Raw genomic sequence first — 144,179 nt, 5'->3', positions numbered from 1 at the left:
ATTTGGCAGATTCTGCTTCCAATCTCTCCCTTGACTCTTTGCAATCAGACATACAAACTGGATATGAGATGAAGATAGCTTGGAGAATGTTAGCTGTGCCCCATGGAAAGTGGCTGGTGGGCTTCCACAGGGTATGATGCTGCCATCAATGTTATTTAACATCTGAATGAAGCTTTTGCATGAGATTGTTTTTAAATAAAAAACTACATGGAAAATTGTTTTTAAATACATGTTTTAAGAGAAAATAGGCATTTTAAAATATAGTTTGATACAATTTGGGGAACTGAGAATTGCACTGGAATCTTCATGGTTGCTAAGCAACACCTCCACCCATCTGCTGTTTGACTAGTTGCCTTTAGGTTAAGGTAAAGGGACCCCTGACCATTAGGTCGCAGACGACTCTGGGGTTGTGGCGCTCATCTCACTTTATTGGCCGAGAGAGCCGGTGTACAGTTTCCGGGTCATGTGGCCAGCATGACTAAGCCGCTTCTGGAGAACCAGAGCAGTGCACGGAAACACCGTTTACCTTCCTGCCAGAGCGGTACCTATTTATCTACTTGCACTTTGACGTGCTTTCAAACTGCTAGGTTGGCAGGAGCAGGGACCGAGCAATGGGAGCTCACCCCGTCGCGGGGATTCGAACCGCCGACCTTCTGATCGGCAAGTCCTAGGCTCTGTGGTTTAACCCACAGCGCCACCCGCGTCCCTTTAGCATTAACAAAATTAACTCTTAAGTTATAAAGTGAATGATTCTTGCTGTTGTGCTTCCAAGTTTGAAGCCAAGCAGTCCAAACCAAATGAATATGAATATACTGCCATTGCAAAAATAGTCAGCTACTAAATATAGACAGTCTAAAATGACCATAGAATCCATGTTGGCCAAATAATGAATAGAATTCATAATAAATTTCAGAATACTTTGATAATCACTACCAATAATAAATCTGAGATATTTATTATAATGAATATTATGTCCATCTCAAACCTAGATTGATTTTGTGCTGTTACTTTGCCTAGAATTTCTATCACGAGGGAAGATATGCGTGAATTTGTACTGCAGGCACATCAGATACATATTGCCATTCACAGAATTGCACAATGGCTGTCTTCCATTTAGCTCTCCCAGCTGTTGTGCGCTATTATGTTCCAAGACAGGCAAGTTTTGAAAGGCTCACTTGCAACTGCCTCCCAAGGGCACCAGGAAATTACCTGCCTCTGACAGGTAACTTGATCAATTAATTATGCACAACATTTTGGACTAGTGTTCAGTTATCTATGTTAATTACTCAACAAAGGCTGCTCATGCCAAGTTTGTCAGCAAGATGAACACTTTAATGCAAATGGAGTGATCATAAAAGAGGCCAGCCAGAAAGTGTTTCTCACTGAATGGATCTAATTATCCACATCATCAGGATGGCCTGGGCTGGCGAGAGAATATGCTTCTCCTCCAAGCACCTTTCCTACTTTGTCTCAGATTGTTACAGAGATGAACTCTTGGGATGGGGGAGGAAAGCAATGAGGAACTGCAGCTCCCTCCCTCACTGAGATCTAAAGCAGAAGGACCAATGTGATATATCATGGTTCCTAGACAGTTTTATCCTGTAAGTGAATGACAATGTCCCCACATATAAAATACCTGCCTCTTCTCACACAAATAAGCATGTCCGAAGAAAGCTAACCTGTAGCTTTCTCTACCCCATACTCACTGGGGTGTGAGGGGGCTTTGCACATTCAGAACATGCTCTCCAAGTGTTCCGTTGTAACCAGGACATCACAGAAACAATGTTAGCCACCACAGCTCTTCCAATCATTGAGCATGATTCAACCCCAACCTCTGAACTGTTGTCGCATTGGTTGAAACCAGTGAATGACCTTACTTCCCTGATTGGTCCAAGGACCACTTCTCACCCACCCCTGCCATTCTCCAATAGGTAATAAACCATGGAGGGCCCTCCTCCCCCCACTGCCACCTCAGAAGCCCCCGACACTCAAGCCGCAGAGCCCGCCTTTCAATACCTTCTAACAGGCCAGATGTTTAGGTTGCCTGTTTCCTTTTGTACCCACTGGCCCATTTGCCCTGCCAATCAGCTGAAGTCCCTAAACAATTCAGTGCAGCCCCCGCCTACAAACTGAAACGGTGTAGTCGAGCAACATTGTTGTATCCAATAAAGTTGTCCCACTAATGCAAGGACTTACTCCTGTGCAATGGAACTTCATCTCACTTTCCTCTCCCCATGTGACCCTCCCAAATTTTCTCTGGAGGTGAAGATTTTTGGGGTGCAGGGGGCACACAGGAAGAAGAGAGGAAGTGCCATCATGCAGACAGAAGTGCTTGGGCTAACAGTATAATTTAGTTGCATACAACACGCTATATGAGGCTTCTGCTGACCTGCTGCTAGCTCCAACGCAGGGATGAGGAACCCACGGCACTCCAGATGTTGTAGACTATAAATCCCATCACACCAAAATGTTGGCCATGCTGGCTGAGACTTTTGGGAGGGCCATAGGTTAGTCAGCCCTGCTCTAACGCATTCTGCTCTCCCTGTTCATCATTGTTGCAGGTAAGTTTAGAACTTTATTTATTTCTAAAGAATCTTATTTACCATACTTTTGAAACTGGATTCCAGCACAGTAAGAGCAGAATGAACACAATCTACTCTCTGCTTCCAGCTTTCCATTTCAGATGCTGAAGCATAATTTTCATGCAACTCTGCTGACAAACACCAACAGTACATGCATGCAAGCCAAAATGCCTGGTTTAAAGAATGGTGGTGTTTAAACTACTTGCTTTAATGTGTGTATTTGTTTTCATGGTGTTGAAAAGCTCCTTTTATGTTAGGGATTTCTAATGCTTGTAAATGTGTGCAGTTAGATCTTATCAGTGCTTTTCTCCTAGAAAAAATGGCGCCGGTACTCACCATGAAGTTGGTACAGTAAGTGCCACACTTTTAACCAGTGCTTTTCTTGGGGACGCAGGTGGCGCTGTGGGTTAAAGCCTCAGTGCCTAGGACTTGCCGATCGAAAGGTCGGCGGTTCGAATCCCTGCGGTGGGGTGCGCTCCCGCTGCTCGGCCCCAGCGCCTGCCAACCTAGCAGTTCGAAAGCACCTCCGGGTGCAAGTAGATAAATAGGGACCGCTTACCAGCGGGAAAGTAAACGGCGTTTCCATGTGCAGCTCTGGCTCGCCAGAGCAGCGATGTCACGCTGGCCACGTGACCCGGAGGTGTCTCCGGACAGCGCTGGCCCCTGGCCTCTTAAGTGAGATGGGCGCACAACCCCAGAGTCTGCCAAGACTGGCCCGTACGGGCAGGGGTACCTTTACCTTTACCTTTCTTCTTTTCTTCTGGGAGGACAGGAGCAGAGGAGAGCAGGAAAGCCCAATTACAGTGGTATCTTGGGTTACAAACGTAATTCATTCCAGAGGTCCGTTATTAACCCAAAACCATTCTTAAGACACACTTTCGTTAATGTAGCCTTCTGCCGCCACCACGCCGCCGGTGTGTGATTTCCGTTCTCATCCTGGGGCAAAGTTCACAACTCAAGGTACTGCTTCCAGGTTAGCGGAGTTTGTAACCTGAAGTGTTTGTAACCCAAAGCATTTGTTCCTTTGCTGGCTTTTCCACTGTTGGCACACATTCCCAGTGCCACCCAATGTGGGGTGCCTAAGCAGAACAACGGGGAACGCAAGCGGCAGCGGAGAAAAGATCGCGGGACGGGATCCGCACACTCCTATTTGTTGGGTTTTGTTGCTGCCATCGGCACGCGGCAGATCCCATCTGGAGATGTTTCCTCTGCTGCCACTTGCATTCTCCATCGTTCTGCACTAGCACCTCACATTGGGCAGTGCTGGGAGTGTGTGCTGACAAGGGGAAAGCCAGCAAAGGAACCCGCAGCTCAGCGCATGCAACAGGATGTGTGATGCAGTGCCCACAATGTTACTCAGCGCTCCAGGTGCGTTACTGAAACAGCTGCCATGCAGCTGGGGCAAGAGCCAACAGCTGAGTGGAGCAGAGCCCATTGGAGCGCCACAGGTTCTTCTGCTGCGGGCAGCTTGGCACGAGTTCTGGGGCGAGCGTTGGAGTCCGGGGAAGAGCCACCAACAGCAGAAGAGCCCATGGCTCTCCGACAGGCTCTGCTCTGCTCGGCAGCGGCTCTTCCCCGGACTCCAACGCTCGGTCCTGGACTCTCGGCCTGGTGCCCCTGAGAGCCTGGCGCCCAGGTGCCGTGCACCCCTAGTGCCAACGGTTAAGACGGCCCTGCCTGAAACACCCAAATGGCTCAGGCTATTGACACAATTGCCTCTGAGTGCCCTCTCCCACTTCGTGGAACCCGAATGGCCACCTGGTACACTCCAGAGTTTAGGGCAAGGAAACAAGTTGGGAGACGGCTTGAAGGCAAGTGGAGGAAAGATCCGAATGAATGCAACCGAACATTGGCAAAGGCTCATCATCGAGCCTACCTAGTGGTACACTTTGCTGCCTCCATTGCATCCTCATCATGTCATCTGGCAGAGCTTTCCCGGGTTGTAGGGGGCCTTTTGGGACGCAGGTGGCGCTGTGGGTTAAAGCCTCAGCGCCTAGGGCTTGGCGATCGAAAGGTCGGCGGTTCGAATCCCTGCGGCGGGGTGCGCTCCCGCTGCTCGGTCCCAGCGCCTGCCAACCTAGCAGTTCGAAAGCACCTCCGGGTGCAAGTAGATAAATAGGGACCGCTTACCAGCGGGAAGGTAAATGGCGTTTCCGTGTGCGGCTCTGGCTCGCCAGATGCAGCTTTGTCACGCTGGCCACGTGACCCGGAAGTGTCTCCGGACAGCGCTGACCCCTGGCCTCTTAAGTGAGATGGGCGCACAACCCCAGAGTCTGTCAAGACTGGCCCGTACGGGCCGGGGTACCTTTACCTTTACCTTTAGGGGGCCTTTTACAGGCTGGCCCAAAGGAGGTGATAGTAAAAATGGTAGCTTGCTGTGACTTGTTTGCAAAGCATTTTGAAAATAAAATCGTTTGCATCCACTGAGATCTTGACTCTGCTGCTATAACAGATGAATCTCAAGGGGTGTCCGGAGCAGTCTAGTCCTGTTGTGTTGGACGAGTTTCAGTTGGTAAGGCTCAAGGATGTGGACAAGGTGCTGGGATCAGTCAGGGCGACCAGTTGCACTCTAGACCCTTGCCCTTCTTGATAAAAACCAGCAATGAGGGAACAGCTGGCTGGGCCAGGGAGGCAATCAATGCCTCTTTACAAGAGGGGGTGGTCCCTGCCTGTTTGAAGGAGGCAGTGGTAAAACCACCCCTTAAGAAACCTTCCCTTGATTCAGAAAACCTAACAAACTACTGGCCAGTTCCTAATCTTCCATTCCTGAGCAAGGTTCTTGTGCTGGTCCCAAGAGTTAACCGTGAGATGAGGTCCGAGTTCAATCTGAGGTCGAGGGTGCAGTAGGGAGGCAGTCCGTCAAAGCTGAAGCTGGGTCCAAGGCAGGGAGTCGGGTGAGGTCAGGAGCTCTGGCAGAGAGGCAGGGCAGAGTGCAGGCAGGAATAGGCTACCAACAACGTTGCTCCCGCAACTTGGGACTGGGGCTGGCTGGCTTTTATCTGCTCCAAGGCATAGGGTGGCCCCGGTCCACAGGTGGCTCGCCTCTCCTGGCCTGGAGGCGAGCACTCCTCCTTTGGGAACTTAGTTCCCTCCGCCTCTCTGCCCTGAGCCTCTGCAGCTCAGGAGAAGCTGGAGGTTCACCAGACCCAGAGGCAACCTCAGCCTCCCCTGATGGGGCTGAGAGTGGAGCACCTGCAGGCAATGGGTCCTCCATCACCTCAGGAGCCAGAGCAGACTCAGCTGGTGCCTGCACCTGAGGATCCAGCACAGGTGAGGACCCTTCAGGCTCAAGCCCCAGCCTCAGCTCAGCTGGTTCTGGAGGCAGGGAATCCTGTGCAGGCTGGGATTCCTCCGGTTCAGCCTCTGAATCGGATTCCCAGGCCATCACACCCAGGCCATCACAGCTCTAGAGCAAGTGGTCGCAGATCAGATCCAGGCACTTTTGGAAGCAACTGATTTTCTGGATCCATTTCAATTGGGGTTTTGGCCTGGTTTTGGCACAGAAACTGCTTTGGTCCCCCTGTATGATGACCTCTGTCGAGCGAGAGACAAGGGAAGCACGTCCCTGTTAATTCTTCTTGACCTTTCAGCAGCTTTTGATACCATCGACTGTGGTATCCTTCTGGTGCGACTCTCCGAACTAGGGGTGGGTGGCACCGCTTTGCAGTGGTTCCAGTCCTACTTGGATGGTCATTCCCAGAGGGTGTTACTTGGGGAATGCTTTTCAGCCCTGTGGAACCTTCTATCCTGGAGGGTTCAATCCTATCCCCCATGTTGTTTAACATCTACATGAAACCACTGAGTGTGGTTATCCGGAGATTCAGAGTACATTTTCAGCAGTATGCTGATGACACTCTGCTCTACATCTCCTTTACATCTGCATCTGAGGCAGTGGAAGTGCTGGACCAGTGTCTTGCCTTGGTAATGGACTGGATTACCAGCCAAAAACTGAAGCTCAATCCAGATAAGACTGTGGCACTGTTAGTGGGTGGTACCCTAGGCCAGATGGGTGGGAGGTCGTCTGCTATTGATGGGGCTACACTTCCTCTAAAGGAGCAGATTCGTAGCTTGGGGGTCCTCCTGGATCCTTTGCTGTCTCTCGAGGCTCAGATGGCCTCAGTGGCCCTGAGTGCCTTCCATCAGCTTTGGCTGGTGGCCCAGCTACGCCCCTATCTGGACATGGATAGGCTAACTACTGTTGTCTATGCTCTGGCAACCTCAAGGTTAGAATACTGCAATGTATTATAAGTAGGGCTGCCTCTGTAGACGGTTTGGAAACTTCAGCTGGTGCAGAATTCAGCGGCCAGGTCGCTCACTGGAGTAAGATGGTCTGAGCATATTACACCAATCCTGGTCCGACAGCAATGGCTACCAATTAGCTTCTGGCCCCAATTCAAACTGCTGGTTTTGACCTATAAAGGTTTAAATGACCCAGGACCGCAATACCTCAAAGACCGCCTCTTTCCATATGAACCTACCCAGACCCTGAGATCATCTTCTGAGGCCTTCCTTCATGTGCAACCTCATCTAAGAAGGCTAATGGAGCTGGTAAATGATCAACACAATCCAAACAATGCAATATTTGGCAACTGTCAGGAAGACACAGGAGCTGCTGCTCCAGCTGTCTTAGATGTTATTCCTCTAACTTTACTCAAATGAAAATATAGGTGAGCCGGCTGAGGCACAGCAGGATGGCAGCAACTGCGGAGCATTACAGGATTCTGGAGTGCCTGGTGGAAGTCTCTCAGGAAAGTTTCAAGGAAAGGAAACAAAGGCTGAAATAGATAAAAGTACAAGATGGGGAATTGCAGGAGGAAGGAAGAGAGACAGTGAAGGTAGGAGGAAAGGGAGTTATTCTGCAAGTAGAGCCAGAGGGAAGAGGAATTATGGGTTGCCCAGTAATGGGCTAAGAAGACAACCATGGAATATTATGAATGTGGGGTGTGAAACACAGAGCAGTCAAATACAACATTCCTGGAGTGGACATAAAAAGGAGATGTCTGGACCAGCCAGCCAGAACTTCCTGTTTCCTCCTGGGCTGGGACAAACTTCCTCTACATGTGACCAAAGTGGGCTTGACCTCACCTATGCAGGTAACAAAATAGCACAGGGGAGGCAGCCATCTCTCTCTCTGACTCCATTCCTTGAAGAAGCAACATCTCCTTAGCCTGAGATGCTCTCTTGGCTTCCAGCCAAGAGAGGACAAAGGAACTATCTCCTTATGGGATAGATTACACAAGTATATATTTTTTTTAGTTAAGTCTGCCTTCTGGGATCCAACTGTGAACAGGATGTGTGAGTAAACTATTTTATACTTTTATACAAGACTGTGTCGTGTCTATTCTTTTTAAGAGGAAATAAAGGGAAATTACCAGGAAACTTATTTTAGAGGCTTATGCAAGCCTGGCAAACGTATCCGCTGTGAAAGTGTAAAATGGGAATGTTACTCTGCTAAATTGTAGAACTTGTTACAAGTTGGGATATAATTAAACAATATAAGGAATTATATTGTTTTAACAATTAAACAAGGATATAATTAAACAATATATCCTCTCCTGCCTCCCTGAACATTCCCACAATCAACAGCAGAACAGGTGAAAGGAACCGCTACACTACAGAAAAATAGATATGGATGTAAGTTAAGAAAGGCCTACATTATGGAAATAAAAGTAGAAAAGGGGACCTCTGATTTAGAGGGACTTAAAGCCCTAGTGGTACATGTTCTACCAAGCAGTCTCTGAAGCTAAGAGTCAACCTGAGACTCCAAGGATCCCCAGGACTTGAAAAGGGGGTCTCTAAATGAAAGATTAATATTTTTCAAGTGGTTTCTTCACCTGTAACAAATGTATTAATTTCAAGGCAAATAGCAAAAGCAGAGAATCTGGTGTAAATCTAGTGTATGTTAAAATACCTCTCTGTTATTTTAAATCTAGTTTAATTAAAATGCTTCTTTGGTCACAAATGGGCAGGGATTAGAGGAGAAAAGAAGTAAGCAATATATTCAAGGTTTACATTGTGATCAGATACTAAATTTTGAAGTCCCTGGCCAGCAGCAAAATCTAGATACAAAGTCTGCTATACAAGGTTGGCAACTTAACAGAGTCAACATCATCCTAGGATGGTCATGCCCTCCTTCTGTCACTTCTTTGGGGGTACCTAAAATGGGCCTCTTTGTTAAAGTGAATAATTTCCTATTCACAAAAGCATAGGAATTGGAAGTCACACTTATTTCAGCAGGACAAACAAACAAAAGGGTGGATACTACCTACAAAGCTGCTCCCGTGGGTTCTTGTGGTTCGGGTGCTTCTAGAACAGCATGGGATATGGCACAGAGAGATCAGCAAAAATGAGATGACCCATGTTGCCTGAGCGTAAGTGTTTTCTGCTAGTGCAAAGCCACCATTGCATACAACCCTTTGTTTGGTAGGTCAAAAAGATTCCTACTTTCGATTGAAAAGGCTCAATTCTCTTTGGCAGAAAACTCATGGCACATCTATTTGGTTTTAGTATAAGTGTCCTTCTTTCTTCCAGTTAATTGAAAACAATTCTCAATCACCCTCCTGTGTTTAAAGACACCAGGATTAAGATACTTTTTCCGCCACTCTATCAGGGGTTTAAAGACATATAAACAACATCATTGTTTGAAGAGTTGACAAATAAATTCAAGCTCCCCAGGATACTCTTGTTTAGGATTTTCCCAATTAGGCATTTTATTTGATCTTAGGGTCTGGGTGAGCCACAATTCTTTAGAATTGAAGATGAGATTAATGGACCAGATAGAATGGCTAATTCATCTCCAGGGTTTTGTTCATTGCATGCCTTTGCTAATTTAATAGTGATATAACTAAAGTCAAATAAATCAAAACGAGAATGAGGCTAAGAGGAGCGCATCTTCAGAAAAAGTTGCTTTAAAAAATACAATGTAAATGCTAGACTTTATGGGAAAGATTTTTACAGAGTATATACAAAAGTCTGTTTGTTAGAGAGAGAGAAATTAATAGAAGTCTGTTGCTTGAAGTCTGTTACTCGTTGTTAAATAAAGACATGGACAGAGCTTAAAAAAACTTTGTCAGTAGGGTTTCGGGCGTGGATACATCCCAGGCAAATATCAGAGGGAAGCTGATGCAAAGTAGGGCACAGATAAAGGAGCAAGCAGGTTTTTCTTAATGGCTGTACTAGAATCTGAAATTAAGCACAGCAGGTAGGAAGACACTGCAGGGAGTTTAAAAGGTATCACACATCTGTATGCTAACAAAGTTTGTTAGAGACCTCACACTGTTTGTATTGACAAGGGGGAATTGTGTATATTGTGCTGTTTTTTATGTTGACCCACTCTACAGAAAATGCAAAGTGTACTATCAACCCCATATTGCTCCCCAAAAGATAACTTTTCTTTACTTTCAACGGAGCTGTGCGTTTTGCACACCTAGAGGTGCATCAATTTCTATCTTACCTCCTGGATAAAGTCTATATTGTATAAGTTATATCAGAATGTACTCTGCAGGCCTTTCACCAGAAATTATGGCTGGTGGAGGGAAGTAAGGCTAGAGTTATGTTAAGAGAACCAGGGCAAGTTAACATGAAACAGTAAAGAACAAATATACAAGTAGAATAAATATTGTTATTTATTTAACAACTTAATTAAATATTAAGGATAACATTTTAACATTAATGATAACATTTTCATAATGTGTCAGGACACAGCATTTACATTGAAATATGGGATGATCCTATATTATACAGAATGGGTGGCAACCCTAGTTGATAGTCTAGAAAGTCCTATGGATATTCTTATGTGACTCTGAGTATTTGAACATTTGGAGAGTATTTGTTTCTTTAATTTTTTTTAAGCCTGGTGTAAACCTAGGGTGGATCTACACTCATGGTTTTTAATGTTAAGGAAGGGTTGAGGAATGGTTTTGATAACGTATATGGACACATCCTTCTTCTAACATTCATAATGAGCTATTAAAATGACACCAGAGCAACCCTCAACCAGCAGTAGGGGGACAGTGTTTTGATGAAAAAACAAAGGTAAGAAATGCAAGTATGCCCTATGTTGTTTAGCTCTAGTTTAGGAAGCACATGGTGTCCAAGTACCAACAAAGACTTGAGACTAGCTGTGTCTGCATATACCATTGTCACAAAAACTATTTATCACACTGATGAAATCTTACTAGGTGGGTGTTGAGAAGAGGAGAATTCTGATTATGGTGGTGCTAAAGCTTAGCTTAGCTAACTATAATTTATGAAATGACTGAATTCAAACTCTCTATAAACATCATTTCCTTCACCAAAAACTTCTTAGCAACCTCAAGAGCTTTAAATTGACTGATAATTTTAGAGGAAACTGAGAAGAGGATGGTAGCGTCAGATAGGTTCCAGTAGGCAACCCCAATGCTTTCCATCTCTTCCTTAACTTTTGAAGTCCCCTTTGAAGCTAGTCATTTGGGTCTCATTATGTGCTTTGAAGCTGTCATGTGCTTTGATTTGTTTGAGGAATGAAGAGCTTAGGGCCAGATCAACAGAACAGCTTTGCCCAGTGCAGCCAACATGTAAGGGGTATAATTTATTCTCTAGGGTGGGTACGGTAGAATTCTCAGAATCATAGGTGCCCAGAACAATCACTCAACATTACTCAGTTACCAGGTGGATCTTTATTCACCTGTGGCCCCTGGCTAGATTTCTCATTATCATCTCGATCACTTGAATCAAAAGGTAATAATCTGAAAAGACAATTACGTTCCTTACAAACAAAACTAGAAGATGCACAGGCTACATATTCATTACAGTAGTACTTCGGGTTACATACGCTTCAGGTTACAGACTCCACTAGCCCAGAAATAGTACCTCAGGTTAAGAACTTTGCTTCAGGATGAGAACAGAAATCATGCAGCGACGGCGCAGCAGCAGCAGGAGGCCCCATTAGCTAAAGTGGTGCTTCAGGTTAAGAACTTTGCTTCAGGATGAGAACAGAAATCATGCGGTGGCAGTGCAGTGGCAGCAGAAGGCCCCATTAGCTAAAGTGGTGCTTCAGGTTAAGAACAGTTTCAGGTTAAGAACGGACCTCCAGAACGAATTAAGTTCTTAACCCGAGGTACCACTGTACTTGTGGCCAATCCTTAATAAAACAATAATAATCATTAAGGATGTTGACAATTTTGCAGCAATATATATCAGTGGCAGGCGGTTTTTAAGCTTGCAGGATCCACTAAAATCAACTGGAGTCAAGTGCAAAACAGGAAGGTGGGCACAGAATTATGGAATAATGTGTGTCCAAGCATAAGCCCAGTTTGAGAACTGGTTTTCAGTGCCAGAACTGGAGTCCAGATAAAAATTGTTCTGCATACATTTCCAGAATAATAACCGTAATAGCCTGCTGTGGCAGCAGAAAGAAAGAAAAAAGTCCTGTCACACTTTAGGAGCCAGCTAGTGTCTCATGGCTCATAATGCTATTTTGACTAAAGGGCTGAGTATAGAATTTCTATACTCGGCTCTTCACACCGCTACCCTTGATTCCTTCAGAAATGCTGCTCTTAAAAGGGATCCTCTTGCCTGGTTTCCAAAGTCTGGAGCTGCAGTAACAACAGGGAACCCAGCAAGCTCCACAGGAGCATTTGTGGTGTGTACAGACAGGCCTCTTTGGATCCAGGCCTCATTTGTTATTTTACAAAAGTTTTCAAGAAAGACCCATCACTAGGGATGTCCCTGATTTAGAGAAGCCATCCAGGTTTCTGATTTGATCCCAGAATGTCCCACTTTTCCTTAGGACGTCCCTATTTTCATTGGAGAAATGTTGGAGGTTATGGAGTTATCTGACTCCTGAGCCGTCTGAAGGCAGCCCTGTACAGGAAAGGGTTTTTTAAATGTTTAATATTTTATTATGTTTTTATATATGTCAGAAGCCCTTCAGAGTGGCTGGGGCAACCCAGTAAGATGTAAAGTAAGTAAAATTATGATTATGGAATGAGCTGTCCCTGTTTTCATTGGAGGAACGTTGGAGGGGATGCCCTGTGACAGACAGACCCTTAGGCAGTCATCCTGGAGACCCTTAGCCAGTCATGGCAAGACGGATAAATGGCTGACAGGAGAGCATGAGGATGGCAAAGAGAGAATTTAACAATTTAATGGGCAGATAGGGCCTGGGGGATAGTTAGGCAGGATAAAGGCTGACAATGGGACATCTTACACCATACCTGAGGTTAACTTGAGAGGTGCAGAGAGGCTAGTCTAGGGGTCAGCAAACTTTTTCAGCAGGGGGGCCAGTCCACTGCCCCTCAGACCTTGGGGGGGGCGGACTATTTTTTTTTGGGGGGGGATGAACAAATTCCTATGCCCCACAAATAACCCTGAGATGCATTCTAAATAAAAGGACACATTCTACTCATGTAAAAACACACTGATTCCCGGACCGTCCGCAGGCCAGATTGAGAAAGCGATTGGGCCGCATCTGGCCCCTGGGCCTTAGGTTGCCTACCCCTGGGCTAGTCTAAGAGACTCACAGGGAATGGTGGGCTTTGGGAGTGCTGCTGCCCCCTGGCATATGCCACCTGAGTTAGCTGTCTCATTTTGCCCAAGAAGAGGGCCTGAAATGCAGAACAGAAATGACACAGGAATGAAAGGGTTTTTTAAAACAGTGGCTAGAAATGCTTACGGGATTATTTTTAATTGAACTATTTGTTGAATCTCATAGCCAGGCCGGCTCCTCTAAGCTCACCTCTCAAGATGGAGAAGGGCTTGACTCAAATCAAGTGCAAGCAAAGAACTTGCATGCCACATCCTTGTATAGGCAACTGTTTATTTCTTTAAATGCATAAAGTGGTTGCAGATTGGACCAAAACATATAGAAGAGAAAGGTCCATAGCTTTGCGGGAGAGCACATGCTTTGCAGGACAGAAGGTCTAAAGTTCAGTCCTTGGTATCTCCAGGTAGGTCTGCAAGGGGGGAAAACCTTTGTCTGAAAACCTGGAAAGCCACCACCAGGCATTTTAGACAATGCTAAGGTAAATGGAGGCATGGTTAGCCATGGTATAAGGCAGCTGCTTCCTATAATTTTCCTTACTTACCTTTGGATTTAGTGACCTTCAGCCAATCTCTTCCCTCTCTCCCCGCCATCTCCTCCCAGTTTTCATACCTGCTAAAAATAAAGGTGGTCTCCCTCATAAGACTATGGTGCAGACACACACAATGCAAGACTCTTTCCCTAAACTCTTTCCCTAAACAGCACTTTCATACTCGTGGTGAGTGTAAAGAAAGCTATCACAGAAACCTCATATATTTTTTCTAGCAAAAATGAAGGACAGAACTGTTTAGTTAGAATTAAAATATATAACCTGCTCTGCACTTTTTGCCTTGGATGTTGGATGTTTGCCAATGATGTTTAAAAGACTCAAGCCACAACTGTGACCTCTTCTCCGTTTTTCCTGAGCTGCTGTTTCACATACAATGTCCCAGTGGTCCTACAGTAGCCACACTTCTGAAATAGCAGCTCATCCTTGACCTTTTTTATCATGAAAGAAAGAATGAGGAAGCCATCTAGAAGTGGCCAGCTCTGAAATTTTAATGATTGGAAGCATTGTGCCTATTTTAGGGAAACAAAGAATAAAAATCCCAATCGTAGCTAATGCTGTCAGGTTCAGGGACGCACCTGATGTGAATAGTTCTATTTATCATAAGTGCGGGTTTTAAATAATCCACTTCTTATCTTGTTTGTCAACACAGTGTTTGATGCTCGGAAAGATTTATTCGAAGTGCAAACATTATCAGATACCTACTGTTCTTCTGTAGTACCACAGGGGAATTCGAAATCGGCCAGCTTAGATCTCTGCACTTCAAAGGATTCCCCCTGAAACCTTGTTTACAGCAGAAGCAGAAAAAACAAGGTCCCAGTCCCCTTTTGTACAACTATTAAAACCACATTAAAGCACAGCACTCTGCTAAAAAATTCCTCCCTAACTTACATAGCTATACCACCGACAGCTAAAATGGGTCAACCGCTTTTATTTTAGCATGTTAATTTCGTGTTACCAAATAGAAACCCAGAAAAGAGAGAAACAGAGGTATTTTGACAGTACTCTCTGCCCTGACCCCCTGCTACTCATTGCTGTACTTTCACACTTTGCCGCAGAATTGGTGACAGGATTTACCCTCTTAAATTACCATGCAGAAGGAGGCTTTTGTTGTAACCCTGAAGGCATTTCCAAGAAAGATGAATTTGTGCCAACTGGGCTTACATCTTAAAAAGAGTGTTTGGGTTGTGACTTTGTGCACTCCCAGTTCTGCAATCAATGCACCCTGCGAGTTGGCAATTGAGATCAGATGCAGAGGGTTGTGAGCAACCATGGTTGGGCACTAGACTTAGGGGCATGTAAGCTTCTGGGTGCTACAGTGGATGAGGCCAGAGAATTCTCATAGTTCAAGGACAATTTTTAGCCTGGCCAAAACTCTCAAAGATGTTGCAAAATGGGATAGTGAGGGGTGGGGCCTGGTGAAAGTGGTTCAGGGGTGGGTGTAGCTTGGAGGGAGCCCCAAAGGCCATATGGAGAGGCTGGTGAGGGCTGCATTTACCACCCAAACTCTGCAGTAGTAGGAAGCACCCCTACTTGGGTAAGGTGGCCATGACCTCCTGCAGCCTTCCACACCACATCCTACACTTCTCCATGGGATCCTCCAACCCTCAAGAGTAGCCTTTTTGTAGGTGAGGGAGATGGAGGCCTGCAATACTTAGGGGGTATGTGCAAAAATTGGGGGTTGTGCCATGTGTAGATGAAAGTTCTTTTCATTAGTGCAAAGCCATCATTGGAGACAGCCTGTTGGTTTGTAGTTTTACTAAGCCTGGATGATGTAGCCCATTGTTTTGTTCATACAATAGTTAAGCCATCTGGTCTTCAAGACACTGCCATACTGTCATTCTTCCTGTGAGACACAGATTCATTTCTATTCTGCAATTGGTTGTCCAATACAAGTGCATTACAAACTTGGACAATGGGATGGAGCAAAAGGCAGGTAAGGACACCTGAAAACAAGATTTTGAAATCATTATCTAAGCATTAAGGTTGTATTTATTGCATAATTTGGAGTGTGCAGTATTGATTGATATCTTTCCCTTTTTCCTGAAGGAGCCCAGGGTGACACACACATAAATGTTAGAACAAAAAATAATCCAAAACCACTTTTAAACATTCTAAAAACAGTTTTAAAACATTGTCTCCAGCACTGTTTTCACGGTTGCTTGAAAAATAATATTTAAGTAATCAAATGCCTGGGTACACAGAAATGTTTTTATATTTGTCCTGAAGGGCAGTATTGAGGGAGACAGATGCACTTCTCTATAGAGGGCATTCCATATATGAGGAACTGTCCCTGAAAATGCCCTATGGCAACCTGGCAACCTCCAGTGGTGGCCTCACCTGTTGATTGTAGGGTCTGAGGTGGTTGATATTAAGGGAGTGTTTTTAAGTACTTGGGTCTCAAGCCATTCCAGGCATTCTATGCTAGTAGTAACACCTTTAATTTGACCCGATAGCTCACTAAGCTGCACCACTTACCAGCCTAACAGTCACATTGTGCCCTAGCTGCCACCTCCAGAATGTATTCATGGGCAACTCCCCCCCCCCCCAACAGTCCATTACAGTAGTCAATCTATCCTAGATACTCCTAAAGTTTAATCCTATTTGTTAAATTGTGGGTGAACATATCAGACGACACAGCGATTCTTCAAACAGCTCTTGTTTATTCACAGGCCAGAACTGAACTGGAGGCTTCAGCAAGCCTGCTTATAAAGAGGTCCACTAGAACGCAACAGTAACCATTTTCTGTAACTATCCAATCACTGAATGTCACTTTTGATCCCTTATTTGCATATGTGGACCTGAGTGAAAACTATCTACAGTATCCCCCTGCTGGTCCAGGGTGAGAACTTCAGTACATAACACCATTGATTTTAATTTATCTATATCAGAAATGTCTTCAGGGTTAGAACCAATATATTGTTGTAAATCAGAGACATCGGGGAAATTTCCTCCCCATTTGTAGGTCTGGGGCATGTTTCCCTGCCTGCCTCAGTTCTTACTAAGGCATTTAAGAAATTCACTCCCAAAGGGATGGGCTTGGAGTGGGGAGCTGCATTGGCTGCCAAGGGGTTGGAATCAAGCTATGTTAGTTGAATTTGCTGCAGACACAGCCTTCTTCTCCTGCATCACCCTCCCTGCCCCCTCTAAAACAGTGTGGGCTCACCATTTGCGTCTTCTAGGGGCTGAGAAGCAATGGGGGGGGGGTTCCTTGACTGGCTTTTAGGACTCCCTTTTAAACCTACTCCACAGTTCTGGGAATTTTAATTGACTTTCTGGGAGTGGCACTAATTTGATGGTTGTGGTTTGGCAGTTAGTGCAGGCAAGTGAGGAAGTTAAGAACACAAAGGATGTGACACTGAGGCACTGCAGGGTTAAGGGAGCCCTTAGGCACCTGTCATTGCCTTTGGCATGGTGGCTTCTCTATGCCTGACATGTGCATTTTGGATCAGCACTTCCCATGTGCATGTTGGGTTTGTACAGTATGTCCAAAGCTCGTTTAGCAAGTAGGGAGTAATTTGCTCCTAATCCTTGGCTGGAGAAAGGCAGACTGTGGCTATGAATATGCCCAGGGGCTTAGAGAGATACACCCCGACCAGACTTATACACAACCCCACCTGTCCATACTTTCTGAATTTGGCTAATTAGGTTCTAGTTGTTATCTTAATAAATATAACCTTTTAAACCAATGCATGGCCTATCAAGGTGTGAGGGTTAAAGCCTGCACAATGGGGTGTGATAATACAGCTTCCTAAATGTTGGAAGAATATTTTCTCAAGAAAATTAATCTCAATGAAAGTTTCAAATTCCTCCGTTCACTAAGTTAATAAGGGTAACTGCCTGCCATTCCATGTTCTGACACTTTTATTAGAATTTACATCTAGCTTTTTCATGATAGTCTTTGATAGCATTCTGCTTTATGACTCATTGTAGACTGCCTAAATATATTAGGCACTTTATTTATAATGCAACCTGCAGAACTACAATTTTCCTTTTTAAAAAATTCAGATGCACTTTATTATTCTAATTCTGTAAACTAAGAACCTTCAGTTGCTTACAACCAGACAAGTATGGACAAGTGATGACACCTCTTTTAAAAATAATAAATAATAATTCTATATTGTTTGATATATAGAAGCAGTTGTTGTTAGGAGTTGGGAACTGAAAAGGAACAACCACAACCTCACCAAGAAGGCTCCCTCTCTCCACTTAATTGTATTTGTACATCTATCAGTTTACTTACTTTTATCCATACTTGGGGAGGCTCAACCATTTCTATCTTGACTCCCAGCAACAAAACATTTAGAATTTGGACCCCTTCCTATACCAACTGCACAGAGAAATGATGGTGAAAACAGGATCCCAGTTTGATTTTTTTTTCCAACTAAGAAACATAAAAAGCTGCATTACAGCGTCAGACTGTTGATCTGCCTACTTACCAGGAGCACCCTCAATATGTGTTAGAAGGGGACCTGGCATGTGGTACACATTCATGACATCACGTGCATTGAACATCGCGTACTGTAGCTTCAGCAGCTGGCTACTTCAGAGCGCTTGGCATCCTCCAGGCAACACAACATTGTGGCGCATGATGCACGCATGACATCACACAGACACACGCCGGGCCCCCTCAGTCTTGGGGGCAACCTCTACCAGTGGCTGATCTTCAGGGCTTTGGAATGAGTCTTTCCAAGCCCTACTTGCAGAAGTCTGGAATTGACCCACAGATTTTCTGAGTGCAGATCATGCCCTCTACACTCAGCTGCAGCCCTTTCCCTCAAGCTCCCCCAGATGACCAGCTATATGAGTAAGGGTTAACACCCTGACCTCATCACTGTAATTTACGTTCTCGGATGAGAAAGGTCCCCTTTGCCAGTTCTGTGGCTCTCAGATGCAGCTAATCTATGACAAAATGAAGTGACATTTCACCAATCTCAATTACACCTAATAAGTGCCTCCTGTTGACAGTAGTACTGTGTTTTAATGAACAAATAAATGGCTTATCTACCATTCTTGGCAAGCACCCCCAGCTAGTGAGGCAAAGCACTAGCTCTCCCAGTGTTACTTGGGCTAATTGACTCCTTGGATAAAGTTAAATCACACTATCCCCAGTGGGATGTATGTTTGCCAGGAATCAATAGCTCAACAAGATCCACATGGCAGGTAATTAAGTGGAAAGTAATTAATACCCATCAAATGTTTTATTAACTGTTTGCCATTCCTTCACTCAAAAGTCCCTCTGTACTGTAAATAAAGTTGTGATGGATGGAAGCAAGAAAGGCAGGTTGTGCGCTATAACAAGCAGAAAGACGCAGCTGGTAAATTCTTCAAAGGCTTGTCCCATTTCCAGGCATGGCATTGCTCTGAGACTGTATGGGATGGCATAATAAGATCACTAGTGAGGACATCTCTAGACTTGCATGAAAGAGGGGGTCAGTATTCACTGCTAAAAGCCCACTTAGTAGGTACATGGTACACAAGACCAGGTTAAATAATATTTAACCACTGAGAAAGCAGTACTGACCGTTCCTCGGGCATCTGCTCCCATAGATAAACTTCATGGGCAAAGCAAAGAATCAAGGAACATGGCAGCAAGCTGTGACATTCCTGGGACCGGGGCAGCATTTCTGTCAGCCCCTGCCATAACAGGAAATGCAACAAAGATTTCACCTCAGAAAAAAGACAATTCTCAGTAGACACCTCTCTGGAACTTCAAGGGGACAGCAAAATGTTGTAGGATGATTGGCACATCCCTAGATTGAACTTCTCTTTAAACAAAACTGGTTGACAAAGGGAATTTAGTGTCACAGGTGAAGCATGTTTCAAGAGAAACCAAGAGGGAAATGGCATTAAGGTACAGAGTGGCTGGAGCAACCCAGTCAGGCGGCTGGGGGTACAAATAATAAAATTATTGTTCCAGTTACAGATAGGTAGCCGTGTTGGTCTGCCATAGTCAAAACAAAAAAAATTCCTTCCAGTAGCACCTTAAAGACCAACTAAGTCAGTTCTTGGTATGAGCTTTCGTGTGCATGCACACTTCTTCAGATACACTTGTTGTTATTATTTTGCACATCTCAGTAGCTGGGTGCCAGATGTATGAGTGCAACTGGTGGAGAACCTCAGGCCCAGGACCAAACGTGGCCCTTAAGGGCAGTCTACCTGGCTCTCAGGTCTCTTCACCCTCCAAGGCAGAGAGAAGTCAGATGAGTGTCCTTCCTTACTTATTTTTTAAAATAAAAACACATACCAAATATTTACATTGCTAATTTGTCTGACAAGAAACAATGTATCTCAGGTCTATTGTGTCTCACAAGTAGCTCTAATCAGTGGAAAAATCACACACACATTTGATTGTAAAAAAAAACATAAAAAACCTCAAGGCAAAAATGTAAAACAATAAAATTAAAAAATGCAACTATACTTAATATGTATATACAAAAGGTAAATACTAAAGCAAGTCAAAATTACACACGTTAAGATCAAGTGCTTCCTAATATGAGACACAAGGACCATTTCAGCATTAAAGTGAAAATACTTAACCATTGGACAGGAGTATTTTTATTTTGGATTTTTTGATATATTTCAGAATGTCAACAGTTTCATTGCCAAGTTTGGCCCAAGATGGAGCCCCAGTGGTGCCCTGCTACAGCCAAGCATTTAAAAATGTCTTGCTAGACAATTCAGCACCAATTCCTGCATTCAGCAATCCAGCCACACAGGGTCTCTCAACCAGCTGCAGGGCAAGGCCAGCAATGTGCCTTGGCAATGAGGGCTATGTAAAGTATAAAAGAGGGTGAATAATTTGTGGCTCTCCAGGTATGGCTGATTCCAGCTCCAACCAGTCCCAAACAACATGGCCAGTTGTCAAGGATGATGGAAGTTGTAGTCAAGCAACTTCAGGAGAGCCATAGGTTCACCTGGGAAAGAGAAACCCTACTTGAAATCCCATCACCACCGAATTTCAGTGTAGGCATTCCGCATATAACTTCTGAAAGGCTCTCTAACTAGATGGTTAATGGAATCCACATTTTTATGCCATGTAGAGGCCTTGGCAGACTTTTGTAGAGAGCTCTGGACAATAATGTGCTCCCCAGATGTCACTGGCACACAAGTATCTGAAGCCCACTGCTAAAGGTTTGGTCCTTGGTCTTACAGGTTGGCAAGGCATCCTTCTTCCGGAATAATTTTCACCTTTGTGCCATGATTAATTCTGGCACAAAGGCAGAGTTGCCACAACTTTGTATGACCTCCTTCCGAAATGTTCTGAGGGAAAGGGTGAGGCACGACACAGGCATGTTTATATAGCTTGATATTGCAGTGCCTCCAAATTAAGCAATTAACATCTACAACTGGGGCTCCTTAATTAGCTGCAACTGCCGCTAAAAAGTAACAGATATCTCCATTAGAATCCATTCTTTTCAATGGTTCAAAAGCAATTTTGCTTGAGCTTCCTTAATTAAGCCATGCAATTATTTCTCCTAAATTTAAAGGGTTACCAAAGAATGGCTTAGAGATAACAACTTTATATCCACATATTTTGACCCTGGAGAGAGAGAGAGAAAGGGAGAGATGTTTAGACTAGAGCACAAATAAACAATATTACAATCAATATTCCTCTTCTCAAATCAAATCCTCAAAGCTCCCCAATCAAGAGGATAAAATGCTGAAATGAATAACAGCTCAAAGGAGGCAGCGACCTTTTAACCCAACCAAGGAAATAACAATTTCTTGTGACGCTGATTGCCCCATCTGCCAGGGGGGTGCTTTATGGAGGCTGTCTGAAGCAAGTAGTTTCCCCAGTTCCATTTGCAGCGAGATTTGCACAAAAAGCAATAGGACCCTTTTATTCTAAAGACCACGGAAATAGTTCTTCATAACAAACTTGCACTTTCAAAGCAAAAAATGTTTTCATATTGGCTGCCTGGGTCTCTGCCTCTGTGCTTCCTAATGACAATGCTGGAGCCACTGTGAGACGCAGGAGGCAAAAGCAGACAGGGAGCAGACTCATAGAGCAGCCCACTCACCGGCAGGCTATTCACCATTTAAATTATTCCATTTTGCCTGGTGCAGCTCAGTTGGACTGAGGAGGAGGAGGGGACCGTTTCAGTTGTTGCCTTGCCAAGGATATCTGAAGTTGACTTTTATCAGCATGAAACTCAAGCAACGTAATAACTGAATAGGAAACTCTATCTTCTGATTGGGAGCAGTTAAGCTGAATGGGACAGAGTTTCAAGTGCAGTTTCACATATACAAGGCTGGACAACAGGAAGCCTCCCAGACCTCTGGAAGATTAAATTATCATTAGCATGTCACTTTTTCTGGTCCTTGTTTAGGGGGTAAACTAGCAGTGGGTTTGGCACTACAGGGCGGAACAAAGTATACGCAGACCAGGTCTTTGGCACCTCAGTGCCATTATACAGGGCCAAATGGTTCTTGCTCATATGCAACTGTTCCAGGGCTATTTTAGACCTTGGGAGCACATCCTTACATGTCCATAGCAGCATACGAGCCACTTGGACGGTGCCCTTCCACTAGATGAGACCTGAAAATTCTGTAACTCACCATCACGGCCCACCAACCACCAAGTTTTGGCTAAATGTTTTGTTTTGTGCCTGATTAGAACTCCAGCAGCAGGGGAAGCTGCCAAGCCCCTGTCTGGTCTCACCATCTGGCCGATGGTCTGTGTTTGGCTTGGTGGCCCTGGTGGAGGAAGAGGAGTGTGGGGGGAGCGCACTGTCCCCAGCAGCGCGATCCCAGCAGGGTGCCATCGCGGCTGTCCCCCCACCCGCACTGGGCGCCAAGCCCCCACAGGTGGCGCGTCCCACCCCTAGGATGCGCGCCAGCCCCGTCCCCACCTGCTCTCCGCCCCCTGGTGCCGAAGCTCTGCCACTGCTTGGTGGGTCACAAATTGTGCAGGCCTAGTCTACATGGATATACCACAAAAGCAGGGCAAATACGATTCTTCCTTTCCACACGATTCCACATATCCACAAAGTATCTTAAATCAAAGGAAGCTGGAGTGTTTTGTTTTGTTTTGTTTTTAATCAACATGGGTGCAGGAAACATCTTATGTTACCATGACATTGTAAGTTACCATTTATATTCATTCATTACATTAGGCAACCAAACAGCTTGTTACTGTTAAGGAAAGATCTACAAGGCTTCTCCAGCAAGCTTTGCATTCTGAATGCTTTTGCCTAACTGGAATATATCCTTGACCTGTAATAATGACTTTTGTTTGTCTTGATAAAGCATAAAGAGGGGCATTTGAGCATGTGTAGAAAGACACTAGCCTGCTGTACAAAGCTAACATGTACACAGTGGCGTAGTGTGGGGGATGCAGGGGGGTAGGGTTAGGGGGTGCAAATCCACGGGTTAGGGGGCGCAAATCCACGGGTTAGGGGGCGCAAATTACTTGCCTTGCCCCGGGTGCTGACAACCCACGCTACGCCACTGCATGTACACTCACTGCCCCAACCCAACGCAGGCAAGTGGCCCTCAAAAAATGACCCAGAAGGGAAGGCAACCCTTGGACTGAAAAAAAAATCCCTCGTTCATGCATTACAAGATGAGCTAGGAAAAGTTTGCCCAAAATTAATTACGTTATCCAGAAGAAGAAGAATCTTTATTTGCATTAGCCAAATATTAATTATGTTCAAATTATTCCCACCACACAGCCAACAATAGAGTGATACTGTTAGTGTTTATGTGTTATTTTTGATGCACACTGTCAGAAGTATGGTGTTTTCACTATGATCACTTAAATGTGCAGCATTGCCACAGGTTAGATCTTTTTCAGTGGCCTGCACAAGCAACATTTAAATTCTAGGGAAATGACCCCTATCACTTATTATGTGTTTATTTTTAGCTGAACACATCCACACATTTTGTGATGTGCTCATAACTATTGACAATTATGCTTTCAATTATCAACAGCATATGTTGTCAGTAGTTAGAAGCATAGCTATTACTATCTTTCCCAATTTGTCAAATGGAAGATGTTCCATCTTAACAATTCAAACCAATATTTACGGCATGAATATGCAAGTGTTTAGACATGTATTGTGTATCAGCAAAAGTTTTTTTAAAAAAACAACAACAAAAAACAGCTGGGATTGTAAGCCATAGAAAATGTTTAGGGTCATTGTGCTAAAGAGCTGTTACTCAAAATGAGGTGTCACAAAGGCTGGCATCCAGTAAACAGCTTACTATGCTGTCTGCCTGGAGGTTATATAATGTTCTATATTATGGATCTCTGAATTCAGCCTTTGAATTTCACCACTTCAGGAAAAATGAAGTAGTTATCTATTGATCTGTTTATTCTCTGAATGTTATGGAAGTCAGGGTCATTCCATGTAAAAGATGTGTGAATGGGTGCATGTTGTTGTTGTTGTTGTTGGGTTAAGGGTACCAGATTTTGGATAGACATACATATAGGAATGAGATGCACAGGTGCATTCTCTTTCCTCCCCCTGCTCCCTTTGGCTTCTGTGTTACTTGTCATGTTGTAATACTTGTAATGCCTACTAGGTGTCACTATAGTGCTATTTGCACAACACAATATCAACACCTAGTGACAAAAAGAAGCATTTAATCTTTATGGTAGAGAGGAATGAAACTTTCTAGTTCTATGGAAGAAGATATTTATACCAATAAAGAAGCATGGAAGAAAGCAAGAGAGGTCTCATAACTAGATATTCAATACAAGGTAAGAAAGACCCACATGAAATACAGAGAAGGGAAACCAGCCCACATGTTTTGTTGCCTGCAAGCTTGTGTTTGCAAGTTATGGTCACAATAAGAAAAAAAAGTAATTTACATGGAAGGAAATTGTGCTCTTTACACTATTATTATTATTATTATTATTATTATTATTATTATTTATACAGTCTTCACCCATAGAGCTCAGGTTGGTTCACAGCATTAAAATACAAATAAATACAAAATGCAGAATAAAAACAAGGGCAAAAACAAAACAATAACCCCCTTCCCATCTCCCCTCTCCCATAAATACTGGTGCCAAAGAGGCAAACTGCTTTTAAAAGATATTTTCACAGTTCCCTTAATGCATATGCAAACATTTCTGAACATGACCAAAAGGCTTGATGCAGTCTCTCTTTGATAACTGCTTTCTAGAACAAGGAACAGGGACTGGATTCCCTCTAATAAAGAGCTAATAATTAAAAGGAGAGGTCAAAGTGGGAAGGAAAAATGAGTAGTCACCTACCCTGGTAACATACCAGATGGTGTTATTATGTATTATGGACCATGCATGTGAAGAGGTGATGCTCAAGGCATCACAAATGGTGCTGAACCTGTAATTCCGAGTATTTGGGTGGGGAAGGGGAACTCTTTGAGACTTCAATGGTTGTTACTTTAGCTGTGATAAACTACTAATTAGACAAATTAGAAGTACCAGATTTAATGCTATGGAAGCAAATGAGTGTGTGCTGTGTTGACCCAGACACAACAGAAATATATCATGAAGAGCTCACACCAGCATAAGCAAGTTTAAACCGCCAATATATAATTATCCATGTTGCACAGGACTGGACATTCTGAAATCAGTCAGCTGAAATACACTAGTTTGCTAGATTCACTCTGCATGTAAGGAAGGCCCCCCAAACACTAGCCCAGGACTTTTTCAAGGGTAAGCAAAGAGAGGAGAAATCAGAAGCAGAGAGCTCTTCTTGCTCCCCTGCAGGAAGGGAAGGGACAGAGCATCTGCTTCACATGCAGAAAAGCCCAAGAGTCACTTGCCGGCATCTCCAGGGCTGGGAATAGTCCCTGTCCAAAACCCTGGAGAGCTGCTGTCAGTCAGAGTAGACAGTATCAAGCTAAATAGACCAACTGCTAGAGGAACCTAAGGCAGCATCCTATGTCCGTTTGATTCTAGTGCATAGACAGTTAGTGGGCATTCCAGCAGAGTCTTTCATGCAACCCCATTCACCCCCCTGGCTTTCAGTCACAATGTGACTTATATACATCCTATATTTTATATACATTTTATATAGCAGGTTAAATCCTTGCTCCCCTAATAATGGTCTTGGCAATCTCCTTATTCCCCAAAACTAATCTGGACTCACCCCTGTTAGAAGAGCTCTCTGTGCCATTTTCTTTCCTCTACTTGTTTATCTGTTCTTCTCCATTGCCCACACACCCCTTCTCACTCTCTCTGCTCCTCTGCTAGCTTTGTCCTCCTTGAATATAAACCACTCATTCCATTGTCAAACTGAGTCCCTTCTGCTCCTCAGTTCCAAGCATCCATTGGGCTCTTGGTGGCATCCACACTCATGACACTTTCTCTTCTCTTGCAAAGGTGTGCAGGTTGCTGTACTGTTTCCAAACCTTGCAAAACTGTTTAGGCCAGAAATGATGGTCTATGGCACACGGGATGCAATCCTTCCTTCAAGTTTGAGAGAGAGAGAGAGAGAGAGAGAGAGAGAGAGAGAGAGAGAGAGAGATTTTCTTCAGGCATATTGCGTGGTTCTTTTAGTAACATCTCAGATCTTGGGTGCAGACATGGGATCAAAAGTCTTTTCCTTCCGTTCTTACCCTCAGCCCATCTAAGATCTAGATATATTTTTCTACCGCAAAAAGGAGACAGACAAATCTTCTTTGAGAGACTTTAAAAAGAAAGACAGGAAAGGAAGTAAAAACTTTTTTATGAGGAAATAGCACATTTAATTATCTTTTGAGGGTGAGGGGGGGGAGTGTGTCTGGAGGACCAGTAGCTTCTTCAATCAGTCTTCAGATATTCATGCATCAGTCTCTCACTTCAATCCCCTCGTGACTTCGAAGAACCAGATGCACAAATGAGGGACACCTAGACGAGGGACACCTAGATTGCCAGTAGTACATGTGAAAAGGATCTAGGGGACTTAGTAGCCTACAAGTTTAACATGAATCAACATTGTGATGCAGCTGCAAAAAAAGCTAATGGTCTACTAGGCTGCATCAACAGAAGCCTAGTGTCCAGATTATGGGAAGTAATAGTACCACTCTACTCTGACTTGGTTGGGCCACAACTGGAATACTGTGTCTTATTCTGGGTGCTACAATTTAAGAAGGATACTGACAAGCTGGAACGTGTGCAGATGAGGACAACCAAGGGTCTGAAAACCAAGCCTTATGAGGAACGGTTGAGGGAAGCGGATATGTTAAGCTTGGTAAAGTGGAGACTGAGAGGAGATATGATAGGTAAAGGGACCCCTGACCATTAGGTCCAGTCGTGACCAACTCTGGGGTTGCGGCGCTCAACTCACTTTATTGGCCGAGGGAGCCGGCGCACAGCTTCTGGGCCATGTGGCCTGCATGACTAAGCCACTTCTGATGAACCAGAGCAGTGCACGGAAACGCTGTTTACCTTCCCGCCGGAGCGGTACCTATTGATCTACTTGCACTTTGACGTGCTTTTGAACTGCTAGGCTGGCAGGAGCAGGGACCGAGCAACGGGAGCTCACCCTGTCGTGGGGATTCGAACCACCGACCTTCTGATTGGCAAGTCCTAGGCTCTGTGGTTTAACCCACAGCGCCACCCACATCCCAGAGATATGATTCCCATCATCGAATATCTCAAGGGCTGTCACATGATGGATGGAGCAAGCTTGCTTTCTGCTTCTCTGGAGCTTAGGACCCAAACCAATGAATTCAAGTTACAAGAAAGGAGATTCTGAATCATCATCATCTATTATTTATACTCCGCCCATCTGACTGGGTTACCACAGCTACTCTGCGTGGCTCACAGCATAAATCAGAACATACTAAAACATCAAACATTTAAAACTTCCTGATACAGGGCTGCCTTCGGATGTATTCTAAAAGTCAGATAGTTGTTTATTTCCTTGACATCTGAAAGGAGGGTGTTCCACAGGAAGGGTGCCACTACTGAGAAGGCTCTCTGCCTGGTTCCCTGTAACCTTGCTTCTCGCAGTAAAGGAATCAGCAGAAGAACCTCAGAGGAGGACCTCGGGGTCTGGGCTGCACAATGGGGGTGGAGACACTACTTCAGGCCAAAGCCGTTTAGGGCTTTAAAGGTCAGTAGCAACACTTTGACTTGTGCTTGGAAACATTAGGAAGAGCTGACTCCCACAAGATGTGGAAGACCCCCATTCCTTGGAGAGTTTTTTTAGCAGAAGTTGGATGGCCACCTGTCATGTATGATGTGGTTGAGATTCCTGCATTGCGGGACTAGATGATCCTCAGGATCCCTTTCCACCCTACAATTCTGTGATTCTATGGTAACCCAGGGAGCTTCCAGCTGGGGGCTTAATTTGCAAACAAGTTGTGGAGTTACTGCAAATGGGCCAGAGGCAACAGGGTTTGTTTTTTACTTATTGAATTTTGCCTGGAAAAGATGAAGCCTTTTAATGCCAATGATATCATGTGGATGTGGCAAAAAGAAGCAGCAGCAAAAAGCATGCAGGTAGCCTGCCAGGAGATGCCAGGGGTTGAACATGGGACCTTTTGCATGCAAGGCAGATGTGCTTCCACTGAGCTACAGCCCTTCCCTGTATCACCAACCTTTTTGGACTAGTGGATACATTCTGAATTTTGAGAAAGTGCTGGGGCATTTGGCATAACATAAAATGGCCGCCATGGGAGCACAGCATAACACAAAAGAGACAGCTCTCTTCTCCTCCCCACCCCCCAACCTTATGCTTATCATGGGAAGTCAGCTGTGTCCTGCTGGTCCTGACTGGAGAAATCACATGATATCAATTTTACTAAAACACTGATGCTGTTGGTGTTTGAAAGTAACAGGGAGCATTCCTCAGTACCAGGGAAAAGACACAGCCTACACATTTTGTCCCATAACTTTCTTTTTGGAGGTCTACAGACTTGCTTCAAAAAAGAAGGGAAGGGAAGGGAAGGAAAAGGAAAAGGAAAAGGAAAGCTCAGTGTCTGGCGGCTCCTGCTGTAGATTATCAAACCCCCCCCCCCCCCAGTTACATATAAGCTATTTTATCTAAATTCTTTATGCTAGTGGTAGATCTGAAAACAAAGGATGACAGCCAAAGATATACCCTCAGCAGCAGATTAAAAATTAAAGGAACTCACCTGGAAACCCTTTTCCTCATACAGCCTGATCAAGGACAGTTGCTAAGAGAAGGACAATTTCTTCTTATATCATATATTTGAACATGAGACCCTAGCACGGAACACAAATTGGGGGGTGGGGGCAATACTTCTGTCACCACCACCCTGATACTCTCCCATTTCAGGATGCCACAGGGTTCTGTCTTGGGCCCGGTCTTATTCAACATCTTTATCAACGACTTGGATGATGGACTCAAAGGCATCCTGATCAAATTTGCAGATGACACCAAACTGGAGGGGTGGCTAACACCCCAGAGGACAGGATCACACTTCAAAACGACCTTGACAGATTATAGAACTGGGCCAAAACAAACAAGATGAATTTTAACAGGGAGAAATGTAAAGTATTGCACTTGGGCAAAAAAAATTGAGAGGCACAAATACAAGGTGGGGGACACCTGGCTTGAGAGCAATACATGTGAAAAGGATCTAGGAGTCTTGATTGACCACAAACTTGACATGAGCCAACAGTGTGATGCGGCAGCTAAAAAAGCCAATGCAATTCTGGGCTGCATCAATAGGAGTATAGCATCTAGATCAAGGTAAGTAATAGTGCCACTGTATTCTGCTCTGTTCAGACCTCACCTGGAGTACTGTGTCCAGTTCTGGGCACCACAGTTCAAGAAGGACACTGACAAACTGGAACGTGTCCAGAGGAGGGCAACCAAAATGGTCAAAGGCCTGGAAACGATGCCTTATGAGGAACGGCTAAGGGAGCTGGGCATGTTTAGCCTGGAGAAGAGGAGGTTAAGGGGTGATATGATAGCCATGTTCAAATATATAAAAGGATGTCACATATAGGAGGGAGAAAGGTTGTTTTCTGCTGCTCCAGAGAAGCGGACACGGAGCAATGGATCCAAACTACAAGAAAGAAGATTCCACCTAAACATTAGGAAGAACTTCCTGACAGTAATTTGCTGCCAAGGAGTGTGGTGGGGTCTCCTTCTTTGGAGGTCTTTAAGCAGAGGCTTGACAACCATATGTCAGGAGTGCTCTGATGGTGTTTCCTGCTTGGCAGGGGGTTGGACTCGATGGCCCTTGTGGTCTCTTCAAACTCTATGATTTCCCTTTGCAGAAACCTTTGACGGGATGGCCTGTCCTTAGCGCTGATGCAGCCAGTCTTGCCTCAGTTACCTGGGCTCTGCTAACCTCCTGCTTTGACTACTGCAATTCATCATACACGTGACTGTCCTATAAAACGGCTCAGAAACTTTGAGTGGCCCAAAATAGTGTGGTAAAACTGTTAATGGCGTCTCCAAAATTTGATCATATTCTGCCAGTGATTTATCCTCTGCACCAGTGTCCAGGCCATTTCCAGGTCCAATTGAAAGCCTAAAATGTTTGGGACCAGATGATCTGAATGATTTTTGGAGACCCTGAGATGACCTCCAGAGGCTCTCCTTGATGGAGTTCTCCACCAGGCAGGGTGCGACAGATGACAACTACAGAAGACATGTCCATTTCCCCAGATTTTCAATAATGTGAACTTTTGAATCCCTTGCATTTTGCATGTGTTGTATACTTTTACCGATCCCACAATTTTTTGTACTGCTTTACTACTTGCTGCTGAGCTTTAGTCCTGGGATTTGCTCACTTTTAGTATATTTTAATGTTTTACAGTATTGTTTGTATACAGTGTAGAACACTGTGACCGGGTGACATATATATGTTGTTACTAATTATAAAAACTCCAATGAGCTTCCGCTGATGCTGATGCTTCCTGTGTCACTGCTGCATATTCTCCCATATTATTAAGGAAAGAAAGGTCTTGGATTGCCTCAGATATGACTCTAGGCCAGAGTGGGTACCTTCCTTCCTTCCTTCCTTCCTTCCTTCCTTCCTTCCTTCCTTCCTTCCTTCTTTTTGCTAGAACCACAAGATCTACAGTACCAACCAGAAAGCCTTGTGTTAAAAGACAGACTTAAAGCACAGGGTGCCTCTGAGTCTAACAAATCATTTTCTCTACCAAAATTAAACTTGAGTTCACAAGCAAGCGTTAACTTCTGGTTAGATTTATTCATTTCCACAGTTGTTGCTATTGTTAAAACAATCAGGATCCAGAAACCCATGTCACTCTACAAAAATCTATCTGCAGTTTCCTTCCCCTGCCCTCAGCTCCATTAAGGATGGTAGAGATATTCAATTCAGTTCATATTTAAATGTGAATCAATCCAGTTTGCATTTTCCCAAACAGCATGTGACCTCAAATACCGCCATCCTTTGAAAGCCATACTTCTCCAAACTTTACAATGTAGTTCTCCAGACAAGGGACATCTACAAAAATGCATATACTCCAGGTAAAGTGTATATAAAATACTGTGACAGTAACATGCAAAAAAAAAGGGGGGAACACTGCTTTGCAAAAATGTGATTGTGAGGCAAAATTTCATACAAAGGTGTTTATTAAAAGAAATTCACAGCTAAATGCTGATGAATTTCCATGAGCACTAAAAAAAAATCCAAAGCAAGGGTGCCAGCGCCAAGGCACTGTGGGTCCCCCAATCTTTCTTTGAGGGGGCCGAGCCTCCTCAATGTTCAGAGAGCCCCACGCCCAACATCCTGATGTTGTGTTGGACCCCCTCAATCCTCCAGAGAGGCTGGCACCTCCGATGTGAAAATGTAGAGAACCAGACTTAAGACTAGAAAATGAGAGGAAGCAAAATAATTAGATTTACCCGGCCCTAGACTCCATCTGTGCTAAGGACTGTATTTTAATTCTGTTTCAGAATTAAGCAGAATTGTTGCTCTAGAGTCATGTTTGTTCTCCCCAGAAGCCACACAGAACTCGCGAGACACAATTGGCTCACCCATCCAGAGCAATTCAAGAAGCTGTAGTGTTCTCTGTGAAGTAAACCCAGACAAAGAACAGGATTGATACGACAGTACAGAACACATTGAATCAAAGTGGGGTGGTGGGTGTGAACACAAAATAATCATTCCAATGTTGGGGCATGGGGATCCCCCAATTATGGATGGCCTGAGCTGTGGCTCCTAATCAGTGTTTCTGATAAACCTTTGAGACCTCAGACAATACAGATGTGGGCAGTTCTCCCAATACAAAATCTCTCAAACAATCATTACAATCAACCATCTTTCAATCAAGAGCATGAGGGAAAGATCCTTACAGCGAACTCATCATTCACTGAAGTAATCCACATACTTTCCTCCCATTACTGATTTGACCACTTCCTATTGCTGCCAGAACTATAATTTGATTTTCAAAGGGGCGGGAGGAATGTGCTGGAGTGGGGAGTAGATGACATCTGTGATTTTCATCATGGAAAGAACAACGCTGAAAAGCACAAGCAGTTCACCCGTCAAATACATGAGATTTCCATAGTGAGATTGGTAAACACTTTCTCTCTTCATAAAGAATTATAGGATTTGGAAACAAGTTAAAAGTCACTTTAATACTAGTGGCAACAGCGGCTCCATGGCTTCTCTTTTGTTGTAACTACTGCCATTCAATTCTCTGCTTGCCCTGCAGCACCAATAGCCACATTCTGGGCAAGGCCAGTGAAGGCAGCTGCCTGGACTTCCATAGCAGGACTCCCTGGGCCGCAGGGTTTAGAGTGCCCGGCCAGGACCTGGGAGGCCAGGGTTGAACACGCTGCTCAGCCATGTGGGCCACCTTAGGATCCTTGGAGGAAAGGTGGGGGATAAATGCAGTAAGTAAATAAAGACTACTTGTCAAGATATCTCCAGCTCCCCTTATTATTTAAGTTTGTTGAACTGATTTTATTGTTTTTAGAACTTGTGTTTCAATGTGTTTTATCTTGTACACCACATCAATGGCTTTAAGTTGTGAAGCAGTCTATAAAGGTAAAAGGTAAAGGTACCCCTGCCCATACGGGCCAGTCTTGACAGACTCTAGGGTTGTGCGCTCATCTCACTCTAGAGGCCAGGAGCCAGCGCTGTCCGCAGACACTTCCGGGTCATGTGGCCAGTGTGACGAAGCTGCTCCGGCAAACCGGCACCAGAGCAGCACACAGAACGCCGTTTACCTTCCCGCTAGAAAGCGGTACCTATTTATCTACTTGCACTTAGGGGTGCTTTCGAACTGCTAGGTGGGCAGGAGCTGAGACTGAACGGCGGGAGCTCACCCCACCGTGGGGATTCGAACCGCCGACCATGCGATCGGCAAGTCCTAGGCACTGAGGTTTTACCCACAGCGCCACCCGCGTCCCTTGAAGCAGTCTATACATTTTTAAAAATCATTTCCCCTCCAAATTCATTCCCATCACTAAAAGCAGTTTAATAGCCCATATTGTCCATGGCCCAGCCATGCACTGGAGTGCCAAAATAGCGTAAACCCATATAATTCCCAAGGTGGGACTGAGCAGGATAGATCATAATACCAGGAAAATGGGTTAGTGAACAATTAAGATACAAGACCACAACTTAAAAGCCTTTCTGTTTTTTGCTTTAGAGAAAAGCCAGAAAGAAATATGGTAATATACAACAACAACAACTTATTTTTATACCCCGCCCATCTGGCTGGGTTTCCCCAGCCACTCTGGGCTGCTTCCAACAAAGATTAAAAATACATTAAAACATCAGTCATTAAAAACTTCCCTAAACAGGGCTGCCTTCAGATGTCTTCTAAACGTCAAATAGTTGTATAATCTAATACACACACACAGTGTACACACATACATACACATTCCGTGGCACTGAAGACAGGAGAAGTTGCACATCTCCTTGAATGCAAATACAACATTATGTATGTATCCAAATCCTGTTCACTGAGTATTTTCCTGATTTGTCGCCAAGTACTCATTGAATTCAGTAATCCAGACAGATTACCATGGGGCTTCTATTTTTAGGGATCCGTCTGGTATTGTGGCAATTGCCGTTGATCGGATTACTGCTATATCCTCCACATGTAAAATGCATTGATGCTGCAACAGAAACCTGCACTCTCCCAGCCGCACTGTAGTTACAGTGTCAGTCTGAGAGCTGGAAATCTATAACCTAATTTATTTTGAAACACCCTTGTACCAGGGCTGATTACTAATTTATGAGAACCCCTATTACCTATTCAAACTTGGCACTCTCCTTCTCTGCACACTGGGGACTACAAGGATTTTCTGTAGTTTATTTTGGATGCGGTTGGTAAGCGGAGTTTGGGTGGCTGACACAAGCACATTTGAAGGCCCCTGACATATCACCCAGGAGCTTTTCTGAAGGGGGAAATGTGCCACTGTGCAAAAGAAGAGCCTTGCTCAAATATCTACAGCTCCATCTAGTGGTATTATGTCATGCAGTTTCTTAAGAGCAAGAATACACCTTTTATTTTATGCATATGAATTAATAGATTAAGCATTTTGATGCGTCAGTAAAATATTTTCAACTGAGGAAGTGATTGTACATCTTACAGAAACTTTTCCCCAACTGACGGTCATGACTGCAAAGCATGCTTAGTTGTCATAGGCCTTTTTCCAGCCCTTAGTTTTTGTTTAAAAATTTTATTTATACTTCTGCAAAACATAGAATATTCCCAAGCATGCTGATCTCTCTCTCTCTTATTCCTCAATGGTTGTTTTGACTCCAATCCTATTAACACTCAGCACTTGAGATACCTATTAAAGAGAGTGATGCATTCCTATAAACAGTGCTATTTTCTAAAAAAAATAAAAAGTGTTTAGGGGTACTCCCATTTTCCTACTCATATTGAAATACTGCCCCTCAATGAGGCCCAACTTAGATTCACAAAATGTTTAGGGGTATACGTACCCCTGTGTACCCCCCCCAAAAAAAGGACTGCCTATAACATTTTCTAAATAAATTAAAAAATTGTCCAGTACCACCTTAGAGACCAACTAAGTTTGTTCTGGGTATAAGCTTTCATGTGCATGCACACTTCTTCATACACACTGAAACAGAAGTCACCAGACCCATAAACTTAGTTGGTCTCTAAGGTGCTACTGGACATTTTTTTATTTTTTTTATTTATTTCGACTGCGTCAGACCAACACAGCTACCTACCTGAATCTATAACATTTTCTATTCCACATACACAATAGTAGGGTGTTTTTTTTCAAACTCTGGCCCACAATCCAATATAGACAAATACACAAACAAACAATACAGGCAAATACACAAACTCACTTATTTAAGATTGCTTAAGATTCTCTGTTTTGTTGTTGTTGTTTAGTCGTTTAGTCATGTCCAACTCTTCGTGACCCCATGGACCAGAGCACGCCAGGCCCTCCTGTCTTCCACTGCCTCCCACAGCTTGGAAAAACTCTTGTTTGTAGCTTCGAGAACACTGTCCGACCATCTCATCCTCTGTCGTCCCCTTCTCCTTGTGCCCTCCAGCATCAGGGTCTTTTCCAGGGAGTCTTCTCTTCTCTTGAGGTGGCCAAAACAGTTATCCTTTTAATTGTACTTATTACTATTGGTGTCTGACGCTATAAATAATTATGTCACTGCGCAATATAAAACCTGATCCCTCCTAAATATTGCTTTGGCCATTCCTAAACTGCTGGAAGGCTAGTACACAGGAGAAAAGCCCTGCTGGGTTAGGGCAAAGGTCCACTTAAGCCAGGGGTCAGCAAAATTTTTCAGCAGGGGGCCAGTCCACTATCCCTCAGACCTTGTGGGGGGCTGGACTATGTTTTGAAAAAAATAATAATGAAATAATAACCCAGATATGCATTTTAAATAAATGCACACATTCTGCTCATGTAAAAACACCAGGCAGGTGTTATTTTTTTAAAAAGCACACATTCTACTCATGTAAAAATACGCTGATTCCCGGACCGTCCGCGGGCCAGATTTAGAAGGCGATTGGGCCGGATCCGGCCCCCGGGCCTTAGTCTGCCTACCCATGACTTAAGCCAACATTCTCTCCTCATAGTGGCCAATGTCCATGTAAAGTTCACAAACAGATTGAACATTAATACTAGCAGAAGCAACGAAAGAAGAAACATTTCTGTGGCTTGGTGGTGCCAGTGGCAGCGGGTGCAAATCTTGGGGTCAGTTGGTGCCTGAACTATTCAAGCAATAATTTGTTTGCAGGCAGCTAAGTTGATTGACAGCTGGGTCTTGCACACATGGGCCTTCTCTAGGTTTGATTATTTTGTTCTTGATGATTGGCAGCTGAATGTGGGTATCAATTCTGCTGGCAAACATTATGTTTGTGGTGATGGGAGAAAAGCGAAAAGCACTCTCTTTAGTGTTTTATTGGTGATGGCCAAAGTTGTATCTGGGGTTTTTGTTTTTTAAAAAATAAATGCACTTCTGATTTCAACACAAAAAAAACCCACCCGAAGGTAATAGAAAATAGGATAAGGAAAATTACATACAGTGGTACCTCGGGTTATGCACAGCCTAGCCAACTAACTTTTTGGATTAGGAACACTTCAAAATGAGTGGATTGCGAACATAATCCATTCAAGGGTACACTTCTGTTTTGTCGGAACGGCCTTCCCTTGCTCAGCGCCGCCCAGAAGCGGAGCAGGGGGTCCTTGATGCCGCACTTCTGTGTGGACAAAGGAAACTGGCATTGCTGGAGCGGGAATAAGCCCTGGGCTGGAAGTGTCTTCTGGGGACTCTGCGAGGCACCTGGGGCTTGGAGGGCAGGAGAGCCCCCAGCCCCCGCGGCATCAGGGACCCCGGCCCCTTCTCCGCGCCTTGCCCCCAGGGCCGCCCCCTTCCTCCCGACCCCCGCGAGGCTGGGAGAGGATGGGGAAGCCTCGCGGCTCTCCTGGCACGGGGAGGGCGCACCGGGAGTCGGGCGGAGTCGCAGAGAACTGAAGGCGAAGGGGAGCGAGGCGAGGCGCCTTCCCGGCTGTTACGAACTGAGCTGAATATAACACCGGCCCAGCAATATGAATGGCGCCGCCAGCCACCCATTGGCGAGGTGCTGGGCAAGTAGCCCCGCTGCCCTTTGCCCGCTTGCCGCAGGTACCCGAGCGCCAAGACGGTTCTCTCCCGCTCTGCCGGGGAAGCGCAACAAGAAGAGTCTCTCTCGGTCTTCCCCAGAAACCAGGCGCGCTTTCACACTTCCAGCCCAGCGCTTATTCCCGCTCCAGCAACGCGGGTTTCCTTTGTCCCACACAGAAGTGCAGCATCGAGGACCCCCTGCTCCGCTTCTGGGTCCCTCTGCGCTGCCCAGCTTGGCCCCAGAAGTGACTGCTGCGCAATTCCCTCTCAGGGCGCGGGCAGCGTAGGGGTTCTTAGACTGGGTAGTGGATTGCAGCCTGGTCTATTGCTTTCATTTTATGGATCAATGGTTCTCGTTAGATAGTAAAATTCATGTTAAATTGCTGCTTTAGGGGTTGTTTTTCATTGCCTGGAATGGATCAATCCGTTTTCCCTTACTTTCTATGGGAAAGCAGGCCTTGGTTTTGAAACGCTTTGGTTTAAGAACGGACATCAGAACTGATTTAAGTTAGTAAACCAAGGTACCACTGTATTACATATTCTATTACATTAAAAAACAACAACCATACAGTCATTGACAGACTTCCCTTCCTTTCCTTCTCTGATTCCTTTTATCTTCCACTTCCCTTCACATTTTCTTAGTTTCCCCAATCTTTCTCTGCTCCTCCCATATTTCAACCTTGCTAGGCTAATCTGCTGCTTATAATAATTTTTCACATAATAAATAATACCCAGTCCTTATATCTTGAGAGGTCCAGAGGGTGCCAACACAAGAACAGAGCTTTTCTGCAATGGCTCCCCCTCTGTGGAATCCTCTCCCTGGGGAAGCTCACCTTGGGCCTTCAGTGTGCACATTTAGGTGCCAGGCAAAAACGTTCCTTTTTAACCAGGCCTTTGGTTGATCCAATTTACATCCTATGCCCTTTTAAAATGTGTTGTTGTTTAGGAGGGAAGGCTATTGGGTTGTTGATTTTATTTTTATTAGGTATTTTGTGGTTTTATATCTTGATTTTATTCTGTGAACCTCCCTGAGACCCCCAGGTATAGGGTGGTATATAAATTCAATAATAATAATAATAATTTTTATCATTTTGGTTTCTTATTCTAGTGGTCATGCCTGCTAACTCCACATATTCAAAACAAAAAAAAATTCCTTCCAGTAACACCTTAAAGACCAACTAAGTCAGTTCTTGGTATGAGCTTTCGTGTGCATGCACACTTCTTCAGATATCCACATATTCAGTTTGAGATGCCACTCTTCTTTTGTTGGTACGTTATCCATTTTTGTGCTTTTTCTCCTTTTTTTGTAACTTCTGTTGTGATTATCCCCAACAAAAAGGATTCTGGGTTTTTGGTAAAGGTTTTTTGAGTGTTTTTTAAAGTTCCATTATAAGGCCAAAGTTGTATCCAATTGCTTATTCACACACATGTCATCATCTGATGTTTCAGAAGTGGATTTGTCTTTGTGAGCCACATCTACATACCCTCCAACACTCCTCAGATGAAAATAGGGACATTCCTCACTCCCCCCAACTGACCCTCCTTGTCCCCCACACCTGCAGAGTCCCCCACTTCCTATCAGAAGAGGGGCAAGTGCCACCACCACCACAATGGGACACAGCACACGCACACTCTCCACCACCCTAATCCCAATTTTATTTTATTCTTTGGCAGATTTACAGAAAGAAAATCACACACCAATAAATAAATTTTAGAAAGGGCCAAGATTAGGCACAGACAGTTTGTTCCCTCTGCCCTCTGCCTGCCCCTCAGAGCCAGGGCATCCCACAGGGCTGGGCCTTGGCGGTGGCAGCCTCTCCCGCTCCTCCTCTCTCCAGCAGCCGCTACAAGCTGCCAGAGGGAGGAGGCCAGCAGATGCTCCCTTGCAGTCTCAGCCCCCCCCCCCCAGGACAAGCGCTGCCTCCTCCTCCTCCTCCCTGAGCTCGGCGGCGGCAGCACTGGTGGGGGAAATAGGACATTCCTGGATCAAATCAGAAGCCAGGATGGCTTTCATAATTCCCTGGAAAATCAGGACACTTGGAGGGTGTGTGTCTAAGGCTGTAATCCTATGCACACTTACCTGGGAGTAAGCCCACTGATTACAGCAGTACTTGCTTCTGAGTAAAAATTGCACTGTAAGTCAGTTACCTGCTGATGGGTAACAAACCCCTTGGGTCAAAAAGCTGAGCTCTAGACTTCATATATTTTGTTAAACTTCAAATAAATCTCAGCCAAAGTAAGCAGTCCAAATGCAAAAACAGCATGTATTTAGGACAGGAATGATCTGTGCTCTCCCTCCCTGTTTAGGCAAAAAATTAAAAAAGGACAGAGCTCCTGAACCTTTAATAGTAGTGTAGAAACTAGGCTGAGCGGCGCTCATCTCGCTCTGTAGGCCGAGGGAGCCGGCGTACAGCTTCCGGGTCATGTGGCCAGCATGACTAAGCCGCTTCTGGCGAAAACAGAGCAGTGCACGAAAACGCTGTTTACCTTCCCACCGGAGCAGTACCTATTTATCTACTTGCACTTCAATGTGCTTTTGAACTGCTAGGATGGCCGGGTGGCCGGGTAGGCATTGCCAAAAAAAGAGAGGACACCAAGTTGAGTACAGTAATTTATGTGTATAAGCACAGTTTTAGAATTAATCACTATAATTTAAGCAGGACTATAATGCATATTACCCTTCTAAATGTTGCTAGAGATCATCTGCTTTTTTCTTTTTATCTTTGAACCAGACTTGGCCTCACTAGCACTCAAACAGAGGACTGTCCTCAGTCATTACACACACACACACACACACACACACACACACACACACACGCATACACACACACACACACACACACACACACACACACACATACATACTGTTTTCTTTTCTGTTCAGAAATGTGCTGTCACTATAATCTCCAATGTTACTTAGATCAAAACCACAGAGCACATTCTTCCATCGTCATAGGAGTTCAAGACACACTAAACTACATTTCTTGTTTTCAAAAATGTTTATTGAAGAGGTTGTTTGGGGTTTCTCTCCTCCCCACCACTGGTTTGGACCTTTTGGCAGCAGTGAAAATTGAACTTTTTTTTTTAGTTCCAATTTTTCTAAATGGAAATGTACCCACAAGGTGGCAGTGCAGCCTAGAAAATGGGGGCTGGTTTCAGCAAGTTGTATTTACTGTACTTTTGCCAAATGCTGCTGGTAATACTGATAGTCAAGAGATAAAGGTCTTTATTTCAATGTGTTAGAATTTTAGAGTCACTTTTAGTAGAAATGACTGTGCAAAGAGAGAATAGTTTACCAAATAATTATCTTCAATGAAGAGTCACATGACAGCAACATTTTCTTCGGGTAGGGCATATGATCCCCTCTCAACTGATTGGAAAGCATTCTGTGTTGATATTGTCTATATTTCCTTGTTATGAGAATTTCTCAGTCATGATTTAGGGCAAAGCCCCCTCAAAACAACTTGCATAAAACTAAAGCATCTCCTCCCCTACAAACCCTCTGGGCTAGCAGAGGAGGCCCTCTTGGGAGTTGTGAGCTTACAGTGAAGCAGAACCATGTATGCTGCCTTGAGCTTGTTTGAGGAAAGGCAGGATATAAATGTACTAAATGAATGAAGGGAGACAATGGAAGAGTGCACCTTCAGGGATGAAGACAAACTTCTGGAGAGTTACAGCACTTACTGTGGCTGTAGAGACCGATACAGGAGAGACATGTTTTGTTGCAGCTGGGGCAGATGAAGGCGTCAAGTTCTGCGGATGAGGGTCCTGCCATCTTCAGGTCTGTGGACATGACCAAGTCAGCACAGATGTCGCTGAGACAGGAGTATGAACGCGCTGGGAATGTGGGCTTGGGGGAGCACGTCTTTGTTTGAGACTCTGTCCTCCCATCTTTCTGACCCAGCACATGCAGAAGGCATTGAGGCACCACTCCAGGTGGTTGTTAGTTGCCCACGTCTTACTGCCATAAAGGAGCATGCTCAGCATGCAAGACCTTCATCTTGGTATTGGTTGCTAGTATCACATTCTTTTATCTAGGATTGCCATATTTCAAAAAGTGAAAATCTGGACAGAAAAATATGGGTTGCCATATGTCCATGTTTTCCCAGACATTTTGCTGACTTGTGGAAAATCCCCCTGGATGCCATTTTTGACGTCCAAAACCCAAATAGGTCTGGGAAACCCTGGATGTATGGCAGCCCTTTTGCAGAAGCAATCCGTTGCTCTAGCTGCCTTGCCAATATGCTTGTCCAGCTTATTGTGGATGGAGAGGTTGCTGGTTATGATGCAGCCCAGGTAGACAAAATCTTCTACCACCTCAAGTGTGTGGTCACTAATGCTGATGTGTGCAGTGCTGGTGGCATTCTGACCCAGGATGTTGATTTTCCTCAGGCTGATGGCAAGGCTGAACTACATGTAGGCTCTGTCCTCTGTTGGAGCCAGAGCTGGGTGTGTCCTGCATCTTACTCTGTGCCCATATTGCCTTCTGTTCTGAGGTCCCATCACCAATTTTAAAGTAAGTTTCAACTGCCAGACCAGTTGACTTATGTATGTGCAGTGGGGGGAGGCTCTCTTCTTCTTTGCCCAGGGCAGGCAGAAAAATCTCTGGGTCCAGAGCTGCGGTTCTCTGAGCTTCCCAGGTATTCTTTTCAGGAGATTAAATAGGAACACCTCAGACAGTTCTAATCTTGTATTTTTGATTCCCCATTTACAATTGAGAACACCCTAAATCTTAGTATCTGCGCAAATTATTTACTCATAATGCCAGCATTCCTTTTCCATTCGCTTTTGCAGTCTGCTGAGAGTTACGTTTATGTAAAATGGCGTTTATTCTCACTTTCATAAGAAAGAGCTGAAGAGTTCTTTCCATCCTGCTAGCCAAGACCAAGCTAAACAAAACCAGATGCTTTCGCTGGTCTGAAACATTCTGAACATGTAGACTTTAACCCCAATGTGACAGGCATTTGCATCCATAGGAAGAATATGAAATATCTGCAGTTTCTTTGGCTGATCTCAAGATATCATTTAATAATCTCCTCTTCCCCTCTTAAAATCTCCTAATTCTCATTCTGTGAGATCCAGCTGTAGTCATGTTTATAATGGATATTTATTTACATGGGACTTGTTGCACTGCAAGGAGGATAGCAATATACGCTGAAAAATCCATCCCACTGAAAGCGATGCCTAGCATTGGTCTTTGAGTCTTTTTTTCAGGCACATACCTATTCATATATGCAGACAATCTACTCCACCCTATGACACACACTGTGCTGGGTGGAACTCAGCCAACAAAGTGATCTTCCTCTCAATTCCCATATCAAGTAGGAATGGCTGGTTTGATCTGTAAGTGGCTTGGGTTTAGCAAAGCTTTCCAGGAGTGAAAGGAGCTGTCCTGCAAAGCAGTTTTCTTTCATCCACCGATGTCATAAATAGCATGGTTCAGGAAGCCTCAGTAAGATTAAATTGATGGTGGGAATCTGGAGACACACCTCACTTTATGTCATGATGAGCAGCTGCATTCTGCTCATTGGGAACTCTGAAGATCCCCTGCACAAACTGTTCTTCCCTGCAAGGAAGTTAAGATGAGTAAGAGTGAATTGTTGACCTCTCTCTCCCAGCACTTTCAGAAAGGAGCCACAATTAAATCCCTCCTCAGCAAAACATCTTTCGTAGCTGTATTTTTAAAAATTAGACTGAATCTGACAATGCCTTCTGCCATTCTTCCAGAGACTGCAGGGTGATGGGGAGGCTGAGAAAGTGCTCCTCTGAGTCTGCCCAGAAAATCCTAGAGCTATAAGGCAGCTTCTGGAAGAAGTCCTTAGCATTCAGAACGCAAAACAAGGCCTTACTTGGCAAGCAGCTGCCAATATGTAGCTCAGCTCTTAAGCACAGTGGGCAGATTAGGGTTCCAAGCAGAAAGTGGCCTTTCCAACTCCGAATGGGAGAGCTGTTATCTAAGCAGGATACATGTTGGCCTTGATGTGTCCAAAGCACACTCTTTGCTTGCTTCCACTAGAGTTAACGACGCTCCCAGTTCCAAAGCCTCCTTGAAACCCATCACTATCCTCAGGCCCAATACATTTTGTCGCCTGAGGCAAACCACAAAATGGCACCAGGGATGAGTGAAGATCTACACCAGGAGCAAGGAAATAAAGATCTACATTGGGATCTGCTATCTCTGTGGATCCTGCCATCTAAGGCCACCACCTCACCTTGCCTCATGACTATTGCCAAACAAGTTGCACTTAGCACCTGGTTGTCCGTAAATAGAATAAAAAGCAAATAGTGGCTTGGCCCAGATCCTCCAGGGTACACTCTCTAGCGTAGATCACAGCCGCTTGGCCCATCCACCCATCATTTTGCTGCCATGCTTTGTCAAGCTAAGCAATACCTTGGCTTAGCATGTCATCCTGGACTTGTGGTTTAGCTGCCTCCAGACCAACCATGAGCTGTAACCATAGTTTAGCCTATGTTTTATGGCTCATGGTTTGTCCAGGTACTGAACTCTCCTGTACCTGCTGCTTATTGGTTTTTTGTTTAACAAACCAAGTTGAGTGAAAGTGCCTTGCTTAAGACCTTGCAGTGACTCTGTGGCAAGGTAAGATTTGAACCAGCCACCACCCACATCACAGCTCATTCTCTTGACTGCTGTGGCTGTCCCATAATTCCCTTAAGCTTTTAATTACAGCGCACAGAAACTCTCCGTTTACCTTCCTCCTCTACAAAGGACAGTCAGTTGAGACATTTGTATTTGCTCTATTACTCATAGGTTTCCAATGCATTAGAGGGAAGCACCCATTCTACATCACTAATATGTGCCAGAAACCTCACAATGGCAGCAAAGTTTATATTCCCACACCTGACTGCACAAAGAAAACTTGGCAATGAACATTCATCGTGATGACAAATCAAAAGTCTGAGATCTTAGTTTGTTCCCACTGGCAAGCACAGACCTGAAGCTGAAAATATATCTTATGGGTTTATTAATCATTCATAACTAGGAAACAGATTACATTAAACTAGGTGTGTGCATTGAGAATGAGGATATACTGTAGAACTCAAATGTTCCAGGAAATCAGGTACCCTAGAAATGAGAAGTCCTGGAACACAGGTATGACATGGTTTTCCTGTCCTGTGACCCTGCAAGCATTTAGGAGGGCCGGGTATATTCTACATTTCTATAGGACCACAAGGGAGTCCAAAAGGGTATGGGAGAATGTGACACTAACAACCATTACCAAGATGAAGGTTTACCAGGCTTGCATGTTGAGCCTGCTGCTTTATGGAAATGAGATGTGGGCAACTAACAACCACCAGGAGTCTTGCACATGTGCAGTGTTGGGAAGATTTTAGGTAGCACATGGCAGGACAGAAGCTCTAACAAAGATGTGCTCCCCCAAGCCCAAATTTCCAGCATGTTCACACTCCTGTCTCAGTGACATCTATGGCTTGGCCATATCCACAGAATGGAAGATGGCAGGATTCCCAAGGATGTGCTCTATGTGGAGCTGTCTTCAGGCACCAGGCCTGTTGGCAGACCAGCTCTGCATTGCAAAGATGTCTGCAAATGTGACATGAAGGCTGGCAGCATCACCCCCACTGTGTGGGAATCCCTTGCAGATCATCACAGAGCCTGGAGACAGAGAGATCAGGTTGTTCATCCATAGCAGTGAGCAGAGGAGGAAAGATTGCTGGGAGGAGCACAGAGAAAAGCAATGTCCCAGCTGCAACAAAACACATCACTCCCACACTGGTCTCTACAGGCACAGTAACCTTCCAACAGTTTGACTTCACACTCAAAGGCACACTCCTCTATGGTTTCCCGAGACAGACAGATCCCAATGGGGGGCAGAATTTTGCATCAGGCACAGAAAACTGCCTAAGAATTGCAGGTGGTTTTCTTTGAAAGCAAGTTTCTAGCTCCTGTTGCTGTGTAGATATGCTTGACAGTCTGTAGCAGGGGCGCAGTACTGCTTGTCAGCACCCAGGGCGGGTGCGAGGGCACGTGGCCCGGGCGGGTGCAAAGCACACACATCCAGCCCTCACTGCAGATGCTGCCAGGCAGGCACTTGCTGGCTCGCCGGGTGGGGGCAGGGCACGCAAGGTGATCTTCACCCTCTGTGCTCTCCAGGCCTCGCTGCCAGCAGGGAACAACAGGATCTCAGGGGTGGGGGCACCAGGTTCGCACCTCACAATTGTGCACCCGGGGCAGTGGTCCCCCTGGCCCTCCATGCTACACCACTGGTCTGTAGGCAATGCTGACTGAAATCTCAGAAGCTGTAAATTGATAATGTTGTTGGATCCAAAGGTTGTTTTCTTTCAACAGGAGTTTTTTTCTATTGGAAGGATTCCTTCCATCTGTAGAAAGACTATATGTTAAAGGAAGGGAGCTTTTGGATTCAACCCAGGAGAATTATGATTATAATTGAATGTGTGTTCCACCTTTCTCTAATGCACTCAAGGCCTCTTCTAGGAACAGCAGCTGCTCCCTTGAAGTTGAGGGGCAGGGCAGCTGTGCCTTTTACTGCTCCTCAACCCTCCCAATGACTAGCAAAGCCATAATCAACTTAGGCAGAATAAGAGACACGATGCACAGGAGTCATCTGTTCTTGGTGAAGAACCGGGATGGCCTTTGCACATAATTTAAACTTTTTTAGGGTACAGAGCTCTGATTTTTAGTCCTAACTGACTAATGATTATTTATTTTCAGATGGGAATGAATCTCTGGACATGCTCAGAGGTACTCTTGTTTTCCAAACATCCCAGGGCTAAACTCTTGCACTGAAAACACATTCTAAGACAATGCGCCCTAAGCAGCAGAAAGCAGCAGGATTCTCCTTCCTGCATGAGGGGGGCCAGTCGCAAGCTTCCAAGAAGGGAAGGGGTGCAGTCTGCTACCATTGGCAGACATGGCCATATGAGAAAGGGAAAGGCTGACGGGATTCACAGCATTAATTGCTTTACGTCTTCCAAAATGCCAGAGATCCCAACCACACCTTAGACAATGAAGCTGAAGTATCTTTCTGCATCAACAGTGTAGACAAATCTTTCTAGCAATGGAATTCCAATAGTTTGAGTAATAAACAGGTAGCAATACGTAGTTGTGGTGATATCGCCCCTTTAAGACTGGTTTATGGGAACAGGTTAGCCTGAACCTCAGAAACAATTAGCTTACATGCAGCTGTCTCCCATTAAGGCTTCAGGGCTGGTGTCACAGGTAATGGGTGGAAGAGGTGAACGCCCATGGTCTAAGTCCCCCATAAAAGCTGGGTTGGTGGGAGCTCTCAGCATCTAGCCAAGCTGAGGTCAGCATCTATTTGGGCTTTTGACAGCATCTTGTTCCATTGCTCAGCTTACTGAGATTTAAGTGTAAGCCTTTATGTTAATTAGCTGGATAAGTTACTATTTGTTGTTTTCTTGCCTTCTGAGCTATTTTAATCTGTGTAATTATTTGGAGTTTTTCTCTCTTGTAGAGTTTTGTTTTAGTAAAGTCTGTGTATGATTTTATGGAATTTGGTCTGAACCCTTTACTTTTGACCATATTTTTTGGAGCAAATACTCTAAGAGAGACTTTATTTTATCTAAGAGAGATTATTTACTCCATAAAGATGGTATGGCAGAATTTAAGCAAAGTTAAAACATTTGTTGCTTATGCATGACTTCAGGAATTATCTAGCTGTTGGAATGTTTTTCTAGGTGAAAATTTCATTTTCTTAATTTCCTCTGTAAGGAAAGAGGAGAGTAAATCGGTATTGTTGCTTCCTAGGTGAGTTGGCATGGGTTACTGGGCTACCCTTAACAGCCATTGCTCAAGCCAAAATACTGCTTTCTGTATTTGTTGATGAAATATAGCAATTTAGCTTGGAAGAGGATGTAACTCAAGTGGAACAGCTAAGTTGGGATAAGGGATGCATTTGTGGATGTATGTGTGCATGTGTGAAATGAGAATTGTAAAAGCTTCATCCTAGCATTAATATTTTAAATTGTAAGTCCCCCACCCTTGTGTGTTCACTGTATGAATGGGCTCTACTCAGTGACTGTTGCAATGGGGCAACGCTGAGGGCTCCATTCCTGCCTTGGGAGTCTTTGCTTAGTAAAAGCCCAAGGCATAAGCAACTCCGCATGCTTGAGCACCTTGCCAGCACCTGCACCAAGGGGTGGGTGTCCCAGGGGCAGGGCCAGCATCACAGCTCCACTCAACAGCCCTTATGTGGAGCCCTCTTCCCTTGGACTAAATGCTAGAAGGATGCTTAAAGAAAGCACAACAGACCAAAGCCCGACAATGTATGTCACAGGTTAATTTTATTTAGAATGTTACTTAGGCCTGTTCAGGCACTTTCTTTACCTTTTACATTGACTAGGTATGTAAGAGCAAACATAGCTGTTCTTTGGCTTAGGATAAATATTAAAAATGATAATGCCTCAGAAATTAAGAGCAACAAAGAGTATTTTTCCAGGCTACAGTTTTTCAAGGTATCAAGACTGAACAATAGTCTAACTTGGCTATTACTCTAAGCACCTTCATTACGTACACATATATTTAACAGTTGGAGTTTAAAAGGAATGATATCCTCAAGGCAGAGGCTGGAGAGTATCCAAAAGATACGGAGCTCAGTTGTCACCACCACACAAAGCCACCAGAATACTTTCATAATCGCCTTTTGTTTCATCCTACATGTGGAAGAACAAAGAAGAAGAATGTTATGTGACCAAGAAAACAGTCTACTAATGCTAGACATAATATAATGTACAGTAATAAGAAGACCTTTCCTGCTATGCTCACACAAGACCTCCCCCCTCTGACCTCTTCATGTGATGTTTTGGATCCAGAACATCACAAGGAGGCTACATGAGTAGAGGAAGAGCCCTGCTACAAGTGGCCCCTCTTCAACTCATGGAGGACAGCAGGGATGCTGATGGAGGGCTGACCTCAATAATGTGAACAAACAAATGGCTGAAGAGGGCTTGTTTCCATGGGGCTGATGGCAGCTTCACAAAGAGGAAAGTGTCCTGGCTCATCCCGGAGTTCATGGCACTGAACATACATCATTGCTAATGCTGCTCCACTGAAAGCAATGGAGTATTCTCCCAAGTTTGGAGGGGGTGTGGAGATTCTGGAGCTATGTTGAGAGACTGTACTCAAGCTGTGAAAATCCTATTGTAGCCCAGCCAGTAACAGCTAAGAAGGAAGGACTGCTAGGTTTCTTAAACAGGGCTACTCAGAATGCAGTGCATACCTACAAGATGCAGTTGTGTGACATTGAAGGGAGTCTTGCAGCAAAACCCTGTGTGCGTCTATCCAGAAGCAAGTCCCATTGAGTTCAATGGGACTTCTAGATAAATGTGCCTAGATTGCAGCCTTGATGCTACATAATTGTTTGGAAGCCCCGAAAGTAGTTTGTCAACAGGAATAGATAAATATATATACATAAACAAGTCAGGATCTACATTTGCAAGCCAACCTGTCAGAGCTCCAGACCTAACTCTTTAGCCACTCAATCAAGTTTAGTGCTATTTAAGTTTACTGCACTTTTTAAAAATTACATACCAAGATGGCCTGGCAGAGGGATTTGCCATACATTGACTTGTAAAATCCTTTGATCTCATTCATGTCAATCTCAGAACGTGACACCATGATCCTATTCAGAGTTCTGTGGCGTGTTCCAGAACCCTGTTAAAAATAAATGGAAGTAAAGTCACTATATACTGTAGTCTGTTGGCAGAGGAGGCTAAACAAGTAGCTGGTCAGTGCCTGGATGGGTTGCTGCCTGGGAGTCACATATATGCCTCCCAGTGTTCCATGACAGGGTGAAAAGAGGAATATAAATGTAATTAAATAAATAAAACTTTAATATAGGCATTTTGATTGTAGTTGGCTTAGCACTGCTCGCCAGACTTTCCTGGTTCTATCGCTGCAGCTCTTAAAAGGATAAAGGATATTTCATGGGCATTCACTGCAGACAAACAAATGTTCCTGCATATTTATTTTTCAAAATTGTGTTATGAACACATTGTAACATCAGTTTTTAAAGTGAAGGTGCGATAACATTTGCTTCTCTGCAGTGAATAATGTCCTTTGGCCATATCCTTTGAATAAACTACTGGCACCCCACCCGCATCCCCCAAAGCCCCATTTCAGAGCTCCCCACATGCTAGCGCTAAAATTGGGGTGGGAGGGATTCCCCAAATGTTCTCTGGAAGTAGTAGAATTCCACAACAGGCCCAGGATCACCAATAATTTCTCGTTCTCTTTGATAAATTTCAGCTCAACTAGGACTAGAGCCACAGCTGTTCCAGACATTGTCAACTTGATTCACATGTCAGAAGCTGGGAGGGGGACTATTTTGATCAATATTCTCAGGGTGCGGGGATACATCACAAATGTATTTTGTGTACACACACACACACACACACACACACACAAACACACATTACTTGCCTAAGTAATATATTATATTATATTGGGCCGGTCCTATTGGGAATGCTCCACTGATTAAATTACCCCCTTCATCATAAAGAGGGCCAGACCTTGGGTTTCCTTGCCTAGGGACTCTGATTTTAGCCTACCCCTTTAGAACAAGAGTTCTGCCACTAAAGTATATTTTACCTTCATTGCCAAGTGGAGCTTTTCCGCAAAGAAAGCTGGCTTGCTTGTGGCACATTTCACTGGAAATCAAACAGAACTGTGATTATTTATGACAGCAAAATAACAGAAACAAGATATGAGGGAAAGAACAGACACAGATTGTGAAGACTTCAAACTCATTGGGCTTTAGTCACCATTGGGAGTTAATTAAACACAAATTGCAAGCCTTGGGTGCCTTGACAGAAAGGTGATACGTAAATGCAAATAAATAATAATAGTCTCCGCACACCTACACCCACTGCATCCTCCATGAAATTTTTTAGGCAAGTAATGTGAATTTCACAAATTACTATATACAGTCAGGCTGAGCTCAGTTGGACTTACTTCTGAGTAGACAGGATCACACTATTGTTCACCTAATAATACTTTTTATATAAGGGGGGACAGAACTAAGAAACAGCATTTTAACTATGGAATAGGGTCACATACCAATTGCTGTCAGGCAATTCTCAATGTCTCCCTTCAGCTCCAGGTCCAAAGCCTTGTTCATGTCATGCTTGCTGTACTTGGTGTATTTCTGGAAAACTGAAAACAAAGGTGTGAGGGGAAATGTAAGGCTGTGCTTGCCATGAGATATGCAATTTTCATGCATGTTCTGTGAATGCTGACAGCGCAATGTCCTATGTTACTCTTTCAAAACAGCTTTTGTTACTTTAGAAGCAGCCAACTGGAGTGTAGAAATGCAGACTTATTAACAAAGCTGTGGGGGCTCCTCTGTTTATCCTTAAGCGGTCACTATTTTGCACTTTGCTGTTATGTTTTGTTCTCGCAGAACACCAAAGTGGCTGAAGCAATTCTTGACTGAATACAGGATTAAATGGCTTTCTACCTACCTCTTCGGAGGTGTGGCATGCTTCTTGTAGTGAGGATCTTAATGAAAGCATCAATATCAGTCCCCTTTCTTCTTTCTCCAGCCTCATACAAGGCCTGTGGGAATAAATTAGACTATGTAGTGTGGGAGTCCAAAATATTGTGTATAATCCGATTCAGTCAAAAGCAAACAACTGCACAGCAGAATTCAACCTGCAGGTCAAATGATTTTCTGTCCATTCTGTAAATTGACAGTACCTTAGAATTCCTGCAGTTAAGTGAACCACAGAATCACATATACACTATGGCTGAGAGCTGGTGGAATGGAAGGAGTTGCTTATTTCCTTGCTGACCATTTCCCCACTCATATAACACTCTCTCTCTCTCTCTCTCTCTCTCTCTCTCACACACACACACACACACACACACACACACACCCTTACGCTTGTTTGCACCTAATGCTAAGCCAAACCATGCTGTGCCCAAGTAGAAACTTATGGCATGTGGCCTAGAACAATCTTCTCCCCCCCCCCCAATGAATGAACTCCTGGGGCACAAAGGCTACACAGAAGGGAAGAGACCCAGGCCTGCCTCACATCAGATCACCGCAGGCCCATGCCTCAGTCAGGCCCAGCCCTGCCTTTCCTCCAAGACTTGGGGGAGGACTGTTTAATGGGGGGGGTGTCATGTGGAACCTAGTTCTTTCCGTTACATTCTAGGGTTGCCATAATTCCAGAATTTCCTGGACATTGCCAGGATTCGGCTGTCAGAAACAGTGTCCGGGTGGAAATTGCTTTAATGTCCAGGAAAATCCAGACATAGCGCAACCCATGTTGGAAGTGTAGATTTTTGTGAACTCCCTTAAGAATAGCTCAAAAACATTTTTATTTTTGAGATCTTGCAAAACTAAAAAAATCAACAACTTTTGTGTCCAGATTTTCACCTTTTGAAATATGTCTACGTTAGAACCATCTCTTTGTGAGTCCTGAGATTTTATTAATGAAAAATTAATAAATTATTTGGTGCTTTGAGGGGAGTGGCTGGATAGATGACAGAGCTCTGGCACTATGAAATAGATCTGGTGCTCTTATTAGTCCTTGGCAAGAGGGAAAAGCTTGTGCTTCTGTGGGCATGGAGGGGAGGACATTCAGAATAGACACAAGCCTGCTCTTACCCGGGCATCATTATCGGCCAGCTCTTCATTCACATGAGGGTTTTCATCACGGTCACCCTGCAAAAGATCAAGTTCACCTGTTACCACTTTGCAGACTATAATCCTGGCTTACTACCAGCAAACAAACATTAACTTCTAGTTCTCAAAAAATCAAATTGTGCATACCTTTGCTAGGGCAACCAAAGCCTTCTGGAAGGCTCCAGATGTATCTGAGACAATGTCTTTGGTAAGATCCCTCTTATAAGCTGCAAAAAGTACAAAGCAATTAAAATAAACCTTTGAAATCCATTTTTAACAACAAAATATTCATTGTGGTGAGATAACTCTCTCATTCCATAGTTAACTGACTGATGTTTTACACCCAATGACAGATTTCCATTGGAAATCATATAGCACAATCCTATGCATGCTTGCTTAGACACATGTCTCACTTTGTCCAGTGGTGGAGCAGAGCCTAGGAGCCCCCACCCCTGGCACTGCTAAACTTACCATGGCAGTGAGGTCATTTTTGAATGAGCCAATTCAAAACTCCCACGAGCACAACACCTGCATAGCCAGTAAGTCAGGAGGGCAGCCCTACAGCTCCCTCCACCACATGAGCATAGAATCGCAGCCTCAATGTGTTTTTATTTCTGTCTTGTTGCAAAGAGGACCTGCAAATGATGTGTGAAGAGTCCCAGTGCTTCCTTCATTTGAGAGACTGGAGGGGGGGGGGCAAGAAGAAGAAAGGGACGGGGGGGGGGGAATAGGTGTGATTTGCCTACATGATTCTTCTAACAAGGCATTTGAAAGGTAATATCACCAATTACAGAAGCAGATGCATACCCAGACATTATTTTCTTGTTGAGGTGGCATAATTTTCACACACATTTTTATAGAGTTAGTGGAACATTATCCATGTAGACAAACATTTGCAGCTTCAATGTTCAATGGCTGTTCAATGGCTTTGCCTCACAGTTTAAAACTGAAGGGTTGAGTGGGGAGAGAGAGTTCCGCATATAGTCTAGTTCCCTACAAGCCATGATCACAGTGGATGGAACACTGGATTGTTAGATTGCTGTCTGTGTTCCAAGAATGGCACAAGGCCAGATACATGCATTGCTCTTAGTTCTATACCCTGAACAAAATGCAAGAAGTTGATTTTTCTATCTTAAGATACATTGACAAAGAAAGCAGCTCCGAGCATTTTATTCTCCCCCTTGCATAGCATTTTATATTAAACAGACAAACCCAAACACTAAGTTACCTTCATTATATGCTCTGGTGTCTTCCTTGATTTCTCTGTTGTTCCTTGATGCCATAATCTCGATTAAAATGTCTTCATCAGTTCCAAGACCCTGTATGGAAGTAAGTCAATAATATGTATTCCTCTAAAATGACTTTAATCTAAAAAGTGCATAAAGGACCCAGAACAACAAAGGAACAGGTGGTATATCCAGTCAAAATCACAGCCATGTCATGCATTCACAAAATGAGAGTTTATCTTCAACCTTGGATGCCCATATGTTGCTGGGCTACATCTCTCGTGATCCCCAGCCAGCTTAGCCAATGGTCAGGGATGGTGGAAATTTGAGTTCAATGTCATCTGGCGACCCAAAGTCCATGGGAGCTAATATATAATATCTGGAAGACTGCTGCCTTTCCTATAATCCCTCTCAGGCAGTAGGATTGGCAGAGAGGGGGCCTCTTCAAAGTTTGTGGGGCTGGCCCAAAATAGAACATTCTTTGTGGTAGACCCTAAGCTATTTAATCCACCACCCCAGACATCAGTCTGGCGCCTTCATTCTGTAGTTTCCATACCCTGAACTTGGGTACTGGCGATGCATACACATGGGCATGTATATGTACATGTATACAGTTGGACCTTTCTCAAACAGAATGCATTCCAGGAGTCCATTCGACTCCCGGAACCATTCAAAAACCAAGGCACAGCTTCCGATTGGCTGCAGGAGTGTCCTGCAGCCAATTGGAAGCCGCGCCGGATGTTCAGCTTCCAAAAATCGTTCAAAAACCAGAACAGTCACTTCTGGTTTTTGATGTTTGGGAGCTGAAACATACGAGTTCCAATGTGTTCAGCAACCAAGCTATGACATATAGCAGTGCTTTTTTTTCTTGAAAAAAATGTTTAGGGGTACTCTCATTTTCCTACTCATATTGAAATTCTGCTCCTCAATGAGGCCAAACTTAGATTCACAGAGTGTTTAGGGATATGCGTACCCCTGCGCACTGGCGGAGGAACGGGAGTGCGGAGGGAGCGGACCACCCTTGGTACCACTATTCCACTAGGGTGCCATCGCGACAGCCCCCCAGACATGCACTGTGCACCCCCACACACCCCAGGCATCACACCCTCACAAGCGGTGCATCATGCCCCCAGAATGCGCGTCACACCCTCACGGGCGGTGTACCACGCCCTGGGATGGGCAGTGTGACATGCCCCCAGGATGCGCACCATGCCCCCTCCTGCTCTCCGCCCCCAGTAGCGGAGCATTCAGCTTTGCCACTGCTCCTGCGTCCCCCAGAAAAAGCACTGTATGTAAGGTAAAGGTAAAAGGTATACATTTAGGACCCACCCTGTTCTCTTGACTGTAATTTGTTCTAACTGATTTTACTATTGTATTTATAAACTATTGTAAATCACCCTGGAATCTCATGGTGAAGGGTTGGGCAACAACCAAAGAGACCAGAAAGACGAAATGGTCAGCCACAATCTACCTATGCAGTTTACACAACAATATTTCTGCCTGTTACTGACCTGTACGTGAGTGGAGCCAATGAACTTCTTGGCCCTGCTCCACTCTCACACTTGAGGTTATACACATTTATTAGATTTGTTTTTGACTCAAGAATGCTGAAGACCAGCTCTTGCTTGGGTACAAGACCCAGCTTATCCCAGTCAGCAGAGAGACCTACCTTCATGGCGTACCTGAGCTCATCAGCATCAAACTGGGCTGGAGTCTTCAGCAAACCCAGGACAACATCTTCTAGTTGGCTTTTAAGTGCTTTTTTCAAAGCATCTTCCAGGGGCTGTAACCGAAAGCAACATCAGTGTAAACTACCCATTTAAAGAGTTATTGGGATTATAAAATAAATATCTAATCTACTTCCCCCCTTTGAGAACAATTCCCTCTCTGCCAAGAAGAATATTGTTCAAGCGTCAAACACTCCATATACTTGTGTCTATTAAACTTGTAATGCCATCTTAAACAGGCTCATTGCCATGTACAGAAACCTCACACATTCAGGAAAAGCCTTTTTTTCCACTTGAAATTGGCCATAGCTTCCTCTCTATACCCCATTCTCACGGGTGCTGATGGAATCTGCCTTCAGTTGTTCCTGATTCATTTATCATTCATTTATGGTAACAAATGGCATGGCGTTATCCCTTTCAGATATTTTTTTATTTTTAAAAAACACAAATTAAAGAAGCCAAGGAAAGGCTCTCCATTCAAATCAGAACCATGGTGCGGGGGGGGGGGGGAGATATCCCTCCCCCATGCCAAATCTGGGACACATTGACATCCACCTCTTCAAACCTATATTCTAACAACCAAAAATCATGAGGATTTTAAAATGTCGCTTCCTTTTTCTAAAATGATGCATCATGATCTTCAAAATGCAAACATGTATATACAAGATAGTTCTTCAAGGTGATCCTTTATTAGCAGCTGTACCTTTCCCTTTAACTGCTGGTAGGCAGCTTTGATCTGCTGGCGTTGGGCATTGTTTCGCTTGGTCAAAATATCAATGATGGTTGCTTCATCAACTCCTGAAATGCAAAGAAGAAGTATTTGTAAGCCATACAACTGTGTGCAGATCATTTTTCCTAATTATAATACTGAGAGACAAATAAAGTTTCAGCCATAACTGGCCCATGTCATTTTTTTCATGAACATTTTCACTACTCATTCTTAATCCATTCACTTATGTTTTGTCCTTACTTGCCCTGCATTTTATAATCATGCTGCTATATCTTATGTCCTATGCAGAGCTGTGAAATCAATCCCTTCACAACACTTCATCGGGTGGCGTCAAGCAAAAGAGGAAGAAGCAGCAGCCAGGAGAAAATAATGACAGATTTTTAAAAGAATGTTTACAGACTATTTAAAGGGGAGAATTCTTCATTAAGGTTAGTAAAAAATGATATTTGAGTGTAGGGAAGCCATTTGTGGAAGGGGGTTCCACTGAAAATTATTGAAATAGGGAGGAGGCAGAATGGATATATATTGGGATTTTTATAACTTTGTATTTGTAAAACCAAATAAAAATGATTTTAAAAAAGTTTTTTCACAGAAACCTCTCCTGAGAAATGTTGGCTTGATCAGCTGTTACTTTCTTCATCCTAACAACAATCAGCAGAGAAAGGAGGAGACTGGAAAAAATAGGAAGTCAAACCCATTGATTTATTCAGCAATTTTGGTGTAAGATGAAACAATATTTAAACTTAATGCACACTTTTGCCAAAATTGGGTAGGCCATTTTGCTGAATATTCTCCAGGTGAAGACTGAAATTATCCAACAACTCAGATTGGGATTAGGAAAATTTGGGGGGTTTTAACTGCAAGAAAGAAATCAACTCAGCCCTAATTTTCTACCCAACTAAGATTTCTAATTTTGACTAAACTTTGGAACTGGAGACTATCCAGCCTGAGGCTGAAGTTTGTAGGAAAAACCTCACACATACCAGCCAGATAAAGGAGGATCATTGAATCCCATGAACCATGATGGACATACCAGAACAATTTAGAAGACTGGGGTAACAAATTGGATGAAAAATCAGTTTCCATTGACAAACTTGGAAAAAGGACTGGTGATCTAATCTGGTCTTCAAAATAGTAGTCCTCACTATATTAGGGACATGTCAATGGAGGACAGTTTCAAACTGCTTCCACATGATTGATGAACAGGCCCATCTTACCTTTAGCTGTTATGGCCTTATCCAGGGCAGCAGCATCAGCAGATGGATTGAAGCTAGGATAAGCATGAACTGCAGAGCCACTTTTAGTGTTTTTCTAAATGAAGCAAAAGGACTGAATGAGAAACTTACATTTGCTTTAATTTTCTATCCTCTGAGGTTCAGGATGAATTGCATTTAGAACCAGGTAATTGGAGTATAAATTACCAAAAGATGCAAAATAATATATATATATATTATTTTGCATATATATATATTATTTTGCGCATATATATATATATATATATATATATATAAAATTTTCCATTAATATGTCAATGGAATAACTGTAGCATGCTATATATATATATATATATATATATATATATATATATATATGGCATGCTACAGTTATTCCATTGACATATTGCCCCTACATTTTCAATGACAATTAAGGCTTGGATCTAAGGGACAATTATGAGTACCAAGGATAGCATTAATTCCATATTAACTAGAGTTGCCACATGTCTGGACATATACTGAATACTGCTGTCTCTAGCAGTGTCTGGGCGGAAATCGGTGAAATGTCCCGGAAAATCCAGGTGTATGGCAGCCCATGTTGCCTGTTGCTTTTTAATTTTCCATTAAAAAGAAGTTCAAAAATGGCCTGGGGAAAGGGACCTGAAACTTAGACCCTGCTCTACAACGGAAGGCTCCCTGTGTAATGTAGAAGCATGATCATGTACAAAGAACCTACATGCACAGAACAACCTTTTCCCTTCAGATGTCTTCTCTCTTCCCATGCTTAGAAGGTGGCAAATAGGGAGATGACAAAGGGGGTGTGGCCAACAAGCAATGGACAGCGCATGAAAGGGCTCTTCTTAAGCAGCAATAGTGCTTGTTAATAACACTGGGGCTCTTATAGGAAGACACTTTGACATGCCACACCCATCTTCTGAAATCTATTTGTGTTGACACCCTAATACGAAGTCATTCTCTGACTATGAAAGAAAATCCTCCCACAGGCCAAAAGGTATCACCCACACAAAGAGGGATGTATTTGCAAACTTAGGGAAACCCCAAGGTCTGCAAAAGTATAAAATATATTTAAGGAAAAACACCCCAATGAAGACTGAGCATTGTTTAGTGGGTATAGACCAATGGCTGCCTGATGCTGGCAGTGGGAGTGGGGATAATGCATTCTGGAAAATGGTACAGGTGGCTGGCTGGCAGGAATCCTGAACAGCAGCATATTCCACATTGGAACATTTTGTTGCAGACCCTGTGTGATTAACTCTGTCTTCTACTTTTCTTTTTTTATGCACATATTGTTTGAAAAATCTTACCACGTATTGTGGTTCATCATTTTCAATAAACCAGGCCTGTTTCAGAAACTCTTGCACAAAAGCCATGTTGTTTCAAGGTTCTGCAGGGAGAAAGCAAGGATTATAATGAAATGTTACAGCAGTCTCTTTTCATGTTTTCTAAGGTCAATAATCATCTATATTGTCAGGGCTTTCTGAAAGCCACAAAAAGAGATTAATGTTTCCCACCAGCCCTCTGAAGCAAATGAGACTATGACATTCTCAGTCTATACTGGGAGGAGGGTGACTAGGTCAAAAAGATCACATATGCGTCTCACATGCTGATTTTAGCATTGGCACAAAGAGATAGGTGGAGGGGTCAAATTCTGTTTCTCTCAATTTCTCATTTTTCCAATCTTAAATTCAGTTCTCAGTTTAGAAAATTCATTAGCATTTGGGTGAGAATTTCTCCTAATGTTACATTTTTTGGCGTGATATTTTGCCCAATATACACATTTTTGCAAAACAATTTTTTGTAGTATGGTGCATGTTATGTATTTTATTTTTACTAATGTATACATTTATATGCACAGTTTACTCCAGTACATGCAATTTTGTACACATCACGCAGCTAAGAACTACATTGCAAAATTCAGAGTGATGCGGGTTTGGAAGGATGGCTGTGTTTTAGTTCACTGAATTTTGTATGATTGCCTTTAAATACAAACTGAATTGAATTTCTCCCCCATCCCTTCTTGGCAGTGCTACTTCCATAGAGGAAGTGGCCAGCCCAAACACAGCATATGAGTCACACAGCACTTCTAAGATGAAGTGAGAGAGGCAGAAGGAAACCAGGGGTTCACTAAAAGAGACCCATGGGCCGCCAGAAGGCCATCCCCAAGCTGGACCTTCATTAGGGACACAAACAAGGCATATTCAGAGAAGGCCCATTGAAATCAATGGGCAAAAGTTAGTTATAACCACCGTTAGTCCATTGCTTTAATTAGGTATAGTCCTGGCATGATTTAATCAGATACAACCCATAGTATATTCTTATTTCTTACACATATACACCATATCACTAGAGTTTGGGGAGGCAATAATAGGGTAGTAAAACAATCCTCAGCTTCATGCAACAGAGGAGGAACTCAGGCTCAGAAGCACCTACTCAAAACCACCAAGTTGGGCTGAGATAAGATTTGAGAGGTTAAGAATTCAAGATTCAATACTTTTAATCTTCTTGGTTCAATCACAATTCCATTCAGATATTATTTCAGCCAAGTCCTTCTTTTAGTGTTACTTATTTATTTTGGTACTTTGTGAAAGACTAATTTCCCATTGAATTCCAAAAATAGGACAGCTAGAAAGTTTGTCACCAGTGGCCTACTTGAAGGGCATTCCAGTGATGCAAAGTTTGCCGGAAGTAAGTAGGATGTATCCAGGGACTGGCCACAAAGGTACCACCAAATAACCTTTTATATCTCATCTCTGTGGTGGTTTTCACACGACAGTTTATTCCATTTCCCCAGTCCCCTAAGTGTTAATCTCCATGTTATGTTCCACAAGACCACAGGAGTCAACTCCTTGGGGCCGAGGAGGCCTCCCCCCCCCCACAAGGTTAATGGGCATTGCCCTGTACCAAACAAAGAAGAGGGACTAACTAAATTGATGGACTATGCCAAAATGGCAAAATCGGTGGGTGTAATAAGAAACCAAGAGGAAAACAAAATATTAAAAAGTGGGGAACATCTGAAAAATTCTGACACACAAGCAAGTTCATTAGTAGGGTTAACTTAAATCAAGTAGTTAAAATTATCATTAAGAGAAAAGGAATAATAACTTAAAATGGAGTAAAGTGGAAAATGCAGTGTTAAAATTTTAAATTAGAAAAGAAACCACAAAAGTGGGAGAGGGAAGTCATATATATAATTGTACTGGATGTATGTGTTTGCAAGGTGTGTACTTGTAAACTTTTGAAAACTGAAAATAAAAACATATGTTAAAAGTTAATGAGCATTGCCATTCAAATGGTGTGCATGTGTCACATCTTGCTAGGCACTCCCAATATTTTATTCAAGTTGCCACCCCTGCAGAACACATACAGTAAAGGCCACTTCTGGAAATCTAGTGGAATATGGTGGAAGCTCAGCACTTATTTCCATGTTAATCCATTTCCATGTTAATCCATTTGCAAGCCCATTAACCCAGAAAACTGTGAGAATAAAGTGGAGCTAGACAATGTACCACCAGTATATAGGTCTTTCCTGCTATTTTCATGAGTGAATCAGAGAGGAATCACTGGTGAAATTTAGCTCAACCTGCTGGTATATCAGTCAAAAAGCCATGTCTCCATAGTACTGCCATGTGAAAGGAGTGTTAGAAAATGGAACTGAAGTGCTAGCAATCAGGAAAACTAATGCAGTGCTCTGCATGTCTGGCTGCCCCTGTGCCACCAGCCAGGCCGGACGTTGCTCTGGATGCTTTGCAGTTTATACAAGACAGCTGCCCTCAATGCAGGGCTGGCGAACACACAAATCCAGCTAGTTAGATGTATAAAACCAAGAGTTCCAAAGCCATGTTTTGGGGATCATTGCAAAAAACCAGAGTTCACATGTAATACTTGCATAACAAGAGGAATAATCCTGTGTCTACAAAAATGTAACCTGATACAAAGGCTTAAGTATATTTCAAAGAGCTTCTTTTGCAACATTCCAACATGTTTACTAAGAAATAAATCATATGATGTTTAATGCCACTTTATCAAAAGTAGGCATACACCAGATCAAGTATATCAAAGTACTCTCACAAGGACACAGCTATTTTTGGCATTTCATGTCCCATAGGCAATCGCCCCTCGTGTCCAGAATGCATCAAAATCTTGAAAAACTTGTCCCTTGACTCAAAAGAACTACCAAGCAGAAAGAAACAGCCCCACCCGCTTTTGAAAGGAGTTGTGGAAAGTATGAATAGACTAGGGGTGAGATTCTGCAGCTCTTACTCATACATACACCCTCAGGAGGAGCCGTCTGCAATTTTAAAAAAGGAAGGAGACTAATTACTGGCTCCCCTGCCTTCTTTCTTGAAGGAGAGCTCACATTTTAATTTCATACCTAGTTAATGTTTGCAAGAAGTGACAACTTGGCTGTTATTAAAACAGTTAAGCAACGTCATAACCACAGGGTGCATGTTTTTCAAAAAAAGTTTCCATACAAGGAAGTCACATTTCCCCCCTCTTAACTCACTCTTTGGTGGTTAAAAATAATTCAGTTTTCCATGGTCACACACATCCACACAAAAGCCAGTCCTAAAAGAGCTAGTTTTAGACAAACTAAAAAAATAAACCTGCACTGGCAGCTTTAGAAGTATTGCTGCTTTTTCACAATCCCCCCCCCCCCCGAAAAAAATACAGCAAGCAAACAACTTTTTAAAATGGACTACAGCCTTGTTCCTAAGCACATTTGGTTGAAAATAAGTACGTAATACCTGGAAGTAAATTTGCACAGGATGTCAGCCCATAAGTTACACATTTCTACAACTAACAAGCAGTAAAGAGCAAGGAATGAAGAAGCCATACCTTTCGATTCCCAGACTCAGAAAGACTCTTTTTTGCTCTGGAAAACTACAGACTGGAAGAATCAGGCTGCCGACTTGTGGTTTTTATAAAGCTACCAGGAAGCCACACCTAGCAACCAATGCTTACTTCTACAACTCAAATGATTGGTTGCTTGGTGGGGGAAGGCTAAGAATCTAGGCAAAACTCACACCCAAACATTTTGGAAACAAACTGTCCACTGCAGTGAAGAAACAGATCAGTGAGCTAATGCTGAAACTGCTAGAACCAGATGAATAACTGAGATGGCTGAATCCTGAGACATTGAAGTCAATGGTATTAACAATTAAGCTGCAAATTAGACACTCTTAACTGTTCAAAAATTAACAGATTACTCAAACTGGTAACCCGTTTAGGATTGCCATGTCAAAGTCAGTTTCTTTTTTGTACTGTTAAAAGCAGTTTCTTTGTAGACTGCCATTACTCTCATGGTTCATATACCCAAATAAGCACAGAAATATGCCATATGGAGGCACACTCTGCCATAGGCTGGTTCACACCATCCTGTTCCAGGATGGACCTGCACTGTACATAAGTGGCTGCTACATGCATGGCTGGCTCAAGGCATCCACCCATTATGATTTTCATACATGAAGAAGGATATTGATGATTGGTAAGCCACCACCAAGTGCTTCATTCAGCCCTTCCTCTGGAAAAGATCCAGCCAGTGTGGGTTGTGAGCACAGGCATAGAGTCAAATGCAAACAAGTGAGATGCTAGACACCTGAATGAATAGACTGGACAGATTAATGGGTATGGGAGAAACATTTTTACTAGAATGACTTTTCTTTAAATAATCCCCTCTCTAGATCATCAGCAAGAATGATCCATATGTTTGATGTTACTGAGGAAATCAGCTGATGGACAGGAGGGCAGGGAACAAGGTGGCACAGCAGGAATTTAATCCTTATTTATCAGCTGAGCAGGATTAAAGCCCTGTGCTAAAGCACCCTTTGAAGCAGTTTGCTCACTTGCTTGAACTGGTCAACAATGGCCACTCATCGGTGGGCAAGGTTCGCGACCTAGCACCAGCCCGGCCATCCTCTTGAAGGCACACCACTCCACTGGCTGTTGCTCTGCTCCCTTGGTCACAGCGATGCTTGCTGGGGTTCCTGCCAAACCCAAAATTCAAATTTGACCTATCCACGGCGGTTTCAGGGGCGGGGCAAGAGGAGTGGACTGTGTTGGAGCAGGCTTCACTCCGGTCCGCTCCTAAAGTGGGAAAGAGGGCCAGAGCTGATGCCAGAAGAGCAGTCGGCCCCCAGAGCCCACCCAGCCCTCCCTCTAATTTTATCCTTCTTTACAGGCTAACCTTTCTCCTTTCCAGGTCCATGGGCGTTACTACAGTCGGACGATGGTTGCTGTTTTTCTCAGAGCCAGGAAGGAATTTCCCCTGCTCTGCAGGTTTTGCCTTTCCTGTAGCATTTGTCACAACTTTGGCAATTTAAGGCCTTGGGTGGAATCCATTAGTCTAACAATCAAAGAAGGGGTGGTGTGGTGACTCACCCCTTTTGTGGTGGCGATATTGGGATTCCCCATTAGAGGGGTTCTGAAGGGAGTCTCTGACCACAAGCACACAGCAGTGGGCTATAGAACTCCCCTCAGCAATGTGGAAGGGGGCCAGCTGTGTAAATGCATGTTTTGCAATGTCCCCATATTCCCAGTTGACCCTGTCTTGCCTCAGAGCCCCAGTAAGGGGTGAGAGGAATACACGCTCAATGCCTAAGCCAGGCATGGACAAACCTGGCCCTCCAGCTGTTTTGGGACAATTCCCACCATCCCTGACCACTTGTCCTAATAGCTAGGGATGATAGGACTCAAAACAGCTGGAGGGCCAAGTTTGGCCATGCCTGGCCGAAGTCAAGGTTTCCTACATCTGAAATGTAATAAAGTTGTGGTCATTTTAATCCCAAATATGTTGTCATGTCTACTCCTTGATCCTGAGGTATGGCTCCGGGGGGGGGGGGGGGGCTATGCCTGGTCACGCAATTACATCATTGGCAATGGAATAGCTTTTGCTGTGTATATTACCTGAATTATTTGAAGTCTTTCTTCAGCTTTCTGTACTGGATATATAAAAGTACTTTCAGGTGTTTACACATTTCAGGCTGTGGTGAATCCATGTACAGTGGTACCTCAGGTAACATATGCTTCAGGTTACATACGCTTCAGGTTACAGACTCCACTAACCCAGAAATAGTGCTTCAGGTTAAGAACTTTGCTTCAGGATGAGAACAGAAATCATGCTCCGGCGGTGCAGCAGCAGCGGGAGGCCCCATTAGCTAAAGTGGTGCTTCAGGTTAAGAACAGTTTCAGGTTAAGAACGGACCTCCAGAACGAATTAAGTACTTAACCCGAGGTACCACTGTACTCAATAATTGTTGCATCAGCCCCAGCCAGCACAGCTTGTTCAAAACATCTGGAGGGCACCAGATGGGCCAAGACTGCTCTAGTGATATCCCTCTGCTACTATTTCACCTCCTGTGAATAGGGCAACACAATTCGGGGAGGACATTTGGGCTCAACAGTTTACCTAGTCCCCTACCTCTCCACTTGATGTGATGTGCTAGGGTAGCCCATTTCAGTAGAAGGGCTGGGTCCCAAAATACAGGAGTATGTACAGAGTATCGTTTCCACACACTGAACAGCTGCAGTCTCCCCATCCGCTGTTTTCTGCCCACACCCAGGGAGAATCCAGGATCAGTTTGCTATGCACTCTAGCCCAAGTTGAGCCAACACCCACTTCTAGTTTCTCCACCCTATTCACAGGTGTTGAAATTGCTGGGCTTAATGTAGCAATTTTAAGGGGTATGCAAGCAATAATGCTCTCTTGACAGCATCTCTCCTCTTGGGGGCTGTTATTTCTCCTCAGGTGTTGCCTCAGATCAACACCTGCTAGTGAAATGTTATATTCAGTCCTGCAGTCACTCTCTGCCATACCAATCTGCCATACCAATCAACATATCCACCTTGACTCGGTTTAAGCTATTGAGGGTGACCAAGCTATTGAGGGTGTGCATCAAAGTCTCCCTTTAATTCAGGGCTGGGGAACCTTTTAGGCTCCATGGGCCAGATCCTTATCAGGAGCTGCTTCTCAGGCCTAATTTGACAGCTGGGTGGGGCTGCCCAACTGTCAAAATCCCTTGTGCTCCAATGTCAAAGGCTTAAGGGGAAGTGGGAAGAGACCTGCAATGCCCTTTTCAAGTCTCCTTCCACTTCCCTTTTATGTCTTGGACACTAGAGACTTCAAGAGGGAGGGGGAAAACTTGCAAAAGGCTTTAAGACAACCACCATGCTCCCAGTTGCCCCATGCTCCTGTTTGCAGGGCCGCAGCCTGGAAGGGGGCAGTTGATGCACACACACACACACGAGAACTAACTCACCTCACTCAAAATGGAGGGGGACAAGACTTTTAGTTTGTGACATATCAGCTTCTAGTTAAGAAGAGCTTGGTGGCGGTTGATTTTTTAAAAACTGATCACAGCTGCACCCCTCAAAAGAGTTAAGTCTCCAGATGCTGTCTCCTTTATCTGCCCAACCCTGCTCCTGGGAGGGTTTTTAAAAATCCATATCTTATCTGCTAAAGACCACAATCCTATACACACTTAACTGGGGAAGTAAGTGCTATTGAGCACAGTGGAGCTTACAATTAAATTAGCATAGATTTGTGCTGCAGGTGATCCTGAAGAAAACCTACCTGGAAGATCAGTTCCACCCATACTAACCAAACTGGTAGCTGCATTCATTGGGGAGGCTCTGTTAGAAATTCTGTCCCCACTTGTAGATTTGAGATGTGGCGGCATAGGGTTGGCTGAATATGAATTTTCACTGGTTCTGTACTATTTTACTTGGATTGTTGTTTAATGCTTTCAGAATGTAGATGTGATTGTATTATGTTGTTGTTGTTGTTGTTGTTGTTGCATTGTTTCTGTGAAGGGCGGGCAACAAATATAGAATAAGACTAAGAATAAGAATAAGAAATCAGAGCAAGTTTCCACTCTGCTTAGAACAATCTGCATATCTTTAGCCTGGGCCTGACAAGGAGCAGCATCTGTGACTCAGAGGCACTCCCCCGCGGCCTCTCCTTCCTTCTGGGGGAATAAGAAACTGCTTTCTTTGGTCTGCTACACATTCCAGCATTCCTTTTGCCAGCTCATCTTTGCAGCCCATCAGACTCTTGCTATTGCCAGGCTTAGTGTCTACGTAGCTCATTTCTTATGCTGAGATCTAGGAGTCCAGTCTATTGTGAGTGTGTGGATGACATGCATTGTGTCCTGTGAAACTAGAGAGGGAAAAGCAACAAACTAGATGGATCATTCCCTGTGCTACTTCTGCAAATGAATACCTTCCCATTATCTAGCAACCAGAAGAGATACTGCAGTGCAATCCTGTAGCCATTTTCAGTGTCAAGGCTGCTGTGTTCATCTGCCACTGCAGTCAAACCCCTGTCTGAGGAAAGACCCCTGGTAGGGGAAGTGCTGCGGAATCAGGTCTGCTTAAAGATTTTGCCTGGGAGAATACGTGGATATCATGATGGCATTGATGTCATCACCACATGCTGATTGATGCCTTATATAAATGGGTGCTGGGGTGGAAGGCATCAGCATGCAGCACCGTGATTGGTTGCTGTTGGAGAGTTGATTGAGGGAGCTGCAAGGATGTCTTTCAATGCTGTTACGCTCTGTCTTGTTTCTACTTGCGTTGTTTTGCTTTCTACTTTGCAGCCGGGAGTTCATAAGTTCACACCCATGTTATGCCTGTGCAACTCTGGTGTAGCTGCAGCATAGCCAGGGTGCCAACCTGAATAAAATATTGGGGGAGCAGGTAAGCCCCGCCCCACATAATTGATCACATGATGTGGTGCATACCTACCATTTGAATGGCAATGCCCATCAGCTTTGTGGGCCCCCAGCCTCCTCAAATGTTTTATTGGGGGGTGAAGACCCCTCGGCTCCATGGAGTTGGCTCCTCTGAGCGTAGGAACTACTGTACTAGCAAGAGCATAAGAAGAAGGTAAATTATTAAAATTGCTTAATTTGAAGTTACTGGCAGACATCACATGTCTGCCTAAATCATCTACCATTTCATTCAAGGTGACAGAAAAAGTGTTTCAGATATTGGGCAAGCAGCTAATAATTAACAGGTTTATATGAATTACCACTTCAGCTAAATTGTTCATGACATCTGGCCATTTTTATGGTCAAAACCAGCAACATTGCCCTCCAGGTTAAAAAAAAAAGTGGTGAATAATAATCACAGGTTGCTATAGACTAGAGGTTTAGGCATGACATGATAGCATGTCAGAGTGCCTACAGAAACCTTACAAGTTTTTCTGGCTGGTTGCAAAATAGCTCTTTGTGTGGGATGTGCTCTTCCCTAGCTGCAGTTATGAAAGAATTTCCAGTGAAAGCTGACTTGGATGGCGTCATAGGCCCCAAAGGAAGGAAAACATGAAGCTCCTTGTGGTCAAATGATCTGCCCTGCTGCACTGCCAGAAGAAAGCAATTGCTGGCTTTATAGGGAGATAGTCCATAAATGGATGCCTGAAAAGCCTCCCAAACAGGGGCAACCAACAGTGCCAGGAAACTTGCAACTTTGACTGTTATGTCAAAGGTAGTATATTTGAAAGTACATTTTTTCTTACCTTTTTCTTACTTAGCATGTGACAAGCTGAACTTTCTGAATATTTATTCCTGGAAAGTTTTGCATATGTAAATGCACTGTTAGACAAATGGCCCATATACTGTATCAACATATGCTTCTAGGTACAAGACAATGACAAGAATCCACCAACAGCATATGAATCAACATGGCTAACCTGACTCAAAAACACCCACCCACCCCACTCACACACGAAAACAAAGTTCAACACAGCCAATCACAAACAAGCAACCGCACCCTAGGCCAACCACAATTTCTCTCACCACAAGCGAATAGCAAAGAGAACCTGCACAAACGACGCTGACACAAAAACCCACACATGCATTAAGCAAAATAGAAATATCGCCTCCCGACCCCACCCCCACCCACCATGGCCCCCTCCACCTCTTCTCCCCTTTTTTCTTCATAATGTAACCCTAATGTCTCAACAAATGAAACTGACCTATGGAAAATGTAACTTGAAAAAAGAGACATTGAGCATACCTTTGTAAACCAAGAAAACTTTAATAAAATATTATTTTTAAAAATATATGCTTCTATGTGCTTCTGGGGGCACACTGAGACCAGCATAACCTTGTGCTGTTCATCTGATAACATTCTTCATTGCAGGCATGGTCAACTGCAGTCAGACACGACATGTCACACTCCTGCTCCTGACATATATGCCAGGGCAAGAGCACAGGAGTCACCTACTGGCAGGCATTAGTCCAGACACTGCTCCATCTGGCTCTGTTGTCCTTCTGGAGCATCACTCAAGCAGGGATTGGCCATGTTTATTTCAGCATTGGGGATAGTCTTCTGAGACACCCTAAGTCCCACATGCGATTTTTGTGAACTTTGAATTGAAAGAGTCCCTAGGGTGTACAGAAGAAACACGGGGCTGCAGTGATGCCCATTTAATTAATGGCCTGACTCCTGGCCAAAGAAGAAACCTGATTCCTATCAGAAGCATGGCTTCATTTCCACAGGAAACCATATCCTAGTCCATGTCAAAAGGCTCCTGCATTTTTAAACATTCTCTGTGTCAGATTCTTCCACATGAAGCAGCTTGTTCTTAAAGAAACAAAACAAAAAAGCTCTTGAGTGAATTCATTATCCTGAATCTACTGTTTGTTCACCATGGAAGAAGGTAAATTTGCTCAAGTTTTTATTTTATTTTAAGTAAATCTTTTGTTCAGCTGGCTTGAGGCTTCCTGGGAGTGGCAAATGTGACTTGCATGATCAATATTTGTTCAGTGGCTTAAATGTGATTGCTTGTTTATAAAATGCTTCAAACTGGCCCATAAAACAAAGTAGATTTTGCTCTCATACTCAGAGAAGCAAAAAGAGAGATACAATTACCTATATTTTAAATTAACATTAATCTGCTACGGGGGGGGGGGGGGGGAGAGACTGAGCCACACTTCCCAACTGCATAGATGTGAGAAAAAGAGAGAAAAATACAGGAACTTTGCCCTTTCTAGCACCAAAACTGGGAAGTTAGAATGTTTAAACAAAAGTACAAGTTTTGTTTAAACTTTTGTTTAAACTTTGCAAGGACTTTATAATTTTAGTATTCGGAAAGGCGTTAATTTCAGATTGATTTAGTGGGAGAACATCCAGCCCTTATCATCTACTGGATTGTTTCCAAGACAAAGCTGCTCCTTAATCTGAAATATGCTTAAACTATTTCAAAAGGTCACTGTTTGCACTGTGCTTTCCCCCTCCCATCTCCTCCCCCCAACAAGCAATGCTGCAATCCATTCCTCCATGTCTCTTCGGTCAGAGACAAGCATGTTGCATTTGCACTATGGCTTAACAATAATGATGAAATATGAACATCTACAGAAATAGTGGTTTGCCCACTTGGCAAGAAACCAAGCAAAATTTTCTGTTTGCAGAAAATGCTGGTAAAAGTTCAGTGAGGTATTTCATCTATAAGTAAGCAACAACAAAAGTATTTTAGTAAAATAATGCGAGAGCAGTGCAGACTGGAGACCTTTCAGCTTTAAATGTTTATTGAAATACTGGCACAACAAAATCAAACTAGCTTTAAATTAACTGCACAGTTGCCCAAAGTGTTAACAAAAGGCACTTGGTAGAACTAAACCTCAGTGAAGTAAGCATTCAAAGGTCAAAACTAATGCCTAGAATGGTAGCCTTAATTTCAAAGACACTGTCTCAGACAGCCAGATGTTGAGAGCCAGTGTCGTGTTGAGAGCCAGTGTGGTGTAGTGGTTAAGAGCGGTAGTCTCGTAATCTGGGGAACCGCGTTCGTGTCTCCGCTCCTCCACCTGCAGCTGCTGGGTGACCTTGGGCCAGTCACACTTCTCTGAAGTCTCTCAGCCTCACTCACCTCACAGAGGGAGGAAGGGAAAGGAGAATGTTAGCCGCTTTGAGACTCCTTAGGGTAGTGATAAAGCGGGATATCAAATCCAAACTCTTCTTCTTCTTTAGCAGAGAGGTGGGTGCCATCCGTATCATCTGCTCCTTGCTTCAAATGACCTTGACGCATCTTCCTGGCCTTAGATGGTAAACAGATGGTAAAGTGGTGTGATGCAGTAGTAAGGACTAGAGCAGAAGATTTGATGATGGTTAAACCCCAGTTCCTTGATTAGATATATAGTTCACTAGGTGGTTTGGTTTGAACACCACACACAAACACACCCTTTCCTCACATGGTGTCTATAAAGCTAAAGCATTTCTCTTGGCCTTTAAAGGAAAGGTGAGACACAACATGGGCAGAGGTGTACTGAGGGGATGGTGAAACTAGCCTCCGCTGGGGGTTCAAGCCCAGGGAGGTGTTTGTGTGGTGATGTCCTGCTGCCGACACGGCAAGATCAAAGATGGGAGAAGCTTCCCATCCTTCTCACACTGCAGCACAAAGGTGTGCAATTTTTTCACCCTTCCTTCTATTTACAAAGCTGGCAGCAACTAAAGCCCTCTCCCCACATTCCAGTGGTATTCCACACATTCAAAAATGTACTCAGTGTAGAAATATTTGTTCTCATAGATTTGTATGTGTATAGGCACCTTTTCCACATAATTGGGACATTTATTTGTTTATTGCCTTTATATACCACCTTCTTCTTCCCAAAGGTGCTCAAGGTGACATGCATAGTTCTCATCAGCTCCAATTTACCCTCACAACAACCCTATGAGGTAGGTTAGGCTGAAAGGCAGTGACTGGCCCAAGATCACCCAGTGAGCTTCATGGGCAAGGGGTGGTTTGAACCCTTGTATCCCAAGGTCCTCAACCAACACTAACCACTACACCACACAGGTAGAACATTGCCAGAATGTCTGAAGAGGACTAGTATCTTTTTAATTACCTGTCTTGGAGTGGTATTCAGTGCTAGCCATCTCAGAGTAGACCAATTAAAGTTAATGGACATGTCTAACTTAGGTTCATTTGTTTTCCTGGGTCTACTTTAAGTAGAACTCAGCTGACTACAACATTTGATTTGGACAAATTGTTTCCATGCTAACAATTTTATCTGAAATTGCAATTCCAGGTATTTGGACAGTGCTAGCAATCCAGTTTTTGGTCGTTTGTTTTTAGTATTCAACTTTGTGTGGATGGAGCAGTTATTGTATGGTACTGGGTGATTTTTGTGGATGAGCATTTTTAGTATATTATTTTTGTTTTAATTTTTAGAAGGATAAAATAACAATACACAATAAAAATTAAAACAAAAGTAATATACTAAAAATGCTCATCCACAAAAATCACCCAGTACCATACAATAACTGCTCCATAATTGCTCCAGGACTTCTTTTGTGTGAACCAAATCATAGACTGAATAAATGTAATCTGATTCTCCACTCAGTCATTTTTTCAAGCAAGGCCAGATCATATTATTGCCAATCCATTGCATTTTGGTATTTTCTGCATCTTCTTTTCCTCTTTGGAGGACATTTAAAACATACACAGAATTGCAGAGCCAGCATCAGAACTTGAGGTACTGCTCTTCCATGAGCAGTTTGAAGAGGCATCAATAGTGATAACTTGAATACTGTTGTTGTTACAGGTTTGACTAGTGAAGTGCTTGATGCACTTCTCCATGCAGTTCCCTCCTGTATGGTCACCAACACCAGATTTTGTGGGATGAGGTGCTAAAAACAGTGGTGGCAGATCAGCTGCAGACACCCTTGGATAAAACAATTTATCTGAACCCAGTTCAGTATGGATTCAGGCCTGAATAAGGGACTCCATTAGACTTCCCTGATGGATTGGGAGAGAGACAGAATCTTCATATCTTACTGGACCATTTTAGTGAGTGGGAGTTGTAGGCACTGTTTTGCAGTGTTTATGCTCCTCCCAACAATAAGCTGTTGGGAGCAGTCATTAGGAGATCTGGAGCACAGTGAAATCACCCAGCACTTTATGTTTGTCGCATCTGAGGTGTGGACACACAAGTCCTGATCAGGTGCCTGGATGCACCGGTGGGTTGGATGAGGGCCAAAAAGATTAAGATGGAGGCCTTGTAGGTAGGTGGCTCCTAAGCCCAGGAAGTAGGCAATTTATCTATTCTTGATGGGGAGCAGATAGGTAGTCTAAGGTTGCTTTTACTCTTTACAGTTTCTGCCCCTGAAATTCATTCTTGTTCAGTAGTAGTAGTAGTAATATAGTGATTCCACATGACGCTTAATATAGCACTGTCTTATCAAGGAATTCCCATCCCAATGGTCACCGTATTTCTATAATGTTTACTCAACAGGAAGTCCTGCTCAGCAAAAGAATCTGCAGCATTAATTAGTAGTTTTCTTTTTCCTTTCTGCCCCTATAATTTCTTCTTGTTCAGTGGAGCAGTAGCGTTACTAATAGCCTCAACTGCATCTTAATTGGCCATTTCTTGATTCCTAGATTTAATATATTTCATTTAAAACACAGTGGCAGGAAACATGAGCCATCTCATTCAGGGACATTCAGGGCAGATTCTGGAAGGAGAAAGCTTCTAATAAAAAACGCAGGAGATTTTTGCTCTTTCTTCTGAATAAACATTATAGACTGGCATTGCAGGATGATGATATAGCACTATTTCAAGAGCTGTGTGGAGCCACTGTTTTATTGCCATTTCCAGATGACAGAAGAAAACTAATGTATCAAAAGAACTAAAGGACCATCGTGTGGAAGCAGTCAAAGTAACTGCAAATAACTTATCATACCTGTATGATATTTAGTGAATATAACAAATATTTCTAGTAAATATCAATGAAATATAATTTGTTCCAAAAATTATATTAGCTGTATTATCATTATCAAATTAAAAGCTGCACATAGATCAGTGGTAGTCCCTGTGTACAGAACTGGAGATCAAAGAGAATATCCCTTAATGGCCTCAGCACTGGGCACACATTAACAGAGAACAAAACTCAAATTACATTCCAATTAGAAAGCAACATTTGTCATCCTGATTGGTCACTGGTGTGTATCAGACTGATATTTCCATTAATGTGCTCAGTCTTGTTCAACAGTACTCAATGAACAGAAGTCATCAATTTAAGTTCTGTGGGTGAGAAATAATACACTTTAATAGGGCTGTACAATTTAAAGTAGTGCTGAAAACTCTTTTTAAACCCATATAAGTAGGATTTTTTCTTAATTTGTGTGGGTCTCTAAGCAGGTATTTGCAAATATGGTGCAAACCTGAAAGAAAGGAATCAAAACAGTAATCAAAGAAAAAAGAATGAAAAGAATATTGGGGTATTTTGAATTAAACGGGCCATGACTTTACTTACTAGGCAATCAATACTTTGTATGGGAGGGCAAAATCAGGTCAGTTTGGAGCCCAGATCACAAAGATCCTATTCCTCAGGCATCTGTAGGATTTGCTGAAGAAATAAAGAGCAAATCTGCTATATATAAGCCTGGACACAGAAAGGGCTGAACTCCTCAATGCCTTATTTGCCTCAGTCTTCTCCGATAAAGAAAACAATGCCCGACCTGAAGAATTTGGAGCAAATGATTCAGCAGAGGAAACACAGCCCAGGATAACTAAGGAGATAGTACAAGAATACTTGGCTAGTTTAGATGTATTCAAGTCTCCAGGGCCAGATGAACTGCATCCAAGAGTATTAAAAGAACTGGCAGATGTGATCTCAGAACCACTGGCAGTCATCTTTGAGAATTCCTGGAGAACAGGCGAAGTCCCGGCAGACTGGAGGAAGGCAAATGTCGTCCCTATTTTCAAAAAGGGGAAAAGAGAGGACCCAAATAATTACCGCCCAGTCAGTCTGACATCAATACCAGGGAAGATTCTGGAGCAGATCATTAAGCAAACAGTCTGTGAGCACCTAGAAAGGAATGCTGTGATCACCAATAGTCAGCATGGATTTCTGAAAAATAAGTCATGTCAGACTAACCTGATCTCGTTTTTTGACAAAATTACAAGCCTGATAGATGAAGGGAATGCAGTGGATGTAGCCTACCTTGATTTCAGCAAGGCGTTTGACAAGGTGCCCCATGATATTCTTGTAAAGTGCGGTCTTGACTATGCTACCACTCAGTGGATTTGTAACTGGCTGACTGACCGAACCCAAAGGGTGCTCATCAATGGTTCCTCTTCATGCTGGAGAAGAGTGACTAGTGGGGTGCCACAGGGTTCTGTCTTGGGCCCGGTCTTATTCAACATCTTTATCAATGACTTGGATGATGGACTCAAGGGCATCCTGATCAAATTTGCAGATGACACCAAACTGGGAGGGGTGGCTAACACCCCAGAGGACAGGATCACACTTCAAAACGACCTTGACAGATTAGAGAACTGGGCCAAAACAAACAAGATGAATTTTAACAGGGAGAAATGTAAAGTATTGCACTTGGGCAAAAAAAATGAGAGGCACAAATACAAGATGGGTGACACCTGGCTTGAGAGCAGTACATGTGAAAAGGATCTAGGAGTCTTGGTTGACCACAAACTTGACATGAGCCAACAGTGTGACGCGGCAGCTAAAAAAAGCCAATGCAATTCTGGGCTGCATCAATAGGAGTATAGCATCTAGATCAAGGGAAGTAATAGTGCCACTGTATTCTGCTCTGGTCAGACTTCACCTGGAGTACTGTGTCCAGTTCTGGGCACCACAGTTCAAGAAGGACACTGACAAACTGGAACGTGTCCAGAGGAGGGCAACCAAAATGGTCAAAGGCCTGGAAACGATGCCTTATGAGGAACGGCTAAGGGAGCTGGGCATGTTTAGCCTGGAGAAGAGGAGGTTAAGGGGTGATATGATAGCCATGTTCAAATATATAAAAGGATGTCACATAGAGGAGGGAGAAAGGTTGTTTTCTGCTGCTCCAGAGAAGCGGACACAGAGCAATGGTTCCAAACTACAAGAAAGAAGATTCCACCTAAACATTAGGAAGAACTTCCTGACAGTAAGAGCTGTTTGACAGTGGAATTTGCTGCCAAGGAGTGTGGTGGAATCTCCTTCTTTGGAGGTCTTTAAGCAGAGGCTTGACAACCATATGTCAGGAGTGCTCTGGTGGTGTTTCCTGCTTGGCAGGGGGTTGGACTCGATGGCCTTTGTGGTCTCTTCCAACTCTATGATTCTATGATCATTTATGACTGAGAAATCAAGAGTAAACCCAACAAGAAATCATTGTAATCCTATGCATGTTTATTTAGAGGGAAATCCCTCTGTGTTCAGTGGACCAGGTAAGTGTGCATAGGCTTGTTTCTTCCTTAGTGTGCTAGGCAGAGGAATCCCTTTTCCCCCTCACAGAGCTACATTTCCCAGAGTTCCCTGGAAAGAGGGAATGTAAGGGGAACAATCCACAACACCCTTAACGAACTGCAATTCCCAAAATTCTCTGGCGGGAAGCCATGACAGTTCCAAGAGGTTCCATGGTGCTTTAAAGTATAGTGTGACTATGGCTCAGGACTCCAGCAAAGGAGAGGCTTTGGATCCAATGGACTCAGTGCCAGGGGTGGAGGAAGGGGGTGCAGTGGGGGCGGTCCACCCTTGGTGTCACCACTGAGGGGGGTGACAAAATGCTGGGCGGCACTCACAGCAGGGCCTGCAGCACACCCAAGCCATGTGTCTCTCCTGGGAGTGATGTGGTGGCTTGGGCTCTTGCAGGCTCCTCACTGCCCAAACGGTCTGCCCCCTGCCTCTCCCCCCAGCTGTAGGGCGGCTGAGTAGGAGGAGGCAGGCAGGCCGACTCCAGGGGCCCCATGGTGCATCCTGCCCCTATGGGATTCCTCTGCTGCTGCTCAGTGCCTCTCCTGACCCTCCCCTGATGCCTCTTGAACTCTTTCCACTCTTACTGCTTTTGGAGCATTGACAGCACAGGAGTAAGGGCAGCTGCAGAGAACTCCATGTGCTAAAGGACGAGACCTACAGGGACAGACCTCCTTTTCTGCCTGTAGACTTCCTTCTCCAACCATAGACTGGGAGGTGCATATTATCCTTTGAGCCCTGGGACCATAACACTGCAGTCTCATTGTCACTCAGATTTGTGGGAGGTCAATTATCTGTGCATCATTTTAAACACATGACACCTGTATTGAAATGTTAAGAATCCTTAACATAATTTAAGCAATATTCTAATTAGCAAAACAAGTACCTCCCCCCCCCCCACTCAATATACCATGGATAATTGTTAGGGTAAATTGGACAGCTAGAACGGTTCTGAAATTTATTCCCTCAACATGTTTAATTTTAATGTGATCAGCTGGAACACAGCGCAGTGCTGCCAAAGGGCTCAGAAATAACATAAGCATAATAAATTACAGAAAGTAATAATGGGGGGTATTAATTGCTATGCTCTTGTTCTGCTTTATCTGTTAATTGTATTCATATATCACTCCTTGTATATAAATTTGACTTCAATTGTTTTTACTATCATAAAAGTAAGAATAAGAAGGCAGTCAGCCCTAAAGGCATATGGTGTCTTCTCTGTGGGTTGTTTTTTTTTTTTTTTTTTTTACAAAACCCAGAAGCTAGCTATGAGTTTGGAAACAGTTCAGAGGGATATAATGAAGAGCACAATTGGATGATGCTTTTAGGCAACCTTATTGCCCAAGAACCTGAACAGTCAAGAAGCTATGTGGTTAAAAAAGAGTGGAAAACAAATTATATGTAAAATAATGTGGCGGCAATAGAATATTGCTTCAGCTGAGCTGGGGAGGAAGACAGAAAGTCTTAATGTATATTTGTGTGGTAGTGTTGCAAACTTATATGGTTTGAAGATAAGGGACTTATCTTTAAGGAATTTTTATTTCAGGATAACGTGACTCAAAAATGAGCATTTTCTCCTACAGCTCCTGTATTATTCCCTTCCCTTTGCCATGCATGACACACCATCCATTGCTTCCGATGGCTTGTCAAGACATCTCTTTTTGTCCAGGCTTTTACTGGACCCTGTTTTGTGTGTTTGAATCTCTCCTGAAAGCCTGTTTAATTGGTTTCCACCCTTTATCAAAAGGTCCCAGTCCAGGTTGCAGCAAACCAGTGGTACAATTTAATTAAAATTAGGTAAAACCAATGTTTAATATAAAATTTTAAAAATGCATTTTAAATGGAGAATAAAAGCAGGTCTGAAAGAAATACCTCTGCTGTTAAAGGCCAAGGTAAAGAGGTTTGTCTTATGCATAGGATGCTGGTTAGACAATGAGGATACAAAACAGGGGAGAAATTCAACAATTTGATCAGCAGACTGAGCAGGCACACACACCCTTCCATCAGATGTCAAGGCAATAAGCAACTGTCTTACTTTTAATAAACATCTAAAGGCAGCCCTGTTTAGGGAAGTTTTTAATGTTTAATGCTGCATTGTGTTTTTAATATTCGGTTAAGTGTCTTCCCCACTATTAATAATATTTTATTTATTTTTTAAAAGGGATCATATGTACAGATCAAGGTCTGGCAGAGGTGAGCCTGTGTTACAGGTTTGTACAGTCAGTGGGACAGGGAAATGATGCTCAGTGCCAAGGAGTGGCTGAAAACTGGGGAAGGAAGGAGGACTAATGATTTACAAGATTCTAGAGGAGAAGTCTAGGGCAGGCAGTACAGAAATAACATTGCACCTGCATATAGAGCTGTACAAACTAAGTAGTTATGTTATATCATCATTGTCTGTCCTGGCAGGTTGCTAGAGGCACATTGGGCACACTTTGTGCATTTTGCAAACTGAGGTCCCCTCTCCTCCCTCACACTCACCTGCTCTAGTGAGCACACCTGAAAGCTCATTTGGTTTCCCCCTGACTTCACTGGTCACAGGAACATAGGAAGCCAACTTCATACCAAGTCAGGACACTGGTTCATCTAGCTCAGTCTGCACTGACTGGCAGCTGCTCTCCAGGGTTTTAGACAGGGGACAATTCCCCGCCCTGCCTGGAGACACCAGGGATTGAACCTGGGACCTTCAGCATCCAAGCAGGTCCCTCTGCCAGGGACCATGCAGTTGGAAACAAGCAGAGGCCATGCTCAGCCTGTCACAAGTCCTATCCTCAAACCAGCCTCAAACATTTGCCTCTCGGTGGCTTGCTCCCTCTGTGGGAATGTCCCTGAACTTTCTGCCGCTCCCCAGCCATGTTGTTGGCATGCCTCATCTTGGTTGGTTGTTCTGCTCTGCCTGGAACATACCCTGTTTGGCCTCCACCTGAATTCAATCCTACTCTAAACCTCTAGATTTAGTTTATATAAATTTTTGAAAAAACCAAACCATACTTTCATATTTTCATAATCCACTTTGAGATGTTATTACAATCAAGCTGTATATAATTGCCATGAAATAAATAAAAATACATACATTCATACATACATGCCGCATGGAGGGATAGCTTCTTCCTGCCTCCACAAGCCATCTGTGTTGATGGCATTTGCTCCATCTCCTCCTCTGCAAAACTGAGACCGGAAAGCAACAGCAAGAAACAGGCCACCTTAGCAAGAGCAAAGACCAAGGCTGGCATTTCACACAGCAGGAACCTGGCAGGGAGTCTGTCTCCTTTCAGCTCTCCTGAAAGGAGGCTTGAATGGAGTGGTCAGCATGGTGGGGGCAGGACTATGGAGCCCCCCCTTTGTGTCTGTGGCATCCATTGAGTTTTCTTGGCTGTCTCTTCCACCAGAGGAACCCAAGAAGTCCAACATGCACCGTTACATATTTTGTACTATTTGTTTGTGTCAGTATTTTTAACATTGTAAACTGCCTTGGCTCTCTTGGCAGAAAGGTGTTGCTTTATGTCAGAACGTAGAAACTGCTCAGGGTCTAACAGACTCTGGATATTTAACATCTGGGTTAACCTTTCAGACATCAAGCTGATGTGCAGCTCATTAATCTGTTTATTCTGTATTAACTGCAAAACAGATTATAAGTAAGATGTATGTATCAGTCAAGCTAACTAGCTAGGTCTGGATTATTGTTTCTCATTCAAATGGCCATTATGATAAACAGAGATTCAAATGAATGAATGGTTGTAAAAATGATACGGGTATTTTATTTCTGTTCAGGGATGTACCTTACATCTGAAGAACATATCCCCATGTCTTCACGGTCTTGGCTGTCGAAGAAAAAAAGAAATTCTGTCTTCCCTGCTGCAGAAAGCCAAAACAAAACAGGTACAAATTAACCCAGTGTCTTTCCAAACCTCATAGTTGCAAAGTTACAAAATGACTGTTAGGAAATTGTGAAACCCGAAGACAGCAAGAAACTGTTATATCATGGTCATAAACATACCTTCTTGGAAAACAACATTGAGTCAACAGAATTACCACTAAACAAACATGCATTGGATCACAACCGATTGCCTCAATGCAAATAAGCGTTACCGTTTACAATGCTTGTGATTGTGTGGAAAGAATAAGCAAATAAATTATGTTATATGGCTCTTTGATGAATTTAGGGATCCCTCCTTACTGTACATAACACACACACACACACAGAGAGAGAGAGAGAGAGAGAGAGAGAGAGAGAGTTCAAAAACTGAGGGCATGAAGCAATACAGGGGGAGCTCACTACATTCATTCATCTATAGCATTTACATGCTGCCCAATTAACCATGCCACCTGTGCGATTCGCACATTGAAATTTCTCTCTCCAGCTAGGCCCTCTGATTTAGCTTGTTAAGGATGCTGAGAACTGAAGTTCTGTGTGGGGTGAACTACAGTTCCCAGAATTCTTTGGGCAAAGTAATGTGCTTTCAGCACACTTTCTATGTATGGTTTGGTCCTGGAATGAGGGTTGTTTTCAGGAGTTAGTGATGGGAGCCTCTATTCCTGGGAGGCAGCAGAATGAAAAGATTGTGAGGAGGGCAATCTGTGGAGGCTGCAGCCCCCAGACTGCCGGAGATGAGCAGCAACAAGGAGAGGGGAGAGGAGCAGGCCAGGAAATTTAATGGTTCCTGGTTACACAACATTTGTGAATGAACTTCACAATTTGAAGCTAGAAACTAGTACTGAGCCTGGTATGAGGATTAGATTTATGGGGAAGGGAAGCTATAGATCTCTTGCATTCCTGTAGTAACAAGGCAAGCCATTATTTCCATGGTATATTTGGTGACTGAAAGGTTAGACAGTTTTATGCTGTGACAGTATTAAGAGCTATTTTGGCTTCTATCAACAATAAATCATGGCAGCAAATTCTCTCTGTCTAAAGTCCTCCCATGTGAATCTAGTAAGTGTTTTGAGAGATTCATGAGAAAGATAACAAGGGAGTATAGTTGCTGCATGCCTGAATCTATTTGGGGGCAGTGGTGCAATCCTGTGATATCTCCCTCATTGCCAAAACTTCACTATGGATTTAACTGAAGAATAATCTGCAGGCAGTGTTTTGGCTGATAAACTCCTAAATAATCTTTCATACCATCTGAGCCATGGGAGTTTCTCTTTGTCTCTCATCTGTACTCAGAGTACAGTTCTCTCTCATATGCACTGATGCACACCTTCTTCTCTTCACCCCACCTTCTGTTTCTTTCTCTCAACATGTATTCCCTTCTTATCCTCTCTGGCCCATCTCTCCCCCCCACCCCATCCTCACTCATCTCTTCCTCCCCCCACTTTTTACCCACCTTTTCTTCTTGGCTAATTTCTCTCTCATTTGCCTCTTCCTTTCTTATCTCCCTTCCTTTCTTGCCCTTCTCTCTTCATCTCTCAGGCCCCTTCTGTCCTGGGTGTGTCTCTCACTCTCCCATTTCTTTCCTGTTTGCAGTGAGACTTTACCACTGCAAGTACCATTTGAAGGGCAATGTTACGCTGAGTTTTACTCAGATCCATTGAAGTTAATGAACACAATCATGTTAGTTCCATTGATTTCAATTATTATTATATCATTTACATTTTGTAAGTTTAGTATTTGAAAATGTACCGGTACAGCTTTCAAAATTTAGTTAATAGTTTCTTGTAAGGGATATTCGGTAGGCTTCTGCTTTTAATGGGGATATTGGAATAGGAATATTGGAATAGTGTGTGTGTGTGTGTGTGTGTGTGTAGTATGAAAGTCAGAAATCACACATCTTTAATTTCCAAGCTGAGAACATCAATTTCTACAAATTGTTCAGTCTCACTTGTAAAGCAGAAAGGGATGTGGTTACTTTATGAGCTACATCAAATTCCAAATTTCTTCTTCCAAACCTATACATTTTTTTCTACTGTCATCTAACTCTGATTATAATAGATGCTTTGTGTGTGGAATGCCTGTTTTTCTATTAGATAACCCAAGTGGGTTTCTCCCAAAGGGATTCGAGCCAAAATAGGGGAAGTATGATTTGGATTATGAACTAATTTGGGTTTATGCGTGCATTCCACATATGAAAATCCATGCAGAGGGGTAAAACCCTTAATATTTCCTTCAAGAAGCAAGATAATCATAATGTTACCAAGTCATATAGTTAAGAATCCTGCCGTGACATGAATGCAAGAGACATGGCTGGCCTCATGACTTGATCATTTGATTAGAACAACAGAGCCTTTTGTTAGTGTTGTAAAGCCATACAATTCTTAACCATAAATATATCTTTATCTGATAAAATAGCTGTTCTGAATTTACAATTGTTCTGAAGTTACAAAGGGGAAACAAAGCAAAAAGCCAGGGAAAAATGAGGAGAAAATGAACAGGAAGAAAGAAACTGTGAGGAGATGGAAGAATGGGGGAACATTAGGATGGATTGGGGCCACATACATGAGGTTGAGTGCACACATCAGGCCCCAGGCTCCAGGATGCCCACCCGTGCTCTAAGCAGAAATAATATGATAAATGTAATATACTAAATAATATAATAATAGGAGAAGCTGCCTTGAGAATTCTTTTTGTGGGGAAGGGGAGGAAGGGTACAAATCCTGAAATAATAAAATTGTTCTGGCAGGTTTGGAACTTGCAGTTCATATAGCTGTTGTATATTATAGAATGAGCAAATGGTACTTGCTTCAGGAGCATATATGTGTTCCCTCTGCACAAATCCAGGAGGCCGGATAAAGAATGCACAAGGGATTTGCATGTTCTTTATTATAATATGATGGCAAACTGCAAAACTGAGCTCAGAGGGAAGACAAAGGATCTCTGCACATACTGGTTCACAAAGCACTTAGCCACTGTTGTTGTTGTTTAGTCGTTTAGTCGTGTCCGACTCTTCGTGACCCCATGGACCAGAGAACGCCAGGCACCTCTGTCCTCCACTGCCTCCCGCAGTTTGCTCAAACTCATGCTGGTAATCTCGAAAACACTATCCAACCATCTCGTCCTCTGCCGTCCCCTTCTCCTTGTGCCCTCCATCTTTCCCAACATCAGGGTCTTCTCCAGGGAGTCTTCTCTTCTCATGAGGTGGCCAAAGTACTGGAGCCTCAGCTTCACAATCTGTCCTTCCAGTGAGCACTCAGGGTTGATTTCCTTCAGTATGGAGAGGTTTGATCTTCTTGCAGTCCATGGGACTCTCAAGAGTCTCCTCCAGCACCATAATTCAAAAGCATCAATTCTTCGGCGATCAGCCTTCTTTATGGTCCAGCTCTCACTTCCATACATCACTACTGGGAAAACCATAGCTTTAACTATACGAACCTTTGTTGGCAAGGTGATGTCTCTACTTCTCAAGATGCTGTCTAGGCCTGTCATTGCCCTTCTCCCAAGAAGCAGGCGTCTTTTAATTTCGTGGCTGCTGTCACCATCTGCAGTGATCATTGAGCCCAAGAAAGTAAAATCTCTCACTACCTCCATTTCTTCCCCTTCTATTTGCCAGGAGGTGATGGGACCAGTGGCCATGATCTTCGTTTTTTTGATGTTGAGCTTCAGGCCATATTTTGCGCTCTCCTCTTTCACCCTCATTAAAAGGTTCTTTAATTCCTCCTCACTTTCTGCCATCAAGGTTGTGTCATCTGCATATCTGAGGTTGTTGATATTTCTTCCGGCAATCTTAATTCCGGCTAGGGAGGTAAAGGAGGTAAAGGACTCCTGGACAGTTAAGTCCAGTCCAAGGCGACTCTGGGGTTGCAACACTCATCTCGCTTTCAGGCCCAGGGAGCCAGTGTTTGTCCACAGACAGCTTCTGGGTCTTGTGGCCAGCAGGACTAAACTGCTTCTGGCACAACAGGACACCTTGATAGAAGCCAGAGTACACAGAAACCCCATTTATCTTCTCACAACAGAGACCTATTTATCTGCTCACACTGGTGTGCTTTCGAATTGTTAGGTTGGCAGGAGCTGGGACAGAGCAACGGGAGCTTACTCCAACCACCTACCTTCAGATGGGCAATCCCAAGAGGCTCAGTGGTTTAGACCACAGCGCCACCTGCGTCCGATCAGAAGGTTGGCAGTTCAATTCCCCGTGGCGGGGTGAGCTCCCATTGTTTGGTCCCTGCTCCTGCCAACCTAGCAGTTCGAAAGCCCGTCAAAGTGCAAGTAGATAAATAGGTACCACTCCAGTGGGAAGGTAAACGGCATTTCCGTGCGCTGCTCTGGTTCTCCAGAAGTGACTTAGTCATGCTGGCCACATGACTCAGAAGCTCCCTTGGCCAGTAAAGCGAGATGCGCGCCACAACCCCAGAGTTGTCCGCAACTAGACCTAACGGTCAGGGGTCCCTTTACATTTACCTAACATAACAAAATACAGGTTCCAGCCTTGAACAATTGGAAATACAAATTTCAACACAGGAAGGGAGGGGAAAAAGAGGGAAGGCTAGCAGAGCCTGATTTTGTGTGATGCACTTATATAGATTTTGTTTCTGATGTGGGTAATAAAGGAATAAAGGGAGGCAACAAGTGAATGCCCAGGGAGATGTTTCAGGCAGAAGCAAGGGATTTGAGGAAAAGGAAACTTCTGGGGGTCTGGAAGGTGGTGGAACAAGAGGTGAGGAAGTTACAGGCAAGAGCATGTCAGTTTATAAACTGAAAGATAATGTGGGGGAGGGAGCTTCAATATATAAAAAAAAAATTGTGCAAGATTTTTTCTGTTTTAAGCTCTGTGAATCAAATAATTTCAACCTCGTGGCTTTCAAAGATGATCAGACAAATTCCTGGAGGGTGAGGCTGTCAGTGCCCCGTCCAAGGCTGGGCATTGCAGTGGGGCAGAGCTTTGCTTGCAGGCTTCCCACGGGCATCTGGTCAGCCACTGTGAAAAGAGGGTGCAAGATGGGCCATGGCCTGATCCAGCAGGCTCTCTTTGTGTTCACCACAGTGAAAACTGAAAAGCCCTGCCTTAAGCCAGTGGAGCCAATCTTTGAAAATAATAATATTAATATTAATAATAATAATAATAATAATAATAATAATAGTAATATTTTATTTATACCCCGCCCTCCCCATCCAAGGCTGGGCTCAGGGTGGCTCACAAGCAATAATAAAAATAAGTTGAATGAATACAACTTAAAAACAAGATTAAAATACAACATTAAAATATTGAAACATTCAACTATTAAAACGCAGCCTCATCACAGGAGGAGAAAGGAAAAAGAAAAAAGAAAGAGAGGAAGGGAATCAAATTGGCTCCAAGCCAAAGGCCAGGCGGAACAACAGGCCCTGCGGAAAGAAATCAGATCCTGCAGGGCCCTGGTCTCATGAGACAGAGCGTTCCACCAGCCCGGAGCCAGTGTTGAAAAGGCCCTGGCTCTGGTTAAGGCTAATCTGACTTCCTTAGGGCTTCATTAGTAGAAGTGGGAGCTTCGGCAGGTCCATCTTTGCATCTTACTATGGCCACGGTCTGAAACATGCTCGTTTATATATGCTAGCAAACTGTAATTCTCTTTATGTTGTAGCCTTCCTCTTATAGCCCTGCTCCTGTTTCTGTATGAATGACTCATGTCATGCTGTTCCAGAGGCCTGGGTGCAAACAGTGATCCCATCAAGCTCTCAAGTGACAGAGGAGTCATTGAGAAGTGATGCTGAGCCCAAATCACAAACAACCATCAGCTCATCTATCCCTCTGCCGGGCAGTATTATGGACTACATGGATGAGCTGCAAATGCATCCTCCGTGTGCTGCAAAAAGCGCTGCCATTGTTGAGGAAGCTGGACGTGGTAAGCATTCTGTCCCTCACACCAACAAAATCACACCATTTGTTTCCGTATTGTACACATTAAGCACCTTAACATCTCACACAAATGAGCAAGAAATGTTTGAAGTCCATGGATTGAATAATAATAATAATAATAATAATAATAGCAGGCGGGGCGGGGCTGGCAGGTGTCCTGAGGGCGTGGCACGCTGCCCGCAGGGGTGTGGTGTGGCGCCTGTGGGGGCATGGTGCCCAGCGCAGGGGGGGGGGCAGCTGCGATGGCACCCCACCGGGATCGCGCTGCCTGGGGCGGTGTGCTCCCCCTGCACTCCTCTTCCTCCACCAGTGCACAGGTGTGATGGCCTGGGATTCCGATTCAGAGGCTGAACCAGAGGAATCCCATCCTGCACAGGAGTCCCCGCCTCCAGGGCCGGCTGAACTGGGGCAAGGCCTAGATTCTGAGGAGCCTGCACCTGTGTCAGATCCTCAGGAGCAGGCACCAGGTGGAACCATTCTGGCCCCAGAGGTGCTTGAGGACTCAGTGTCTACAGGTGAGCCTCCTCCGGGGCCCAGTAACCCTTCGGCCTCTCCTGAACTCCAGAGGCTTAGGGCAGAGAGGCGAAGAGAACTGGTTGCTCCCAGGAGGAGTGCTCGCCTTAAGGCCAAGGGAGGCGGGGCTCCTGGGGGCCGGGACCACCCCTGGCCTTAGAAGAAGATAAAGGTCAGTCAGCCCGGTCCCAGGTTGCGGGAGCAACGTCGTTGTTGGCTTCAGACCTTCCAGTGTTCCTGTTCCCTGCCCGGCCTCCTGCTTCTGACCTTCCAGCATTCCTGTTCCCCGCCCGGCTCCCTGTTTCGGACCTCGCCTCTCATCTTGTGAACTCTGTCTACGGCAACGGTACCTTCCCCCCGGGACCAGCACAACAGGACTTTGACTGTCGTCAGCAGCAGCCCAAGTGGGAAGCACTTCATATTGACAGCAATGGTCTCTCTTGTTTTGAGAACGTTGCAATGGGTCAATCAATCAGCCTGGACCCCAACTATCATGGCTACTCAATGTCACTGGCAAGTATATTAGCCTTAAACTCTTTCCAAAGTTGCAAGTCCCCGAGCCGGAGAAGCCAGTGTGGGGAGATCCAGGTGCTGCTGGGGTGCAGCTCCAATTATCCCTGACCGTGGGCCCGGCTGTGTGGGGCTGGTGGAGCTGGGGCCCAGCAGCTTCTGCAGGTGACCTCGCTGGCTTCATCAGCACTAGAGTTTATGCATCATGAGCTTTTCAAACTTCAGAGGAACGCTTATTCTCAAATGTAACTGCAAACAAAAATGTCTGAGTGCATTTCCCCCCTTTTCTGTTTAAGCCAAAGACAAAACACACTCTAACCCAAAGAACGGAGATTTGAAAACCAAAGGGATCTTTCCATTCAATAATAATGTGACAATTCACTACAGAATCACACAAGGCTTGGGGGGGGGTGGTTGCACTTAATTTATTTCTTATTAATGTTGCAATACATATATGAAATCTTTACATATTGATAAATATACATTATATTCGTAAATTCACATTTTCACATTTCATTATGTACCAACATTTATCCATTTCTTATTTCTTGACCTGTGTCTTCCCTCCACCCGTGCGTGATTTCCTTGTTATTATTTTTGTAACTTTATTATTGAGATTGTAATTTTGTATCTTAATAATTAAACATTTAATCTTATATATCTGCTTAGCTTACCTTAGCTTAACTTAACTTTGTGAAATCAGTCTATACACATCAATAAATTCTTGATGGAGTATCTTTTGGTCATGTGTTCTTCCACACATTTCCATTCCTGTTTGAGATTTTGATTAGATTGCATTCTAATTATAATAATGATTTTATTGCATTAGCCATGCGGCCATAGCATAATATACATAAAAATAACAACATAAAATGGGGGTGGGGAGATAAAAGTGTATGTCGTCCTGGGCGAATACTTTGAGAAAATGGGGATAACAAAGGTAACGGGGGATTTAAAACATCGAGTGACAGAGAATACAAAAAACAGGTTCAATTGTGCGGCGTATCGACTACATCTGTGGTATTGAAGAGGGAGTTGGTGCCGCTTTCCTCTTCATCACACTAAGCAGGAAATTAGCTGTCATCTCGGTAATCCAACAGTCAGAATCCTGCAGAAGAAGGGACACTATCCAAGGCTGGATTGGGAGATGAAGCTTGTTCACGAGAGGAGTTAGAAACCGAGATCTTTCATCTGTCCAGTTGGGACAGAAGAGCATTACATGTTCCATAGTCTCCAGAGCCGTGTCATTGCAGGAGCATGTTCTATTTGCGATGGGAACTCTGGAGTAACGACCCGACAGAACTGCTGTAGGAAAACAGTTGAGACGGGCACAGGTAAAGGCCCTTCGTTTAGCCTCCGAAGGAATTGTAAAGCAGTATAGAGGGATCCCTTCAGGGGGTGGAATAGCTAGGGCTAAGCCTGAACACGGCCCTCTTGCATGGGAAGCTGTGTTAGAGAAGTCAAGTTGCTGTAGCCTCTTTTTGATTAGAGGTAGGGCCGCCGGGCTAATACACTCTAAATTAAAAACAGTTTTGCGGTTCAAATTGAGAAGAGAGCGGAATTTGAGATTAATTGTAGTTTTCCAAGGAGAATTATGACTATCTCTTAGGATCAGATTGGAGAAACCACCTCTAATTCGAGCATCCGATGGTAGTAGGTGGGAGCTGTAGGAATTGGCTCGACTCCATGCTCATTTTACAATTGAGGGCTGGGCGAACTCAAGTCGTAGGGCTGCACCTGAGACACATCTTGGGACGCCGGAAAGAGATCTCAGAAACATGTGAAGTGGGCGATCCAAGTTACCTGATATTGCTGTAGTCCATACTTCGCAGCCATATAATAGTTTAGGGACAACTTTGGCATTAAACATTTGAATTGCTGCTGGAAGGTGTTTGCCGCCCTTCTGGTGATAAAATCGGACAATGGCATTAGAGGTCGTGGTTGCAGCAAGAGAGGCAGATTGTAGATGGGTGGTCCAGGAGAGATTATAAGTAAATATTAAGCCTAGATATTTAAAGGCTTTTACCTTTTCTAAGTAACCACCTGTGATCTTAAGCGGCTCCAGCTTGAGTTTGCGGGAACGAGTGAAGTGGAGAACTTTCGATTTTTTATAATTAATATTAAGAGCTTCCGCCTTACAATAGGCGATAAATGCATTAACTGCATTTGCTAGGTCCGCAGCTGTTCTGGATAAGATGACGGCATCATCCGCATAGAAAAGGGAAGCAATGGGGTGGCCTGCTAAGTGAGGAGGATACTTAGTTGCTAGCTTCAAAGGGGAAAGGGCATCATGAAGATAAAGATTAAACAGTAAGGGGGCCAAGAGACAACTTTGTCGGACGCCCCTGGCCGTTGGGAATGGAGTGGTAAGGTAGCCGTTGGGACCAATTCGAATGCGAGCTGTGGTGTTTGAATAAAGGGAAATAATTAGGGAAAGGAGATGCGGATCAATTCCCAAATGGGCAAGTTTGGACCATAATCTCTGCCTAGGAATGGAATCAAAGGCGGCCTCCAGGTCCATGAAAGCGGCAAACAGGTGGCCTTGCCTTGGTGCAGTGTATTTACTGGCAAGGTGATAAAGAGTTAGACAGTGGTCCATGGTTGATGCTGACTTCCGGAAGCCAATCTGTTCTGGCGGTAGAATGTTTCTCTCATGGACCCATGAAAGAAGTTCTTCCAGTAAGACAGCGGCAAATATTTTCCCCTGAATAGATAGTAAGCTGATGGGGCGATAGTTCCTAGGGATGTTTGGCTGGCCGCCTTTGAAAATCGGAACTATTGTAGCTTCTCTCCAGGAGTCGGGGATGTCTAAGGCAGAGGAGATAGCGGTGAATACAGGAGTCAGCTGTTCACTCCACCAAAGAGGATCAGTCAGGAAAAGGTCCAACGGGACCATGTCTGGGCCGGGGGCCTTATTCCTACGCATGGACATTATGATGTTGAAGATGCGGGTTGAGGTAAAATTTACTGAGGAGGTGGAACTAAGAGAACAGGAACAGAGGTCCAACGGGGATTGAAGGTGATCTGTAAGATGATTTGGAGAAGCGAAACTGGCTGAATAATAAGCGATCCATTCGTCAGCGGAAATCAGGATAGCTGAATTGGGTGGTGCCGAAGGCCTAACTAAGAGCCAAAAGGAGCAGGAGTCATGCCTCTCTACAGCTGAACGAAGAGTGGTCCAAGCCTCAAGGATGTGTTGCTGTTTCTTGCAATGAATCATGTTTCTATATGTCCTTTTAGTAACTAGAAGCTCTGCACGGGTTTGGGGGTCGTTGGAAAATTTGATGATTCTGACCATTTTCCTAATTCGCCTTCTTAGGACTTTACATTCCTTGTCAAACCAAGGTGATTCAGAGAAGAAGCGTTGGTGGGTAGGCGAGGTGATGGTTATGTAAGTTGTTGAAAAAGCATCAATTAATTTCCGGTATTGGTCAGCGGGCCGAATTGAGTCAGAAAGAACTGTAGGCATATCAAGTGATTTTTGTATGTCCAGGGCAAGAGAGGAGCTGAGGCTTGTCCATTTCTTTGTTTTATATACAGGGTAGCTTTGTACGGTGGAACTATAGTTTGAGGGGACTGAGAATGGCTCTATTAGATTTAACATTAAAGTCAATGGAAGGTGGTCACCACCAAAATATTCAGCCACTTCCATTTTTGTAGAAATTGAGAATAGCTCCGGCGTCAATAGAATGTAGTCGACAACACTGGTCCCCCGGGAAGAGATGCACGTTAACTGCTGCGAGGACAAGGGAGTAACGTTGCCATTTGCGATGCAAAGATCGTTTTCGATGGCCAATTGGGCCACCAGCCTCCCCGACGCATTTGTTATGGGATCAAGAGAGCAGCTGTTTCCCCAGGGGGGCTGCAGGGGATTGTCCAGGAGTGCTGCGGAAGATAATATAGCATCGTCGTTGGGACCTATTCTTGCGTTAAAGTCGCCTAAGAGGATTTGAGGAAGTCCTGGGTTAGTTGTTTGAAGATCATGAAGCCAAGATGAAAGTTCAGACCACCTTTCATTACGGTCGGAATCATTAATTGCTGGAGGCAGATATACTGTAGTTATCAGCCATGGGCTTTTGGTCTTTGGAAGGTGGATCTTTATAGTGAGAAAGTAAGGGGAAGATTTAAGTTCCTCGCAGATAGTGAGGGATAAGCTGGTTGAGATAAGACAGGCGAGGCCAACTTGAGGGCGACCCCTGTTAGCTAGTTTGCGAGCACAGGAGCTAAAGGAACAATAATTTGGGAGAGCGATACTTTGTTGGGACCAGGTCTCTTGGAGACACACAATGTCAAAAGAAGAGATAAAGTTTATTGCCTCAGGATCCATTTGCTTTGTCGCCCAGCCGTTAACATTCCAGGAGACAATTTTAAGGCTCTGGGGTGGGTTGGATGCGCCTTTCAGGGAAAGAACTACTTTTGCTTGATTTGTGGGTAAAGATTGAGCCTGTTTGTTTCTAATGGTGTCGAATTTCCGCAGAGATAGGGAACCGGCTGGTGTTTGCCTCTGGTCTGATCTTTGTCAATTATTTCCCAAGGAACTTTTAGGGATTACTCTTTTATGAGCCGGCCCATTGTTTTCCGGGCATGGCAAACTGGCCAAATGTTCTCTAGTTTCGGCTGGTAAATGTTGAATACTGACATTAGTGGTCACCGGGCCTTTGAAGTATGTTATCTCTTTCCGTAGGTGTTCTTCCGGGACTTGATTGTGGCCTAACTCTGCCTCATCTAGGTACCTCAGCTTGTCCCAAGAGCCTGGTGAGTTCACCTTGGGGATGGTTCTCCCTATTGGAGGTGGTGTAGTGTACTCTTCGGTGTGCTGGGCTTCCTTGATTGGAAGTAGATTAATCTCAGCCATTGTCTGAAGGTAACGTGGCCGACAGGCCGCCGGGTTTTGTTCTTGTATAGAGTTCAAATTAAAGGAAGTCTGGTCCTTTTTGTGGGCGTCCACATTGATTTCCTTATTTATATCTCTCCCAGCCAGCTTAATTCTTAGCATGTCTAATCTTTCTAATATTTCAGTTTGTATTGGAGATGGAAATTGGCAAAATTGCCTGATTAAGGTATTCCACAGAGAAGGGGTCCTCATCTTCGTTCGCTTGGAATTGCGGGTCTTGCAGGTGAACGTCTTTCCTTTTTAGTTTTAGAGGCACTTGTTTCTGGGGACCAGGCCGGGTTTTGGGAGGTTGTTTCTCCTTACTAAGGTTTGCGTGCTTAGCTTCCAGAAGGGGATTCAGTGGTGCCTTGTTTTCAAAAAATCTGAGAATTTGTATCTGGGCCTTTAAGAATATATATCTTGATCTGTAAATAAACTTGGCCAGGTTCAGGTCTCTAAATGTGATCATTGCTCTTATAGAACAGCCATCATGATGCAAATAATCTACAGAAGTAATATCATTTGGCTTTACTGCGCCTGGCAGTATATCATTCAGAATGTTCAAGGAGCTCATTCTTCGATCTTTCCCTGTAAGAAAGCCCTTTGGTTTTGGGAAGTTTGTAAATACCAATTTTGGGGGATTTAAGATCAGGTTCCAACATCTTGCCTGAGTAAAGGCTTGCTCATCTTGTATAGTGTTGTCATCGCGATTGGGCGTTGCATCGTCCCCATTTCTCAGTTTGCTAGGTGGTTTGCTGCCTTCATTGTTAGGGACCGCTTCACCCCCAATATCAAGTTCACTGAGTGACCTATTATCAGGGCTCTGGGACGTTGCTTCCATCCTCCCATTTAGTTCTATTTTTTTAAAAAAAATATTTTTATTGCTTTTAAGAAATACAGAAAAAAGAATAAAGAGTAGTTATAAGAAAATAGAATAGAAGAATAACAAATTTCCATATTCTTTTTCCATCCAATCTAAAGGACTTCCCCACATCCTCCAAACCCTGCGTTCCCTGTCTTATAAAGCATCAGCAATTTGTTAACTTATTTCAAAACTTATTGTATCTTCCATTTTATCATGTTCCCTAATTTCAATTTTACTGTAACCCAATTCTTATATGCTTTGTATTAAACACAATAAAGTTGTTTCATTATTTTACCTCTAAATTCTTGTGTCTTAATTTTCATTTCATTAACTTACATTTGCTGAAGCTAGAGTTTCCTGAAAGGTGCATTTTTTAACATTCATACAGCTTATAGTGTTTTTTCAAATAGTCCTTAAACTTTTCCCAGTCCTCCTCAATTGTTTCTTCTCCCACGTCTCGGATTCTGCCAGTCATTTCAGCCAATTCCATATAGTCCATCAACTGCGATTGCCATTCCTCCAGCGTGGGTGAATCACTTCATTTAGTACTTTTTTAAGTCTACTTGCCAAAATATCGGCAAAAATTTTATAATCCACATTTAGGAGTGAAATGGGGCGGTAATTCTTAAGTTGAGTCTTTTCAGTTTCTAATTTAGGTATCAATGTGATGAAAGCTTCTTTCCACGTTTCCGGTGCCTTCCTTCCCTCCATTATCTGGTTGCAAACCTCCATCAAAGGTTGTATCAAATAGTCCTTTAAAACTTTATAATATTTGGAGGTTAGGCCGTCAGGGCCTGGGGACTTGCCAAGTTGAAGATTTTGAATGGCACTTTCAATTTCTTGCTGTGTAATGTTACAGTTCAGGTTTGTTCTCATTTCCAGGGGTATTTTTTGTAATCCATTAGTTTTAAGAAATTGATCCACCTCGGAAGCTTTTTGCGGCCCTTGTGAATAGAGTTCTTTGAAGTACCTCTGGAAGCACTTTCTAATTTCCTCGGGTTTCTGAACCGTTCTCCCTTCAATCTCTAGATTTGTAACTGTATTAAGCTTTTGTCTCTTTTTCAACTGCCAGGCTAGCAGTTTCCCACACTTATTCGCCGATTCGAAGGATCTTTGTTTCATTTGTTTAATTTTCCATTCCTCCTCCTGATTTATCAATTTTGAATATTGCGCTGGAAAAATTTCACTTCTCTTAGCACATCCTTCGACTTAGGCCTAGATCTTAATTTTTTCTCTCCTTCTCTTATTTTCTCCAATATCTTCTCCTTCTTTTCATTCCAGAGCCTTTTCTTAATCGTGTTTTGTTGTATTAGAAACCCTCTCATAACTGCCTTACTTGCGTCCCAGATTGTTCTTTTTTCCACGGTGGTATTCAAATTTATCTCAAAATAGTCCTTTAAAGTTTTTTGGGCCTTCTTCACAATCTCCTGATCTCTTAATAAAGTGTCATTCATTTTCCATCTAAAGGAACCGGTTGTATTAAGTCTCAATTCCACTTTCAAAGCATTATGGTCGGAGCAGGTTTTTGGGCAGATTTCCACTTTTCTAGTCTTAGATGCCAGTCCTCTAGTTGTCCAGATTTGGTCGATTCGTGTCCATGTCAGATGAGCTTCAGAAAAGAAAGTCCCTTCTTTCCCTAGAGGGTTCTTAACCCTCCAAATGTCAACTAAGTCCATATTGTCTGTCATTTCAAAAAAAGTTTTAGGTAGTCTGCCGTCTTTCGATATGTTGACACTTTGTGACTTATCCATATTTACAGACACAACCCCATTCATATCACCCAGCATAATGATGTTACTATAGTCCAAGTAATCCAGCATAGTCTCATGCAGCTTCCTGAAAAATTCCGACTTTCCCTCATTTGGAGCATATATTCCTAATATCAAAAATTTTTCTCCTTGTGTCTGTATTTCAATCGCCAAAATTCGGCCATGTTCATCTTTAAATAAGAATTTCGGTGACAGGCTCTCCTTTGCATATATCACCACTCCTCTCTTCTTAACTTTGTCCGAAGAAATAAATTCTTGGCCTAGTCTTTTATTGATTAACACTTTTCTATGGAGCCTTGTCACATGTGTTTCCTGTAGGCAGATAACGTCCAGTTGTTCCTTTTTCAAAATGTGAAAAACTTTTCTTCTTTTTTCCGGGGAATTTCCGCCATTTATGTTCCAACTAAGCAGCTGCAGAGACATCCTGAATCAATTGACGGGTTCTACAATGGGGTATCTAAGCTTCCCCCCGATCCCGGAGGAGGTAGTGCTGGTCCTGATCCAGGTGGTATAACTCTTGGAGGTGGTCCCGGTGGTGGTGGAGGCCAAGAAGCTGCAGCTCCTTTTTGCAGGTCCTCCTCGTGGTCGTGTAGGAACTTCTGCTGGTCTTCAGGTGATTTAATCTTTATTTTCCTTCCTTTGTAAGTAAATGAAAGTCCTTGTGGAAACTCCCACCTATAAGGAATTCCGTTGTGTCTCAACAATTTAGTCAGATCTATATAGGTAGTCCTAAGTTCCAAGAGATATTTGGGTATATCTCTGTAAATTTCGGCCCTTTTACCTTCTATCTCCAAAGATTTCTTGAAATGTAGGCCTAGTATCTTATCCCTTTCTTCCCTTGATCTCAGAGCAACTAAGCAGTCTCTGGGCTTGTCTTTCTTTACTGATTTTCCCAGTCTAAAGGCTGTCACAATTTTAAAGTCCTTTTCTTCCTCAATTCCCCAGAATTTGGAGAACAAAAGTGTCAAAAATCCCTCTAAATTATTTTGCTCCAGTTCCGGGATAGCCCTTATCCTGAGATTGCTTTCTTTACTTTTCAGTTCAACCAATGACAGGTAGGCTTGTTGTTCCCCTACCTGTCTTTTCAGAGGTCTTACTTCTCCTTTAATTTCATCAACCTTTAAATTCGCCTGTTCTGCTTTTTGATTGGCTTCCACAGCTAATTTGTAGTTTTCTGCCGTAGCTCCTTGCAATTTCTCAATCGCCTGAGTGTGCTGCGAAACCTGTTCAGTTAATTTGCCAATAGAGGATGTAGCTTGATCAATTTTTGATGTTTGATTGTCCACTTTTTGATTTAAAACTGCCAATTGTTCCAAAATTTGTTTCAAAACTGTTTCAGATCCTCCAGTTGCCATATCTTCTGCAGCAGGCTGTACAAGTTCCACCTCCTGTGCTGTCAGCACAGTTGGGACAGATGATCTGCGGTGATGAGTTAAAGTTGTTTGCAAGAGTTGCCCAGATTTTTTCTCTTTTTCTTTATCTTTGGCTTTAGCTGCTCTTGTTCTCCCTGTGCCGCTCATTCCACACCTGCCTCAGTTCAAGGTCAGATGATCTTTTGTCCCATGGGAAAAACAAGTCCCAAGTATAAACAAATTAAACCACAAAAAGTTTCAATAAAGCTCAATTCCCAGGCCACTATACTTCCACAGTCCTATAGGGGGAGTATTTCAAAGTTTCAAAAAAGAAAGGAACTATTTTCCGCCATTGAAGTTCCTCTATTCCCCATGTTAAATTTTATAATTCCCAAGCACAAAAGGAGGGTTTCCAGAACTTCTGATCTCTTAAAATCCAGCCACAAGGTATCAAAATAGGTCCAAGCAACAATGTTAAATATTAATGTCTCAGTCTATGCAACAATTTCAATTTCTGCAACAATGTCGTCAATTTGACAGCAGTTTGACAGTTCTTTTTCACTGGCAGCCCGATGTCGGGGTTATCCCTTTTAACCCTGTTTAGCTCAAAGATAGGAGGACTGTTCCAAAGAATAAAAGTCCATAAATCTCACAGTTCTTTCCCTTTTATCTTCAAAATGCAGAGTCTATCAATGCACTCTTTCTTCCACTTTTGCAGTCCCTTTTAAATACTTCAGCTCGTTTCCGAGCCCTTGCTTTGATCTAATTAGCAGAGTCGGGAGGCGGACTTCCTGTTACTCGCCTCCCGTTTTCAGCCGAATTTCTTCAATTTAAATTAAAAATTTAAGCCCCTTACTCACGGGTATGTTGCTCCAATTCCGATATTTTCAAGAAGAAAGGTCAGCGCTCATCAGCAGCAGCAGCGCGGCTTTGCTTCCACGAAAAGAGCGATGAACTCACAGCGCCGCTCCCCCTTTCACGTTCCGGAGCCTGTTACGAGGCTCCTTCTCCGCTTCTGGGGGGGCTCCAGGCGCCCGCCAAGTCCCACGGCCGCAGGCTCGCTCTGCCTGCGGTTTTTCTTGATGGGTCTCCGCTTTGCCGCAGCGGACGACCCTTTTTCGCGGAGCCCCTCTTCACAGCGCGAAGAGGACCGCCATTGCTGTTTCGCGCCGCCTCCGGAAGTCCATCCTCCCATTTAGTTCTAAACTCCGGTTCGGAGATACCTCCTTAGCCATTAGCTGTGGCGATGACTTCTTTTTCCCCTTCTTGCCTTTCTCTTTTTTATCTCGTACAGCAGATTTGTTTGAGTCCGATGGAAGTAGCATTCTAATTGTTGCCGTCATTTTTGCTAATTCAATCATTTCAAAAAAAATATTTTGCCAATCTTTCAATGTTGGTACTTCTCCTGATTTCCATTTTTTTGCAATCAGTAACCTTTCGGCAGCTGTTGCATATAAAAAGATTCTTTTCATGTCTTTTGGGTTGTCATTTGTTATAATTCCTAAAAGGGATGTTTCCAGCTTCTTACACAAGGCTTGTTTTTACAGGTGAAATTGGGCAGGACCGATCTTGGTTGAACAAAGTGAGCTTCAACAAGAACAAGCTCTCATTTGTAACATGCCTGAATGAAAGGAAAGGAAACAAAACTGCACAAAAAGGTATTTCGACAGCATAGGCTGAAGCATATATTCTGCCTGACATACATTCCTTTGTACCATTCCCACGGTGAGACATGGGTGTTTCCTTAGAAATATATCCTATTTGTGGTAAGTGTAAACTCCTCTTGACTCACCTCATTTTTGTGTCTGTGACCCCAGTAGTCATTCAGGAGTTCTGGAGAACTAAATTTCCTAGGAAGCCATGGGCTCCTGAGTTCAGGGAAAGAGCTTGCTGCCACCGCTATGACTTGCCTGCTGCAAATTGGGAAGAAGGGATGCGGTTGGCAGCAGGAAATGAGACGCTGAAGGAAGAACAGAGGCTGATTGGCAGGCAGCAATGCCACCTGCTTAGATCTGTGGAACTAGCGCATTTACAAGTCCACATAATGTTCATTCAAACATTTGAAAATCCTCTAGTGTGACAACAACTAACCTTTGGAACCCCCTGTCCATTAACATTACATGGGTACCTTCACTGTATTATTTTCATAATCTGCTAAAAACCCTTTTTGGTTCAGCAAACCTACCCAGGTATGTAACTTTAGTGTGCAGTTTTAACATATGATTTTAATAAGTACAGTTGTTTTAAAGAACTATTAAAAGAACAGGCAACTTGCTTTAAATGTTTGTTTTTACTAGCATTTTAAAAGATTTTTTATTTGAACATTTTATATTGTCTTTTCTATACTGCTTAGTAGAGGTCTTTTTGTTTGTATGGTAAGTGGTATATAAATTTTATGAAATAATAATAAATACAATATGGTCCAAACCAAGCCCAGGGGCAAATATTGGAGTGTCTATGCTTGTCTCATAAGTGGGGGAGTTTGTGTATCAAGCTTCTCTAAGTCAGAATTCACCACCAACATTAACTTTACACACATTAGGTCAGGACTGGTGAACCTGTGACCTTCATAAGTCACCATGTGGCCTTCCAGATGTTGTGGAATCCAGCAACCATCAGTCCATCCAGCATGGCTAATGATCAGACACCATGGGAGTTGTAAGCAAGCAACATCTGCTGCACCTCTAGGGTCCCCATCCCCGAATTAGCCAAATTTGGGTAATTCCTGTGCTATGTCAGGATTTCTAACATATTTTGCATGGTCTGACTGACTTCACCTTACTTAAAGTGCTTTTGTCCTCTCTCTGCTGGCGAGTGCATAATAGTGCATTCTTTGTGTTTAGTGGTTAATATTGAGTGCGACTGGATAATGGTAGAGGAAGTTTTCAGCTATGAGCATTTCTGGTTCATTTTGCTTCATGTCTTACATAGTCAAGAATTATATTTATATATACATATCACAGGTCACCCCAGTGCTCCTAGAGCTCATGACAATCAACTGGATGGATGCCTGTCCAAAGAAGAACAGCTTTACATTCCATACAGACTAGCAAAATTATATATTACCAAGGTAAACAAACAAACAAAGTAATTTCTGATATGAATTGACTTCAGTAGATAATTAACTGCTAATGCATTACTTCTTTTTATAAACACACTAATGTAGAGAAAAGAGTCTTTCTTCTATTTTTCCTACTCGAGGGTACTTCTCTTAGGGCAGGTAATTAATATATTGTTAAATCATTTTCTCCATTTAAGGGAAGGCCAACATGAAAAATTGTCTGTTGCACTGTTAGCCATGGCAGATGTTTACCAGTTTTTGTGCTTTGTAAGTGATGTCCCTAGAAAACATAGAAAATATAAGTTTATTTCAATTTCCTCAGGAACAATAGTAATAGTAATAGTTTTAACTGCTGAAATTGTTTAAACATGATAATATGTTCAGGTCCTGATCCTTTGGCAAGGCATATTTTGTTTCATTTTTAATGTTTACTCTGGTGGAAGCCTGGCTTGCATCCAATACACAGTGCTTATCCCAACTAATACATTTGTCCTGGGATCAGGGCATCTGAGGTCAGATGAGAAGGGTGGCTTTGTGTGCTCATCCCCTAAAAGACATCTTCTGTCATAACATTGTTCCAAGCTAAACAAGGCAGAGAAGGAGCAGACTGGGCACCCACCATATAGCATCATGCATTATGGTTTGCATAAGAATTGAGGATGGATTGAAGTTATCTGTATGAATAAGCTTTCTTTTTTTCTCAGCAAAGTTCATAATACCATAATGCAAACTTCTCATAGTTTTTATATTATAATAACTGAAAGCTCAGTAGAGTATAGCAACCCCAGTTACTATACTTCATCCAAAGAAAGGTATATATAAAACTATGCCCAAAAGGGGGAAAGGAGAGCAATCCAGCCCCCCTCTCTTCCCAGTTGATCCAGCTACTGGTGCTGGGCCCAATTTAGAGCTAGTGCAGCCGAAAAAAGGGGACAAAATGGTCTCCTGCACATTCTGCCCTGGCCAGTGTGAGCAGCAGGGCTTTGGGTGTGAAATGGCTCCACCACCTTGGTCAGCCATGCTGATCCTGGCCAGGGGTTGGGACTGCTCCCCAGGTCTTGAAGCTAAAACTCAAGAGAAAGCAAACAATTCTCTTCATTGTGTGTCTGCTTCTGTTGAACTGATACGGTAACAGGCTGAGAATCAAAATCAAATATCTGCCTGCCTGTGCACCTGCTTTGGTCTGCTTGTGGGAAATGCTTGAGGTGTGCTTAGTGTTTACATCTAGTTGGGAACAGACCACATTTTCATTGTAGTGTGGCCTAGGATATTCTCAAAGCAAGTTTTTATCAGAATATGTCCCAGGTTAGGATCAAAGTAAGCACTTCTTTCCCACTACCTGGCAAGATGCCTGCTTTGCTCTGCAAGTCATCATAGTCCAGGAAGGAGCCTGCTAGAGACAGAGGCGTAGGAAGGGGGGTGCGGGGGGGGGTTGCTGTTCACCTCGGGTGTCATGACTGAGGGGGGTGACAAAATGGCAGGTGAGTGGGCGGCACACCTCGCACGTGGCAGCTCTTCTGACCCGGAGGCAGAAAGCAGCCCTCCTTAGCCGTGGTGAGGCACACCCGGCCGCAGCAGCTCCGTGGCGGAGAGCAGGAGAAGAGTGAGCAGGAGCTTCCCTGCCCCTCTCCTACCCTGAACTGTGGCGCATGGGAGGGCACCCTCCACACCCCGCCCCCCCGGGAGCATGCCCGCCCTGGGCAGCACAGGCATATGCTCCCCCGGCCCGGGTAGAGAAAGGTCACAACAGCCATTTAGCATTCAAAGGCCACACAAACCAATGACACGCAGAACACAAATATAAAGTATTTGTTTTAAAGACTAGACATAAAACCCTGATATTCACATAAACCAGAGGTTTTCAACCCTGCATAGTCTCCCACTTGTCTGTCCATTCCCAACAGCAAGGGCTGGTGGACTGGCTGGCTGGGCTCCCTCGCCCTCTTGCTTGCTCCCCCCCCCCCAAGGCCACCTCAGCTCCTGGCAACCAGCATGCCCTGGCTAGTCCCAGAGGCACCATTCGCCTGGGGAACTTGTAGCCAGGGCTGCTACAACAGCTGCACAATCCTTGGGAGGCAGAGACACAAGAAGACATGAGAGGAGGGAGGAAAGGAAAGGGGGACAGAGGCCACTGTTGCCCATGGCACCCCTGACCACCGTTCAAGGCACTCCAGGGGGCCATGGCACACGGGTTGAAAACCCCTGACATAAACATTGTACTTTGATCACTTTTTCACTTCAGCCCTCTTCAAATGTTAGGCCTCTTTCTTTGCATAGAAGATGAATGTGAATAGAGAAGGAGGTGGCAATCCTCCACAACTGCCTTTGTGTTCAAACTCAGTGTGTAGTGACAGGGCTGCTGTTGGGAACTGCTGACTGTTGTCCCAGCTGCCACAGAATGGCAGCATCTCCTGGAAGAGCATAAGAAACTGCCTCATACTGAATCAGACCATTGAGGTCCATCTGGCTGAGTAGATCTACACTTACTGGATTCTTCAACATCAGCTTCGTTGGACTGCTCATGTTGTTCGGATGCCTGTTTATTGTCTTCCAAAGCATCTACTCTATTCCCGACTTCAGAATGGTAAGCCTAATGCTGGTGGACAACAAAAGAGGTTTAAAAACGCTCTCAGTGCCAATCAGTATAAGCATGGGTAACGGAAACACTGGCCTGAGAGTGCTCCAACTGGAGAACAGCTGTCACTATCTGGTTGACTCCTGGTTGACTTCATTAGGCACCAAGCAGACTCCTTCTGTTTTCAGGTAGTTTTATTATATACATTAATTTACCATCAGAGCTGTTGCTACAGCAATCAGCATCTTTCAAGACATTGAGGTGTTTGGACTCCGACCCCTCCTCTAATAGGATATGCTCCAAGAGCCCCCCTTTCGCCTCTTTGATTGATGGTGTTCTTTAATCCTTGTTAACCTATGAGCGTGGGGAGATTCGTGCTGGCTTCCAACCCCTTCCTCTGACGAATGCCCCCCCCCCTTTTCAGTTGTTGCCTGAGACTGCTTATCAGTGTCTGGGCTCTCTGCCAGCTCTAGTTCGCTCTCCTCTGCTATGACAGAAGACGAGGGGGATTGAAGGGAGCTGGATTCAAACTGCTGTAAAGGAAAGAGAACTACGGTACCTCTTCCTCTTTTTCTCCCGTGCTGTCTCTTTGCAGCTCTCTGTCCCTGACAATCTCTAGTTTGCTGTCCCCAACGTCGCTATGGGAAGCTATGTCTCTGACAACAGCCTTCACCAAAGACATTGTGAACTTTGAAGAAGCACAAACTCAGGACAAAAGGGAGAAACAAGCTAAGAGGAAGGCACGTTTGGCAAACCCTCACTGTGATTAACTCCTGCTTGGAAACCTATGTCTCAATTTTGGAATCACATGTGGATCCAGAATTGGCCTCCACAGTCACTTACGGACACACCATTAAAACCATATTCCTGGTCTTACTTGGCTACGACAATCTTACTTTGCTACGAGTGACCACCAAAGAAGATAGCAGTGGTCCCTCAGGGTTTCAGGCAGGAGTCTCTCTCAGGCCTACCTGGAGATGCCAGGAATTGAAACGGGGACCTTCAATATGTTCCAAAACTGAGCTATGGCCCTTCCCCAACTTACGCCTCCATTATTTTCAATAGCGCCAGTCTCCAGCCATCTTTTCTGTGATAAATATTTATGCCTCAGTTCACTCTGACATCTGTGCATCAGCTGGTGGCAACAGTTGGTGTGGCAGTGGCATGTACCTCACCTCCTATCACCAGCATCACTGCATTATACCAGGAGAGGGGGGGCAAGGCAACATCGAGGGCAATGCTGGGAGAGCGCACCAGGCGAACCGACCCAGTGTTACCACCAATGCATTTGTTCTATACTGACCTCACTGCCGCCTCAACATGCACCCCCATAAGCCACAGGGATGCTGGTTGCAAGTTGTAGGTAATTGCCACTGCCTTGCTGAGGCTGCAACGTATAAACACTTAACTTGGAAGTAAGTTCTCATTTAAATCAGTGGAATCTTTATTGCCATTAATCTATTTAGGATGGAGGTGTAAATATTGCAGTTTTTCCTTCCATTGAGATCAGAGTACCTTCTCTCTGTGTCTGTGCATATGTCTGTAGTCTGCTATCATGTGCCAGAGACTGGACTGAGGAAAAATGGTGGGGACCCCCTTTTTCTCCTGAACCTTCCCAAGAACAGGAGGACAGTATAGACAGTATAATTCAGAGGCGGCAGAGGGGAGAAGCTGGGAAATATTGGAAGAGGAACAGCAAGAAGAAGAAACACCAGGGAAGAGACAGCTGACTGACTCAGTGTCTTTGGAAAGCATTCCTGACCCCACCCCCCTCTCCCAGGACCAGGCGAGCATTGAGGGTAGTAGAACAGGGAGCTCAGAAGCAGAAAGCCCAGATCAGCCGATGCAGGGTGACGTAAAAGAGGAGAGACATAAGAGGTGGGACTTTACTTGGAACAGTGCCATTATTTAAAGAAGACTGCATCCTTCGACTCTCTCTGTGAATATTAATGAATTACGTGGTAAGAACTTTTAATTGTTTCTCTGCTTCTTGACTACTACCATGGGAGGGATTGGATTCCCCGAAGCCTGACATCATGTAAATATCTTCCCACAGCACACCAGTGTCTGCTTAAACCAGAATTTGGCAGCAGGCATCGCATTCTGCCAGAGGGGCAGTGACCTCCCAAACTCTAATAAAAGTCTTGTTCAGTTCACCCACACTCTTTATCAGGCCTCAATTCACATCTTCCTGCCAGTTTCAGAAACAAACAACAAAGCCCATACAGAGCCTCACCATCCTATGGGATTAAAGGGATGGCCCAGCATGCCAAAGTGACTGCAATTACCTGTCCAAGGTCTGGACAGGTTGTATTAAGGCTGCATTCCTGCACATATATATAATGATCATTCTCAGTTAATTGGGTGGGATCTGATTTCTGAATAAACAGACATATGATCAGCTTTTGCTTACAACAGCTACTTGTTAAAACCATTACTGTTTTTTAACATCAAAGAATGAAATGCATATTTCAAAATCTTAAAAATTAGACACTGACCCAGAAAAGGACAGTATTATAAAATGCACTAAATTATATGGCATGGTAAAACAGACTCATTATTCTGATGTTACAGATTGGTTTTAGTGCTTTAGCTTTATTCATTCATTGCTTCTCTTATACTACTGTCAACATTTAAATGGATGTTTGTCCACAACACACTCGTTCTTCACACTGACAGATGAAAAAGAGGGCAGGGTTCGTCCACCTTTATCACTTGTTAGTTAGAGGGGGGATCCTAGGTACAGCTTGTCATGCAAACTATTATTCCTGCTGAAATTTCCTTGAGTACATAACTGTTAAAGGTGCAAGAGTCTGCCTTCTTTGCATCTGTCTACAGTACTTTGTTTATTAGTTTGCAGTAAGTGCTGGTTATTGTTGGGAGGCATGAATAAAATGTTCCAATCTGCTGTTGCTTTTTTTTTAGATTGCTAAAGACATGCATCAGATGAAAACTGGGTACACGAAGGCAATCAAAGAGCTGGAGCATGTAGGAAAGGAAAACCAGGTGATTTTTCTAAAGTTGCAAATAAACTCCAGGGGTCCAGTTCTTCCATTTACTTTGAGAACAAACAAGGCTCAGCAAACCACATTCTACTTTTGTTGCACTAACACATGATGCATCAAAGTGGGTAGTGCGGGGGAGGTAGAGATAATTTATTTGTTCAGGTAGAAATCCTATACACAATTACCTCAATAGGATTTACTTCTAAGTAGACATGTTTGTGATAGCAAGGGTAGCTTCTATCCTGCTTTACAGAGGACAGTCCTCTGTTGGACGGGCTGTCAGATCCAAGTCCAGATGAAAGATCAAGAACCATAAGAAGGGCAAGGAGGAGTCTTGAAGTTGCCCATCAACACTTAGTGCCTGGACAGACTGAGCAAGCATACAGACCCCCACTTTGGTGAGATGTTTTGTATTGATATGTAAATTATAGTAATATAGTGCACATATTTACATATAAACTAGAATTTGTAATTTTTATGCAAATCTAGGTTTGAGTTTTCTTTCCTTTTCCTTCTCTCATTTTTAATTTTATTTTTATTTTTTATGATGCAAGATGGCCACCCTAAGATTAAGGAGATTTAAAACTACATTATATGCAGAGATGGACATCCCTTAGCCTGTTGAAAAATGGGTTTTAGCTTGTTGAATTTGGTATAGGTGTAGCTAACTTTCTACAATGGTCTTGCTTCCTTTTTTAAATGTGTGCAAAGTCTGATTTATTACGAAAGTGTGAAGATGAACACTAGATTTACAGGTGTATTTGTCTGTTCTTCATAAATATTCTAGGAAGTAAACAATCATGCAGAATAGGAAAGAAAGGAATAATCACAACTTATACTGCCCTATTCTCTGTCTATTCATGACACCACACCTCTTTCATCACCTGTGCTCGCTTCATACCTGATGATGCACACACAGTTGATCCACACCTGAGTAGATTTCCCAGAAACAGAAGGAATTTATGCACAATGAAATGTCATGCTTCGAAAGCGGAGTCATTGTTCAGCCCACAAAGAACAACAGACAGCCTGGTTTCTGGGTGCCTTTGCAATTCATGTTTCATGCAGTTGGGAAGGTAAAAGAATGCGTTCAGTTGAACTTGGGCAGCTCCATACATTTAAAGCACATCCAGCACATGCTGAAGCACATGGTTTCCCTCAAAACTTCCTGGGAACCTTAGTTTGTTGAAGGTGCTGAAAGTTCTGGTTCTATAATGGAGAAACTACAGTTCTTAGGATTCTTTGAGGGAACTCAAGTGGTTTAAATATATGTTGGATGAGCAGATGGAATTCTTTGCTTTGTCCTCTAATCATAGAATTATAGAATCTTAGAGCTGGAAGGGATCCAGGGGTCATCTAGTCCAGCCCCCTGCAATGCAGGAATCTCAGTTAAAGCATCCATGACAAATGGCCATCCGATCTCTGCTTTAAAACCTCCAAGGAAGGAGAGTCTACCACCTCCCATGGGAGTCTGTTCCACTGCCAAACAGCTCTTACTGTCAGAAAGTTTTCCTGATGTTTAGTCAGAATCTTTTTTCCTGTCACTTGAAGCCATTGGTTCGAGTCCTACCCTCCATAGCAGGAGAAAACAAGCTTGCTCCCTCCTCCATGTGACAGCCCTTAAGATATTTGAAGATGGCCATCATATCTCCTCTCAGTCTCCTCTTTTCCAAGCTAAACATACCCAGCTCCTTCAACCATTTCTTATTAGGCTTGGTTTCCAGACCCTTGATCATCTTGGTTGTCCTCCTCTGCACATGTTCCAACTTGTCAATATCCTTCTTAAATTGTGGTGCCCAGAATTGGACACAGTATTCCAGGTGTGGTCTGACCAAGGCAGAATATGACTTCCCTTGATCTGGACACAATACTTGATTAGGCTGGTGGGTCAGTGCCCCATTCCCTCTGGTGGACCAGTCCCCACTATATTAATCTGCATTTATTCTATATAACATGCTATATTTGCTATCTTCCAACACCTGGCTGAATGCTAAGTGCAATTTACACGGCAGTGTTTAAAACAGTTTTTGTATTAGATGGTAGCTCCCTCTGGTGGTGTTTTAGGTGTGTAAATCAGAGCAGTTGCAAGGATTAAATTTGCAACAGGCCTTCTGTTAAGTGCAAAGCAAATTTAGATGTTCTGTCACTTAGCTGTGTGGTATCAGTGGGGACAGAGGTCCTGGCCCAAGCAAATAACCAGAAAGAGGGAGAGAGAGTCTTTTGAGGAGCAACATAAGTTGGAGAACCATAGGGATGTCGGACAATTTCTATGAAAACAGGCATGGGAGCAGAAATTGCCAGGGTTTGCTTATTTGTCTCATGTCTAGAACAGAAATTAATCCAGTATTTGCTGCTGCTTTTTTCTTCCCACAAATTTTATGTTAACAGTTGACACCCACTCACTTCTATTTCCACTGTCTTTCCTTTGGATTGAAACAAATGGCATGTGCATTTAAATGAATGGTGTTGATAATAATGATGATGATGATGATGATGATGATGATGATGATGAATGGTGTTGATATAATAATAATAATAATAATAATAATAATAAATGTAATTAGCTGCATAAATTCTGGCACATCACTAATAACTTTGTTTTTGTCAGAAGACAAACTGCAGCAGAATGGAAATAGTGTGGCTTGCATGGGTTAGAATGGAAACCAGTGCCTTCTTACAGCCCTATTGAACCCCAAGCCATGCTTCAGTTCTCTCCTCACTGACCACAGACTGTAGCCAAGGTCTACTCTTCATCATAGCTCATGGTTGATGAGGAGAGACCTTCAACATGCTAAACTAAACCTGTTGGAGTAACTAAAATTAGGGGAGGGATTGATTTCTTTCATAAGCATTAAAAAGAGCATGGATGAGATAATACAAGTGCCTGTTCAGCCACGCCAGTTGCTACAGCAATGGCCCAGTGCCAATTATATATGTGATTAAGGCATGCCAGCTCATTAGTCAGTCTTGTTGGTCTGTCTGAGGTCAGTGAGTGAATGAGTCTGTCTGTGAATCAGAGTCTGTGTTACGCATTGAATTGCTGGAGCAACAGAGATACTTTGTACTTGTGTGTGTGTCTGTCTATCTATCTATCTATCTATCTATCTATCTATCTATCTATCTATCTTTGCAAAAGCCTACAAGCTGTATATATGTTTCTACACCCAGAACTGTTTTACTGAGCCTTACCTTCTGCAGCACTAAAGTATTTTGGACCTTACTCTGCTTCTTTGTGTTGACTGGAATTAGGACAACTTCCACCATGTGGGTATCTCTCACCTCAAATTCCCAACGAAACGGTAGCTTAGCTCAGCTTGAGATGGGAGGGGCAAAGTGGGAGCCCACATATTTGTGTGATCACACCAAGCCATAGTTTGACTTACTGCTGTGGCAGGAAAGTAAACAGCGTTTCCATGTACTCTGGCACTTGTCATGGTCCTCCATGCACCAGGAGCGATTTAGTCATGTTGACTACATGACCCAGAAAGCTGGCTGCAGACAAATGCCAGCTCCCTTGGCCTGAAAAGCAAGATGAGCACCACAACCCCATAGTCATCTTTGACGAGACTTAACCATCCAGAGGTCCTTTACCCTTTTTTATCTTTTACATGCACTTGTTCATAGTTGCCATTTGAAATTGATGCCATAGAAATCTTACCAGCTTTTGAGCCAAACACAATTCTTCTTTCACACAATTGCTCTGTGTTGACTCCTTGTCCTGACATATAACTGTTTCATCATTGGTCCTCTATATCACACCCTCATTCTAAGATGTAGGCTAGCTTTATTCCTGTCATTTTTTCATTGACGGTTCAACTCTTTGTTGTAATTTTTCTTGAAATGATTGATTATGAAAATGTTGTAAAATAGTGATCATTGTTTTGCCCTCTTGTCCAATTCATTGGCTTATTTAAAGGTAATGCTGTTATGAGAACAACCCACAGAGTAGCTTGTGCATCTCTCCTTCCCTGCTCCTCCATGATGACCATTAGAGTGACTAAACCTGGCAAACTATTGTTAATCTTATATATGGTTGGTGGAAACAAGCCAACTTCAGACTAGGGTTTAGTGAAGTTTGCTTGTTCGAATCAGCCATAGTTAAGACCAGCAATAGTTTAGGATTCAGGCGGCACTCTCAATTTTAGTTAGTCTATAATAGAGCCTTCTGATCTCCTCCTCATGGCCACTAGAAGAGTGGATTGAGCAGCAGGCAAGCCCAGAGCTCTCTGAGGCTCATTGTTGTAATGCTCAACCATGGCTTGGCTGCTAAACTTTAGCATTATATCCAAACAATTAGCAATTAGATAGCAATTAGAGGCTATCAAGTGTCTTTATGCTGGGTACAGAAAAATCCAGAAATCAATGAACTCCTGTTAGCATTTGCTCAAAGCTGAGGTCAATGCCCTAGAGCTTTAACCAAGTAAAGAAAACTAACATAGAAAGGTGGAGAGGTATCAAGAACCATGATTCAAAGGTTTTGGCTTATACCTGCTACTCCTTTTTAGTTGCCTTTAAAGCTAGCTTATTTTCTTAATCATAATATTTTGGATAGGAACAAGCTATGATGGCTCTGAAAAATCAGTATAGCAACAAAATGAAGAACTTGCGAGCTCAGCTGGAGGCCTATCAAGAGACAGTTGACAAGAAAAACCAATACTGGCAAGACACAACAAAGGTAAAAAGGAAAATACTGTCACCTTGAATGGATGGGATACAACTTTCCCCCTAAAACTTCATGAGGCTATATGAACAATATTTAGGACTAGTAGATCAGCAATCTGCAATTTCACATTTGCCCTTTAAGTTTATAAATAAAGGACAACTATGCAATTGCAGATTGCTGATCTACTAGTCTCTTTATTAAGGAAGTAAAAGGTAACTACTTTGCACAAAAATATTTTCATTTCTTATGAGCCGTGAAGATCCTGTGAGGTTTGCTACCATCACAACTTTCACAGGCATGAACTTGTGATCCAATATTTGCAGATGTGCAAAAAATAATTTGAAAGAAACCATGGTGGTCGGGGGGGGGGGCAGCCCAATGAAGCCAGAGTGTGCTCTGTGGTCATGGAATGTTGACTGGCTTTTGCTGGGAGGGGGAGACAGAAAACATTGGGAGAGGAGGGGAAACTGAATGGGGGGGTGGCTGGAGTCCTGTGGAGAAGCTATTATTCGATCTGTAATAATAATAATAATAATAATAATAATAATAATAATAATAATAATAATAATTCTGGATGGCTTCCAGCAGAATACAAAAATATAATAAAACATCAGATGCTAAAACCTTCCCAATACAGGGCTGCCTTCAGGTGTCTTCTAAAAATTGTGTAGATCTTTTTCTCCTTGACACCTGATGGGAGGGTGTTCCACAGGGTGGGTGCTATTGCCAAGAAGCCCCTCTGCCTGGGTCCCTGTAACTTCACTTTTCACAGTGAGGGAACCAGCAGAAGGCCCTTGGACTTGGACCTCAGGCTGAATGAGCGGAGACGCTCCTCCAGGTATACTGCAACCTTTTGTTATAGGTTCCATTTCTACAGTATGATTACTGTGGCAATTAGAGCAAGCAAGCAGGTTTCTCTCTTTGCCCATCTGCTTAAGATAATAGTCTCATTTCTGTATAATTATACACCCAGAAACTGAAAGAAGAAAATAGAATACTGAGACAAGAGAAAGAAGAGCTGGCAAATCAGATCACACTGCAGAAGGAAAAATGGGGTGATGAAAAGGTAACTCAGAAGTAGTTTGGAGTAATTTGACTTTAAAAAACCCAACTGAAATTGTATAAAGTTTTCTCATTTTTTGACTAGCAAATTTAAACAGATGTCTGCACACATAGATTATGTAATTAGGACCTGTAAATTAAAGTAATGGTCCTTAGATTAGTCCACTGGCATTGCATTTTCTGATTTCAACCAAAGTCATGTTCTCTCTGCATAAATACATTGATCCCTGCCAAATCTAGCACTTTCCTGGTCACAGTGGAGCTGACCCGTGGGAAGCATGCCTGCCTAAATGCACCTAGTTAATCTGAGATGCCTGCACAATATACCAGTTGCACTGATGCAATAGATAACAGATGGATCATGGTAAAACGCAATCCTACAACATCAGAGCAGGCTAACGAGGTCCACCATAAGCTCAGGTGAATAAAAAAAAATGTCTTGAGCTGGCAAGAGAAGCTTAACAGGAATGCAGCAGTTGATGCCAATAGCAGGAGGGGGTGTCTGGGCAAGTTGATTAAATGCTTACCAAAAAATGCATATTTTGTGAAAAATATGTTCAAATATGTGAATTTCCATGGAGGTTATTTTAAAAAACAAGCAAACAGAGTTTAATTTGGAATTCGGTCAGAACAAAGTAATGAATAAATACCTGTGAAAGTGACACATACTGTAAATAGTCAGGTCCCTGCACCTCTAGGGCCAATGTTTGACCTTCAGCCTAGCAGCCATCATCATTCTCTGGTGCTCTGCAGGAGAAGCACATAGCATTCCTCTTCTCCTCACTTAAAGTGTGTATTATTTGCAAAGCAGTATTATAAGTGATTTACCGGGTATATTAAAGCCTAACCTGCCCTGCAGCTTCAGAGCAGGTTACATCAGAACTAGAACTTCCAGGATTTAAAACTAACCTTTAGTAATATGTTGTTCTATTTTTCCATGGTGTTTTCTTGTGTTGGTTTTCAGTGTTATTTTTGTTTTAATACATACCATTGTACTATATTTTGTAAACTATTTAACTGTGAAATGAAGGAAAATATATAAATATTTTAATAATAAATTTAAAAAACCACAATATATATGAGACATTCTTCTATTGATCTGCAAAAGAATTTAAAATTCAACAGTTATGATCTTTTGCAGGCTTGGCTGCTCAAGAGCACCACTCAAAAGCTAGACTGCCTGCATAACCAGCACACCTTAAGTAAGTGTTTCCCTTCAAAAGAATGACTGCTTGAATGAATTATAGACAACGTGCCCTTTATTTCTTCCTTGCATTTCATTTGTAGCTCCAAACTAATGTCTCTTGCTCAGTGGGAAGTCTCTCAGTGGACTTTTAATCATGTCATAATTGAAAAATAGAGTTGACAAAAGGACTCCTACAATGTACAAAGCACAAGGTTTCATTTATCACATTTTAGAAGCCCTGGTTGATAACTGAGCACGCAAACTATGCTGCAGCCCCCCCCCCCCAAATGCTGTCTTTCACATGCTTGTGTGCATCGCAAAGCCCAAACCAGACAATATACCACTTGCTCTTTGTGTGAATGGTGTTGGATCATAGTTCTATTTGCTATGATAGAAGCTACAGGCAAGTAAGTGTACAACTCTGGAGAATTATTCAAAATTATTATTACAATTCTTTTGTTAGAACTGTTTTTCCCCCTTTAGAAGTTATCTTTGTTGTTGTTACATTCTCCTATTCACCCCCCTCCCAGCTATTGAAGAACTTCAGAGGAGTAGAGTAAACCTTGAAAAAGTGGAGAAAATTGTAGATTTTCAAATGGATTTACCCTGTGATCACCGAAGGGCATTAATTATATCGGATGAGGTAAACTTCTTTGTGTTGCAGATGATGAAATAGAATAAATGGTCAGTTTTTCTGTTTTGAAAATAAGTTCCTTTTACATATTTGATCCATTTATAAATCACTTAACTGGGAGAGAGATGGGTTAGAGTGTTTTCTGTAGTAGCAGAACTCAATTGCAGATGATTTGGGAGTGTTCTAAAATATATGAGTTGAATGTGGGCTGATTATGGATTCAGTTTGCAAACTTCACCAAGCTCACTTTCTGTTTTGTTCACCCAAATCTGATTGAAATCAGGGGAGAAAAACAGCAGATGTTATGTCAAATATTCCTTTGGAGGCAAAATTCCATTCTGCAGTGCCAACAGTTATACTAGCAGTAAATGGAAATGTTCTTTTGGTTGCAAAACGGGTGTGATTAAACTGGAATGTATAAAAAAGCAAATTTCTTTCAGATAACAGAAAAAGGAATCACAGACCATAATGCGGGGGTGGAAAAGTCTAATGTCACAACACAGGAGTCAGAGACTACAGAGCTTGCTCAGAGGTCTACATCTGTTGTGGTAAGCCTTCCATCCACTTTCCTTTTGCCAGAATATATTAAATCACAGATATGCATGGCAATATGGTTGGTGCAGGAGTAATAAACTTGCTGCTTGTCACTTCTGTTGCTCTTGTTGCTTCAAGAGCCTGGACCTCATATCTGCTAGGTGACGTACAGCACATTGGAGTGCTCAACCTTCAAAAATGGGATTCATACGGGAGTTAAAACTGCAGTGTCGTGGGTAAAATCTGAAAAAAGCAAGTCCAGCTCAAGCATCACAGCAAAAAGATTCTGGTCTCATTAACCAAAGAGATTCTGGTCCCAGTGATAAGCTCTGCAGGGTGGAGGAGTGTCGTGGGTGCCCTTCTCCCATGAACAGGGCAACCCGCAGGGTTTCTGAGTCATCTTACTTTAGATTCACGGAAGAGCAGTGGTGCAGGGCCACCACTCCATGAAGCCTATTGCTGTGAGGGATCCAGAAATCCTGACACTGCTCATTCAGCCACTTCTGGAAGCACTGGTTCAGAGGCGGCGACTTGGGCCACAGATCATGGATGTCCAGCAGTGCTGATGGAACATGTTGTCATGGTGTCAGATTACATCGCTCCTGGAAGTGGCGTCAGAGGTCCTGCAAGGCCTAGGACGCCACTTTCAAGGCCCCGCAAGACCTCAGGTGGGACGTCCAGGACCTCATGAGGAATCGGAGGTCCCATCCGAGGCCTTGTAGTGCCTTAAAAGTGGAAAGTTTAGGCCTCATGCGGACTCTGATGTAACTTCCAGTTCTGCATGAGGAACCAGAAGTGGCACTGGAGGATGTGCAAGGCCTAGGACACCACTTCCAAGGGCCTCGGATGGGAGCTGGAAGTCACATCCAAGACCCCACAAAATGTGTGCTGAGCATACACAATTATGTTTTTGTGGCTGCCTGGGCCCCCACGGCCCCCTCAAGTTGGTGTCAGTGCACTGGTTCTAGTAGCCGGGACCCATTTTCCCACACCTGTTGCTGCAGATCATATCTGCCCGAGAGCGGGTGGCGCTGTGGTCTAAACCACTGAGCCTCTTGGGCTTGCTGATCAGAAAGTCGATGGTTTGATTCCCTGCAACGGGGTAAGCTCCCATTGCTCTGTCCCAGCTCCTGCCAACCTAGCAGTTCAAAAGCATGCCAGTGCAAGTAGATAAATAGGTACCGCTGTGACAGGAAGGTAAACTGTGTTTCTGTGCACTTGGGCTTCTGTCACAGTGTTCAGTTGTGCCAGAAGCGGTTTAGTCATGCTGGCCGCATGACCCGGAAAGCTGTCTGTGAACAAATGCTGCTCCCTCAGCTTGAAAGCGAGATGAGTGCGGCAACCCCATAGTTGCCTTGGACTGGACCTGACCGTCCAGGGGTCCTTTACCTTTTTTTTAACCAGTAATGAAACAGATTTGGGAGGACAGGAGGGCGGCTTCACCAGACTTTCTCTTTAGACAAATAGGCTCAGCGTATTGATACGAGTCTCCTCTGTTCAGGCCAAGCAATGGATATTTGGGTCCCATCATGGATTTTGGCTGGGGATCTGTGCTGTGCCTAATCAGTGATGTTGCTGGCACTATGCAGAGATCTTGACTGCACTCAGGCAGCCACACTCCAGACTGCCCGTCATATTGCACTGGTGGCAGGAGCCAGGACTCAGATTTAGGTGTGAATACAAGGAAAATGTGGCACCCTTAAAGCAGAAGTACTTTCTTCCAGGCAGGAATATATTTGGATTTCACACAAATAATAAGCTCCAACTCTTTATTTATTGCACTGTACACCTGAAAATCTGGGAAAGTCCTGAGAGAGTGCAGCCAAAGAAAGAGCTACTTCAGATTACAATAGTGTGTGGTTTATTCCATTTCCTTGTAAACAAGGTTTAGAAGGTTCAGTGTAGTTTCAGCCTGTCTTGGTAATTTAGGTACATTGTCGCACATTATGCTAGGTACAGTACTTCAATTGTCTGAGATGGTGATCAAGATTTGTTCCTCTCCCTCAGGTGGAGATGGAGGAAGCACATAATGGTTTGCCACAGAAGAAACTTCTGTTGGAAGTGAAAGCCACCTTGGAGCTGGTCAAAGGGTCTTTACAGAAACGGGAGACAGAGATCAGTGAACTTCTGCAAAATGGACATTGGTGTAACTCTCAAATTACAGATATGTTGTTGACAGAGTCTACTGTATATTAGCTAGTGAAGACACATTTGCTTAGTTAAGACACAGACTAGATATGGGCTGATGCTTCTATCCTAAACGCTCTTTGGACTAGGATTTAGTTTACACTGTCTGTCTCTAATAGTGAGCAAAACTGGTCTCTGAGCAAAACTGGTCCCCTCATAGAGCTCCAATTCCAAACACCCTCAACAACCCCCTACAGATCCTAGGATTCTTTGGAGGGAAGGTTTAAAGTTTTACATGTTTGGTGTGGATCTGCCCTAAAACGAAAAAGGAATGTTCTGCTCCCTCACCATCTCCATGAACTGGGTGAGAGCCAAGCATTCCTCAAAGCATTGCCGCTTGTCTTCTCTGCCCTGGGGGTGGGAAGGTGAGCAGCAATGCCAGGTGCTGGAACGCCTCCCTCTTGCCTGGGAGGGGCTGCTGCAGTGGCAGCAGTGGGGCAGGCGGGCGCCGCCTCTTGCGCTTCTACTGCCTGAAGCAGGTGCTTCCCCCCCCCCCTCATCGGTGGGCCAGCTCTGTGAGCGTGGACCCAATGAAATTACTAAGCATGACTAAGTTAGATTCAGTGAGTTTACTCTTCCCATGCATTTAACGCACTACTTTATCACTTTAATGATCAAGGCTTCTCCTAGAGAATCTTGGGCACTGTAGTTTGTTAAGGTGCTGAGAATTGTGAAGAAGTGCCTATTCCCTTTACAGAACTACAATCCCCAGAGCACTTTAACAACTGAAAATTTTGCAATGCAAAGTACCCTATGCAAATTAGCCTAATTTGCACAGGAAAATTATCCTGTTCAAAATTTCTCAGAAAACCTGCTTCAATGAGAGACATAAAGACTTAGATTAAATGCTATTTATATTTCTTTTTGATATGCCTTCTTTATGTTTTCTCAAATAGGAGGGGGGAGGTTTTTGATTTGTCCCCAGGTTGTTGAAATCTCTAACCAGTCGTATCTGACTGCTGCAATTTGCTGCTGTTCGTACAATCATATATGCATCTGTTCATAGTAAGGAAACTGAATGGGCCCATGTCAGCCTACAGATATCTAGGTACCTTGACTTACTAAGTTTTGAGCAGGTTAGTCGCTGATAACAATATGAAATATCCTAGTGTAGTACAAACATTTACAGAACATTTACCTCATCTTTTTCCTTTCAAAGATAAAAATAAAACATGTTTAGTTTTACTGACAGCACTCAAAGGTCCCCTGCTGTGACACTGTGGTGCCAAAATATATTTGTTGTCCTCCAACCCCAACCCCCACATTTGTCCATTTTAAAAAAAGCCGACTAGTTCCACAGGCACCCCACAGTGAGGTTGTGATTCCAAAAGTTTTTTGCGACCCCCAAAGCCCCCTCAGATGTGTCCATTTTTAAAACCTCCTTTGGCCGCAGCCATGTTTGCTCTGGGGCCAGGACCCCTTTGACATGTGCTGCCCTGAAGGTTGGGTACGGTTTAGTGCAGCCCTTGGTCCAAAAAGGGGTCATCTCTGGTTTAGTGAGCTACCGTGAACCTCAGGTTCACATATTCACCTCTCCTGCCCTACTTTCCTTAGCCATCAGTTGTCACGGCCTGCCAACTGTGGTTTGTTCCAAACTAGGCAGCTTCAAACCACTGAATATACTGAATCCAGCTTAGAATCATAGAATTGTTGAGATGGGAGGGACTGAGGCACAGGCCCTGCAATGCAGGAGTAGTTTGCCCCATATGGGGCTTGAACACATGACACAAAGATTAAGAGTCTCTTGCTCTACTGACTGAGTTTGTATGAACTTATAATAATCAATATTAACCACTGTTCCAGGGCCAAATAACATAGCAAGCTGTGGCTAATCAAAAGCAGAAATGAGAGTTTTTGAACCCTTTTCTCCTGTAAGGAATGAGAGCTGCAGCTCATTCTGCTAAACAGGAAGAATGATGTGAAAATAACTTATGAATGCCATTATTGGCTAGAACTAAAAGTAAATGAAATGATAGTCAAAACATACCACAGGGATTCAAAACTGACCACTTTATATGATATCTTTTTCTCTTAAGTACATGGCACATTCTATCTACATATGATTGTTGTCTGAATAGAAAGAAGCTGAAGATACTGGTTGTAACATTTTTTAAAAATCCTACTTCCCACCACAAAGCATGTTGCTGACATATTCTCTGTATGATCACTTACTAAGAAGGTCCATTTTTAAGATTTATTCATAAGATTGATAAGCTGCTTCATCAAAGAACTCTGCAGAGTTCAAATAAAACTGTAGATAACATATAGCTAAAATCCACAAACCAATTAAAAAGCAAATATACATAAAATGATGATTCAAGCACTGATAAATAAATGTTTAAAAACAAATATAGTTAGCTAAAGTTATTTATTTACTTTGAACATGTAAAATCTGCTCTTTCTACCTTCTACACACACTTCCTCTTCCTGGTGGCAGTTTGTGCAGTAAAAGGACAGAGCTCCTTGGCTCCGTGCCTTGTTTTCATTCTAACTTGTTGCCTTTGCCCAGCTGTACTAGTTTTACCCAGTCCTCCCTCCTACACTGTCCACTCTGCATACTTGGGATCCTTTCATGGATCTGGCCTCGGCTTGGACTACAACTGTCTTGTTCCCTCCTCTTATGGTGCTGTGCCACCTATCAGGCCTCCAGAAAGTGAGATGAGAAGCAGCTGGCCAGAGTTCTCCCAGGCTGGAATTAAGATGAGAGAAAAAGAGCCAGTCTTCATGGACTGGTCACTTCCCTCAACTAACCATCGTGACCAAGCCCTCTCCTCTGGTGAGATGCATCCAGGCAACAGTGCCTGCCCTCTTACCTACCACCTGAAACTCTGATCCTGTAGCAAATCTTTCTGAATTCCAGCAAGAACTAACTTATGCCACCACATCCCACACTAAAGTGCAGATCAGAACATAGTTATGCTTTGCATTTTGCACTTCTCCAAAGTTTGTGTTTCAGTTCTTGGTTCAATAAAGCAGCAAATATACATTTAAAATGCTTACTTTAGAGCCAGGGCGATTTAGAACTGTGTATTTTGTGAGAAGGGGGGCAGTGGTAAAAATAGAACTGCTTATTTTGTGAGAAAATATGCTAATTTTCATTCTTAATTTTTCGATGAAAAACAGGAGAGGGCAGATAGGATTGATGATGTGCAAAAGTGATAGAGACTGATCTGTCCAATCCCCCCATCCCTCCAAGGGCGTAAAAGTCAAACACCTTTGGCAGTCTAACAGAGAATTTGATATATTATTTCAAGCAAGGTAAACGAAGAACAGGTCCTTGCCATCAACATTCATTACCTCCCAATGTTATCAATGACCTTTCTTGCTGTCCTGTCTATTTCATTACCAGTTTTGCCATTTTTCTCTCAGAATTACATTGTGCTTGTTATTGTACGTGGAATATGCTTTTGGCTGATGAATTAATGAAGCTTGTTAGGAAAATATGCACTGTACCCATTTTGCGAAAAGGACAGAAATTGTTCTAAGCACACAAAGTATAGCAGAGATGAGAGCCTTCATGTGAAATTGCAAACCACACAACACCAAAAGAAAAGAAATCCACTGAAATATGCATGTTTGTAATGTACAAAGTAATAAACATTATTTCCCCCACATTTTTCAAAACAGCGAATGCAACAGTTCCAGGGACAGTTAAGATAAGTGCCAGGAGTTCAACAAAGCAGGAAACTCAGGAGTGGAGATTAAGCTAAAAATATATAGAAAAGCATTTAAAAGCATTTAAAAGTTCAGCTGAGTTGGAGAAAAGAACTTGCTTCAATATGTTGTTTCAAGAAAATCGCTACATAATTTTCCTTTTTCTGCATTACTGCTTCAAGTGTGGACTGAAAGAAGCCTGCCCACCAACTAGGCTCACACAAATGGAACAGGAGTTAGAACTTTGAAGCTCTTAGCTCATTCCTTTCAAAATTAATGTGAAGTAGTTCTTGATATTAGTCCCTGTCTGCTGAGAATGAATATAAATCTCTGATCTGAAAAGGATTGTCCTTGGAGTTGGAGAACAAGCTATTCTCAAACTTTCCTCCCCCCCCCCCAATTGCTACCCCCTTCCTAAACTTAGGCAAGTTTCCCCCAATCTGGTGCCTTGCAGGTGTTTTGAATTAGAATTCGCATCAGCCACAGCCAGCATTGTCAATTGTGTATTTATTAAAATATTTATAGACTACACTTCCACAGCAGGACAGAAGGTGGAATACAGCATACAGAATTACAATAAGGAGAATAAAAATGTCAATAAAAACATCAGGTAAAACATCAATACTGGTTAGTGAAAAGAAATTCCCATGGCAAAGGTCTGACTAAAATCATTTTTAGAAGACATCCAAAAGGCAGCAGGAATGAAAATTGTCAAGTCTCTACTAGCAAGGAGTTCCACAGAGCAGGGCTGACACACTAAAGTCTCAGTCCCTAGTAAAGGCCAATCAAACTCCATGGGCATCGGGAACCACCAGAAGTGCCCCATCAGACGATCTCAGTGATCCAAACCAGAGCATAAGGAAACAGACAGTGCTTGTTAGAGATTATTTAAGAATGATTAGAGCTGTTGTCCAAAACATCTGCAGGTTGAGGAAGGCTGGTTCAAGCATTCAACAAGCCTCAGGAGGATAAAGAACTGCCAACACATTTTATTTTAGAAGCAATCTTGAAAATTCTTTCCTCATTCATTCTGGTTGAAGTCAAAGATTGTGTTTTGTGACTGCCTCTGCCACCTACTTGCTTTTTAAATGAACTTTTTGTTCAGGCCAGGTGAATGGCTTTTGCCTCATAAGAATCCCCGCATAAGAATAGGGGAATACCCTAGGCTTACATTATAGATATAGCTGGCCCTGGTGTCTATCAATTGTTCAGTGAACTAATGTAAAACAATAAGGCAAACATAGTTTAAAATAATGACAAGACTGGTGGCATCTTAAAAATCTAAAAATTTTATTTGGCCCAACCAGTCCTTTTTTTTCCTAGAAAAATAGGTGCCGGTAGTCACCATGAAGTTGTTAACACTAAGTGTCACACTTCTTAACAGGAGCAACAAAAGAGGTGCTAGTACTGTGTATCTATGAGTACCCTCTGGGGGGGAAAGCTCTGGGCCTATAGAGGACCCAAGCGCACGTTGTCAGATGCATGCAAGAAGCAACAGACTTGCATCAGCCATAACCGATTCTGGCAACAATAACGAAACCATGGAAAGTTGTTTAGGTAACAGTTTACAGCTACCTTGTTCCGTTACAAGAGCAATGAATTTTTTTATGTGGGGGAGTATATCCATTTGCTAATGCTATTTCTCCAGAGAAAAACTGCAAGGTAGGAAGAAGGCATGGGGGGAGAAGAGTCCTGAAGCCCAACACCTTGCAACCTCTTCCCCCAGCTGCTGCTGCTGCTGCTGCTGCTGCCCGGGTGGTTTCAACTGCAGCTGACAACAGCTCAGCACAGGCACCAGGTTTTGGAATGGTGCCAATACCTTCCAGAGTAAGATCTCTCAGTCTCTTTCTCTGCCCTCTTTCACATGCTAGGGAACAGTCTCTCGCTTTCAACTCTTTGCTTAGATAAACATACCCCTATGCCTATTTCTTAGCTTCATTCTCTCTCTTATGGGGAAATCCCCACTTCCTGTAATGGAATCCCGGTGTAAGTGGCTTCAACAGGGGAGCCACAGAAAGAATGTGGTTCGTCAAGCTGTGGGCTCAAAAACCTCTGGGTCACCTTCTTACAGAAGCCATTAGATGTAACACCAGGAGACATAGGAGCCAATGCCTAGGGGCTGTGGTGGCTTCGGCCCCCACAATAAAATATTTGAGGGGGCCTCCACAAAGTTGATGGGCCTTCCCATTCAAATGGTGTGTGTGCACTGCACCGTGTGATCGATTACGCAGTGTGGGGCTTACCTGGGCCCCCACAGTATTTTATTCAAGTTGGCACCCCTGTTGGGAGACCCAGTTAAGAGCAGCAATTCCCTCCACCAGCTCAGGGTCTTGGTACTGCAGAACAGCCTTTCACCCTTTCACTCATCTGCATGTCCCCTCCTCCCATAGTTCTATGCCCTGTAAGACAAAACATCAAAGATATATGGGCAACTTGCTCATGAACAGCCTGGATTAAATTCACACTCTAGCTAATCTCATACCTGTCATCAGAGTGATTTTAAAAAATCATAATAAGCAAAAAACCCAGCATGGTTCTCCTGACAGATGCAATATAGTCGCAGAAGGTTCATGGATTAGTTCTCACTGCATTAGTTCATACTGCATTATCATTGAGTTTTGAAAGCAAAGCTGTTGCCCTCATCACAATCAAGTGCGCAATAATACTTTAATTCGGTATGGTTTAGGTGACATGGACAGCCCATAAATTGGATTCAGATCTAGATGATCTTCAGGAGGTTTCTCCAGCCTCAGCTGCTGCAAGATGGTGGTGAGGATGACAAAGACTTCATTGCGGGCGACTTCTTCTCCCAAACATTTTCGTATTCCCATTCCAAAGATCAATACCTTCTCAGCCAAGCTCTTGTTGAGCTCTCCATTTACATTCAGAAATCTTTCTGGTTTAAACAAGTATGGGTCTTCCCATAAAGATCTGTTGTGAAAAGGGGGGAACACACCATATTTTAGAGGTCCCAACTCCTACAAGAAGCAAAGCTGGCTGCTATAGTCAATGTAGGACACTTAATTTAAGTTATGCTTCACGTAATTTAGCCTCACCTAATCAATGAAGAAAGCAACATTCCACTGAGATTTTTAATTCAAATTTTTGGAAGCCCACTTTAAAATGGAAAAAAACAATGTCCCTTGTGGAGGCAGAGATGAGTTTGAAATGGATTGATAAAAGTCCTAAGCTTTATTTGATAAAAAGACTCAAAAGCAAACAGGAAGTAGAGATTAGGCCACCCACCCATGGGATATACACATAAAGGCAGGTGTCACCGGAGAGTGGCAGAGCACTTCTTGCGTGCAGATGGTCCCAAATTCAATCCCCAACAGGTAGTGCTGGGAATGTGCTTGGAGAGCTGCTCCCAGTCAGTGGACAGCAGGTGTTGGGAAACTCTGGCCCTCCAGATGTTGATGAACTACAATGCCCGTCATCCGAGGCCACTGCTTGTTTGGGCTCACAGGAGTTGTAGTTCAACAACATCTGGACAACCTATGGTTGCCCTTCTGTAGACAATACTGAAGTCGATGGAGCAGTTGGGTATAAAGCACCTCCCAATGTTCCTATCAGTGGGGCACAGAGAGATGGGCTCAGAAAGAGAGAAAGCATTAGGTTTTAGTCCTGCTCACCACTGCCTCTGACCCACTGATGTCCTCTAACAGACTGCCCCCAAGAGAAAAATGGTTGCCCTCCCCTGTACTGGGAGATGCTTGAAATGCCCCTTGTGTTGCTGGGAGAGGAGGTCTTGCAGTGCTGCAACCAGAGAGGACACAGGCAATATCCCTAACAAGCAAAGGTAATCCCTGATAGCAACCAAACAGGGAAGATGCATGGCTTCCACTGACAAGAGGCCACAAGGTGGGAGTCAAGAGCAGCCAGCATGGAGGGACGTCACTGTGCACCTTGCCTCCTGGTAGTGGCACAGTTGCCAGCTGCTAAGATGGTTGGATGGGGTTGCCAGTGCACTAGCACAGCCAACGTGGCACTCCTGCCAGTCTGACCACACAGCACTGACTTCCCTGCCACCTCTCCTTTTCCACTCTCTGCTTGGAAAGCTCGGAGACCAGGTGTGTGTTACTGCCCAATGGTCCAATAGGAGCTTCTACCTGCCATGCTCAGAAATGCATCATGCCCCCAAGACAAGTCCCTCTCCGTCATGCCCTGTCCACCCTACGTTCTAAGCTTATGCACAGCAGACACAAGAAAAAACAAGCCCTAACTATAATGCCTTTTCTTAAAAATAGTATTGTTACTTACTCATCATGATTCACTTGATACATATTAACGAAGATACAAGTCTTTGCGGGAATATGGTACCCATTCAGAGTGGCATCTTTGGTGGTACTGGAAACAAACACACAAGCGCATACACATCACTTTTGTTCAACACTGATATGTGGAGCTGCACAACAGCTTCACAGCAATCTACAGATAGTGGTGAGAGATCAACCCATGGCCCCCACCATCAGAAATATAATTTAGGATTGCTCCACACTGATGTACACTTCCTGCTACAATTGTCATGGTACAAACAAAAGGAAGCACCAAGAATGGCCTGGGTCCATCACTGCTGACATAAAGGGTCACTTAGATTTTATGTTGTTATGTACCAGCATTACAGATTTTGGCTTCTCCAGTTGGGGATTTAAGAGCTTTCCAAATGTCATGGAACATTTCATGTGAATGAAATACTGTTTTCCTTATTCATTGTTAAAATAAAACAAGATGAACGAAAGAAGAAATAAACCCCACAACCCGTTTTCCATTTGAGTTGAACAATGGTTTCTTATTTTGCCCTGTTTGTAGTACAGGCATTCCATGCTTACATCTCCTGAAGCATTTTGGGTTTCACCTTAACACATCTTTTCTGCATTCTGAACATGAACATTTTCTCCATCTAAACTGCCCTCAAAGCTTCAGTCACGCACCTGTGGAGTTTTTGCCTGAGAGGGCTAACAGCAGAGATCTGGGTGGGCAGGGTGATTCAGCGCTGCCTCCTCCCAAACTCTACTTTAAAGTAAAGAGTTGAAAACATCCTGAGATCCAGAATGTAGCTTGGTTCTTGGTGAGGCTCCCAGAGAAGAAGACTGGCTGTTTCTCCCACGTTCTTGCTTTCATCCTCAAATTTCACTTTCACTCTCCCACTTAATCTTGTTTATAAATTTGCTAAGTTCCTAAAGGTTGCTAAGTCACATGACAAAATTGATTTTGAATTGGTGCAAGTCTCTTTTCCCTCCCCCACCCCATTTTGGGTGGCTTAAATACTGTCAGCTGAGTTGAGGTAATGGACTTTGCTAGCATATCTCTGGCTGAGTCCCAGCTCAGCCGGGAAAGCACAAGATCCACTCTCATCCTGGTGGATTTTGAATTTGGGTGGCACTCATTTTTTCTTCAAATTGTTTGATTAAAGATGTCCAGCCCCTGCATTGTTATTTGTTAATTGATGTGTTTTATTTACAAATAAATATAGGCCATTTAAACAAATAAATCTTTTTTGGTGGTGCTGGTGGTGAATTTTAAACAGTTCTGCCTGAGTGGCTTTCTTGCAATTGGTCACTTTAGGGCTAAGAGCATTATAGTATTGGGGGATGGCTAGGGGATCTAAGGGAACTGTAACAGGGTGGACAAATATCCTAAGCCACATCTTTTACCTATAAGCTAGGGAAACTCCTCATAAAATAAGACACTTCTTTCTTCAGTACTCTACTGGACACAGAATTCAATTGATGACGGCAAAAATTATCTGGAATATTACTTCTGTGGTCAAGCCCCAGTGTTAAGGCAGACTCCAGTGATGGGAAGTTAGGGAAAGGGGTGGGGCAGAGTGCTAACTATTCCATGCAGTCAGTTAAGGTAACTTGGCAGTTCTGTCTGTGTTGGCAGCACCATGCAAAACATGAAGTAGTCATATGAGCAGAACTCTGAAACAAAACCATTCTCCAACTCTGCTTCTTACCAGTGAGGAATAGTGAAGGGCAGGAAGGAGGCGTGCCTAAATATTTCATGAAGGAAAGCTTCTGTGTAATGCAGAACTTTTCGATCTTTAAACCTTGATGGTCTTTCTCCAATCTTTGCATCTGCACAGAACAAAATGGAACATGTTTCAAGCAATGTGCCTCACAGGATTGTTTCAATTTTCCATTTAATCAATTTAATCAAGAGCATTACCAATTTCTTCTTGAATTTTTGTTTGAATTTCCGGATTGCTTATCAGGTACAGAAATATCCATTGCAAACATACTGACAGTGTAGCAAAGCCTACAAAATAAAAGAAGTGTCAGGATATGTTGTGGTTAAATTATTATTCTGCAAACAACACTTTGGTATTTCTATATGCTGAAATCCGTTGTAGGCATAATGCACAAATCCCAAGAGATATTCCATCATGAATGTATGGAATACATACATCCATACATTTCCATATAAAATTGACTAGATCGTTATGATTTGACATGTTTTGGTACTACTGGTAATTGCTAATGGTTCACTTAAATCCAGGTCCTGGATATTTCCATGCCTGCATGAGCATTTTCCCCACCAGGTGTGCCCTGTAACGGGGGCCAAGGACCTGCAAAATGTTAAAGGAGGGGGCTGGGCACCCTCAAAATCCCACAACCATGCGCATCTTCTGCCAGGGCTGTGACAGGGTAAGGCGTCTTTGCCCTGTGCGTCCCTTTCACAATGGCCAGGGTGGGGGACAGCAGCTGAGCAGCCCTGGTCCGGTGGGAGGGATGGCGTGCATGTGACATCACGCATGCATGACGGACTCCCCTAATGTTGGGCACAACTCAACGCTTCTGTTCCCCACAGTTGCAACGCTTTGTAGGATGGAGTTTTTGTCATCAGGTCCTCAATTTCTGGCCATAATTTTATTTAGCCAAATGCCTAATTCAGGTCACAGGTCCATTTTTGCTGAAATTTACAACCAGTCCCAGTTTGACAGTCAATTTTGCAATTCTACCCCTTGCAATGGTCCAAGAAAATGTTCAGTCAAACAGTACTATCCTATCAGTACATTAAAATGGATTATGTTGAGTTCCATTTTAGGGGGTGAAACCAATTCCATATTTAAGGTGTTGGAAAAAAATTAACACACTTTGCTAAAGTTTGTCCATGTTGACAATCACACAAAATCCATCTACACAGAAGACACTGGGCAAGAGGTCTACAATTAATTAATGTATACTTTTTAAAAATCTCATGAATTTTAAGTCGCACTAAGTCTATCCACCAACAAAGATAGGAGCCTTTATATGGTCCCAACAAAAATTTCACCTGCTCTTCACCTAAAAGATCAGCTGTCAACAGCAGGCAGCTGTGTTTTAAGGGTCATGTTTAAAAACTCAGAGTGGCAAAAATGTTCCATACTTACCAGCCCCAAAAATGTCATTGACTGTAACTATTATTTTCTGATGAGATAAAGCTGCAGCTTTCCCATCCTCTCTTTTTTCATTGCTAACACTAATGAGGGCATCTGTGATGTCTCTGAGATGGTTCTAAAGGAAACAAACAAAACCCTTGATGCTATTTTCAAACAATCACTTTTTACTTGGCAACCTACAATTTGTTTAATCCTACATATAACGAGTCTATCTTGTTTTTTCCCCTCCCAGCCAAATCAAGGGCTTCAGACTCTTAGGACAAAATTTATTTTGGAAAAGAAAGCAGCAAGTATCAGCTGTTAATAATGTCAAGCATAGTGATAAATTCCTTAGGCAACAATCCCAGCCTGACTTCATAGCAAGCTATTGGCCTAAGTAACATTAAAGTCACAGGAATTTACTGCCAAGTCAATACACACAAAAGAATGCTGCTAATGGTATTTCTCTTGACAGTACAAGAGTGTTATCTTCTCCCAATCTCACATAAGGCTGGACAGAAGTCACATTAATCTGTGACTTCTGTTTTAAACTACAGTGGTACCTCCAGTTGTGCATGGGATCCATTCCGGAGCTCTGGTCGGATCCCGAGGAATTCGCAACCAGAGGTGCTGCTTCTGTGCATGCGTGCAGCATGGTAGAGTGCTTCTGCGCATGCACGTGCAGTGAAACCTGGAAAAATACTTCCGGGTTTGCTGCATTTGCATCCTGAAGGATACGCAACCGGAGGTGTACATATCCATCGTACATAAAAATGTGTATTTCAAAATGTTTCCCCTTACAATGCACACAGAAACAGAACTGTAGAGTTGGAAAGGATCCTGAAGGTCATCTTGATCAGCCCTCTGCAACACAGGGATCTCAATTAATTCATCCATGACAGATGGCCATCCAACCTCTGCTTGACAACCTCTTACCATCAGATATTCCTTCCCGATGTTTAGTAGGAATTGTTGTAAATAAAAATATGCCCTTTTCCCTTATGGGGTATCCAAGAGCCCATATAGAGTCCTTACATAGGTTCCCTATTGGTAGGAGAAAATAACAGAGGCCAACCAGAGAATATTGAGAAGCAAAGCAGCTAGTAAGCTTGATCTTTATTGATCTGTTGCAACAGGGTGCTCCCCTCACACGCAGGAGAGGAAGAGGACCCAGAACAATGGCCTGCAAGGCCTTATAAAGACTATTGAAATTGCCACCTTGTAGATCAAGACCACCCCCAGAACATTATGCATACATCACCTAAGACCACCCCTCAGATACATCCCACCTACATCACAGAAATTTCAATGTTGTTTTTCTCTTGTCCTTGTTTATCTCCTGTCTGGCAGGTTACTTGATTGGATTTCCTGGGGAGCCTGGCCATTCTTTTGTAGTGGTAAAATACTTATTTCCTGGGCCAGGTCACAGGCTCACACCTTGTATCTTAAATGTGTCCTTAAGACAGGATTTGTGAGGAAAGAGACAATGGGGAGACTTTTTTTGACCATGCAGAGAAACATTTGCTCAGTTTAGGAATCAAAATGGTTCCAGGTTGGCTTTCCTGTGCTGATCTATGTACGTGTGGTTATGAACGTTGCCATATATCTAAGACCATAAAATTCCTATCACAGAATCTCCTTTCTTGTAACTTGAAGCCATTGGTTCAGTTCCTAGTCTCTGGAGCAGGTATCATAGAATCGTAGAGCTACTAGACCCTGGATCATCTTGCTTGCCCTCCTCTGAACACATTCCAGCTTGTCAATATCCTCCTTAAATTGTGTTGCCCAGAAGTGGACACAGTACTTTGGTATGTTTTTGAGCCAAAAACTGATATGCAACATTCCCCCTCCTCAGATTTCCTGATACAAAATCAGTATCCCAGAACTCCAGGGGGTGGAGATGGGGGTGGGGGTGGCCAGGGATACAGACACCAGCATTGTGCCTGTGCAGTCTTCCCTCCAGAGCTAATAGCAGTTTTTGGAGGTACAATTTTGCATCAACTGCTGCAAAATGCTATTGCCCAATTAGCATCTACCAACAGTCATACACAGCATACTACTCCAACATCTAGGCTCAAATCAAGATGCTGATTCTTCCTTTTACAGCCCTACATGGTTTAGGAACCCAAGTAGTGGGGCGGGGAATCCTTCCCCATATGAAGTGCAACCATTTTGGTTGTGGGGCTCCAGTGTTTTGCTCTTTGAGTGTCTAGTTTACACCTGGCTCTTTGACGTTTTTAAGCCCAATTGATTTGCTGCCTCTTGTTTTTCTCTGCCCTGTTGATTCTATTTTTTCTTTTAATTGCTACTGCTCCATTTGTAATGCGTTTTTAATTTTAATTTGAGTTTTCTTTAACTAAGTTGTTTTCATTTGGGGAGCTGCTTCATTACAATGCATTTCATTTTTTTAAGAAGATCAGAATTTTAAAAATAATTTTAAAAATATTTCGTTGAAAACTAGTATGCTTTAGCTGTTAGAGAAACTAGATAGAATATTTGCATGTCCAGGAAATAAAAGATTTATATACCACTTGGCTGTAATAAATCCTCAAAGTGGTTTACAAAAAAAATGTAATTATTTTTAAAACAGCTATTTACAACATTCAAAAGTGATTAAAATCAATGATAAGCAGAAAACTAGATTAAAACACATGTCAACCTTCCACATTTCTGGAATGTTAGGAATGTTAATATGAGAAATGTGATCTAAGTTGCCATTCTACTCTGCCACAAACTGTAGAAATGCAGTGTTTGAACAGAAAGATACTGCATTCCTGTATTCACCCTTTCAATGTTTTTGGCAGGCATGATCTCCTGCCATGCTTTGGTTTGATAAGTGTCATGCTACCTGAAGAACCACCCCCACCCCCCGGGTTCTCCGCCTCCACGGCTGAAAGCTTACCTTATCGTATGTGGCGTAGTGGTCTTCTACACGTTTTGCAACAAAGTTGTTGAACTTCCTATAAAACTCTCGAGCAGCCTTTGCAGCAGGAAGCGGGAGGTAACGAAGGGATGGTATAAAATCAGCTGGATTGAAGACACCTGATGCTTTTATGAAATCATCGTTTACCTTAAGCATGCCTTGAAACTCCTCGTCATCATGGTCATACCTTTTGTTGAAGCAGAGGGCACAGACAACATTCGCAATTGCGCAGGTAGTGGAGGCAGCAGGGTCAAAGCTACCAGCCTGTTTGGAGAGCTCCACGAAGGTTTTCACCAGTTCCAAAGCTTCAGCACAAACATGCTCTTCGAGCAGACAAGAGCAAGTGGAAGACGTGGCTTCTGATTTGGTGAGTGACCTTAAAGCTTTGCTGGCAATTTGCTTCTGAAGCTTCCAGCTTTCTCCGTACTTCACAGAAAATGACAGGCTCTCTCCATCAGCAAAAAAGGAAAAGGTGTGCATGTCAGGTCGGGCAGCAAAACTCTCCCCATCTCTAAGCAGCACCTGTTTCACTGCATCCAGTCCATTAACTACCACGACTGGTACCATTCCCAGCTTTATCTGAAACACATCTCCGTATTTCTTCCGCATGCGCTCAAATGAAATGTAGGGATACTCTCCCAGCTGGAGAAGATTCCCCACAATTGGCAGAGACCAAGGTCCTGGTGGCCGAGGTTGCCTGCTCTTCATAAAAATTCGTATAGAAATTAAAATGGAAGCCACTGTAAAGAAGGCAATGGTCACCTTTGAAAAGGAAACTTCTTCAGCTGTAAAATTCATTTTCAAATAAGAAAATACCTGAGAATAAAAATGGCAGACTGAAACTCTTTTAAAATAAAATAAAATAAAATAAAACTTAAAGTCATGTGTAGATACATAGATTTCCGGCAAGACATTTTGCAGCTCCAGACCCGTCTACACAGTAGAACCCATTTGCTTCGTGGCGCATTATGTCCATGCCCCCCCCCCAATGCAATTCAGAGGATTTCTCTGGTCGCCACAATCTCTCCATCTACAAGTGATTCTAGGATCTTTCTCCCACACTTTTGTATCTAGTGATATCATATGGTAAAACCTCTATCTATCTATCTATCTGTCTGTCTGTCTGTCTGTCTGTCTGTCTATATAGTGGCAAAGCACACTCCCAACTCATTACATTTTAGATAACAATCCGTATACAACTCTGACTCTTAAATTACAACCAAAAGCACCTTTTAGTGGGTAGAGCTCCCTAAACCTTACAGAAGAGCCAAATAATTAAATGTGTCTAAATATCTCTTGGGGAACACAGCAATGTTTCACCAAAGTCAAGTTGTTCATAATATATGGCCAGCAACCCTGCGGTACCTCTGGATAGCTGCTTATTGCGGGGTCAGTCTTGCTCAAGCAAACAAGCTTTTCACAGCATCCAAACGACGTTGTCAGCATCAAAATACCAGCCCATATTTTTGCACTGTTAATCTGCCCGAAGTGCGTGCACATTCTGGTTAGACAGGATTTGGTCATCTAAACGTGGCCTCCTCCTTGTTCCACAAACCATGACTAGGGATCTGCAAGTGGTAGGCTGGATTTAGCCCTGGCTCTAAAGAATGTAAGTTGGCCTTTCAGTGCCAACTTAGAAGCAATGGGGATATTAGGAGATGCAATGGTGCTGGAATAAGACTTGCTTGGATTCCAGTGGGGGAGATGAGGACCATTTATCTTGTAAATGAGATGCTCAGAAAAAACAACATGGGATCACCATGGGATGATTCCTTTGAGAATGTGTGCAGGCAAAACAGAAGGCTGGCTATTTAAGAAATGGAATGAGATGTAATTGTTTTGGGGAAAACATAGTAAGTGGCAAATTCATCCCAAACTATTTTCTTTTTTAAAAATCCAAAAACCAGAACATGTCGTTATTTAATTTATGGATGGAGAAGTCTGCACTTTGGCAATGATTCAGCTGAATTGCAACTCTATAAATATTTATGGTAGTGTTGCAACAGTGTGCGCTTTGAACCAAGTTCTGGCTCCCCCACTTGTAAGCCTCTAAAGCAAGAATTGTTTACTTCTCCCTTCTTCAATGTAGAATTCCTGGAATCAGTCTCAGCTTCTTTCCCATAAACTGATTCATGAAGAGGCATGGGAAGAAACTAAAGTTAATTTAAGGACAGTATTTCTGGATAACTCATTGCTTTTCAAAATATAAACAAGTAGTTTAAATCTCCCCTCTCCTAGCTACACATAAGCTTTCCTCTAAAGAGCTAAAGCAAGACATGTTTGGGTTTTGCATCTATCACAACGTTTTCCAATAGAGAAATATCAGGGTTGAAAGAGACAGAAATGTATTTGACCATTTTCACATTCCCCCCCCCCATTTATTCAAAAGTTACAATACAATGCATTTTCATTCAATATACCCCCTCCACAGACACCTCTGTGATGATGGTGGCACTAAAATATCCTGTTCTTCAATAAAAGAGAAAACGGGAGGTGGTGTCAAAGGTATCTTTTCTGGAGATGACTTGTGAAGACATTTGTCTATTGCAAAGGGGGTCCTCTGAGCTCTTAGTTTGGCTTTATCTGACACTCCAACGGGGCTGGATCCCGGCCGGGGCTGATGCCGGCTGGAGTCAAAACCTATGGAGGCTGCAAAGACTCATCGTGGCCTCTCCGTGTTGAGGAAAAGGCATTTGGCATATAGATCCAGGACAGCCCCCCCCGCCCCGCCCCGCCCCTAGCCCCGGAGCCACGCCGAGTCCATCCCGCTCCCTCCAGGCCGCCTTCCTAACCCCGCAAGGGCCGCGCCGGACTCGCCGGGTCCCTTGGCCTCGACTCCCTTCGCCCCCTGCAAGACGCGGAGATCGAGCGACTCTGCACATGCTCCAAGGCACGGCTCTTCACCTTTCTATTTCTCAACAGCAAACCAAGGCTTTTCTTCTTCATTTCCCTTTTGCTCTGCCCCCCCCCCCCCCCGATCAGCCGTGGCCTCGAAGCCGGACCCCGTTGCGGCGGCTCACCTGCCCTTCGCGCGCCTCCCTCTCTCCCGCTCCTCGGCGGAGCCGCCTCCGCGCGCGCCCAGCAAGGCCAGCTGCTTCCAGCAGAGGGCGCCAGCGCCGCCCGCCAGCCCCTGGCCCCGCCGCGTTTGAAACGGGGGGCGCTGCCGCCCGTGGGCCACGAGAGGGCGCTGTGTGCCCGCGGGAACCTCTGGCCTAGCCTTCCCACTCTCGTCCGTATCATCTAGTTCTACCCCGCCTTTCCCTCTGACGGGACTCAAGGCGACTTACATATCAAGAGAAGAGCTGCTGGAACCATAGAAAGACCCATTCGACGCGGGCAGAATTAAATCTGTTTTTGAAAAAGAAAAAAGAAAGCACAGTGCCTCAAAGTCCGGCAATCCAAGTTTCTAAATTTCACTGGTGCAGAAAGGAAGGGCTCCCCTCCCTTCCCCCCCCCCCCAGACACAGCTGGGCTGCCGCTCCCCCCACTGGCCAGCCTGGCTGGGCTGAGGGGACCTGGAGGCCAGAAAAACAAGAGAGCCAGAAGTTCTCCACCCTTTACCTACAAGAAATATTTACCAGGCTGGTGGTAGTCTAAGGTTACCAAAAAAATTTCAGTGACTGGGGACCCTTATTGTTCGCGACATACATGTGAATGCTGAGGAAGCTGTAACTCCGGGGACTGTCCCCGGGAAACGGCATTTGGTAACCTTATGGCAGTCTGTATGTAGTCACATAATTTTGAACATGTTGGGCTAGGTCTAGATTTAGGCTGCAATCCTGACTCAACGCACCTGGGAGTAAGACCCACTCAGTTCAGTAGGACTTCTTCTTGTGCTGTATGTCTAGGCCAAAGGTCAGCAAACCTTTTCAGCAGGGGCCAGTCCACTGTCCCTCAGACCTTGTGGGGGGCCAGACTATATTAAGGGGGAGGGATGAATGAATTCCTAGGCCCCACAAATAACCCAGAGATGCATTTTAAATAAAAGGACACATTCTACTCATGGAAAAACACACTGATTCCCGGACTGTCCATGGGCCGGATTTAGAAGGCGACTGGGCCAGATCCAGCCCCCAGGCCTTAGTTTGCCTACGCATGGTCTAGGCCCACTGATTTCAGCTAGGCTCCACTTTTGGGGCTTTTTGAAAAACGCACTTCTCCTGCTGGCTCTTTTTCAGGAGGCTCTTTGCAGGACTTTGCCTATAAACTTTGATTATATGACTGCATTTTTCATTCCTATGACTGCACTAACGTCTGCTTGGAACATCCGTGGTGCCTCCTGATATTTACTCTTCAAATAGTAAGGGACTAGCAATTACATAACACATTGCCTGAGTTACAAAGGTTGCCACCGTCACTACTGGTATACTGTCTTGATTCCGCGTATTCTTCTCTCCGCAGGTTATATAACCCACCAAATACTTTTCAGGAAAGAGATTTGCCTTGGCACATATCCAGCAAACATGCCACAGCATGGGAGCTGGAGAACTTGGAAAAGAACTTTACCCATAGAGATCAGATAAGGACCCTTATCTCCTAATTATGCAGGTTAGAGTTGGTATGATAGTAACACATATTTAGCATTTTAAAATATTGAATGGCAATATCCCAGGTGCAGTAGGCACAAAAGTTGAACATTAATCTTTTATTATTATTTTATAGCTGTCATATACTTCTTAATTTCTTGACTGATGTGACCTGGGCACAATGTGCTTTACCAGTTGCTTTACATGGTTTGGAACAATAAGAAAAAGCAGCAGCTGAAGACAGCTGGAAGTGGGGAACTCATTGTATTCATTCACAGAGCAGCATTTCTACCCACTCCTTCTAGGCCTGCCCTATGAGGCAACATTCCCAACTCTTTCAACCATTCCTCAAAGGACTCCTTTTCTAGGTTGCCCTCCTATGGACACTCCACAGTGTCTCAACATATTGTTAAAATATCCCTCTTGGGACATTGAAATAATGTGAGTAGAGGTTGTGGGTGTGCACGTGCCTTCCCCGAGCCCTCCGCTCTTAACCTTCATGTGCTCCATGTCCACACGATCGGGAACCCTGTGCAAATCTGGTCCTCCCCTCTCAGTCCCCCGGGCCCAATACGGCCTGCGGAAGAGAAACCGAGCTGCAAGAGAGGGCACCCCTTCCCTACTTGAACTCTCTGCTTTTTCTTTTTGTTCTTGTGTGTTATTGAAGTGTATGTTCTTGTTTAAATAAAATATTTTAAAAGAAAATACACCTTGCCAAATTTGAGATTTCAATAGTGTTTTTGAAAGCTTATTTTCAACATATATATGCACAAACACACCCTCCCTGTGCAGAAAAGATCCTGACTTCTCTTAAAGAAAACTTTTTGGGTTGCCACCAGGAGGTGCAATTGATACTTTTTTCCTGCAACACATCCTTGCTTAGAATAGCCATTTTACCTCATTTGCTCAGATGCACTTGCTCCACGTGTTTTCTTTTTTTAAAAAAGAAACTAGTTTTAAATCAGTCCTTCTTTGCATCTTCTGTACGTTAACGGTATTGCCTGTTTTGAGGGAGACACAGTTTTCCCTCATTTTCCTCATTTTTCTCTTTCCAGCCTCTAATTTTGCCAAACTCCTTTTCCTGCCTCACAGTCTGTATCCATATCCAGGGGCTAAATGTGCATATCATTTATGGAGCAGGGCTGGGGAACTGGAGCTGGTGAGACTGATCCTTACCTCTCCCACTCCTTGAGGGCCAATTGATTAGTGCTGAGCGGAGGTGCCGAGTTCCACACAGAATTAGGAGGGCTCGTCAAATGTGCATGATGTCATGTGTGTCGGAAGGAGGCTGTGAGGCCTGACAAGGCCCTCTTCCACCATGGATAGGACCAGAGGGTCCTCTGCCACAGTGGGGAGCCCCAAATACCCCCGTCTCAAACCAATCTTCCCTCCTGTAGTCATTGCACTACATGAAGAAAAGCTTGTGTCTCAGCAGTGCCTGTGGTGATCTGATATAATGAGAGTAAAGCCAGGGAAGCTTTATCACTTTGTGCCTGGGGAAGGGAGCGTTCCTTGTTCACAGAGCCATCTTACGCAGTCCCTGCACTTGGCAACTCCCTGCCTCTTAGCATTAGGCAGGCATTTTCCTCCTGTTTTAGGTGCCTGCTGAAAACACCTTTATTTCAACAAGCCTTCTCAGACATGTAATTTAGTTATGCATATTCTTTTTTGGGGGGCACACTGTAGAATGTCCATAGGAGGGGTCCCTTTACCTTTACCTTTTGAGAATCACTGTCTCCTGACCATTTTACATCCCACTGCAAGACAGTCAGTCTTGCTTTGCAGCTGCTGCACTGTGAGTAGAAGAAAATGTCAAGGGATCACAGACCAGTCCACGCAGCTAACATATATAAAAGGATGAATGTTACTGCAGCAATGTAAAATGATCAGGAGACAGTGATTCTCAAAATTACTATGATGTAACTCATTAGAACAACGTAAAGGTAAAGGGAACCCTGACCATTAAGTCCAGTCACGAACGACTGGGGTTGCGGCGCAAATATTGCTTTACTGGCCAAGGGAGCCAGCATTTGTCTGCAGACAGCTTCCAGGTCAAGTGGCCAGCCTGACTAAGCCGCTTCTGGTGAAACCAGAGCAGCACATGGAAACACCGTTTACCTTCCCGCCGGATGGGTACCTATTTATCTACTGGCACTTTGACATGCTTTCGAACTGCTAGGTTGGCAGGAGCAGGGACTGAGCAACGGGAGCTCACCCCATCACAGGAATTTGAACTGCCGGCCTTCCGATCAGCAAGCCCAAGAGGCTCAGTGGTTTAGACCACAGCGCCACCCGCATCCCAGCACAGCAACTGGGTGGTAGAAACATAAACAGCATAACAGTGCCCCCAGCTCCCAACTCCTCTAGACTGTCCAGAAGGAAATCATGGTCAATAGTATCAAAAGCCACTGAGAGATCCAACAGGAGCAGGAAACAGCTTTCACCTCTGCCCCTAGCCCGCCGGAGATCTTCGACCACAACAAATGCTTGGAAATAGAATGCAGGATGATGCCTTTCTCTGATACACTCCTTTTCCCACCCAGGGAATCACATTATAGGGACAGGTGCCAATGCTGTGAAGGCCACCACTGTCAAGAACTACTGATCATCAGCCGCCACCACCAAAACCTGCTTGCAGGAAAGATGTCAACCCGTCGCAGTATCTCCAGGATCAGTATACAGTAGAACCTTGTGTTACGGATGGGATCCGTTCCGGAGGCCTGTCCATAACACGGAACTGATGCAAGCCGAAGCGCCACAGCGAAACCCGAAAGTAACCTGTTCTGGTACTTCCGGGTTGCCACGGGATGTAACACGAAAACACGTAACCTGAAGTGGACACAACATGAGGTATGACTGTATACTAACTCAGACTAGAGCCCCTCCTCCCCACCCTCTCACCACAAGCCACTTTTGTATTCTACAAAAATACAAAGTAGACATAAGTGACTTGGAGTGACTGTGTGTGGGTACCAAGCTAGCCAGCAGCCCACTGAGGAGACAGAGGTACCAGTATCAGAAGAGCACCATTACACACCACTATGCACCAAAGGCCAGCACCACCCACTAAGGAATGTGCCATAGTGAAGCATTCAATGTTTCTCTCTTTTGTGAACATGAAAAGCAAAATCAAGATGAGGAGGGACTGCAGAACAAAGCAAGCATCTCCTGCCAGTGCAGAAAGGAGGCCTAAGAGAAGTAGAAGTACAACAATCTGGTGCTCACAATCCTGGGAGCTCCAGCATCCTTGATGACCAGCCATGCTAGTGGGGGCTAATGGGAGTTCCAGTCTAACAACAGCTGCAGGGTACCAGGTTGGGAAAGACTGAGTGAGCCTATTTTCTTAATTTTTTTTTTTAGCTGGTAGTAATTCAATGAAGAAATCAAAGAAATAGTCACTGTAATTCTAGAAGATCAGACAAAAGTTTTGCATTGTGGGGAGCAGTATTGCATTCACATTGGGATGGTAGATTGTTTTTTAAAGGCACGATATCTACTTCCCCCAATTAACTTCTTCAAATAATTCAGAAAAAAGCCCAAGTTTGTACAACAGAAGTTTAAACAGAGTGAATGCTCAAATATTTTTTTTTGAAATGGATAACTCTGAACTCTACACCACTCCTTATTAAAAGGTTTCTGTTTCAGGGACCTCAGTTTCTGTTGTCTTCCAAGTGTGCTGCTGTATCTGAAGTTTCTTATTTATTTTCTCCTTTCAAAGACTAATCTGTCAAAAGACTTGAGTAATGCAGTAGTACTTAGGAGTTAATGATTTTTCAAAAACAAAAAATGCAAGTGTTTGTTTCTAAATTTGCATTGACAGGGTATTTCCAAGGTATTTCTCAGACTGAAGAATGTCTACCCAGATGCTTAGAAAGTTGAGGTAATTTTAATATGCTTTAGTATTTTAACTTCTATATCCTCAAGATATATTTGGGATTTTTTTTCTAGATTTTCTTGTTTTATCTTTTTGTAGTTTTTTTTACAATCAAGCGGTGTATAAAGTTTATGAAATAAATAAATAAGAGGGGTGTCTTTTATTTATGAGATTTCTGCCCTTTACCAGGGTAGGTTACACCAATATATATATATATAATATATATATATATATATATATATATATATATATATATATATGAATGAGATTATAAAACAAATGAAGCAGTTGCCACCATAAAACAAGACAAATTAAAAACAGTTCCATATATAAAATAATACAAAAATTAAAAACAATTCAATATATAAAAACAGTTCAAAATAGTTCCACTACAGAATCAAAATGGGATAAAGATCTTCCTTTAAGAGGCTTGTTGAAGGAGGATGATCTTCGGTATTTGTCAAAAAGACAACAAAAACGGTACCTGATATGTCATGAGAGAGTATACCAAAAGGTTGCTGCCATGACGCTAACGGCCCGATTCCTATATTATACAGAACAAACCTCCTGAAAGGATGTTGTCTATGGGAGGTCCTCTACTGCACAGCACAGGAATCAATGTGGTATACAAGGGAGGCATATACAGTACCTTCTCCATTATATGCATGATAATGAAAAAGCAACATATGGTTCCAACCCCCTTAGAACTATTTTCCTGGAGTATAGGTGCAGTCCTATATTACACCAGGTCATCAGCTGAGGGGCATTAGAATGAGGTGGGAGGCTCTTGGCATCAGCAGAAGTGAAGCGCCACCAGCAACAAATATATAATGTTTAGAGGTACTCTCATTTTCCTACTCATATTGAAATACTGTCCCTCAATGAGGCCAAACTTAGATTCACAAAATGTTTAGGGGTATGCGTACCTCTGTACCCCCCTCCCCCGAAAAAGCACTGGCATTATATATTTGTTCCAAGTTAAGGTGATATATCACATTTGACCAATATTGCTAATATGTGGTACCTGCACACATTACCTTGGTTATCCAAGAGAAGGAACTGCACAGTGCATTCCTTGATACCTTCCACCTGTCTGTCTTGCCTGTCATTGCAAAGTGGTCAAGGGCAAAAGGTGTTTTTCTTTCCAGTTAACAATTGTCCAGCACTCTGCAGCCTCCCTGGTTGCCCACACTTACTGATCTGGAAATGTGTCATGAGTTTTGGTTGAAGCTAGGGAGGCTGAAAATTGTAGACCACTAATGAGATGGTTTGTAGTATATAATAATGGATATTCACAAAACCCCCTCTTGCACCTCAAAAGCACATTTTTAAAAAGGATGCACTCAGCCCCATCTACCGCTCCTCATAATCTCTGAAACACACACACACAAACCAGATCAAATTTCTCAAATCAAACAACAGCCCATTCAGGTCACTATTAGCTACACTGGCTGACAATCCCTCTCCAGGGTTTCTGATGAACATTCCCAACTCTACCTGGAGATATTGAGGATGGAAGCTGGGATTCTCTGCACGCAAAGCAGATCACTCTCTTTGGCACATCATTGAACTCAGTAAATTATATTTTACCTTGCAGAACTGCTTGTAAAGTCCTGCCATCTAGATAAATCCTAACATCTTGCCATCAGCAATTCTGCAAGGAAGATTCTCAAAAAAATGCATACTGAGAAATGCATAAAACAGGTCAAAACTATTGCACATGTTCTATTTAGCTGCCCATTTTACACAAAAAATCCATGATAAACATTTAAACTCCATGCTGAAAAAAGGTTAAATTGTCCTGACCTCTGCAGGGTTTCCTTTCTATTCAACAGTCGGAGAATGAAGCTAAATTTATGAGTGATGCCATGAAACTATGTCGCCATAAGACTTGAGAGGCATTTTTAAACATTATTATGTCTGTATTAGCTTTATCTTAAAGTAACTCCTTTTAGGAACAGATGCCAATTTTATGTTTTGATTTATATACTTTTATATCTTCTGTATGCCAATAAAGGTGATTGATTGATTGATTGATAAATTGTGTTCGGCTGAAGGTGGGTCAGAGCTTCTCATTTGCCTTCCCAGCAAGTGGATGCATATTGTTTACTGTGAGACAGAAAGGGAAAGGTGGTGAGGAGGTCAGGATGGTGAAAAGTCACTAGTAGAGCCAGTTTGAGCCATGCTGACCTCCTTCTAAGCAACAGCAACGCGCTGGCCAGAAATCAAGCATACCGGTTTCACCCCACCATCCGCTTCTGGTGCGCAGTATCAAAGACATGCCATCCAATGGTCAACAAGAAGGAAGAAAGACCCCCAATTTGTAACAAAAGTGAGAAAAATTTAGGAGATTTATCAGATTAAGTAACTTCGGCATCTATGGTAGAAAAGAAAATGCTTCTTAACTGCAAACCATTCTATAACACTTCTGCATTTAGAAATGTAATTAAATAGAAGACTGATGCAAACAGAAAGAAGTTATAGTAAAAAAAAATCAAAATATAAATACAGCAATATTAAAGCAAGGGAGTCAAAACACAGAGGAATGAGATTAATTTGAAAAACATAATTTGGTTTACTCAGGAGAAATGGAATAAAATTCTCAGGAGTTTCAGACATAGATTTTCATTATTTACAAAATACAATGAGGTTTCCTTCAAGAAAATGCTGCAGTGAATGATCTCCAAAAAGTTAAATAAACTGCAGATATTGTGCTTGTACCAAAGATAAAGGGGGGAAATGCAGTACATAGTCGCTTAAATATATTTTACTGATTATCCAAACCCAAATAACAAGATCATTAAAATCTAGACTGTGGTCCAGTAATTTTTAGAAGCATGTTCACCAAAAAGAGCTTCCCCATTTATGGACAGCCATGGTATATTGGAATGAATGAAGCTCTTCACATGTGCAATGGACTCTGGTTTAATTTTAAAAAAATGCATGTAATCATATTCTCACTGTTAATATAAATGTAAGGTAAAGGTAAAATGTAAAGGACCCCTGGACAGTTAAGTCCAGTCAAAGGCAACTATGGGGTTGCAGCGCTCATCTCACTTTCAGGCCGAGGGAGCAGCACTTGTCCACAGACAGCTTTCTGGGCCATGTGGCCAGCAGGACTACACCGCTTCTGGTGCAACTGAACATGATGATGGAAGCGAGAACACACAGAAACACTGTTTACCTTCCTGTCACAGCGGTACCTGTTTATCTACTTGCACTGGCGTGCTTTTGAACTGCTAGGTTGGCAGGAGCAGGGACCGAGCAACGGAAATTCACCCTGGTGTGTGGATTTGAACCGCCGACCTACTGTTCAGCAAGCCCAAGAGGCTCAGTGGTTTAGACTACAGCACCACCCGCATCCCCAAAATGTAGCTCTTATTTGGATGAACCAAGGTCTATAAAAGCATTTTTATCATCAATGTATAACAGGTAATGAATCAAATTTATGACCTGGTAAATTTAGACCACAGCCAAAGAAGTGATAGGTGTTTGCTTAGGGCTCCATATCCAGAAGGTGGCCGCATGACTCAGAAAGCTGTCTGTGGACAAACGCCGGCTCCTTTGGCCTGAAAGCAGAGATGAGCGCTGCAACCCCAGAGTCACCTTTGACTGGACTTAACTGTCCAGGGTCCTTTACCCTTTTTACCTATTTTCGGGGGCGGGGGGATCTGGACAAACAAAGTTGTTGAGCTTTTTTCAGTGATCACCCACTTGCCCCCCCCCCCAACTGGCTGCTGCTACCACCAAGAGCCGTCCACACCAGAGCCTGAGCTGCCCACGTACACACACTTTTTAACCCCCCCAAAAAACCTCGACATTTGCTTACAATTGTAAAATCCCCCTGGAAGGGCATGTAGGCCCCCCAAAAGAGGATATGTCTGGGATTTCCCAGACATTTGGCAACCCTATGTTTGCTATTTCTGTCACACCTGTTTCCACTGCAGAAAAAACAGGCTGATCTTGCATTTAAATAGCAGCTTGTTTCTTGGGTGTTGTGAGTTGTGTCAAGGGAAGGTTCTGGCTTCCCATGGAAATCTCCCTCACATGAACCTAGCAGCCATTTTTCGTAGTTAACAAATCATTCCCTTGTAAATATAAAATGTTGGTCTCTGTAGGAGTACGGTAAATATCACATTATTACTTTGCTTTGTATCTTCTAGTTTGTTCACTTCCAATAACAGCTGTTATCATGTAGAGCGGGGGAGATAAGTAATTCAAAATATAATCAAACAGCTTTTCATTTCATATTTTTTCAGGGGCATCAAAACAGGAGTTTTGATCAACCCAAAAGTTCACATCGCACAGTGAACACACCAAGGTGGTGAATCTTTTGATGTTCCTCAAATGTTTGCTAATATAACTGGCATCTCTCCTCCAGCATCATATACAACATTTTGGAAGGAGAGCCCAGCATACGGAGGAGTGCTCAGGATACAGTGCACAGCTCTCAGAGCTGGATGAAGACATGATGTGGCCCTAAGCTATCCCAAGTTTAAGAAGCCCCGTAGTATTACCAAAAATGTATATTATTCTTACTGAAATGACAAAAAAGAGAAATAGAAATATTTGCATACACAGTCAAGGGTGCACCTAAAAACTAGTGTGCTCAGTAGGAAAAACATGAGACTTTTAATCTCAGGATTGTGGGTTCGAACTGCATGTTGGTAAAAGATTCCTGCCCTGCAGGGGTTGGACTAGATGACCCTTGCGTTCCCTTCCAACTCTACAATTATAATGTAAAACTTGAAACTTCATCTTTTTTGTATGAGGAGGCAACTCATAATCTGAAACCCTAAGTTGTAGTTTACATAAATTGTGTGTAAATCTGACACTGATTGCTTGCCATGACACTTGTAATCATTTATTTCCCCCTTTTCCACATTCCTACAGCATGTAATACTAAAATGTAAGAACTGGTGTTTTTGGCGGGGAGAGGGGGTCTATTGTTTCATAATTCAAGGAATTTAATAAATGAATTTGGTGCACAAATCTGAATTGGTTAACATGGGCAGTTAGCACAGATTAAGGCTGCAAATCTATACATTCCTGGAAGTTAATGAGACTTCTTTCCTAAAAGGCATAAATAAGTAATTGTGCTGTAAGCCTACATTCCTAGTCACATATACATTGGATAGTCATTTTGCTATCATTGATAACTTCTAGCACACGGCATCTAGGAAACACTCACTTACCAAGGAGTAAGCAAAACACATTAAAATTGCTGGCATTTACTTTGAGTAGATTGGCCTACTTGCTCTGTCAATGAAAATGATTATGGTTATGAATTTGAGTTAACCAGAAGGATTTTTCCTTAAGGACACTTTTTCCTTTTAGTCACGATGAGAATTAGTTTTATGGGTTGTTAAGTTGTTACAGCATTTTTTCCTTGTCGTTACTAGTTATCATGTATTTTCATTTCCTAAAAGAAACAAATCTGTATGATGTCTATGGTCCTTCCCAACTCTACAAGTTCTATGATTCTACAATTCTAAATCAGTATCATGTAGCGCTATAAAATTATTTTGCAGTTCTGAGTACTATGAGAGAATAACAACTTTTTAAATCAACCATCCCTTGGGAAGATTGAGGATAATGTTGAGGAGTTTCATTTGTGTAAAAGCCATTTTATTCTAGTCTGAGGGGAGAGGGAGATTTAACACGTTCCTAAATTGCATTTATCTGCTTTTGGGTACCAAAATCAAAGGTTAAGTTATGTGCACTTAAACCCAAACTGTTTGGGACTTGCCTAACATTCTCCACATCAGTTTGTGATTTTTCTAAAATCTCCATATAAATTCATCATGTATGTAATTTTCACTAATATATGCACACTTCACCATAGTATACACATTTTTTAGTCATTACTTGGGTGGCAAACTGCCTTAAAAAAATGAGAGGTGTGTGAATTTTGAAGGATGGCTGTGTTTTGGTTCATGTGTTGTTTTGGAAAATGTGAATGACATATTCTTGCCTTTAAATGCAAACTGAATCAATTTTTTCTTGCATCTTGATGGTGTGCACACATATGCATGTCACTGTATGCCCAATGACAAGTGTTCTTCAGCATTAAGTCCTGCACCTAAGAAGAAAGACGACTCCACAGGACACAAAACTGCAACTGGTGAGCAGACATTAGTACACAGCTTGATTAAGTAAAAGAGATATGTGTCTGTTTTATCATTTTTAAGAGAGACAACTACAAGTTTCTCATTTGAAAGCAAACCCAGAATAGAACGGCTTTGAAACAATACCAAAGAAGCATTTTGAATCTGCAAAACTTTTATGAACAAACATCACTTCTTGCCACATTTTCAGACTGTTTTTCACTGCTCTGCCCTAAACCTAATTGCATTGCATGGGATTCTGCCAGTGCTGGAAGAGTCAAGTGACCAATCTCATTCTTATACATACAGATTTTGCAGTCTGTGGAAACACTCTGGATTTTTATGGGGTTGAATACCAGCCCACTTATATTTATATATATAGTCCCCCCACAATCCATTTCCCTTATTTTGATGCCACTGTGCCCAAGAAAGTCCAGCACAAATAACAGGCTGAATAGCAACGCTCAGAAAGAAGCATACAAATTTCATCTATATAGCATAAATAACCTGAAACTCTTTTAATAATATTCCAGTTTCTGGAGGTCAGAGCCAGATTTTTAATCATTTATACAAAATCAGTACATGATGCAATCAACTTCAAGCTCAAGAAGAAAGGTTCCACGGAGATCAATGTGATTGAGACAGAAGTGCTATCTGGCAGAAAAATAAAAATAAATAGTGTACTATATAATACGAATTCCACTTAATGAATCTATAAGACAGCTGAAGCAAATTATAGATTATTGGTAAAATAACACCCATCTGTATTACACACTACCTACTCAATAATCAATATATCAAAGCATTCAATTAATATGCCCTGGCTGAAAAAGAAAAAGGTTTCTGTTCTGCATTCCTTTCCATGCTTAAAGTTGCTGACTGATTAGACTTCAACACAGCATTCCAATTTAGTACAGCAATTGCCTAACTGTCTCAAGAACAGTCCCAAATCAAAAGTGACCCCAAATAAAATAAATACCAATTAATAGTAATCAATTGTTTTGCAAATGTTCAACGTTAAAAGTCTTTTTCAGGCAATACGCAAGGCCCTCTGCAGAGAGTACATCTGTTTGCTGAGGTACTATTTCAGCTTCCACAAAACCCACTTTTAATAAAACAAGAACAGCATTATTCCCATGATTAGAGAATGTATCTTAATGGGAAATGGCCACTCACAATCCAAGCCTAGCTAGCAATTTCATTTCAGCCACATTTTGCTGAATATTCACAAAAGTCTTATCCAACCTCCAGCTTCATGCTTCTGTTACCTGCTTTAAATTGCTGGATCTCGAGGCTCTAAATATTAAATAGAACATCTCCAAGTACAAGCACACATGAAGACTTTGTCCTGGCTGTCATCATCACTGTTTTCTGGATCTTCGGTTGGGAAAACCATTGGAAAGTCAGCGCTTTCACTCCACTCATCTTGCTGCCTTGAAGGAGGGTAGCTTCCCATAGTGTCACCCTGGATGCCTTTAGCCTGACAGGATTCATGATCTTGACTGCAAATCTGATTAAATCCAGCATTAGGAGATGATGTGGATGTGCCAAACATCCTAAATGGGAGTTCAGAAACAGAGAGAACAATTTTCTGGGAAATTCCTATTTACCAGCATCTGAAAATGACTCACCAGTTCCCTTTTGTTTGGGGAAGGCTAACTTTTAAAGCGCCCCCCCCCCCCCCCGGTGATTATAAGCCTTAGCACCAGAGATGGTTGCTTGGCAACACATTTAGCCCTATCCTAAATAAATCTCTCCTGAAAAGCCACAGATTCACTTTGCACAGCAGAAACAGCCAACAATATATTGTGCCACACAGTCTTAAATTTATTCAGGAATTATTAAAGTACTTGAATGATCCATAAATTGGTTTCCTATGGTTAATTCAGTTACACCTCTCTCTTCACCCCCTTTTTAAATCAACCATTCATTTTCTTTAGCGGGGGGCTGGCAGGAACAAAATCACAATCTGTTTTAGAATCCAGGTCATCTGAACAGATGATAGGCTGCGTTAGTCAGCCATTTTCTTTCAAAGCAAGGATCTGCCATGCTGCCATGTAAACAGAATGTGCTTCGCTTCAAGAAATTTATGTGGGTTTATCTTAATGTCATGTGAGGCATAATTTAAGTTTCACATTTGAAAGTGGGCTATATTGATTCAAGGTGGTATGAGTCAGTGAACCAAAAACCCCCGCTACAATTAATATAATTATAATTAAGTTATAAACATTGATCAGAAAACAGAAATGTCTGAAAGCTCTATGTCCTAGTCAGTTTTTTTAAACTTGTATCTTCATTATACCAGTTTAACTGTTGTAGGGTTGTATTCAACACAACACTAATGGCATCCCACTTGCCCCAAAGAACTTCCCTTTCCTCTCTCTGCAATTCCCCACACCCCACCCCATAAATCTGCTCCAAAGGGTTCCCCAACCCTCTGGGGCAGGTTTTGCACAGGGAATAGCAGAGAGGAGGCCCCGGGTTTCCCCTGAAGAATTCTGGGAAAGCGTGTTCTCCTTCATGGAGAGCACGTGTTGCGGTGGGGTCTAACAGGACACCCCCTCTTGGTTACTGGGCATAACTGTGACTGGGCCAATTTGGGTTGTTGGGGAGATTTTGATGTTACCATTTAGAGGGTTGGCCCGAAGGTTATATATTCTTGGCACGCAGCTTTTTTCAGTCTCTTTCGCTGCGTGCATCGGATCGCCCGCCCACGCTCCCTAATTTAGGGCTGTTGCGTTTGACCTTGCTATGCCTGTCATGGGGTTG

General features: G+C 43.3%; 3 protein-coding genes across 5 annotated transcripts; 1 reads left to right on the top strand and 2 right to left on the bottom strand.

Annotated features, from left to right (window-relative positions):
* Nucleotides 1-46,923: 46,923 nt before the first annotated feature.
* ANXA1 (annexin A1) lies at nucleotides 46,924-61,185 on the bottom strand. The gene is made up of 13 exons (XM_083703027.1): nucleotides 61,043-61,185; nucleotides 57,511-57,590; nucleotides 56,189-56,282; nucleotides 54,945-55,039; nucleotides 54,184-54,297; nucleotides 52,517-52,607; nucleotides 51,436-51,515; nucleotides 51,271-51,327; nucleotides 50,120-50,213; nucleotides 49,716-49,811; nucleotides 49,248-49,306; nucleotides 48,189-48,311; nucleotides 46,924-47,311 (listed from the first exon to the last, which is right to left on the bottom strand). The coding sequence occupies exons 2-13, from the start codon at nucleotides 57,574-57,576 to the stop codon at nucleotides 47,252-47,254; spliced, it is 1,029 nt and encodes a 342-aa protein (XP_083559153.1). The 5' UTR covers nucleotides 57,577-57,590; nucleotides 61,043-61,185; the 3' UTR covers nucleotides 46,924-47,251.
* Nucleotides 61,186-67,823: 6,638 nt separating this feature from the next.
* LOC310826770 (uncharacterized protein) lies at nucleotides 67,824-113,099 on the top strand. Of its 2 annotated transcripts, XM_083702082.1 has the most exons (12): nucleotides 67,824-67,868; nucleotides 78,173-78,280; nucleotides 83,960-84,160; nucleotides 95,604-95,714; nucleotides 97,020-97,126; nucleotides 102,618-102,698; nucleotides 107,250-107,372; nucleotides 108,334-108,426; nucleotides 109,564-109,624; nucleotides 110,139-110,251; nucleotides 110,683-110,790; nucleotides 112,784-113,099. In XM_083702082.1, exons 1-12 carry the CDS (start codon nucleotides 67,859-67,861, stop codon nucleotides 112,970-112,972), a joined length of 1,305 nt encoding a protein of 434 aa, XP_083558208.1. In that variant the 5' UTR covers nucleotides 67,824-67,858; the 3' UTR covers nucleotides 112,973-113,099. The 2 variants fall into 2 exon arrangements, with proteins under 2 accessions (XP_083558208.1, XP_083558209.1); XM_083702083.1 differs by lacking the exon at nucleotides 67,824-67,868 and having other exon boundaries at nucleotides 78,192-78,280; nucleotides 83,900-84,160.
* Nucleotides 113,100-117,107: 4,008 nt separating this feature from the next.
* Nucleotides 117,108-143,043, bottom strand: LOC310826758 (cytochrome P450 1A1-like). 2 transcript variants are annotated; one of them, XM_083702054.1, is made up of 7 exons: nucleotides 142,679-143,043; nucleotides 126,883-127,719; nucleotides 123,993-124,116; nucleotides 122,789-122,878; nucleotides 122,577-122,697; nucleotides 120,878-120,964; nucleotides 117,108-119,548 (listed from the first exon to the last, which is right to left on the bottom strand). In XM_083702054.1, exons 1-7 carry the CDS (start codon nucleotides 142,724-142,726, stop codon nucleotides 119,266-119,268), a joined length of 1,590 nt encoding a protein of 529 aa, XP_083558180.1. In that variant the 5' UTR covers nucleotides 142,727-143,043; the 3' UTR covers nucleotides 117,108-119,265. The 2 variants fall into 2 exon arrangements, with proteins under 2 accessions (XP_083558180.1, XP_083558181.1); XM_083702055.1 differs by lacking the exon at nucleotides 142,679-143,043 and adding an exon at nucleotides 129,924-129,999.
* Nucleotides 143,044-144,179: the final 1,136 nt, after the last annotated feature.

The sequence above is a fragment of the Podarcis gaigeae genome (genome assembly GCF_964106915.1).
Source record: "Podarcis gaigeae genome assembly, chromosome: 11".
Taxonomy (NCBI): Eukaryota; Metazoa; Chordata; class Lepidosauria; order Squamata; family Lacertidae; genus Podarcis; species Podarcis gaigeae.
Note: the sequence above shows the minus strand (reverse complement) of the source record. Positions and strands in the feature narration are given on the sequence as shown.

What these genes read in the sequence shown, in the direction of transcription:
- ANXA1 (XM_083703027.1), bottom strand. Translation starts at nt 57,576, where the DNA reads ATGGCTTTTGTGCAAGAGTTTCTGAAACAGGCCTGGTTTATTGAAAAT. An exon ending in AGCTCAGGTACGCCATGAAG is followed by an intron (nt 52,608 to 54,183) that starts GTAGGTCTCTCT and finishes ACTTCCATACAG; the next exon opens with GGTCTTGGAACTGATGAAGA. An exon ending in GAATTGCCTGACAGCAATTG is followed by an intron (nt 49,307 to 49,715) that starts GTATGTGACCCT and finishes TTTGATTTCCAG; the next exon opens with TGAAATGTGCCACAAGCAAG.
- LOC310826770 (XM_083702082.1), top strand. An exon ending in AAACAAAACTGCACAAAAAG is followed by an intron (nt 95,715 to 97,019) that starts GTATTTCGACAG and finishes TACATATCACAG; the next exon opens with GTCACCCCAGTGCTCCTAGA. An exon ending in AGAGGTCTACATCTGTTGTG is followed by an intron (nt 110,791 to 112,783) that starts GTAAGCCTTCCA and finishes CCTCTCCCTCAG; the next exon opens with GTGGAGATGGAGGAAGCACA.
- LOC310826758 (XM_083702054.1), bottom strand. Translation starts at nt 142,726, where the DNA reads ATGTTCTATTTAATATTTAGAGCCTCGAGATCCAGCAATTTAAAGCAG. An exon ending in CAATGACATTTTTGGGGCTG is followed by an intron (nt 122,879 to 123,992) that starts GTAAGTATGGAA and finishes TTTATTTTGTAG; the next exon opens with GCTTTGCTACACTGTCAGTA. An exon ending in AAAAATTCAAGAAGAAATTG is followed by an intron (nt 122,698 to 122,788) that starts GTAATGCTCTTG and finishes TGTTCTGTGCAG; the next exon opens with ATGCAAAGATTGGAGAAAGA.